Source organism: Mauremys mutica, unplaced genomic scaffold (genome assembly GCF_020497125.1).
Source record: "Mauremys mutica isolate MM-2020 ecotype Southern unplaced genomic scaffold, ASM2049712v1 Super-Scaffold_100166, whole genome shotgun sequence".
Lineage (NCBI taxonomy): Eukaryota > Metazoa > Chordata > Testudines > Geoemydidae > Mauremys > Mauremys mutica.
Window position 1 is genome coordinate 102,146 of NW_025423279.1, and position 128,231 is coordinate 230,376.

The window sequence follows — 128,231 nt, forward strand, 5'->3', positions numbered from 1 at the left end:
CCAGAGCCTTTTAAATCCCAGCCGCGGCCGGGAATCAGAGGGCTCTGGGCTGCCTGCAACCGCGGGGAGCCCAGAGCCCTTTAAATCTCAGCCGCGGCTGGGATTTAAAGGGCTCTGGGCTGCCTGCACCCGCGGGGAGCACAGAGCTTTTAAAATCCCAGCCGCGGCCGGGAATCAGAGGGCTCTGGGCTGCCAGCCGCAGCAGGCAGCCCAGAGCCCTCTGATTCCCGGCCGCGGCTGGTATTTATAGGGCTCTGGGCTGCCTGCAACCGCGGGGAGCCCAGAGCCTTTTAAATCCGAGCCGCGGCCGGGAATCAGAGGGCTCTGGGCTCCCCACCGGGGCGGGCACCCCAGAGCCTTTTAAATCCCAGCCGCGGCCGGGAATCAGAGGGCTCTGGGCTTCCCGCTGCAGCAGGCAGCCCAGAGCCCTCTGATTCCCGGCCGCTGCTGGGATTTAAAGGGATCAGGGCTGCCTGCAACCGCGGGGAGCGCAGAGCCTTTTAAATCCCAGCCGCGGCCGGGAATCAGAGGGCTCTGGGCTGCCTGCAACCGCGGGGAGCCCAGAGCCTTTTAAATCCCAGCCGCGGCTGGGATTTAAAGGGCTCTGGGCGGCCTGCCAACGCGGGGAGCACAGAGCTTTTAAAATCCCAGCCGCGGCCGGGAATCAGAGGGCTCTGGGCTCCCCGCCGCAGCAGGCAGCCCAGAGCCCTCTGATTCCCGGCCGCGGCTGGGATTTAAAGGGCTCTGGGCTGCCTGCAAACGGGGGGAGCCCAGAGCCTTTTAAATCCCAGCCGCAGCCGGGAATCAGAGGGCTCTGGGCTTCCTGCTGCGGCGGGCTGCCCAGAGCCATTTAAATCCCAGCCGCGGCCGGGAATCAGAGGGCTCTGGGCTGCCTGCAACCGCGGGGAGCCCAGAGCCCTTTAAATCTCAGCCGCGGCAGGGATTTACAGGGCTCTGGGCTGCCTGCCACCGGGGGGAGCTGAGACCCTTTTAAATCCCAGCCGCGGCCGGGAATCAGAGGGCTCTGGGCTTCCCGCTGCAGCAGGCAGCCCAGAGCCCTCTGATTCCCGGCCGCGGCTGGGATTTAAAGGGCTCTGGGCTGCCTGCAACCGCGGGGAGCGCAGAGCCCTTTAAATCTCAGCCGCGGCTGGGATTTAAAGGGCTCTGGGCTGCCTGCAAACGCGGGGAGCCCAGAGCCTTTTAAATCCCAGCCGCAGCCGGGAATCAGAGGGCTCTGGGCTGTCTGCTGCGGCGGGCAGCCCAGAGCCTTTTAAATCCCAGCCGCGGCCGGGAATCAGAGGGCTCTGGGCTGCCTGCAACCGCGGGGAGCCCAGAGCCCTTTAAATCTCAGCCGCGGCTGGGATTTAAAGGGCTCTGGGCTGCCTGCACCCGCGGGGAGCACAGAGCTTTTAAAATCCCAGCCGCGGCCGGGAATCAGAGGGCTCTGGGCTCCCCACCGCGGCAGGCAGCCCAGAGCCCGCTGCTTCCCGGCCGCGGCTGGGATTTAAAGGGCTCTGGGCTGCCTGCAACCGCGGGGAGCCCAGAGCCTTTTAAATCCGAGCCGCGGCCGGGAATCAGAGGGCTCGGGGCGCCCCGCCGCGGCGGGCCGCCCAGCGCCTTTTAAATCCCCGCCGCGGCCGGGAATCAGTGGGCTCTGGGCTTCCCGCTGCAGCTGGCAGCCCAGAGCCCTCTGATTCCCGGCCGCGGCTGGGATTTAAAGGGCGCTGGGCTGCCGGCAACCGCGGGGAGCCCAGAGCCTTTTAAATCCCCGCCGCCGCCGGGAATCAGAGGGCTCTGGGCTGCCTGCAACCGCGGAGAGCCCAGAGCCCATTAAATCTCAGCCGCGGCTGGGATTTAAAGGGCTCTGGGCTGCCTGCAAACGCGGGGAGCACAGAGCTTTTAAAATCCCAGCCGCGGCCGGGAATCAGAGGGCTCTGGGCTCCCCGCCGCAGCAGGCAGCCCAGAGCCCTCTGATTCCCGGCCGCGGCTGGGATTTAAAGGGCTCTGGGCTGCCTGCAAACGCGGGGAGCCCAGAGCCTTTTAAATCCCAGCCGCAGCCGGGAATCAGAGGGCTCTGGGCTTCCCGCTGCGGCGGGCAGCCCAGAGCCCTTTAAATCCCAGCCGCGGCCGGGAATCAGAGGGCTCTGGGCTGCCTGCAACCGCGGGGAGCCCAGAGCCCTTTAAATCTCAGCCGCGGCTGGGATTTAAAGGGCTCTGGGCTGCCTGCAAACGCGGGGAGCACAGAGCTTTTAAAATCCCAGCCGCGGCCGGGAATCAGAGGGCTCTGGGCTCCCCGCCGCAGCAGGCAGCCCAGAGCCCTCAGATTCCCGGCCGCGGCTGGGATTTAAAGGGCTCTGGGCTGCCTGCAACCGCGGGGAGCCCAGAGCCTTTTAAATCCGAGCCGCGGCTGGGAATCAGAGGGCTCTGGGCTCCCCACACCGGCGGGCAGCCCAGACCCTATTAAATACAAGCCGCGGCCGGGAATCAGAGGGCTCTGGGCTTCCCGCTGCAGCAGGCAGCCCAGAGCCCTCTGATTCCTGGCCGCGGCTGGGATTTAAAGGGCTCTGGGCTGCCTGCAAACGCGGGGAGCCCAGAGCCTTTTAAATCCCAGCCGCAGCTGGGAATCAGAGGGCTCTGGGCTGTCTGCTGCGGCGGGGAGCCCAGAGCCTTTTAAATCCCAGCCGCCGCCGGGAATCAGAGGGCTCTGGGCTGCCTGCTGCGGCGGGCAGCCCAGAGCCTTTTAAATCCCAGCCGCGGCCGGGAATCAGAGGGCTCTGGGCTGCCTGCAACCGCGGGGAGCCCAGAGCCTTTTAAATCTCAGCCGCTGCTGGGATTTAAAGGGCTCTGGGCTGCCTGCAACCGCGGGGAGCCCAGAGCCTTTTAAATCCCAGCCGCAGCCGGGAATCAGAGGGCTCTGGGCTTCCCGCTGCAGCAGGCAGCCCAGAGCCCTCTGATTCCCGGCCGCGGCTGGGATTTAAAGGGCTCTGGGCAGCCCTGGCGGCGGCGGCAGCGGCGGGGGGGCGCTCCAAGCAGGGGAGAAAAAACATTGGTGGGGCAGAGCCCCTGCTTGGGATTTATTCATGGGGCTAAAGCCCCAGAGCCCCATATAAGTCGGCGCCTATGAGTGAAACTAGATCTGGCTCCACTTTGTGCTGTGGATGCTCAGGTACTGAGAATACAATAATAACAACAACAACAGCACAGTGCTTGCGTAGTTGGCAGGATTTGAACCTGCACAGGGAGACTGCAATGGATTTCTAGTTGATCACCTTAACCACTCAGCCACAACTACTTGACAGACATGCATTTCACTACATGATAATTCTGTTCTCACTTAATTGTCACTTCAAATTGTTTGCTCAGACCAGCTTCCCCAGCACACTCATGGCTGCATTAGTATAAGTGTGTCCTTGGCTGAACAGCGAGAATTCCTGCCCATTTCCCTTCCGGTTGGAACATGATTAGAGTGTGTTTGATTGTTGTTCATTCCCCACTCTGACAATTCAGACAGTCCCTTTCCTAGTCAAATCTCCATCACATCCTTCCAATAGCAGGGGGCAGGATTTCTCTGAGGCACTGAGGGCTGGTGCGTGAATTGAGCCTTGCATTCCACGCTTGATGTTTCCTGGACTAACAACAGCAGCAGAAAGAAAGAGCCGAGCCAATATCTCCCTGGCAGGGATGCAGGTGCCACGACCCCTCTGTCTGACCATCGCCATTGCAGGAGAGAAGGGTTCACTGGAATCGAATGCCCTGGCTCAGACAAGAGACACAGGAAGATTTTGCTGTTCATGGATCTGTGCAAAGGAAATTGTGTCTCTGTGTGAAATTGAGGTCGGAAATGAAACGGCCACATTGTGGCCCAGTGCTCTAGGGAATGTGGGTGAAGGACTCAGGCTGAGAAATGATTTAACAGGGGTTTGTATTTATTGCCCTGATTAAAATCTATGGCTAAAAGGCAGCCACTGTTGTTAGTACTTGTACCTGTGTAGGGACACCCCAGTGGGTGTCAAGTCCATTGCCTTCACCAGGGGCAGTCGATTATTTTATCAAGATACAAATTTCTTGGTCAAGGTATAGTCAAGGTCTAGACTCCAGAGAAAACAATACACTGCTGATAAGAAGAAGTACATCAAAAGATTTTGCAGCCACCGTGGGCATAACTATGATGAGTCGTGTTTCACTCTTTATACCTGGTGCCACCTCCTTTCTCTTTGGCCTTGTAGTTGACCAAGGGCAAAACTGAACATCTCCTCAGATACCAGGGAGTGTTTATGTCCATTCCTGCAAGCTACACAGGGGTTTGATGATGCTGCTTTCAATCCTCTGGCTCTGGCGGGATAAGGAACAATTTAGGCTGTCACTGAACTGAAGGAGGAAGATCAGTTTTTGACAGGGAGAGGGACGCCTCCTCTTAAAGGTGTTTGTCTGGCTGGCAGTCCTGGTCCCCAGGTCTCGCTCGTGGGGCTCCAGCAGTTTTGGGACCAGGTCACTCCCTTGGCCCCACCTACCACCCCCAGGCGCTCCCCCCAGGGGCCCCGTCAGTGCAGCACATGTTTGGGCCTTTGTGCTTTCTACCACACTTTTCCTCTTGCCCACATGGCGCTTGAAGAAAGGAGTGTCAGGGCCAGGTTTCATAGTCAGGGAAAGGCAGGAGGGAGGAATAGTCCCAGGCTGGAGCCCAACACACCTCTCCTCCTCCGGGCACCTAGGACAGAGGTGGCTGGTGCTGACAGCTCCAAGGGAAGGCTTAAAAGCCCCAGAGCAACCAAGGGCAGGGCAAGAGGAGGGGAGAACCATGCCTATGCGTGGCCAGCAGACAGCCACAGAGACGCCCAGTCAGGCTGCTCCCTGGCATGCCGAACCCCCACTGAAAACCACCCACAGCCAGCTGCTGATGCTTTGTGGCCAACATCAGAAGACGGTAGGAAAGCAGGGCCAGCCCCCCTGGTGTGGCCTCTTACCATTCCCACTCACGGTGCTCACTTTGGCAGTGGGGCAGGAGATTTTACCCCAAGAGGCTTTTCCCCAGCTGGCAAGAAGCAGAGAAACACCCAGGCTCCCAAGGTGCTATGTAGCAACCCCCTCAAGCACAGGGACAGGCGCACACTTGGAAGAGGGAAACTGCTCCACACTCTAGCCCGGGCAGCCGCCTAGTTTCTTTGGCAAGTCAGGAAGGGCAAAGGTGAGACTGGAAGCACCTGGGGCTCATGCCCCAGACTTTGTGACACCCACCCCCCAACTCCTTCCCGGGGCTCTAGCTGAAGCCAGAGCATTGGCCTGAGCACCCAAGAAGAGGTTCCAGCCCTGAAGGGAGCAGGACTTTCAGCACAAAGGTAAAATCGCACAACCATGAAGGGACTCGAACCCTCAATCACCTGATCTGAAGTCAGACGCCTTATCCATTAGGCCACATGAACAAAACCTTTCCAAGCACTTATTTGGAAAAGGCAGACACTGTGTTTCTCAGGTCCTCTACTGAATGGGGCCAAGACTCTCTGGGCACAAGAAGTCGAGTTCCCAGCAAGATGTGAGACAATTCTCTGGAGCCAGGTGCAGGACTTTGGCAGGGAGGCTCAGGCATGAGGGATTGGGGTGCAGCAGACAGACCAGCTTAGATTTGGTCTCACTGAGGAGAAGGAGGAATCCTGCTGACAGGCAGTGGCTGTAGAGAAAAAGAGGGATCTCCAGGCTGCTCAGGTCTCCTTCTTCCAGCTCCTCATCTGGCTGGGCTGCTCCACTGGCCTGGACAAGTCCTCTGCATGCTCAGCAAATAGCCCAAGAGCCATTGCTGCCCAAACCTGTGCTGGGGGGTGAGCGTCTGTCTTCCCTGTCCCATCTGCGCTAGAGCAGACCACTAGATTGAGAGAGACAGTTAAAAACAATTAAGGCTAAGATTATATAAAGGGGGTCCCAGAATCTGTGACTTTCAGAGATCTCAGTGACATTTTCCGCCTCAGCCCTGGGGCAGCAAGACTGGAGCTATCGGCCGGTGGGGGCCCCACAGCTATCAGCCACCAGTGCCGGAAGGGGCTCCCACAGGCCCATGCCACCACAGACGGACCCCACAGCTCCCAGCTACTGTGAGCAGCGGGAGGTCCCCAGAGCTCCCAGCTGTTGTGGGTGGATCCCAGAGCTCCCAGCCACCACATGTGACAGGGGGACCCTGGAGCTCCCAGTGGGGTGACCAGGTTATAAAGTCCGGTCAGCGGTGCTGCGGGGCTCAGGCAGGCTGGTCCCTACGTGTCCTAGGGCACCGCACTGCGCCCTGGAAGTGGCCAGTAGGTCCCCCCTGCTGCGCCACTGACCAGGAGCTGCCCGAGGTAAGTCTGCACCCCAACCCCCTGCCCCAGCCCAGAGCTTCCTCCCACACCTGGAACCCATCATCCCTGCCCCCACCTCAGAGCCATCACCCGGTCCTGGACCCCGATCCCCTGCCTCAACCCACAGCCCCTTCCTGCACTCTGAATCCCTCGGACCCACCCTGCAGCCTGGAGCCCCCTCCTCCACCCCAAACCCCTCATCTTCCCACAGATCCCCTCCTCCTCCCTGCCCAGCACCTCCTACACCCCACTGAACAGCTGTTCACTGGCAGGTGGGAGGTGCTGAAGGGGAAGAGGAGGAGCTTGTCGGCAAGGCCTGTAATTGGGGGGGGGGGAGAGCTGGCTGCCAGTGGGCGCTGAGCACCTATTTTTCCTCTGTTGGTTCTGCAGCCCCATAGCTCCCATGGAGTCGCTGACTCAGCTCCTTTCACACTCTAGAGAGAGGAGCAGAGCCAGGGCTATGGCTGATCTATGGGGCACTAGGTGAGTGGCAGAGGCTTCAGGCGCTGAGAGTTTGCTAGACCCCTCAGGGACACAGTGTGAGGTGGTGTCCCAGGGATCTCTATGAAAGGAGCAGAACACAAAAAAAACACAAAACTCCCCCAATGCCAGAGAAACTGGTAAAGAATCCCAATGCCCAGGCTTGAAGTCATCTGAACTACAGAATTCCCACCGCAAACCTGGCTCCCAAAGCACAGGGGGAATTTTGGGTTTGTTCTCTTTGCTAAGTCATGTGCAGTAGCTCATGTTCCAATACGTCTGTTAGTCTATAAGGTGCCACAGGACTCTTTGCTGCTTTTATAGATCCAGACTAACACGGCCCCTCTGATACTCCTAGTGACACTCTCCAATGGATCCCCGTCCTCCACCCACTGTGAGGTAGGTAGGAGCAGATCATTATTATCCCTACTGGAAAGAGGGAGAAGCTAAGGCTGAGAAAGGAGAATTGACTTGTCTTAGGTCACACAGCCAGCCAGTGGCAGAGTTGGGAACAGGACCCAAGAGCCCTGATTTTCAAACTGACCATCAGATCTTGAATTTCACACATTGAATGACCTGAATAAAGTGCTCTCGGATGAGCTCCAGACCAACAATAGTGCACAGTAATTAGTCAGCAAGTATTTGAAGAGAACTGCAATGTTAGAGAGAATCATGAACTGCTCAGAAACCATTAATGCAGCGAAGCAGCAAAAGTTGTCAAACATATAACAGGTTATGACTTATTTCCTTGGTCTTAAAAGAGACCAACAAGGACCTGAGTCTCCTCCATGTCAATAACCCCCTGCTCAGTCAATCAGGGTAGAGACTGAGGACGGGAGGCTGAGAGTTCTCACCAGAGAGCCCAAAGGATGGCCCAGGCCACCAGTGGGGATCACTGCCCCAGCACTATTTCAGCCCCACATTTTTGGGTGGGCCTCCCACAATGGGAGCTGTCGAGCACTCCCCCGCAACACACACACACACACACACACACACGCACGCACACACACACTGCTCCTGGTGTTGGGAGGGGATCAGGTGAAAGGACAAAAGAACCAAGAGACAAAGAGAAAGGAGGAAGGGATGGATGGAGGAAAAGGTGAAACAAAAAGGACAAACTCTAATGACCACAGTGATTCTAAGGGACAAAATCCCAGGTGCGGAATAAAATTCTGCCTCCTTAAGTTTGTGTTTTCCATGCCTAAAATTCAACTGTCACTAGATGGATCAGACTGAACAGGTTTCAAACCTCGAGGAGGCTCTTACCTTCTAAACTGGGATGGCTGTTTTCTAGTAAAATCAGGAAAAGGAAAGGAGAAAACTCTAAAGAGGCTCCTCCTGGCACTCACGTACCTGAACCCGAATACTCTCTCTTTCCTCAAAGAGAGACCTGGAGAAGGAGACTTGCTGAAGCAAAGCCACAGGGGTCTCTAAGGTTTCCCTGCCCCCTCACCCCTGTCCTGCCTGCCTGATGTCAGCATCTCTCTGTGAAGTCACCACCTTTGACCAATAGTCTGAGGTCCTGCAAAAAGCCTTTGTGATGTCACTGCCACACCCCTCCCTTGCTGTGCTAATGTCCTGCCCCTGGCCAGGCACTTTGGAGGTTTGAGCTACTCCCTGTGGATCACCCCACTCAAGGAGCGTTCGTTCTAGGAAGCAAGCCGGCTAGACAGGAAAACATCAGACGCTGCTCCCAATGCTACACTCAGTTTTTTAGAAATTAGTCAACTTTGTGGCCAGAAGAGACCATTAGAGCATCTAATCTGACCCCCTGCATATCACAGGCCTCCTGTGTGACACAATAGCTACTTTTGGGGCAAATACATTCTAGAAAGGCATCTAGTCTTCATTAAATGACATCAGGAGATGGAGAATCCACCACTTTCCTTGATAGCTTGTTCCTGTAGTGAATCATCCTCGCTGTTGAATATTTGTGTCTTATTTGTAATATGAATTTGTTTCTTTTCACCTTCCAGCCATTGGGTCTTGTTATGCCTTTCTCTGCTATATTAAAGAGCCCTTTCATACCCAATCTTTTCTCTCCATTAAGGCCCATCAACACTTCAATGAAGTCACCTTTCAATCTTCTTTTGATAAGCAAAACAGGTTGAGCTCGTTCAATAGCTCACTAGAAGGCATTTTTCTCCAGCCCTCAGAACATTTGTTGGCTCTTTCGTCATCAGACTTCTCAACTGCAGCTGGATGTGGTTCTTGTTCTTCTGCACAGCACAGCTCCTGGAGAAGAGGGATCTGCAAATGTACATTCCTATGATACCTTTGTTTAATTGATGAAAACATAAACTAGACACTTAGAGGATTGGAACTGATTTCAGCTGATGGACAGGTTTGCTAGGTTTTTATGCATTTGAACAGCAAAATGTTGAGTGTTTACATTCATATAAAGCACCCCCGTATAGTGGAGCTCCTGAACAGAATGGAGAATGGAAATGAAAATGTTTTCCTTTGACCAACTACCACTGTGAGCAGCAAGAAGCACTCTATCACTGAGCTATACCCCACTGCTTCTCCCACTGACATAGCTGCCACCACTTGGGAAGTGGATTAACTACACCCACAGGAAAACTCTCTCCCATCAGCATAGAGCAGGGGTTCTCAAAGTGTGAGTGAGGATCCCAAAGTGGGTCATAACCCTGTTTTAATGGGGTCACCAGGGCTGGCATTAGACTTGTTTGGGACTGGGGCTGAAGCCAAAAGTCTGAGCCCCAGCATCAAATCACTCAAGCTCTGATTTTGCCTTCTCTAACTGGGGCAGGGCTCAGGCTTTGTCTCCCCTGCCTCTGCACAGTGGCTTGGTCCTTCTTTTCAGGGCCATGTAGTAAGGTGTTTGTTTTTTTTTGGCAGAAGGGGGTTGTAGTGAAAGGAAGTTTGAGAAACCCTGGCATAGAGCCTCTGAATATGTCTAGACTTGGCTCCCTGGGGCACTGTGGCAGATCAGACACTGAAAGTGCAGCCATGGAGACACCACACACCAGCCTTGCATAGCTGGCAAGAATCAAACCTCCACAGAAAGACGCCTGTTGTTTACTAACCCACCTCCCTAAGTCCTCAGCCACCACCACTTAACAAAGGAGCTTTTCTACACTATGGTTCTGGTCTCACTGAAGGGTCATTTCCAATTGTTTGCTCAGACCAGCATTAGGGAAAATGGTGCCCTGGGCAAAGCTTGTACTTTGGCACTTCCCCATTGCCCCTGGACGATCCCCACTCCCCCTTTACCGCTAGCTCCTGCACTCCCATCCCTTGCGCCTCCTTCACCCCTAACTCCTGCCCCCTCCTGTGCCCCCTTTGCCCTTAACTCCCTGTGCCACCAGCCATTGCCCCTCTCCTGCAGCCCCTTCACATGGCTCCAGTGCTGGAGCCCCCACACTTGTTCTCCCTTTCCCTGGGCTTTGGCATCACTAGCCGCTGATTAGCTAGTAGGGTTCAGTGGTCCCCAAAATGTGGGGAATGACTCCTAGGGGGACACAGAGGCACATTCATGGGGGCACCTCAGGGCCTGAGCCAGCCCCCATGGAGGGAGCAGCACTCAGCCCCACTCTGCCCCAGCTCTTCCCCAACCCCACACTCAGTCTGGACCCCTGGCCCCCAGCCCAGCCTCGACCCCCTTACCCCTGTCTGCACCCTTATTCCCAGCAAGCAACAGCCCCACTCCCAGCCCCGGTTCTCGACCGTGGTTTTCAAGGGGCCACAGCCATGGCTAAGAGGGCACAGTGTGAAATGCTTGGGGACCACTGTTTTAGGGTGACGTCCTCAATTGCTTCTATGCAATCCAATAAAAGCAATTCCTCACCCACCCACCCCTCCATCAGGACAACTAGGTCTGTTCTGCTGCCCTTCACTCATGCAGGAAGGATAATAACATTTCATTCCATTCAATCCTAAAGTGATTTGTAACCCACCACCAGCCAAAACTGGTCATTTTGGGGAAGCGGCCCCTTCATGCTGCATACCTAGGAAGAGCAGGGGTGTCTATGCAAACACGGTCTGTTCCTGAAGCCTTTCCCCCAGCTCCTCACTAGATGTGAGGGGGGAGCTCATTCAGCCCCTGATTCCGCTTAGTATTTAGAAACTCCTTATTGTCCCTAGCTCTGCTGGCCTTAGATTTCTCCTCCTGTCTCCTGCTTGTCAGCTCAGATGAAGTGGCTGAGTGGTGAAGGTGATAGACTGCTAATCCATTGTGCTCTGCATGCATGGGTTCAAATCCCGTCCTCCTTGAACGCATTTAGTCTTCACCCCTCCTTTGTAAACAACTGTCTCCCACCTTGGGTACAATGACAAAAGAAATAATGTTGCTTCTTGCAAACAAAAACCTTCTCAGAAACTCCAACCTCCCTTGCTTTAAATAAAATGTCTAAATCCCTGGTTTCTAAAAAAATTCTCTAGTCCTGTATTTCTTAGTTTTTATCTCAAAAGGTAACAACCTCATAATCTCCCCCAAACACCCTGGGGTGTCCCCAAACAATTAAAATACTCCCATCCTGAGCAAGGCCACAACAGTGAACCAGAGCTAGTGTCTAGGCCAAGCTGCTCTGAAGGAGGCAACTCCAACATTTTCTCCCTGCTTCCCTTGGAAAAGTCTGACTGAGAAAACAAAATTCCCCAAACTGAAAATTTTCTGCTGAAAAACCAATACTAGTCTGTTTGGGGACTTTGGTTTGAAAGTATTATTGTTATTATTCTCTTCTGATTTCTGAATCAGTTCAGTTCAGTCTTTGTCCTCCAGGTGTGTTTCCAGCTGCTGAATTGTGGGGGAGAGAGGCCAAGTCATGATGTCTCTTCCCCTCTTTCATAGTTTCTTCCAACTTGCTAGGAAGCTCCTTTGCGAGTCAAGCAGTGTCCATTGTCGCTGTGCTATCTCGGAGAAGCCTGCATTGTACACGGTTCCTGGGATAGTCCTTGGGAGTGTGGATCCCTTCAATGGGCCAGCAGTGAGTCTGGTGCCTCCATTGTTGCACCTGAAAGGCTGGTGGGGGGCATTTCCCAACCTCATAACATAGCTCAGTAACGCACACAGAGCAAAACTTCATCACTTCCCAACCAATGCAAGCACACACAATCCAACACGATATTAATGTTCAACAGATCAAGACTTTTGAAATGATACCACACAAGGCAGACTTTGTACAAACCATGTCATCATTATATGAGAGTGGTGATTATGGGGCTTCCAGGTGCTGCTTTGAGCACAGCCTGCTACACCTGGGCTTCCATTGCAATGGAGATGTACCCTTAGAGTCCATCTCTCCTGGGATAAAGATGGGAGCATGGCTGGCCTGGGTCATCTGACTTGGGCTCCTGTTGCTAAAGCTGAAGGGATAAAAACTGTGGTGCAGATATTTGTGTTCACGCTGAAGCCTGGGTTCAGAAACCCTCACCCCTCATGGGGCCTCAGAGGTTGGGCTCAAGCCCATATGTCTGCACTGTAATTTTATAGAGGTTGGGAGGGAGTTTAGCAAGTGGAAATGGTAAAACCACATTGAGGGGACTGGAACACTGACCTGTCAGCTCTTAACACCCAAACTTTCAGTAACTCTATTATCAGTGCCTGTAAGTGTAATTTAAACCGTAGGTCCATCTAGCTCTGAATCTTGTCTTCTGACAGTAGCCAATACCAGGTGCCCCAAAAGCCACTCCGTAAGGCACCACTGGGAGCTGAACCCAGAATCTCCTGTTTACAAAACAGGGGCTTTAACCAGCTAAACCATAGTACCTGTTGTTACTTAAAGCAGCATGTTTGCCCACACCTGACTCTCTGCCAATCCCCACTGGGCCCTGACAAGCTTTGCTTGTGTTTGGATTCTGTAAAGCAGAGGAGCAGGTGACGTTTTGCTCCCAAGGTGTGTGTGCAATTCTTTGGACAGGTCTACATAACAAAATTAGGTTGGTGTAATTACATTTCTTAGGCTGGCAATGCAGTTTTATCAACCTAATCCCAATGTAGATAGCACTTCAGCTGTCAGAACTTTCTGGAGCTATGAAAGGGGACGGGCTCAGGCTATGTAGCAGAAATGCAGGGCAGGTGAGTTCATGGCAGGCATGGTGGGATACTGGTGGAGGCCAGTTATGGTGATATAATGAACAGCAGCATTTAAACTGTCAATTTGTCACTTTAAGTTTGCTGCACAAAGCTCTAAGCCTCTCGTCTAGGTGGATTTATTTTGTCACCAAAACAGGGCAGTTTTGTTGCCAGACGTGGTATTGCAGTGTGTGCACCAGCCACAAGCTGCTGACCGAGGGAGTGTTGTGTGTTTTTCACACACCTGAGCAATATAATGATGCTGAAATAACTTTGTAGTGCAGACCTGGCCAAAGATTCACACACACACACACACACACACACACACACACACACACACAGCTTGCAAGGAAAACCTCACCTGCTCCTCTGCTTTGCAGAATCCAAACACAAGCAAAGCCTTTCAGGCCTCAGTGGGGATGGCAGGGAATCAGGTGTGGGCAGAGACTGTGTTTTAGCCACAGGCAGGCACCATGGCTTAGCTAGCTAAAACACCTGTCTTGTAAACAGGAAATCCTGGGTTCAACTCCCAGTGGTGCCTTGTTGAGTAATTCTTAGGGCACCTGGTATTGGCTACTCTCAGAGGACAAAACACAGAGGTAGGTAGACCTGTGGTCTAGCCCAGTGTGGCTTTTCTTAGGGTTTAAATTACACTCACAGGCACTGATAATAGAGTTACTGAAAGTTTGGGAGTTAAGAGCTGATAGGTCAGTGTTCCAAGCCCATCACAGATGACCCCTTCCCTCTGGGACAGGGGCAGGTCTCAGCTCTCACATGAAAGGGCTCATTGTGGCTGTCAGAACCTGTGGGCAGCTCATTTAGTTTGCACCGAGGGTTGAGTCCTGCCTTGTGCACCATGTGTGAGAATGAAAATCCTAAACCGCCCTTTGAAATAACAAATGCAGCAGGACGTGTTATTGTCCCTGCCCCAAAGCAGACAGACCAATGGAGAAATGCCATTGAGTCCAGGGTAATACTCCACTGCCATTTTACCTTGTTTGCTTCCTAAACTCCCTCCCAACCTTGAGGGCTCCCAGAACCCGATATTGAGCTTGAGCCGAGATGTCTACGGTGCAAATTTACCACCCCACGGCCCTAGCCTGGGAGCCTGCGCTGGCACGGGGCAGCCGTGGGTGTTTCATTGCAGTGTGGACATAGCCTAGCATTATGTCTACACTGCCATTAACACACCCAAGTCACTATTCTCAAACCCTGGGTCAGTTGATTCAGGCTTGTGGGGCTTGTGCTGCAGGGTTATAAAATTACAGCGTAGACACTTGGGCATCAGCCCAGCCTCCGAGACCCCACGAGGGGTGAGGGTCTCCGAGCCTGGGCTCCAGTCTGAGCCCCAGGAGCCCAAATCAGATCATCCAGGCCAGCCAGGCCACAGGGATTTTGTCACAGTATAGATGCCCTCTCAGGGTATGTCTACACTGCAATGTAAGCCCAGGGTTAGCAGAAGTCATGTCAGCAGCCCCAACACACAAACATAAACCACGAGGGAAAGTCCCACCCCCAAATCAGCTGGGCAGCATCCTTCTCCCTACTGTTCGTAAGTCTGGCAACCAAAAGTCCCTTAACATGAACCATCCTCGCTCTGCACCCCACTCACAGCTGTTGTTCTTAGTCAGTGCAAGCCCAGAGGTACCTCTGTACAGTTCACCTACCATCCTGGGTGGAAAAGGGGGAAAATAAGAAGGCACCATACTCACTATGTTGTCTAGGGACTCACTCATCCCACCATAGCCACCCTGTTTTAACATTGGTCTAACACCTAAATTTTAGTATTGACAGCCAGACCCTGGCCCACTTGGCTTTGGAACCACTGTCCCCTGCCTAGCACGTGCTATTGAATTGAGGGTGAGTCCTTCAATCGGGGTCTGCCAAGCACAGTTGTGCTGCCCTCGATTCACACAACAAGGATAACAACCCTTTATTTCTCCTGCCCCTATAACATGGAGACTGGGAATCCAACACCAGCCAAAAGTGATCATTTCAGCAAGCAACCCAACCTATTTCCAACATACTGTAAAATCCACATGCAGACTCGTACATGAAACCTTGCAAGAAAATCTTCCTGAGGGGGTCTGAAGCACCTGCTGCTGGAGGGAAGGAGGGAGCTGTGGGTTGGGATTGAGGGGCACTGGGAATAGGAGGGGGCTGTGGGTTGGGATTGAGGGGCACTGGGAATAGGAGGGGGCTGTGGGTTGGGACAGAGGAGAAGGGTGAAGAGGAGCAGGCTCTGGTTGGGAGTGAGGAGCAGTGAGCATAGGAGGGACTGAGGGTTGGGATTTAGGGGCACTGGGAAAAGAGGGGACATGGGTTTAGGCTGAAGAGCATCTTCATTTGGGGATCCAGCAGGACAGGTGAAGGCAGCAGGTGATTCTAATTCCTTAGGGATAGTGTGTGTGTGTGTGTGTGTGTGTGTGGTGCGTGCGTGCGTGCGTGCGTGCGTGCGTGCGTGCGTGCGTGCGTGCGCGCAGGGGAGGAACATGCTCTATGCCCAGAGGCCTTTATTCCTCCAGGCTGCAAGGACAGAGGGGCTGTCAGGAAGTTGCCCCTTCAAACCCACACACAAAAAGGCTCTTCTGAGGAAAGGGAAAATCCTGCAGAGAAAAAGTAACATCAAAGAGGACATGAGAAAGACAGTTTAAGATCTTCATGAGTAGTTTATCACCTGACCACGGATTTGAACTGTGGATCCTCAGATTAGAAGTCTGATGCTTTACCAACTAAGCTAGTCAGGCTCATGAAGCACAGGAGCAAGTGGGTGCAGAGGAGAAACTAGTCAAGAAAACAAGAGCAAGAAACAATAGGGGAAACCTGCTGCTCTCTCTGGCCCAGTCAACACTACGAGTTTATATCAAAACGTCTGTTAGTCTATAAGGTGCCACAAGACTCTTTGCTGCTTCTACCAACTGAGCTAGCCAGGCTCACATAGGAAAAGTGCAAGTTGGTGCAGAGGTGAAGCTAGTCAAGAAAATTCTTGGGTGAGTTCCCAAAGCCTGAAGGGTCAAAAATATTGTCACGGGTGGTTCAGGGTATATGTTCACCCCCCAAAAGCAAACGGAAAAAAATTGTTTCTCGCCTTTCTTCAATGTCACCGTATGTCTACTGGATGCTGCTGGCAGACGCGGTGCAGCAGCGCTACACAGCAGCATCTCCTTTCTTTCCCTTCCTGAGGGCAGATGATATCGGAGGACTGATATCTGTCATCGTCGTCCCGTGAGTGCTCCTGGTTGGCCTTAGTGAGGTCGGCCAGGGGTGCCTGGGCAAAAATGGGAATGACTCCCAGGTCTTTTCTTCAGTCCTGCCTGGAATATCATAGCAGGTGGAGGCAGCCCTCCCCTTCCTGCCTTTGAATTCTACTTGCAGAGGCAATAAAGTCAGTGTTGTTTCAAATTCATGTACTCTTTATTACTTCATCACATAAATGGGGGGATAACTGCCACAGTAGCCCAGGAGAGATGGGGGAGGAGGGAAGCAATGGGTGGGGTTGTTGCAGGGGCACCCCCTAGAATGACATGCAGCTCATTATTTCTGCCAGATGTCTGGGGCTCTGACCTGGAGCAGCCATTTGCTTCTCTAGTTCTTTAGTAGGCTTGCCTGATAGTTTAGCCAGGACTGCCTCTCCATTAGACAAAACTTAAAGAAGAGAATGATCTAGGAAGGCATTCCTATTTTTGTCCATATGCCCCCAGTCAACCTCACTGAAGCTAGCCAAGAGCACGCATGACAGCAGCAAACAGTACAGTATAACTTGCAACTATCATTGTTAATTAGCAAAGCAGCAGACAGTACAGTATGGCTAACAACCATCTTTGCTAACTTGCAAAAGGCAAGGGGATGGTGCTCTGTAGCACTGCAGTACCGCATCTGTCAGCACCATCCAGTAGACATACAGTGACGGTGAAAAAAAGTCTGAACGGGCTCCATGGTTGCCATGCTATGGCGTCTGCCCGGGTAATCCAGGGAAAAGGGCGCGAAATGATTATCTGCCGTTGATTTCATGGAGGGAGGATTGACTGACGACATTTACTCAGAATCACCCACGACACTGTTTTTGCCCCATCATGCACTGGTATCTCAACCCAGAATTCCAATGGGTGGGGGAGACTGCAGGAACTATGGGATAGCTATGGGATAGCTACCCACAGTGCAACGCTCTGGAAATCGATACTCGCCTCAGTACATGGGCGCACACCGCCAAATTAATGTGCTTAGTGTGGCCGCATTCACTTGACTTTATATAATCTGTTTCCAAAAACCAGTTTCTGTAAAATCGGAATAATCCCGTAGTGTAGACATACCCTGACACAGCTTTAGAACCCTCTACCCACTATACGGCCAAGAGACAGCAACTCTCAGATCCTGTGTGGATTGTCTGATGGGCTTGGGGCCAAGAGCAAACTGCGTACCCCCTGCCAGAGCAGGAGAAGTAAAAAATAGGGGCTTCCCAAAAAATGGGACGGGAAGAAGAGAGAAGCAAGTGGAAAAGGAAGAGAACGTGCAGACACAGAACCCTACCTAAATTCTGAAATAGATTACAAGAAAAAAAGAGAGAGAGAGCAGCATAAAGAAAACTTAAAAAACTTTCAGTAAGAACTGAATTAGAAACCTTTAAAACACCAGTTTTCACACTACCTTTACTTTTCTTCCCAATTCTACCAAAAGAAATTAAGACTTGCCACTAAACAACAGCTTTAAACAAGCTCAGATATTTATTTTTAAATTTGTTTTATAAGGACTAACCACTCAATCTGTGTTCTCTTCTTCTCAGCTTCCCAAAAGGAAAGCAAGAACAGTCATCAATAGCAGACAGCAAGTGCATTAAAACAACACTATCCACTAATCTCATGCTCAGAAAAGAACACTTTAACTCCTCATCGTGGTTAGCAAAGTCAGACACTTTCAACCACAATTCTCTAGTTACAAACTATAGAAATGATCCCTGAAAGTATAGTCTTATAAAGCTGTGCTCGGCTACACACCCAGGCTAATGTGCACAAGCTTTCTTCCCATGGTGAATGTTTTCATACAAGGGGTTTTACCCCCAGCGAATTAAAGAACAAAAATCTAAAACCAGGTTCCCATTTCATTAAGCACAATTGAGACAGCTTTAGAAGACTGGCCATTAGAAGATGTTTATGTCGCTATTTACAGAAACACACCTCCTGATTAGCATGTGGAGCTCCTAGCAACTAATCAAACCCTCTTGCTTTGCGATACCTCTCACAGGCTCCTCCTTACCACATGACAGCTTGTCAGGCACAGACAATCGGGACAGGTCAGCCCTTTCTAGCATGCTCCGCAGCTGTTTCTCTCCAGCTTGCTCTCAAATTCATCTGCACTAGAGGTTTTTGCAGGGTTCTATGTTACCGGTGGTACCTGCACTAAATCAGTGGGTCTCAACCTTTAGAGACACCTGTACCCCGTTCAGGAGTCTGATTTCTCTTGCATACCCCCAAGTTTTACCTCACTTAAAAACTACTTGCTTACAAAATCAGATGCAATATTTATAAAAATAAATCACTTGAATATAAGTATTGTACTTACATTTCAGTGTATAGTATAGAGAACAGTATAAACAAATCAATGTATGAATTTTAATTTGTTACAAATTTGCTAGTGCTTTCTATGTAGCCTGTTGTAAAACTAGGCAAATATCTAGATGAGTTGCTGTACCCCCTGGAAGACCATTGGATACCCCTGTTTGAGAACCACAGCACTAGATCACCCTTACTTTTAGAACTGGTGCCACTTGACCCAAGGCATTCTGAACCATTTCAGTGCTAGCAGACAGTGGCAACACAGCTGCACTAGGTCTGTTGTTCCTCCCTGCACAATTCCCACTTGGAAAGAAGATATCTTCTGGTCTGACCCTATTTACCATTGTGAGCTGCATAGGCAACTTTCTCTGTGTTATGTGAGCAGAATCCACACTATGGCCCTGAGGATGCCACATCGGCCGCAGCTGCTGATTGGGCCACAGGTTGAGAATCACTAGTCTATAATTTTGCAAAGTCCATTGCCACAGGCTTTCCCCCCCATGGCTGCTGTGAGACAAGAGCACATGAAATTCATAGCAATATAAATATGAGTGAAACCCCCCAAATATATTTACATAAAAACTAGACAGTCTCATTTTAAAACAAAGAAAAACACAGGCCACACAGGGAGTGGGACAAGAGTCTCCAATGATTTATACCCTCTCCTACCCGCCATTCAGCATAAGAATTAACCTAAATGGATCATGACTATTTAAATAGAGCATCTTTCTCCTACAAAGCAGAATAAGACAAAAGGTTGAGGCTGTTCCCCTTCACATTTGAGGGGGAGGGGGGAGGAGTAGAAGGATTTAGAGGCTCAATCCACTTCAGATTATGAAAGAAGCCAAGCAGACTAATGATTTACTCAAAACCCATCCCAGCAAAAAGAAAACCAAACTATCTGCACCTAAGCGTTATACAAGTTTCTAAATAAAGCTATTATATCTAACCTTCCTCATAACTAGATTTCTGGTTCACTACAAAAATGCCTTCTTTTATTCAGTATACAAAGCCTAACCACTCAGTCTGTGCTCTCCCCTCTCGCTTTTACAACTAGCAGTCTATACAGTAACTCCTCACTTAACGTTGTAGTTACGTTCCTGAAAAATGTGACTTTAAGTGAAACGATGTTAAGCGAATCCAATTTCCCCATAAGAATTAATGTAAATGAGGGGGTTAGGTTCCAGGGAAATTTTTTTCACCAGACAAAAGACTGTGTGTGTGTGTGTGTATATATATATATACACACACACACAGTATAAGTTTTAAACAAACAATTTAATACTGGTACACAGTGATGATGATTGTGAAGCTTGGTTGAGGTGGAGGAGTTAGAGGGTGGGATATTTCCCTTACTGCCAAATGATGAACTAGCAATTGGCTGAGCCCTCAAGGGTTAACTCTCCCACTCTGCAAGGCAGCAGGAATGGAGGGAGATATGCACATTTCCCTTAAGTACACTGCCTTGTTAATTAGATCAGCTTGCAGTGATCCCAGCTGCTGCAAGCTCTCTCCCTCCTGAGCCCTGCTCTATGGAAGATGGGGGTAGGGGGACACCCTGAGATTAGCAGGAGCAGGGGGTAGGGGGACACCCTGAGATTAGTCCCCCCTTCCTTCACTCCCCCCAGCACAGCAAGCAGGAGTCTCGGGGAGCAGCTCCAAGGCAGAGGGCAGGAGCAGCACATGGCAGGGGGACACAGCTGAACTGCAGGCAGCTGCTGCGCAAGGAAATTAGGGGAGTGGGGAGCTGATAGGGGGGTTGCCCGATCCATCCTGGTTCCAAGCCCCCACCAGCTAGCTGCAATGGGCTGCTCTTCCTGCAACCAGGAGACAAAGCAGGCGGCTGCCAAACAACATTAGAAGGGAGCATTACACAACTTTAAATAAGCATTTTCCCTAATTGATCAGCAACATAACAAAAGGTTAACCAGGATGACTTTAAGTGAGGAGTTACTGTAGGAGGGTTTAGGTCAGCTCAGGGGTGTGGATTTTTCATTTACCTCAGACAGAAAAAAAGAGTAACAGAAAAGAGAAGAAACAAGATGGGAAGGAAAACACCCAGTGGGGCATGGAAGATGTTGACATATGCAAATCCCTCATGTAAACCCCTCCACCCATTGCAGGGTTCCCCAGTCTTTCTCCATGGCAGGGGTTCTGTGTGTTTGATTCCACCCATAGCAAGGTCCCCCATTCTCCCCAATGGCAGGGGCTCTGTGTGAACCGCTTTTCTCCCCATTCCACCCTCTACCCACTATAGGGCCAGGCGATAGCAACTCTCAGATCCTGTGTGGATTGTCTGATGGGCTTGGGGCCAAGAGCAAACTGCATACCCCCTGCCAGAGCAGTAGGAGTAAAACTAGGGGCTTCCAGAAAAATGGAAAGGGAAGAAAAGTAAAGCAGAGAAGAAAGTAGAAAAAGAAGAAAAAGTGCAGACACAGGACCCCACCTAAATTCTGACATAGATTACAAGAGAAAAAGATATAGCAGCATAAAGGAATATTAAATTTTTTTTAGTAAGTACTGAATTAGAAACCTTTAAAACACCCTTTTCACACAAGATTTACTTCTCTTCCAAATCCTATCAAAACAAATTAAGTTTTGCAATTAAACAGACTATCAACAAAAACTATAAACAGATTCATGAAACAGAAAAACCCCAAAACACATTTTTAAAGTTGCTTTGTAAGGTCTAATCACTCAGTCCGTGTTCTCCCCCTCGCTACTCTCCAAAAGGAAAGCAGGAACGATCATCAACGGCAAACAACAGCTGCATTAAAGCAACACTGCCCGCTTGTTTCGCGCTCAGAAGAAACCCTGCAATTCCTGCTGTTGGTTAGCGAGATCAGACACTTGAAGCCACACTTCCCAAATTACAAGTATCAGAGGGGTAGCCATGTTAGTCTGGATCTGTAAAAGCAGCAAAGAGTCCTGTGGCACCTTACAGACTAAGAGACGTTTTGCAGCATGAGCTTTCGTGGGTGAAATGACTCCAGTGGAAGACTTCAAAGCAAGAACCCTTAACACACAATTCTGTTCAAAGACAGACAAGTCTTGCAGATGCCTTCCTCTCCCTGGTTTCCCCTCTAATACTCCTAATTCCCATAAACCCACCCACTGACCTGGACTACCAATCTCTCACTGTTAACTCTTACAGCAAAACAGGGCAAAGAAAGCCTATTCAAGCGCTATTCTGCAGCCCCGAGGCTCTTTTCTGCTACTTCCCGCAGAACTAGCTCAAACAGACAGTCAATTGCATCAAAGCAATTCCTCGCCATTTGGGGCATTGGTGCCCCTTAGTCCCTCTGAGGTGATCGGCTGGTTCCTTCTGGCCTGAAACGCTAGGAATCTGACTCAAAGGGCCACAACCTTCCTCTTCTTCTGCTCCTATGAACTAGCCCTCGTCTGGGCAAAACGTTGACCGTTTCCTAAGTTAAAACACTGGTGTTTTCCCAACAGGAAAGGGATGGACAATTTCTCTTCTGTGGGAAGATGAGGGAAACCATGCAATCACCTTCTGGGAGGTATATTAAGGAGGGCGGCGGAAGAACCCTCACGGACTAGACTAAGAAAGCAGCTCTTGAACTGACCTTCCAACAATGACAAACTAAAATCTGCAAGAGCAGCTTTTCAACTCAGGGGCCCAATAAGAAGCCGTTACCAATAACTAACCCAAGAGTTACAAATGACTCCAAACCAGACACTCTTAGGACAAACCAAACGTTAACACAAACAACAATGCATTTCTTTGCTGCTCTTCAACCGTGATACTCTCCTCCACCGTTCCTCCCCAAAACATACAAAACCAAAGAGCCAGCAGAATGCACATCACAAAACAGTCCCCTGCTAGCTAGGAAGCCATCTCACTAACATGAGAATCTTAAAGAAAAAAAAACATTTTCAGAGCTCTGAGCTTTTTTCATATACTATAGAAAAGCTTCAGCCAGTGACACCAGTTCAGGTAGCCCCCTTCTGTTTTTCTCACAGCAGGCAAAGCCTTGCCAAAGCAAAGCCTTAAAAAATTGGGTACAAACTCATAAACATTCCTCTCCATGGAAAAATGCAAAGGGAAATAGGCTGGCCAGGGGCATGAGGACAATGGCCCAGACAAACGGGGAGGGACTTGGTCCAGGGGTGGAGGAAGACAGAAAAAGGGACAGGCATGGGATTGGCTTCCTGTCTTTATTCCTTTGCTCAGCATTTTACCTGTGACTGTAATGGGGAGACTTGAGAAATACCTGTGACGCCGGCGAGGTAGGTGGCCGCCCCGAGAGCACAGAGCTGAGCATTTTCGACTGGGTTACTGCCTACACCCCCAGTGCCTGGCCGTGATCGTATAGTGGTTAGTACTCTGCGCTGTGGCCGCAGCAGCCTTGGTTCGAATCCAGGTCACGGCGTTGCTTTTTGGTGGGGAGGGGCTATCCTGCAGCACGCCTCGTGGATCAATCTGATGGCGTCCGTTTGCAAAGAAAGCCAAAAGCAGTGCTTTACGTCCTGGAAAGGGCTGTGTTTCGAATGTCCTTCCAGTGCGCGCTGAAGGGAAGGATCTGCGTGCCTGGGAAGCTGTGTCCCTCCAGAGGCGCTTGAGAAGCCAAAGGGGCCATGGGTGAGTTTGTGATGAGGTGAGTCTGAAGTGTGGAAGGGGGAGGGTGGCAAGAGGAGGTTTTGAGAGGAAAAAAGGTGCTGCTGAGCTGGTAGGTGAGGGCAAGGTCCCAGGCGGGTGTTGTGTGAGGAGCTGTGTAGGCCCGAAAAGGCGTCCTGCTGGGCAAGGGCAGGTGAGGAGGGCCAGGGCTTTTCCCAGGGCTGTTGCTGAGGCCAAAGCCTTTGGGAAGCAGAAGAGGGCCATCTCTCTTTCAACACCTACATCACATCTGGTTTTTAGACACCATCACCCTCATCTAAAGTTTCAGGTTTCCTACAACCCTGTGCCTTCTGAGGTGTTCTAATCTCCCCCCTCACTTATTAGATGGACACTAGGACAGAGGCAGAATAGAGACACTTAGCTTAATGAGAACCTCAAACTCCCGCACGGTGGGCCACAGAGTCAAGCAGCCAGCACTCACAATCGGTACCGGCCTTGTTTGGGATTTTTTCCCCAAACTAGCTCAGCACTCAGGGTGTTGAGCCCTTCTGGAAATCTTGCAAAAGAGTTTGGAGCCTGAATGGGTGTTGAGTTCTTAAGAAAACCATGTTTTTGTTTTGTTTCCCCAAGAAAATTGGGGACAAAAGATTAATCTATGGTGAACCTGGATGTTTATTGCTGTTTTCGTTCAGCTCCACTAGGCTCTTTCGAAAGCTGGTCCGTTCCCCATTACAGAGGGTCCAAGCAGAGAGAGTGAAGGAACCCCTGTGCTCAGCATCACAACCTGAGCCTGAGGAAAAGCACTGAAACACACTCAAATGACGCTTTAGGTTCATCCATCAGAATCACAAGAGCAAGACAAAGACATCTCAAGAGGAAGAGTCCTCGGCTTTCATTTACCCCATCGCAACCCTCTTCACTTCTTCTTCTGCCTACCTAGAGGCTCGTCCAGGAAAATCACTCAACTGATTATAATTTGGGCAGAGAAACCCAGGGAGGGCTTGTGCTCCCCCTCCATGTGAGCGGATAGCACTCTGACTTCGTCTACGGGGTCTCTCAGCTTTGGCTTCCCCAGTTTGTCAACTCGGTGCAGGCAGGAAGCAGGCTCTCCTCGGCTTTGGCAAGCCACTTTCTGTCCAAATTGGGAAACCGGTCCAGTCTCCATTCCCCTGTGAGAACAAGAGCAGAGAGTTCACCAGCTGAACCCAATCCCAGGCATTGAAAAAAATGGAATTATGCTTCCCGTTCCTCCGTCAGGATCACCAGGGAAACACACCAAAATCCCAAGAGGAACAACTCGTCTCTGTTTTATTTACCCCCAACGCAATCCTCTCCGCTTCTTCTGCCTCCCTCGAGGCTCTTCCAGGGACAAAACTCATTGAGCTGATAGGATTTGGGGGATGGAAACGGAGAGAGGGGGTTTGACACCTCCTGAGAGGATGTGGACGTGATAGAACAGCTCTCTCGGTTTTAGAAGCCTCCTAGCCTGGCTCTTTTGTTGTCAATTCTGTGCCATCAGGAAGCAGCGAAAGCAGGGTAGGTAGGGCACCCGGTGACGTTGCACTCCATACGTTTTATGAAAAGATGCTTATAAGTGTGAGTATGATGTAAGTGGAATATGCTTGATGCAAAAGGTCTCTTGTAAGGTATCATAACAAAGGTTCTAACCTACTGAATATATGCCTCCTATTTGTATGCATGTCTCATTCTTGTCTCTGAAGCTGGAAATATGAAGTCTAACTCTGAGGTCCTATTGTAATTGTGCAAAGCGTGGGCCACTAATGGCGGTTTAAAACCTTGACGGCTCCCATTGACAATTGGTTGTAAATGGTTTATTGACCTGAAAACCTTCCTGTGTACGTGTGGGCCAACCCAGGAAGAATGGAAAGTAGGGGTCTTACAGAGACCACGATAGTGGAATCCATCTTAAATCTGGTATTTTTCCGTTTAGAAGGAAGGGTGAGGACCCGGAGAGACAAAAGATTCCCGCCTTATGCCAAAGCTATAAAAGGGGGTGAAGCAGGACAAAGGGGCTGCCAGTCATGAGAAAACCCCTGCCAGTCATGAGAAAACCTAAGATGTCTGCTGGAAGTAACAAAGACCGAAGCAGGGGAAAGGATTGGGCCCAGACTAGGCAGGAGTCTAGTCTGTGAAAGAAGCTGATTGGAACACCTCTGAGGGTGAGCTATTCCCTGGAATCAGTTTCTTAATGTATTAGGCTTAGGCTTGCGTGTTTTGTTTTAGTTTGCTTGGTGACTTCCTTTGTTCTGTCTGTTATTACTTGAAATCACTTCACTCCTACTTTTTAACCTTAATAAAAATGACTTTTGTTTATTAATAAACCCAGAGGAAGTGATTAATCCCTGGGGGAGCAAACAGCTGTGCATCTCTCTCTATCAGTGATCTAGAGGGTGAAGAATTTAGGAATTTACCCTGTATAAGCTTTATAGAGAGTACAAGGGATTTATTTGGGGTTTTGGATCCCACTGGGAGCTGGGTGCTGGAGACAGGTGCAGAGCTGTTTTGAGTTAAAGTCTGCAGCTTTGGGGGTGTGGCCCAGAGCCTGGGTCTGTGTTGCAGCAGGCTACGGTGTCTGGCTCAACAAGGCAGGGTTCTGGAGTCCCAAGCTGGCAGGGAAAACGGGCTCAGAAGTAATTTCAGTCCCTAGGGGATCTCTGTGACCGAACCCATCACAGTGGCGTAGTCGAGCAGGATATGTGCACAGCTGATTGCTTTGAGACACTGGTAGTGATTTTTAAGCGTGTTGCCCGGAGGACAGACAAAGTGCTTATTCGGGAAAGGGAAGATGACAACTTTGGTTGCCAAATTGGCTGGGAAAGCTCTGGATATAGTCAGTAAGATGCCTATTGCTGATGCTTCAAACTATGGTCTATTTAAGGAATTGGTTTTGAAACAGTTTCAGATTAGGCCCGAAACCTAGAGGGTTAAATTCACAACTCTTTCAACTCCCAGAGCCCTTCTACAGCACAGATGATTTGTATACACCTTCACCGTGAGCCAAATTGGCAGGTTTCCGGGAGCCCTGTGAGTCCGATGTTGTTTTAGTCTCCCTGCTGATTTATTAGGAGAATAAAAGATGGACACCAGAACTGAGGCAGACTACGGACACCGCATTCTGAGAAAACAATGGTGAACCTCCATCTCCAGCAGTGAGGGCCACATAGACAAGTAACCAGCACCCACAATCTTTACAAGCTTTTTTCCAAAATAACTCATCTTTTGGAAAAATAGGTTGAGCCTTTTTGACAATCTGGCTAAAGATTTTAGTGCCTAACTGGGAGCCTAGTTCTTCTGCAAATCTGGCCCTAGCGGTGAGTGTGAGACCTTCTGAAAATTCTGGCCAATGTGTCTGGAAGCTCCAAGAAGCATCGCAACTTTGAACATTTACTAGAACAGGATGAACAAAACCTTCCTTCCTTGACCTACAATCACCTTGATTCCAGGCTGAGGTTTCAAGAGAATTGATTTGATTCTTAGATGCAATGCGAAACAAACACCCTCCTGTAGACATTGGAAGAGGGAGGCTGAAATGGATCTGCCACTAAACCACGTTGCCTTTCATCAGTAGCCACCTGAGCAAGAGGGTAACCACTGGCCTAGAGGTGAAAGGCCCATAGCCCATGCTCAGAAGCCTTCAGCGGCTAGATCTTAGGAATGGAAAAGCTTAATGATCTTTCTCCGGGGTGTTACTTCCAAAGACTTGTATATAGCGCTGGGTGAAAGGCTTTTGGATGAATATTATATTTAGTGAAATATTTTGGAGGACCCAAAATGATTGTTTGGTTTGGTTTGGTTTGGTTTCACCAAGAAAAGTGAAAAGAAAAGAAAAAGATCTTGGGTCAAAGTGCAATGTTGTTCTAATTTAGGTTAGGCTCGGTAAGAAGGAAAAACTAAATTGTTTGCACAAGTAAGTGTATTTGTGTAAAAGGGTGCAGAGGCTGGGCTTTAAGGGGCAGATAGCCATATTGTAGTAGTTGGAAGCTTTGCTTTCCCCATGGCCTCCAAAGAGTTTCCAAGCATTCTAAAGGAGGCCAGGAAGTTGTATTCTTCCGGTTGGACTCCAAGCGAGGAAGGCAAGGTAGACTTTTGTTGAAGAGGGTAACTCCCTGACCGGGAATCGAACCCGGGCCGTGAAAGCGCCAAATCCTAACCACTAGACCACCAGGAGATGACATTTGGGGGGTTGGGCATAACTTTCTAGGCCTACTTTCTGTCCAACTGAGGCCATTCGTTCGTCTTCAAAGGAGGTTAACACAAGCTCTGAGCTCTTCGTTTCCTTATGGTTCCCTTCCTATTTTTAGCACTGATATGAAAAAGAAACAGAAAACATATTAAAACAATTTCCAGTATTGTTATACATTGAGGCCACGTCTTTTTTTTTTAAAAACAGTTTTATTGCTATCTTGTTTTACTCTCCATGGGCTTACAGAAATGTACGAGGGATGAATAAGATGTGGTGGAATTGTCAGCCTTAAGCAATCTCCATCCCAATGAAGAGGGCTGGTAGAGGATTTGAGAAAGAAGCAGTTATCTCAACTACTGAGCGCTGGCAAAGATATAGAAATAAGTAGAGAAGCTCTAGATGGCTGCTCAGGGGGTGGGGGGCAATCAGCTTCTGAAAGGTTATTTTTTCCCTCTCTTGCCTGGGCTAGAAGAGACTCAACTCTCTTAGGACCATGGAATTGTCAATGTGTCTTGTCTTCATGATGTACTAAAGGTCCGAGACCGCCTCAGCTGGTTGAGAGGACAAAGAGTGGACTCTGTTATGCTCTGAGACTCTAAGGGAGAGAGTGATGTTGAAGAGTGCAAGATCAAACACCCAACGTGGGGCTCGAACCCACGACCCTGAGATTAAGAGTCTCATGCTCTACCGACTGAGCTAGTCCTCAAGGGTTTGCAAAGGCACAGACAGTGCAAAAGAAGAGCGAAGGAAGTTTCTTTGCGTGCTGAGATTCGTTTCCTGACATTTGCCTTCTTTCCTGGTTCCTTCGCTCTCCAGCTAGCAAACAGGGCCCGTTCCAAGGCTAGTTAGATGCTGGTGTCTAGACCAGAGAAGTGGGGTTCATCTAGCAGCTGCTCAGAGAAACCTGGGTGGGAGGGTGGAATTTAGGATTCTCCCACCAGGAGGAGGTGCTGTTTCTCAGAAAAAGCTTCTCAGCGCCCAAAGAGGGGGCAGAGAAGACAGTTCCCCGCCGGCCGCCAGACACATCTTTTCGCAGGGAATCAGAACCCCCTGGGGTAAAACTCCTCCAAGGATGTGCGGCTCCAGGAATGTCAGAGAAGGGAAGGACTGTTTGCTTTAGGAGGTGGGTGTGGGAACCTGCAGGTCCTTAGGTCCCTCCAGCGTCCGATGAAAGCATTTGGGGGGAAGGGGCCAGGATAGACAAAGAAAGGAAAGACGGGCTTGCAGCTCCTGTGCAAACACCATGTTGCCAGCGGTCCAAGAGAAGCGGGTGGGGGTTCGAGCATTTTGGCTGCTTCCTGAGGGCACGGAACTCACAACCTGGCAATGCTCAGAGCCCCGTTCCTCGGGAGTTTTCTTTGTGTTGGTCTTGTGATGCTGAGGGAGGAAGCTGAAGCATCATTTGAGTTTGTTTCAGTGCCTTCGGTTGGGCTAAGGTTGTGACCCATTCATATATATAGTATGAACTATATACACTAACTATACTACAAACGAATAAAGTTAACTACAACTATATAAATCTGAACTATATATACAAGAATTAACGAGAGAAACTACGAGTAGCTAGGGAAGTGGAGGTCAGCTAAGCTGCACTCCACTGTTCCAACGACCAACACGGGCAGTAAGAAGGAACTGAGGGGCGGGTGGGTCAGCAGGGGTATATATCTGGCGCTATAGCGGCGCCACTCCAGGGGGCGCCCAGCCGACCCACCGAGTGTTGCTAGGGTAAAAATCTTCCGACGAACGTGCACACGGCGTGCGCACACCTAACTGGAATGCATATGAGCAATCACTCGAAGAAGAACTCCTTCTTTCTTGTATATTGCAAAGAAACCTGGTGTTATTTTTCACCAAGGAAGCTGGGAGATGTTTGAACACAAAGTATTGCAGCTTGGGAACAATCCCCCAGAAATGGCATCTTCCACTCCACAAATCAGTAGCAAACAGTTAATATTAGTGTTTGTCTGAGAATAGAGTGAAGGTGAGTGTTTACTCCGACACCTCAGTGAGTGAGACAGACAGAAAGAGCAAGGTTGTTCTGAAAGACAACGGATCTGTCTGGAGGCAAACAGACCTTGAGAATGAGCAAGAGTGTGAAAAGAGGTTCAAATGTGGGTTAGGTGTTAGTTAGGTTGGTCTGACAAATTTCAAGAAAATACCAATGCTCATAGACTGATGCAGACACGGCCTTACAACTCCCCCACTGCCAGCTCCCGATCGGTGTCAGAAGCTCTCCCTTTCCTGCTCCCCAGCCCTCAGCCCCAGGAACCACTGTCCTCTGCTTCCCCCTCTGGCCCCACCAACTTTTCCTCCCATTTCTGGGTTCCTCGACCCAGGGGCCAGACACGGGGTCCTACTCACCGCAATGCTCTCCACGAGGGCTGCTTTGGAGACCTGGGGCTCCAGAGAGTCCAGCTCCTGCTGCTGTGCCAAGAAGCACAGACGTGGGACAGCATGGAGGAAGCCGAGCTGTTGGGCCCTGTCCTCCACCAACTAGGAGTGGGGGAGAGAGAGAGAGATGGTTAGGTGAGGACCTCCACATGGGCGCCAACTTATATGGGCTCCTGGGGCTTTAGCCCCAGGAATATTCACAGTCATGGGCTCTGCTCCACCAATATTTGGAGCTAGGTTTCTCCCCTGCTTGGAGCGCCCCGCCCCCGCCCCCGCCTCTCACCACCCCCCCGCCGCCGCCGCCAGGGCTGGAGCTTCCCCCCCTCCACCCCGGAGCTTCCCTGCCTGAACATAAAGAGTGCGCAGCGCGCGTCTCTCTCCCTTGCTGCTGCTGCTGCCGCCGCCTAAGGGCTACAGCATAAGAGCAGTGCTAGCTGCTGTAGCACCTCAGGAGGGGAGGGGACCCTGCCGTTTTTGGCAGCCCTCCCCTCCCGCTACCTGGAGGAGACACGAAGGGGACTTCCGGCCAGGAGACGGACATCACTCACCTTAGCAGCTGCTGGGGCTTCTGTGAGTGTTTGCCCTGCAGACAGTCTGCTCCGAGGGAGAGGAGGCTCCCCAAAGTCCTGCCTGGCTTGGTGGGGAGCAGTTCCAGAGCAGCGCCCAGGGACTCCGTGACACCCGGTACCCACCACAGGGGAGGCGAGTGGGCTTTCTGGACCTGAGAGAGTCCCTAGGAGCATGTGCAGTGACTGTGGTGCAGAGTGAGTGTGCTGCGGGGAGCGGGGGGAGGAGGGGTCCCTCCCCTGGAGCTTGTGGCTGCCGGTAACGGGGGCGGGGCGGGAGTCCTCTCTGGCCATAGCCCTGGGGCAGCCTGTCTGCATCCCAAGTTCCTTATCCCCAGCCCTGCCCCACCCCAGTCCCTGCACCCCCAGCACCCCAGCCCTGAGCACCCTCCTGCACTGTGAACCCCTCATCCACAGCCCAACCCCAGAGCCCTCACCTGAGGGGAAAAACGTGCAACTTAAATTTGGTGGTCAGTTTAGAGTATCATTTTGTTTAACATGATACTTGACTATTTTACACCCCTTTAAAGTATATAACTAGTCATATACAGGTGTTACAAAGTGGGAATGTTCTTCTCTGAATACTGTGTGAGTGCCTCAGTTTCCCCTGTGCATTTCTCAAGGATCTAGATGGTGGGATAAGGGGGTGTGATTGTTGCAGAGCCCTAGAGGGACAGTGTGAGCTGTCTGCACAGAGAATGGCTGCAACCCTGACTCCTGGTAACTGATGGCCTGGGCCACTCTCCTGCAAGGTGCCAACTGAAGGTGTTGGAGAACAAAGAGATCAGATGGCCTCCTAATGCCTGGAAAATAGACAAAGGCCAGAGGAGGGAGTGTCAGTGCCTGTGTGGACTTCTGGGAAGTGCATGGGGTGGAAGGGGATGCTGGGATGCTTTGGAACAACTCCATACAAAGCCAGTCAGGACTCTGGGGGAGCCTCCTCTCTCGGAGCGTACTGTCTCCAGGGCAAGAAGCTTACACCTTCCTGGGTCTGACCTCGGAGCATTCAGCCCTTCCACACCATGCGCTTTCCGCAGTGAGTCTGCCCAGGCAGGTCCTGGGGCAGCCAGAGGTCCCTGCACCCCAACTCTGCAGTCAGATGTGACTCTCAGCCAGACAGTAAAACAGAAGGTTTATTAGATGATGGGAACACAGTTTAAACAGAGCTTGTTGGTACAGAAAACAGAACCCCTCTGTCAGGTCCATCTTGGGGGGTGGGGAGCCCAGACCCAAGTTCTGGGTCTCTCCCCATTTCCCCAGCCAGCTCCAAAATGACACTCCCTCCTCTGGCCTCTGTGTCTCTTCCGGACAAGGAGGCCACCTGATCTCTTTGTCCCCAACACCTTCAGTTGGCATCTTGCAGGGGAAACTGAGGCACCCACACAGTATTCAGAGAAAATATTAAGAACATTCCCACTTCATCACAACAGGTGCAACAAAATATAATACTGTATATTGAAGTAGGCAAGTGCTGCTTCTGAATTTCCACTTTTAATTGACCCTTATAATCTTGTGGCACTGACGCGTTGTAGCTTCATTTTATATCGGCTTACAGGGCGGGAGCGGGGGGGCCCCACCATTTTGGGCCCCACCAAAAATTATACAAACCTGCCACCTATGGCAGGGATGGTGCCTGTAGCCTCTGTTTGCCAGAAGCTGGGAATGGGCGGCAGGGGATGGATCACTTGATGATTCCCTGCTTTGTTCATTCCCTCTGGGGCACCTGGCACTGGCCGCTGTCAGAAGACAGGAGGATACTGGGCTAGATGGACTTTGCGTCTGAGCCAGTCTGGCCGTTCTTATGTCTCCCTTGGCGCAGCAGTGACACCCAGTGGGCAGTCAGAGTAATGCACAGAAGGTATTTTCCTTGGCGCAGCAGTGACACCCAGTGGCCAATCAGGGTAACACACAGAGCATGTTTCCCTTGGAGCAGCAGTGACACCTCATGGTCATTCAGGGTAATGCATAGAATGTGTTTCCCTTGGTACAGCAGTGACACCCAGTGGCCAGGTGGCATAATGCACAGCGTGTGTCTGCCTTCTAGGAGCAGTGACTCCCACGGACCAGTCACGGTAAGGCACAGAGTGTGTTTCCCACCAATCTGGGTAATGCACAGAGCATATTTCCCATGGAGCACCAGTGACACGCGGTGACCACCAGGGGTGGCATCAGACTCTTCTCGTTTGGTGGGGGACTGAGGTGGGCTAGACAAAAAAAATTGGAGGGGCTGTGCCCCCCATCACCTGGCCCCACCCTTCACGGGGGCTTTGCCTCCCATGCCTCTGCTCCTGCTCACTTAAAGGCCAGGCTCATCTCCTCTCCCCCCGGCCAGGGGTTAGAGCAATACAACCTTTATTAAAATAAAATAGTAAATAGGGTTTGCTGTCCAAATTTTAGTATTAAATCCAAAGTTCTTAAAGATCCCATCAATAACCAAAGCCAAAATAAAAAATTGAAACCAAAAACAATGTTTAATTTAAAACCCAAACACTAACAAAAACTTTGTTTTTAAAAATAAAAAGTAACAAATACCATAAATTAATAATTTCAACATTTTATCAAAAAGGTGTGCTACAGCAGGATGATAAAATAACATAAAATAAATAAGCCTGACCACTAAAACCTCCTATAAAGGAATCGAATCCTTGAATACTGGCCAAATCTGTATAAAATATGCAGAACAATGTCAAAACTGGTGTTGTAGGTCAGCCATTCGAATCCAGCAAATGTCAATTAAATCTCCATTCCAACTTAAAAAAACAAAACAACCCAATAAACCAAAACAGTCACAGCCTGAAACAAACCTACACAGAAGCAAAATTAAACCTGTGCCAACATTGGAACAAATGATGTAAATTTCTAATTCTAACTTCTTGTTTCTCCCAGGAGGAAAGTGTTTTGCACCCCAGTAACCAGGCTGTCACTGCAGCTTTCCTTTCACTAAATAAGATTTTTAACCAAATATAAATTGCCCTCAGATTTCTCTATGAGAAACTGAAATTGTATCTTTGTACTAATATCCCAAGTGTGCAAGTCCATCCCCTCAGAGCAGCCCCACCCTGAGCCCAGGGGAGACTCCCAACTGGTTTGTGCATTTGTAACCCTGGGGCCTGAAGCTGATGAAAGAAAGAGAAGTGAGCCATCTTGGAGCTTTCCGAAACTACCTGCTGGGAGCAGAGGGACTTGCCTGAGCGAGGTCCTGGCTAATTTTCACCTTGTTCTCTGCCAGCAGGCTCAAGAGTGACTTGACCATGGCAGCACCCTATGTACATTTTGGAGCCATTGGGGTGAAATGTGAGTACTTTTGGGGTTGGGACCCACATGAGAAGGGATGTGGACAAACTGGAGAAAGTCCAGCAGAGGGCAATAAAAATGATTAGGGGGCTGGGGCACATGACTTAAGAGGACCTACAGGCCATATCCTGTATGTTAAGCTAAGGCAAAGTGAGCATATCTATATTGTGACCTTTTACTCAGAAAGGAAAATTGACCTTTATCTTGTTACTCAAATAGAGAAGTACCCACGCCTGTCTAAGACCTTTACCTAGACCAATCGACAATGGAGAATGGCATAAGGGGTTTTTCAGTGTTGTACCCACAGAACTAACAGGTACACCACAAGGGAACTTATGTACATGTCATCAACACGCACAAACATACTAGCCTATGAAGTAAGCATACCCTAATGTTTTGTTGGTAAGGAATGAAATTTGGGCATAGGAGGAAGGATTTCCGGCGCTTGTGCCCTATAAAAGAGGTAACCCACCTCACTCGAGCACGTCGCTCTATCATTCTGACTTACTTCCTCCACTCTCTCTCTCTATCTACTATCAGTAGACTATACTTGTTCTTAAACTTTAAGTTTCAAGGGAACTAGGCTAAGCTTGGTTTCCCTAAGTTTTTATTCTTTGTTTATTAGGTTTTGATTTTAAGTTTAACATAGTCAAGTGAACCCTAAGTAAGACTAGCTTTTTCTAAACACTGCATCTTTCACTCAAGAATTGAGAAACCTGAACTGCAAAGCTGGTCTTGTGTCTCTTATCACCAGGTTATCAAGGAAGGGTGTGAGTACATTAACCAAAACTTTGTTGCATATAATGCCATATGTATCTTTTGAATAGCAGTAATGGAACTGTAACTTTATAACTCAATTAAATTAAATAAAATCTAAGCTAATAAATTAAATTTTCATCATATTTTCCAAATTAATATTATTAGTACACCCTAAATCAGACTGCATGGGACAGGGAGTTGGAGTGCAGGGGGATGAGAGCACTGGCTAGGGGGTGCAGGCTTTGGGGTGGGGTTGGAATGAGAGGTTCAGGGTGCAGTAGAGGGCTCAACGTTAGGGCAGAGAATTGGGCTGTGAGGGCTCTGGAACAAGGCCAGGAAAAAGAGAATTGAGGCATGCAGGGCCATCCTTAGGATTTATGGTGCCCTAGGCTAGATTATTAAACTGGTGCCCCTGTGCCTGATCTGCTCTTAGCAACACAAATATAAGCATACAGTATTGGAAAACTTGCCACATTCATGTTATTAAAACCAGTTTAACTTAATTAAGCACACTGTAATGCTGATGCACTAGCACTAAAGAAGTAGCACTATAGAAAAAATTCTGATTTGACAGAATGATGCAAATAATATAATTTTTTTAATTTGTCAAAATGTTATTGGAAATTTATATGAAGAGGTATTGAAACAAAGATTTGTTTTTAATTAAAAGCAATCTTTCTGGCTTTTTTGGCTGCAAAATCAGTTTAATAAGCTGGGTTTCCAAACAGTGGGAAAATATAACCCTAGTTTTACTGCTAGGTAAAGCACAAAGTGACCAAAATGAAGTCAGCGCAGAATCATCTCATCTAGATTAAGGTAGCACAGAAATGTTTGTAAAGACATTAGCAATAGCAGCACATTCACATGATAAAATACATGATAAATCACTGCCTCTAAAGTTCCATCAAAAACTGACATTTTCACAGCTCTAGCATGATCTGCTGCACAGATTCTTCACAAGGAAGTGTCCCTGGCCTTTTTAACTTATATTAACTATGTATTTACTTTATGAAAGTTGTAGAAAACATTGTGAAAACGTAAAACATTGGCTGCCCAACTTCTGGGCTGGCAAAAGCTATACTGACTCACAGGGAAAAAAAAGCAGGAGAATCTTAGTACAACATATGGTCAGTCTATACCAGGGGTCAGCAACCTTTCAGAAGTGGTGTGCCAAGTTCACTGTAATTTAAGGTTTCTCGTGCCAGTAATACACTTTAACGTTTGTAGACGGTCTCTCTCTATGTCTATATTATATAAACTATTATTATCTGGGGTCCCGGACACCGGTCCTGCTCAGCCCGCTGCCACCTGAGTAAATGGAACCCCAGACCGGCAGCGGGCTGAGCAGGGCTGGTGGCTGGAACCCTAGACAAGGATCCCAGGCCCTGCTCAGCCCGCTGCAGGTCTGGGGTTCTGACCACCAACTCCTGCCAGCCAGGATCCCGGCCGCCAACCCCCCTCAGCCCACTACCAGCCTGGGATTCTGCTCACCCAGGCTGGCAGGAGGCAGACAGGGGCCGGCGGCTGGGCTCCTGACTGGCAAGGGGCCGGCAGCCGGAACGCCGGAGTAGCAGCAGGCTGAGTGCTGCCGGCACCCCAGACTGGCAGCAGACTGAGCCACTCAACCCCCCCACCAGCCCTGCTCAGCCTGCCACCAGCCCACTCAGCCCGCTGCCGGCTGAGTGAATGGAACCCCAGGCTGACAGCAGGTTGAGTGGTTCAGCCAGCCTGCTCAGCCCGATGCCAGCCTGGGGTTCCTTGGGGGTCCCCAGGCCAGCAGCAGGTGCTGAGTGGGGCCGGCGGCCAGTATCCCAGCTGGCAATAGGGCAGCAGCCGGAACCCCGGAGCAGTGATGGGCTGAGCCGCTCAGCCTGCTACAGCGTACCACCAAAAATCAGCTCATCTGCCACCTTTGGGACGTGTGCCGTAGGTTGCCGACCCCTGCTCTATACACTAGTAAGGAGATGAGCGTATTACAGTTGTTGGAGGGCTCTTATCAGGAGTAACAGGCTATAGGAAAGTCAGTCGACATTTTTTGTTTCTCTGATGAAAACTGGCCCACTCCCTGCCTCAAACCAAACCTGTCACTAATAATTGTCAACAACTTAATTTTCTGTTTTTGGCTAAGATATTGATTTAAAAAAAATATTGAAATTGGATTCAGGATTGTTAGCAAGAATTTTTGGCAAACAAAGTTGTTAAATGACAATCTCAAGGGCAACACAGTACTGCTTTCATGCTTGGCTCACCCCCCAGCCTGCTGGTCCAACAGCTGCAGTAGACCCCAAAATCCACCTCTTGGGGTGCAGAGTGGCAACAGCAGCAGCAAACCCTCAGGTCCAATCACACGCCAATGGGCACCACCACCAGCCTTACGGATTATGGTGAAGTTAGCACAGCATCTGATCTCAGGGACAGGTCACCCATGGAGCCACAGCAGCTCATCCTGCCCTGTGCAGCTCCCCCAGGATGAGATGGATCGCTGGCAGCTGCCAGCCCGGGGGAGAAGCGCTCCCCAGCTAGGGTGACCAGATCCAGATGTCCTGATTTTATAGGGCCAGTCCCGATATTTGGGGCTTTGTCTTATATAGGCACCAATTACCCCCACCTAGAGTGACCAGACAGCAAGTGTAAAAAATCAGGACAGGGGGTAGGGGTCGGGGGGGGGGTAAAAGGAGCCTATATAAGAAAAAGACCCCAAAATTGGGCCTGGCCCTATAAAATAGGGACATCTGCTCACCCTACCCCAACCCCCTGTCCTGATTTTTCACACATCTGGCTAACCCCAGCCCAGCCCTGTGTGACATTCCAATCCTGGCTCACTGCCCAGGAAGTGAGTTACTTTCACTGTCATTCCTCAGCAGGCAGCCTCCCCCCCCCCACCTACCCCCCAGCACCTCACCCAACCCAGCCCTGACGGAGGGGAGGGAGGGGAGAGAGAGGGATGCTCCTGGGGAGGAGGGAGAAAGGAGGGGGTGCTCCATGGGGCAGGGCGGGAGAAGAATGGATGTTATGGGGGACAACAAAGGATACTGGTTCCATAGCCGCAGAGCCTGCCTCACCTCACCTCAGCCAGGGGGAAAGAGTCACACTCACAGGTGAGCTCCTTCACCAACCCCTTCCCAGAGACCCCAGCAGCCAATCCCCTCCCTCAGACTGTGCTGCATTCGGCTCTCTCTAGGACCCAGCATCCCTGCTCTTACATGCTCCACTGCTTCCCATCTGTCCGGCTTCCAGCAGAGCCATGCCCCCAGACCTAGTGGTGCCCTAGGCAGCTGCCTATGGCTAAGGAGGGCCCTGGAGACATGAGAGAGAGATCAGGCTAGAGTAGAAAATGGTTGGGGGGGGGGGTGAAGAGTTTGAAATGCAAGGAGAAGAAAAATCTTCCTCCTGCTCCCTCTCATCAGAGCATCTAAAAACCAGATGAGAAATACCTCTTCCTCACTGCAACATCAACTCTGGTGGGCTTGGGCTGAGAGAGAATCTTCTCTCCCCAGCAGCTCTAACACATCTGGGCTGGATCAGGGATATCTCCCCACACAGATCTGGTGTGCCTGGCCTGGGACAGGGGAGGGGCTCCTCTCCTCTCCATTGGGGACATGGTGGGATGAGAGATGTGACAGGGCTTTACGGGAAATCATTATTTGCCTGATTCATGTGCCAGTCCTAGTCCTTGCTGACCCAAACGAACGGTTTATCCTGCATGCTGATGCCAGTTTGGAGGGTCTGGGAACACTCTCCTACCAGGAAGTGGAAGGTAAATGTAAATCTGTGGCCTTTGCCAGCTGAGGACTGTCTGATAGCGAAACTCGCTATCCCATCCACCAGCTGCAGTTCTTGGCCTTGAAATGGGCCATGACTGAGAAATTTCCAAACTACTTGTCCGGTGCTCAGTTTCAGCTATGGACAGAGAACAATCCACTGACTTCTGTGTTAACAAGGGCTAAGCTGGATGCTACAGGGCAGAGATGGGTGACTACTTTTGCTAGCCATAACTTCAGCATTCAATACCAATGAGTTGGTATAACAGGGAGTGTGATTTATCAGGACCACCAATTCTTGGCTCCGGGGAAGGTGTAAGCAGGGTCAGAATGAACTCTAACCTGCCATCTGTTGATGATGTGATGCAAAGGCATTTAGTTGCTGATGTGCATGGTCACACCCACCCCGCATTGCATGATGGGGGTAATTGTCCAAATGGTGATTTTGGCGGCTGTGGGCTCTCCAAACTCTTTCTTATTAGGGCAAGAGTAATTAAGTGTAGTAATCCTGGTGACATGAATCAAGAACAGTAGAACGGTACTTAGCAGTTCTTAATTTCAGAACTCACCCAAACCAACAAAAAAATCTTTAGAAATGGCACATGGGTTCCAAACAATAGCAAGATAAAAGAGTTTGAAAATCAATATGTGTGTTTTGCACCATGAGGTTCTTTAGCAATCTCTAAACACACATTTTATGATTTTCTTCTCTCTTTAGTTTAAAAATAGAATTAATTATTATTCCATTTTAAATAATGTGTTATAGCAAACACTGAAAATCTTAAATGCAGAAGTAGAACTTTTAGTTACACTTAAACAGGTTGTTGTTGATGGAAGTTAAAGTTGATAGAAATATACTGTTGAATGAGAACCTGGTAGAAAAGACTCGACCTGCAGTTGACTCGCGTGGCTCTGCGCGCCGTCAGCCAGGGCGGGCCAGGCTGCGGACATGACTCAGGCTTGGGCCGCATGGCCGTGCTTTCCTGATGAGGCATGAGGCAGGCCAAGAGCTTTGCACAGCGTACAGGGAAGTGGGAGGGAGGCATCTTTGAGCCGGCGTGTCTCCTCCGCTTCTCCCTTGCCGCTTGGGCGGAGGCGGGAAGGGAGCGAAATGTTCCCGGCTGAAAGTTTTTGTGCTCGGCCTTGAGGATTAAGCCTGAGCCTCCGGCACGGCTGCTGGCAGATGGGTTTCTGAATGGCATCCAGCCCGCTCTTTGGACCACCAGCTGAAAGCACTGAGGCCCAGAGGCAGCAAAATGGGACCTTTGAGGCACCCCCACAGGGAAGCAAGGAAGCAGCACAGGCTTAGCATCGTCCCTGGGTGGGCTCAAACCACCATCCTTTCGGTTAACAGCCGAACGCGCTGACCCATTGCGCCACAGAGACACGGAGGGCCAAGGCTGTATTGAGCACAAAAGCCGGGAATCAGCTCAGGGTACGGTATAGCACATGCATGCAGTGGTTAGCCAAGCAACAGCAAGGAACTGGACTGGTATGGAGCGAAAGTTCTGTGGGAAGGAACCAAAAAGAGCAACAGGGCTGTGGTACAGCGCTCACATACACTTTCTTTGGCCTGTTTTGCTGGAAGAGTTAGCAGAGCGAGATTGTTAGTCACAGGTCAGTGGGTGGGTTTATGCAAATTCTGGACTCTGGGGCCAGAGGGGGCACGTGCACCACCTCTGCAACTGACGTTTGCTACCTCACTCCATAACAACACACCTTTTACCTCTCAGGACCAAAAATATACACCGTGAAAGAGATCTAACAGCATAAGCTTGGGATAAGCAACTACAGCACTAACAACAATTTGTCTTTCCACACCAAGGACAGCAGAAAGGACATCAGCACCACCTACAAGACACCAACAAACATCTATTTCTACCTCCCACCACAAGGGGCCGTTAGGAACCCATACCCCTTAATGGTGAGTACTTTTCCGGAGAGGGTGACGCTCTCAGGCCTCAAATGCCAGGTACAGTTACTCTGTCCTTGATCCAAAATCAACAGGAAAATACACTGGATTACTCCTGCCCCAATAACAAAGAGACTGGGGATATCGCAGCAGCTGAAATGAACGTTTGGACAAGCACTCCCATCATGCAATCCGGGGTGGGTGGAACTATGCAAATGACATCAGCCCCAAAAGGCCTTGACAACACATCACCAACAGATGGCAGGGCAGACTTCATACTGACCCTGCTTCAACTAGATTGTGGCAAAGATTCCAAAACACCGAACGTTAAACCTCACCAAACGCGGGTCAATCCATCTTCATCGTCGTAACCGCTCGTTATACTCCACACCCGAACGTAGCCCTCATATGGACAACATACCCTCCTAACTCAGTATCTGTACGTTAACCTTTTACCCCCCAGTCAGGGCTATTGCAGATTATGTATTCCTTATGCCACCCGATCTTAAACCGAACTTTGCACCCCTTGGGTAAGCTGTACGTTGTTCCCTGAGCACCAGAAACTTCTATGCCGAAACTCTGTACTGTACGCTTTTTTTTCTTTGAACGTCATCTTAATAAAATGTTGACTTTTGTTCGAGATCCCGGCTCCTGCAAGGTGTGTGCATTTGCTCCGGGTTTTAGTCTGCTAATACAGCGGGGGGGGCGATTGAGCCAGATGCGCTTGCCTGCTGCAGACACAGATCCAAGGCTGAACCTCGTCCCCCACAAGCTTGAAAGCTTAACTGAAAACTGTTTAAGAAGTGCTCCCGTCTCCGGCACTCAGCTACCCAGCTCCCAATGGGGTCCAAACCCCAAATAGATCCCTTTTACCCTGTAGAAGCTGTAAAATCCTGTGACCAGGGCAGCTGCCTAGCAGCCTGCGCATCTGCCTGCCAGCACGAGAGCGCGTAAGACACTAATCCGGATAGTGGCAGCTAGGTGGCAGGGGGAGGGTGTGAAGAACCAGCAGAGTGGCACAGCAGGAGCATGCTGGGCCCATAACCCAGAGGTCGATGGGTCGGAAACCATCCTCTGCTAGGCGTGCGCTTGTTTCTTTTCCCTCTGGGCCTTCAAGCGAGCCAGTGACCAGCAGAGCCCCAAGAGCCTAGGCCATGAGGCAAGAGGTGGCTGAGGCGAAGTGGCCTGCCAGGGAGCTTCCCCGGCACCTCTGGCTGCCTGGGCTGAAGGCAAGAGGCAGGCCTGGGCGTGGCGAGGGCCTCCTGTCCTGGAATGAGGCTGCAGTGCTTCCTGGTCCCCTTTTCCCACCCACACCGGCAGGCGGCTGCTGCGGGAGAACACGAGGGAGGCTCTGGGGGCGCTAGGCAGCGCTGTGTGTGTGGCTGTCAGGGGAAAGAGCCGAGGCTCCCGACTCGACCTGCCATTGACTCGCGTGGCTCTGCGCGCCGTCAGCCGGGGCGGGACGGGCCAGGCCGCGGACGTGACTCAGGCTTGGGCCGCATGGCCGCGCTTTCCTGACGAGGCATGAGGCAGGCCAAGGTACAGGGTGTACCAGGGAAGTGGGAGGGAGGCGTCTTTGAGCCGGCCTGTCTCCTCCGCTTCTCCCTTGCCGCTTGGGCGGAGGCGGGAAGGGAGCGAAATGTTCCCGGCTGAAAGTTTTTGTGCATGGCTTTGAGGATTAAGCCTGAGCCTCCGGCACGGCTGCTGGCAGATAGGTTTCTGAATGGCATCCAGCCCACTCTTTGGACCATCAGCTGAAAGCACTGAGACCAAGAGGCAGCAAAATGGGACCTTTGAGGCTCTCCCACAGGTCTCGGGGAAGCAAGGAAGTTGCATGGGCTTAGCATCGTCCCTGGGTGGGCTCAAACCACCATCCTTTCGGTTAACAGCCAAACGTGCTGACCCATTGCGCCACAGAGGAGCAAGGCTGTATTGAGCACAAAAGCCGGGAATCAGCTCAGGGTACGGTATAGCACATGCCTGCAGTGGTTAGACAAGCAACAGCAAGGAACTGGTATGGAGCGAAAGTTCTGTGGGAAGGAACCGAAAAGAGCACCGGGGCTGTGGTACAGCACTTGCATACACTTTCTTTGGCCTGTTTTGCTGGAAGAGTTAGCAGAGCGAGATTGTTAGTCACAGGTCAGTAGGTGGGTTTATGGAAATTCTGGACTCTGGGACCGGGGCACGGGCAGGTGGGGACGCCCATGACTTTTGCAGCACATGCCCCACCTCTGCAACTAACGTTTGCTACCTCACTCCATAACACCACACACAGAGCAGCCTTTTACCTCTCAAGACCAAAACACACCGAGAAAGAGAGAGAACGGCATAAGCTTAGGGGGAAGCAACAGCAGCACTAACAACAATTTGAAGAGATTCAAAACCCCCTCTGTCTTATCCACACCAGCACCCACTCAATGCCCACAAACATCTATTCCCACCTCCCACCAGATTTTGCTGTTAGGAACCCATACCCCTTAATGGTGAATACTTTTCAGGCGAGGGTGACGCTCTCAGGCCTCAAATGCCAGGTACAGTTACTCTGTCCTTGATCCAAAATCAACAGGAAAATACACTGGATTACTCCTGCCCCAATAACAAAGAGACTGGGGATCCCGCAGCAGCTGAAATGACCGTTTGGACAAGCACTCCCATCATGCAATCCGGGGTGGGTGTAACCATGCAAATGACATCAGCCCCAAAAGGCCTTGATGACAGATCACCAACAGATGGCAGGGCAGACTTCATACTGACCCTGCTTCAACTAGATTGTGGCAAAGATTCCAAAACACCGAACGTTAAACCTCACCAAACGCGGGTCAATCCATCCTCATCGTCGTAACCGCTCGTTATACTCCACACCCGAACGTAGCCCTCATATGGACAACATACTCTCCTAACTCAGTGTCTATATGTTAAGTCTCTCGGTGCGCTGGGCAGTGCTGCGTGTGTGGCTGTCAGGGGAAAGAGCCGAGGTTCCTTACTCGACCTGCCATTGACTCGCGTGGCTCTGTGCGCCGTCAGCCGGGGCGGGGCGGGCCAGGCCGGGGACGTGACTCAGGCTTGGGCCGCATGGCCGCGCTTTCCTGAGGAGGCATGAGGCAGGCCAAGGTACAGGGTGTACCAGGGAAGTGGGAGGGAGACGTTCTTGAGCCGGCCTGTCTCCTCCGCTTCTCCCTTGGGCAGAGGCGGGAAGGGAGTGAAACGTTCCTGGCTGAAGGTTTTGCGCTCGGCCTTGAGGATTAAACCTGAGGCTCCGGCACGGCTGCTTGGAGATGGGCTTTTGCAGCACGGCCCCCACACTCTTGTAGGCAGCAGGTGACCCCACTGTGTCCAAGAGGGAGCCTTCGAGGTGGCAAAAGGGGAACATCACGGCTCCCAGCAGACCTTGAGGAGCCCACAAGGAGCCTTCAGTGGCATCCCTGGGGGAGCATAACCCCCCCTCCTTTCCATTAACAGCTGAACTCACTGACCCATGATACCACAGAGACACCTACCAGCAGCTGGTTTGCCAGGGCCGCTGCCCAGCACCCTGCAGCGCTTCCTGCCAGTGCCAGAGCTCACCAGGCACTAGCCTGGAGCCAGGGCCGCTAGGCGCTGCTGAAGAAAAGCCAGCAGAGGGACACAGTGGAAGCGTCCTGTGCCCATAACACAGAGGTTGATTAATCAAAACCCTCTTCTGCCAGCACTGGGCTTCCTTCTTCCTTCACTGGGCCTGCAAGCGAGGGGGTGGCTGGCACACTGCCAAGAGTCTAACCTGTGAGGCAGGAGGCGGCTGACGCCCGCAGCCTGCTGGGGAGCTCCCAGAAGCTTTAAGTGACAGACACTCCTCAGTGCCCTTAGTAACAAGGGTTTGGGGTTCACCGAGGCCAGTAAGGGGGTCACTATGTCGGCCCTATAACCCTGGGTGTCAGGTCACTGTGCAGCTTTGGTCTAGAGGCTCTGATCCCAACAACCAACCAGCAGCCCACAGCCTCCCCCTTGTTCCTCTTTACAGGCTGACCTTACCCCCCTTCCAGCCCCAGATTTGCCCCCTAATCATCCTACTGTTGCTCAGAGCCACAGCCGTGGAGGTGCTGAAGGAGGGAGGGGTAACTCTAGGGTGGGGTTCTTCTCTAAAGATGGCTGGCAGAAAGGTGGTGCTCAGCTCTGTCAGCCACCTGCCCAGTAGCCTCGCTGCCAGGGGATGCAGATATTTCTGTAAGGCACATAAAGGGGCTATTTAGTGTTGAAGCAAATGCGAGGAATGTGCATTTATGAGAGGAAATTTCCATCTCTTCAGCAGCTGTACATCAGGGCTCCAGTGGCCTAATGGATAAGGCATTGGCTTCCGAAGCCAGAGATTGTGGGTTCAAGTCCCATCTGGGGTGAAGAGCTGCTTCCTGTATATTGCAAGGAAAGGGCCTTATTTTCAACCAGGAAGCTGGGAGATGTTTCTTTGTTTGAGCACAAAGTCCTGGATCTTGGGAACAATCACCAAGGATATTAGAAGGCTCAGTCTGGTGACCTAATGGATGCAACCACACACCCCCATCCCAGGGCAGTCCCATCTGAGAGCCAGGATCCATGGAGCAACATTCCCCTCCTGCCTTGACAGGTGGGCTGTGCAGATGATGGTGGAGGGAAGTAGGATGGGAGGTTGCAGTAGAGCTGCCTGGGCTGTATCTGCGCCAAGGATAAATGGAGGGGGTCATGCAGCTTGTGCCTGACACTCCACAGTGCTACATTCACTCCAGGAACAAGTCAAATCCTGCACCAAGGGTGGTGAATTCCCATGTGAGCACACAGTGCCCCTGTGCTGCACACACATCAACTGCACCAACAGAGACACAAACTGAACACTGAGGAGACAGCTGGTTTGTTTCCAGGTTGCTTTTATTACCAAAGGTACTGACGTGTGGTCTCTCTTCTTTTTCCGTGGGCAGAAACGCAATGGAGGAGAATCTCACATCCCTGAGCTGCCAGGTGACAGTGGCAGGAAGAAAACGCACTGCAATGAAATTTAAAAACCACTCATAAATAATTTAACAATGAGAAGTAATTAAATAAAAAAAATCCAATGGACACACATGCTGGTGGCTTGTTCCCACCCCAGAGAGCGAGGGGCAGGGAGTGTGTGAAAGGCAGGTAGTTAAGTCTGAGGGAGCATATTCATATTTCATACAAGTTAAACAAATTATAGCAGACAGCTGCAAAATACTCCATTTGGTAACATCAATACAGAATATATAAATCTACAAGCAATACAGCCATACACAGCTAAGACAGGGTGTCCACTTAATACCAGAGTGCCCACGGCCAAATAGCTGGAAGTGCCTTCACAGTCACTGCTAAACAAAACAACATTGTGCAGATCCAAGAGCAGCCCTGCTGTGCCGTTAGGAAGGCCTGCAGGAGACTCAGCAAATCAATCTATGATCCTGTGCTTCTGCTTAGTAGTTACCAAGTGTGATCAATGGAAGCGGGCGGGGAGGGTTGCTCCCTTTTTGGACACCCAGCCAGACAGTAGCTATAAAATCCCTCTGAGGCCTGGTCTACACTATGACTTTAGGTCGAATTTAGCAGCGTTACCTCGATTTAACCCTGGACCCATCCACACGACAAAGCCCTTTTTTTCAAATTAAAGGGCTCTTTAAATTGATTTCTTTACTCCACCTCCAACAAGGGGATTAGCACTGAACTCAGCCTCGCCTGGTCGAATTTAGGGTAGTGTGTACACAATTTGAAGGTATTAGCCTCCGGAGCTATCCCAGAGTGCTCCATTGTGACCGCTCTGGATAGCACTCTCAACTCAGATGCACTGGCCAGGTAGACAGGAAAAGGCCAGCAAACTTTTTAATTTCGTTTCCTGTTTGGCCAGCGTGGTGTGCTGATCAGCACAGGTGATGCAGAGCTCATCAGCATGATGTGCACATTGCCAGGGCACATTGCCCGGCTCGTACTTTGTGAGAAGTCTATGACCATGTCTATGTCCTCATCACTCTTGTCACTGCTGTCGCCTCCTTGCCTGGTTTTGCTTTTGCAGCTTCCGGTTCTGCGCTGAGAAAAGGTGTGAAACAATTGTCTGCCATTGCTCTGATGGAGGGAGGGGTGACTGACGGCATAGCTTACAGGGAATTAAAATCAACAAAAGGGGTGGCTTTGCATCAAGAAGAAACACAAACAACTGTCACACAGAATGGCCCCCTCAAGGATTTGTCGGGGACTCGAACCCCAACAGCGAAGTTCGTTGTCTGACCGCAGAGAGACCAGGCAACACCAGCAAGGTCCGATCAAAAGTTCTTTATTGATAAGTGCACGTATCAGTAAAGAACAGCTCGTATCCGAAAAGAACCAGCCCCCTCTTTACAGCTTAGTATTAGCTTATATAGACAGTTTTATTACGTCATAGATCATTCACTAGAGCAATCCACCCCCTTTGTCTAACAACTAGAAATTAGACACCTTTTAATATATACGCATGCCTAGTCTCTACAATATTGAATTGTTAATATCTCAACAAGCGCCAAAGGTTAGGAATGTGAGGGAGTTAAAAACACACCGAACACTAAACCAGGGAGTTAGTCAGAACTGTGAGATGCTTGTGTTTCTTATCGGTCCTTCAAACACTGTGTCTTAACACAACACAGCTGGCATCAGCCCCCTCACTTATCTTGCTCTTTCCCAGGGCTTTGTGAGACAATTCTGCCTGTCAGTATTTCACTCTGGGTTTTCCCAGAAACCTCTGCTAGCCTGATTTTAGTCAGGTTGGCACAACTGGTTTTGTGCTACATCTTTATTCAGGCCTAACAATCCCCCCTTTGTCCCTAGAGGACCAACGGGACTCTTGGGACAACAAAGTACTGCTTGGCAGGGCACAACCGGGTTACGGTTTCTTCAGTTGCAGACGAAGCTACAAATCGCCTTCAGAGGTAACAGTTCATTGGTCTGGGGCACTGACTATAAATCAGGTAGGTATACCAAGGGGTCTAATGTCCCAGATGTCTCGGTAAACAATTCAGTCCCACATGCATCCTCCCCATGGACCCAGCAGGATTCGGTATGTGAAAGCTACACCCACCCTAACTGGTCCATATGCTTGGAAGTAGCACTATGAATATCCACACTTTCATCCAGAAAGTGTCCAAGTATGTTTGCATGACCACAGATCAGATGGTACTCCTGACGTGTCTGTAAGGGCAGTGGGCCTAGTCCAGTGGTCAGGATCAATTTAAACATACTAGATCCCACTGCAATGCCTTCCCAGCCTCAGTGATATTCAATACCATCCCTGTCAGTAACTTCTGGGTCATAGAACTAAGGGTGGAAATGACATGTCACTCAACAACTCCAGCCTGTACTGAAGATAGCTGAGCTGCAAAAATAAGGCTATTGGCCTTTTCTAGTTGGCCCAATTTCTTATCACGTTCTTGGCCTTTAAGAATATTCCAAATGGCTGTGTACCATTGGCCCCTAGACCACAGGGATTTGGTCAATCCTCTTTCTTTCCAGAGGAAATAACCCAGGCCCTCTGTTGTGCTAATCTAATGGCAGCCCCTTGTGAGCAATCTGGGTATGTAAAAGCGATCTGAAAACTGGATAAGGACAATGTTATTCAAAATGCAATGAGGGAGGCAATACATGCTGAAGGATTTATCCAAAACACAGGGCGCAGCCTGTAGAATAAACCCCAAAATCCAATTAATACCACAGTTCCAAATATAAGTCCCACAAATTTCTTCCTGCCAGTGTGTAATTGTTTGTTTCTTCACCAGGGTCAGTTCTTAATGTTCTTTTTAGTCAGGAATTCCTGGACTTTGGCAATGTCAGTGGAGTGAGTGTTTCTTCTTCTTTCCCAAAACAATTGTGGTTTAGCATCCTACAGGGGAGAGGTTTCCAGCACATATCACCCTGTAATAGCTGTGCTTTTTCTATAAAAGTCTAAAGGCACAGTTGGTCTGTCAGTGGACAAGGGAAAGGTTACCAGTACGTTACCTTGTCCTTCTTCCCTGCTGTCCAGAAGCACAGTAGAACTAGAAGAAAGAATAGGCGAATCATCAATAGGAAAATTCTTCTGATGTGGAGGGGTCTTTTTTGCAGTGAGAATCCTGGGTCCAAGCAGTTAGTCTTTGGCACTTCACAGCAGTGTTGGTAGACAGCAGGACTCAATACGGGCCTTTCCAGCATGGAGCCAAGGCAGTCTTTCGTTGATGGATCTGTATGTAGACCCAGTCTCCTGGTTCCAAGGAGGGGCAGGCTGCTAGGATCTTTGGGTTGTTTCTTCTTTACCTGTGAGAAAAAAAAACCTAACACATTGCATTAGTGTCTTTGCAGATTTTACAAATTTTATAGCTGCATGGGCAAATTTAAGTCCCCCCCTTGTTCCTTTTGAGGGTTAGCCAAGTCTTAGCTGTGAGGAGTGTCCTTGACGTCTCATCTTTAAACCAAGCATGTTAACTATTTTTTTCTCAGTCAACTTGTCCTTTCCTTTTCCCTCCTCGGCTGTTTTTTTTTTTTTTTTTTGTAACCTACAAAAGAAACTTTTACTTTTTACTTATGTACCGTTTGTTAACAATGAACACATACACATTGCTGTTTTACAGTACATTAGTCTTATCTAATATATGCCACATATACCATTTCACTAAAATAATGTTATTACAGAACTTGAGAACAACAAACCAAGACAAGCACACCCACTTCGATGAGTTCATTTAATACAAACTGTAGTCCAATAGCTGTCCACCATCCCCAGCCCTCTGGCTAGAAGTCTGAGGTAGCCAGAAGGATCCCATGTACAATATGGGGAGTGGGTTAACTTTCCATGTCCTTGCTTTCAAAGACTGTTAATATGCAAATTTCAATAACAATTGTCAATTAAAAGTTTTGGCCAAGGTAGTATCTTTCTCTTACTTAAGAAAATGTATAAGACTTTAGTATATCACATTTTGCTGATGTATCCAAACACTTTGTATTCTAAGTTGAACAAAACAAATATCTGCATTTTAATCCAACACTGCTGCTTGATTTTAAATCAGACCATCCCATAAAAATATTAAACACATCAATTTTGGCCACAAGACAACACCACAAGACAGAACATAGAACACAAAACACAATTTTTACTGTGCCAGCAAATCATGGTACGTTGAATGCTGTTCAGCCGGCATCAGTGTTCTCTGATTATCTGAAAGACAAAACAGAAGTCTACCTCTTCTGGGCAGGCAATCATTACTAAAAATATACAAATACTCTTGTTGATTTTAGGCAAAACAAGGGAATTACCCCATATTAATTAGATAATTTGCATTAATACAGATGCTTGCTGGCTCACTTTTTACTTGTAACTCCTGCTTGTAAACACTGAAAGAAAACATCAGCACTCACAGTGCTCTTAGAGCCTAATACAATTTTAATTACATAGCACGGTATACATTCTTCAGCTAATTTAACAAAATTGTTCATAGCCAAATGATTGCAATCTAATAATTTCTTTGCCTGAATTTATTTACAAACATTTCAAAGACACCAAGAACTTTTTACTTTAGTACATTTACAAAATTCAACTGCTGTTCCCTCCAGCAACTATAGAGTTAACTTTTCACTGTGCCTTAAATCACGTGCTTGTCCTTTCAACAACCACTTACCAACTCAGATCACCATGCCAAATATTCTTCTAAGTATTTGAACCCCTATGTGTATACTTACTTACTCCGTTCTTGTTTTTTTTTCACTACACCCTAAAAGTTTCCAACCTGTTCTCCAAGCTCTCTGTCTGTTGCCGGGCCGCCTGGGCCCGATCCTTTTTTTTTTTTTTTTTTCTGAACCGTTTCTTTCCATGGGTACCAACGTATTGCACTACCAGTTAGCTAGGAGGGTGGGCTTTTTAAGTAGCCCCCACCCTTCTGGTCCTTTCCCTAAAACATTTCTACTCACAAAACTACTCGAGTCCTCCCCTGTGAGGCTTGCCACCTGGGCAAAACACATGGCCCACTGGCGTTGAACTATTTAATTTCCTCTTGTAGCAAACACACTGCTGTTACAACATATGCTGAGCACAAATGGTTAAATTTTAACAAGTCCCTGAAGGACTGGTACTTGCTTAGCCAGGGCTTCCTTTTCTAACTGGAAATCCTGTCTCAAGGCCTGCAACTTGCCCTGGCGCAGGTTTGAGTTGCCGCCTGGTTCATGTTCCATGCTCTTAATTGCTCAATTCTAGTTATCAAGTACACATCTCGTCCCTTTTCTCCAACTACTCTATTGCCCAGTCCTGCTACGACTGGGGGTAGATCCACCTGCCACCCTTCCGGTCAACCAGGGTGGAGAGAAAAATGCTAAACCCCTCTCCAGTTCTCAGACTTACTGCAGCTGAGAGTAGGCTCACCTTTAATCATGCAATCCTCAACATATAACACTAACAGTACCAAACAAAAGAAACACAAAATAACAAAGGTAAAACAGATAGATGGTGTAAATTCTATAGGGCTCCCCTATTCTCAATTGCTCACCAAACTGTGACAAATCTGTTACCAATTTATCTACTGCAGGACGTTGGGGAAACACACCATATAATCAAATTTTAAAGCTTAATTAAAAATAATAAAACAACAATGAAGAGTGTTGGGAACGCTCCCACATTACGCAGGAAGACCATGAATACTTTAACCCTTAAGCCACTTTAATACTCACACATGTCCAAACTGGCCACATCTGTATAACGTTCAGAGAAGGGGAATAGGCAGACGGGAGATTATCCTGTATACAGCTTGTCCAGAATTTCCAACATGCTTCTGCTCTTGGGAGAGCTGTTTTTTACACCCTGGAATCTCCTGCAGTGTCTCTTTTAGAGAGTTCAGTTCAGATTCCAGCCCGTGGCTTCTCCAGTTTCACCAAGGCAAGCTGAATTTCAAATTAACCCGTTCCTAGACAAATTGCTCACACTGTGTCAGAGGCTTTTCTTTGGTGATTAAAAGCTCCTTTGAGATATATGATCTTATCTAGATTGAAGGTACCTTCTAATGGGCATTGTTTAGATAGATTTTCACGCGTGTAAAGATTCCAATTCTTTAAATACCTGCAGGTTTTAAGACCATAATGTACGTACATGTAACATGCTGGGGTACCCTTAGGGGGTGAGGTGGAATATTTAGACTGTCCCTCCCCCATTTTCCACACACACACACACCAAGGCCATTATTTCCTATTACCACGATGCATCATATCTTGCTGCACAGTCAATAAATTCAGATGGCGTGAACCCAAGAGAGACAGACGTCCCCACAGACAGTCTTCCTCCCAGTGTGGCTCTGGGGCATATGCTGGGGGATTTTTACAAGAGCTCTCCATACAGCTTTAAACATACAGCTCCAAAAGCTACCTGGTTCCAGAAATCTTCTTTCAATCTTTAAGTATTAGAGACAATGGGGCGTCCCCCAGGCACTTACTGCCAAATTGTTCCATTTTGTAAGGGGACTCTAACCCCTCTTCCCCGCGTCAAGGTAAAGGGACTCTAACCCCCACCTCCCGCGTCGAGCGCTCACTTACCTCTCCAGGGGACTCGAACACCTGGACTGGGACTCAAACCCAGGCTGGGACTCTAACCCAGACTACTTGGATCCTGTGCAAACCTGGACTGGGACTCTAACCCAGACCTGGACTGGGACTCTAACCCAGACCTAAGTTGTCAGGGACTCTAACCCCGACAATCTGCACTGGGACTCTAACCCAGGCAACCTTAACCCTACTCAACGGGTAGGTGGATGTTGCTGGATTTCTACGAGCTTCAGCTGGTTCACAGAACTCGCCTTATCGCCGACGCAGAGATCAGATTACCAGGCAAGGCTCCTCTAAATCAGAGGATGCGCGCTGCGTTGCCTCAAAGTCTGATCCCCCGCCGGAGAGTCAGACAAAGTCCCGGCGGAGTCGCCAAAGATGTCGGGGACTCGAACCCCAACAGCGAAGTTCGTTGTCTGACCGCAGAGAGACCAGGCAACACCAGCAAGGTCCGATCAAAAGTTCTTTATTGATAAGTGCACGTATCAGTAAAGAACAGCTCGTATCCGAAAAGAACCAGCCCCCTCTTTACAGCTTAGTATTAGCTTATATAGACAGTTTTATTACATCATAGATCATTCACTAGAGCAATCCACCCCCTTTGTCTAACAACTAGAAATTAGACACCTTTTAATATATACGCATGCCTAGTCTCTACAATATTGAATTGTTAATATCTCAACAAGCGCCAAAGGTTAGGAATGTGAGGGAGTTAAAAACACACCGAACACTAAACCAGGGAGTTAGTCAGAACTGTGAGATGCTTGTGTTTCTTATCGGTCCTTCAAACACTGTGTCTTAACACAACACAGCTGGCATCAGCCCCCTCACTTATCTTGCTCTTTCCCAGGGCTTTGTGAGACAATTCTGCCTGTCAGTATTTCACTCTGGGTTTTCCCAGAAACCTCTGCTAGCCTGATTTTAGTCAGGTTGGCACAACTGGTTTTGTGCTACATCTTTATTCAGGCCTAACAGATTGAACTCAAAACCCTGGGTTTAGCAGGCTGTTGATTTCACAAAACAAATCAGGTCAATTTCTTGTTTTGATCCATCTAGCTTTTACATTTTAGGCTGGTAGGAAACGGGGCAGTACAACTGCTAGCCATCGTCATCGCCTGGCTGCTTGGCAGAAGATGGGAATGACTTGGCTGAGTCACTCCCTTGTCTGCCCAGGTGCCCCAACTGATCTCACTGAGATCAGCTAAAAGAGCACCTAGGAGTACAATGACAATGGCTACCAATCATAATGCACCTTCTGCTGCCAAAAGACAATGAGCTGCTGCTGTGTAGCAATGCAGTCCCATGTCTGCCAGAACCCAGGAGACGTACGGTGTGACGGTGAGCTGAGCGGGCTCCATGCTTGCCGTGGTATGGCATCTGCTCAGGTAACCCAGGAAAAAAGGTGCGAAATGATTGTCTGCTGTTGCTTTCACGGAGGGAGGGAGGGTCTGATGACATGTACCCAGAATCACCCGCGACACTGTTTTTGCCCCATCAGGCATTGGGATATCAACCCAGAATCCCAATGGACAGCGGAGATTGCGGGATAGCTACCCACAGCTACCCAAATTGCAACGCTCCAGAAGTCGACGCTCCCTGGTACTGTGGATGCAGTCCACTGACTTAATGCACTTAGAGCCCTTTGTGTTGGGACACACACAATCGACTGTATAAAAACAATTCCTAAAAAAAAAACCACTTCTATAAATCTGACCTAATTTCATAGTGTATATATACCCCAAGACACTTGATCACAGCATGGATAGGCTAAGAGACTACTTACACTTTGGCCTGGTTTACACTGGGGGAAGGGCGGGGGAACAGGGTCAATGTAAAACACAAAACTTCAGCTACAAGAATAGTGTAGCTGAAGTTGATGTATCTTATTCTGACTCACCTTCTGTCCTCACAGCACAGGATTGACAGGTGGGGCTCCCCCATCCACTCCACTCCCACCTCTTACCCTGGTAAAGTTGCAGAATCAACAGGAGCACATTTGGTGATTGATTTACTACCTGCAGACAAAAGACAATAAATCAAAGTCCAATAGATGACTTACTACCCAACAATCCAGTGAACAGAAGTAATATACCCTTGGATCTGAGCTCTAAAGAGCTGAAAAACAAGGCTGACACCCTTGGCTGTTACACAGCCTCTCTGCCCCCACTGCTTTCTACCTCGCCATGATGAGCTCCCAGACACGCACCAAACACCATTCACATGACTTTGAAAATTAGGTAACTAAGTGAGGATCACTTCCCCGAAATGACTCCAATTGAGGAATTCAGAGCAAGAACCATTAACACAGAATTCTGTTCAAAGAAAGAGAAGTCTTTCAGCCTCCCTCCTCTCGCTGGTTCCTCTCCTTCCGTCTCTTCAAAGACAGTTCCTTAGAGAATATTTAAAAATAAACGATACAAAGTGTTTGAAGCGTCAGTTATTGTGTCATTGGGGGTAACATACAGGTTGTAGGGGGATGTTAGCATTTTGGTATTGGACGGCATATACATATACACAGTCTGTCATGTCCCCAATGCGGGGTACACGGTGGGTGAGTTCAAGGTACAGCCAGCAAGCAGTGAGGGTACATCACTCATACAAACAGGTTATGGATAGTCGTGGGCATGAATAAATGAGCGGACTGGGTAGTGATGATAGGATGACCCTCACAGGGCAGAGTTCAGTTTGGTTGGTTCAGGGCTCAGGGGATAAAGTCCAACAGGGGAAGTTTACAGGTCTCTTCCCCCTTGTGGGTGCACGAAGTCATGCCGGCTTACTCTTGGTATTGACGGTGGCCAGTGTCGTGCTCTGTGTAAATGTCTCTGGACCACCGAATAGCGTCCGAGACCATTAGGCATCTCATGAGCCACGCGTATCGACGGCCCACCCCACAGGTCCGCAGTACTCGTTCATTAAGGGGGTCCCAGGCGCCCAAGGCCCCAACGATCAGAGCATCGGTGTAGACCTCGTAGCCCTTTGCTCGCAGGGTGTCAGCCAGGGGAGCGTACTTTTCGAGTTTGTGGGCTCGGGCTTGGCGGAAGGCCGTGGTCCTATTCTCAAACGGGATTGTCACGTCGACGAGGATGATCTTTTTCCGGTCCTCATCCGTGACGACGATGTCCGGGCGCAGCAGGCTGTCAGTGCCGGGGATGGCGCGATTGACAGCGATCTCTCCCAGGTGCGGGGCGATGGCCTTCACCAGGCGGTCCTGGACGGCATTGTGGCGCACCTGCCAGGCTCTCCCATGGGGCCTGCAGCTGCACAGGACGTGGGGCAAGGTCTCCATGGCTACACTCCTACATTGCACAAACCCACCCACTGACCTGTGACTAGCAGTCTCTCACTGTTAACTCTTCCAGCAAAACGGGCCAAAGAAAGTGTATGACAGCGCTGTACACAGCCCCGGTGCTCTTTTCGGTTCCTTCCCACAGAACTTTCGCTCCATACCAGTCCAGTGCCTTGCTGTTGATTGTCTAACCACTGCATGCATGTGCTATACCGTACCCTGAGCTGATTCCCGGCTTTTGGGCTCAATACAGCCTCACAGCTCCGTGTCTCTGTGGCGCAATGGGTCAGTTAACCAAACGGATGGTGGTTCGAGCCCACCCAGGGATGACGCTAAGCCTGTGCTACTTCCTTGCTTCCCCGAGGCCTTGGGGGGGAGCTTCAAAGGTCCCATTTTGCTGCCTCTTGGCCTCAGTGCTTTCAGCTGGTGGTCCAAAGAGCGGGCTGGATGCCATTCAGAAACCCATCTGCCAGCAGCCGTGCCGGAGGCTCAGGCTTAATCCTCAAAGCGGAGCACAAAAACTTTCAGCCGGGAATATTTCGCTCCCTTCCCGCCTCCGCCCAAGCGGCAAGGGAGAAGCGGAGGAGACAGGCCGGCTCAAAGACGCCTCCCTCCCACTTCCCTGTACGCTGTGCAAAGCTCTTGGCCTGCCTCATGCCTCGTCAGGAAAGCGCGGCCATGCGGCCCAAGCCTGAGTCATGTCCGCAGCCTGGCCCGCCCCGGCTGACGGCGCGCAGAGCCACGCGAGTCAATGGCAGGTGAAGTCGGGAGCCTTGGCTCTTTCTCCTGACAGCCACCCAGCGCTGCCTAGCACCCCGAGAGCCTCCCTCGTGTTCTCCCGCAGCAGCCGCCTGCCGGTGTGGGTGGGAAAAGGGGACCAGGAAGTACTGCAGCCTCATTCTGGGACAGGAGGCCCTCACCACGCCCAGGCCTGCCTCTTGCCTTCAGCCCAGGCAGCCAGAGGTGCCACAGGGAGCTCCCTCGCAGGCTGCCGCTTCGCCTCAGCCACCTCTTGCCTCATGGCCTAGGCTTCACCGGCTTGCTTGAAGGCCCACAGGGAAAAGAAACAAGCGCATGCGTAGCAGAGGATGGTTTCGATCCATTGACCTCTGGGTTATGGGCCAAGCACGCTCCCGCTGCACTACTCTGCTGGTTCTTCACACCCTCCCCCTGCCACCTAGCCGCCACTATCCGGATTAGTGCCTTACGTGCTCTCACGCTGGCAGGCAGATGCGCAGGCTGCTAGACAGCTGCCCTGGTCACAGGATTTTACAGGTTCTACAGGGTAAAAGGGATCTATTTGGTGTTTGGACCCCATTGGGAGCTGGGTAGCTGAGTGCCGGAGATGGGAGCACGTCTTAAACTGTTTTCAGTTAAGCTTTCAAGCTTGTGGGGGACGAGGTTCAGCCTTGGATCCGTGTCTGCAGCAGGCAAGCGCGTCTGGCTTAATCGCCCCCCACGCTTTATTAGCAGATTAAAACCCGGAGCAAACGCACACGCCTTGCAAAGGAACAGGAGCCGGGATCTCGAACAATAGTCAACATTTTATTAAGATGACGTTGAAAAAAAAAAGTGTACGGTACAGAGTTTCGGCGTAAAAGTTGCTGGTGCTTAGGGAACAACGTACAGCTTACCCAAGGGGTGGGAAGTTTGGTTTAAGATTGGGTGGCGTAAGGAATACATAATCTGCAGTAGCCCTGACTGGGAGTAAAAGGTTAACGTGCAGACACTGAGTTAGGAGGGTATGTAGTCCATATGAGGGCTACGTTCGGGTGTGGAGTATAACGAGCGGTTACGATGATGAGGATGGATTGACCCGCATTTGGTGAATTTAACGTTCGGTGTTTTGGAATCTTTGCCACAATCTAGTTGAAGCAGGGTCAGTATGAAGTCTGCCCTGCCATCTGTTGGTGATCTGTCGTCAAGGCCTTTTGGGGCTGATGTCATTTGCATGGTTCCACCCACCCCGGATTGCATGATGGGAGTGCTTGTCCAAATGGTCATTTCAGCCGCTGCGGGATCCCCAGTCTCTTTGTTATTGGGGCAGGAGTAATCCTGTGTATTTTCCTGTTGATTTTGGATCAAGGACAGAGTAAATGTACCTGGCATTTGAGGCCTGAGAGCGTCACCCTCGCCTGAAAAGTACTCACCATTAAGGGGTATGGGTTCCTAACAGCAGCATGTGGTGGGAGGTAAAAATGGATGTTTGTTGGGCCATTGCATGTGCTGCTCATGTCCTTTCTGCTGCTCTTGGTGTGGAAAGACAGAGATGGTTTTGAATCTCTTCAAATTGTTGTTAGTGGTGCTGTTGCTCACCCTAAGCTTATGCTGTTAGATCTCTTTCAAGGTGTATTTTGGTCCTGAGATGTAACAAACGTTAGTTGCAGAGGTGGTTCATGTGCTGCAAGAATCATGTCCCCCCCCTGTGGTCCCAGAGTCCAGAATTTGCATAAACCCACCCACTGACCTGTGACTAACAATCTTGCTCTGCTAACTTTTCCAGCAAAACTTTTCTGCCATGTTCTCCTTCAGCAGTATATTCTTACTAACTTCTTGTTTTAAGTATCAGCAGAAACCATCTGTTTAAGTGTAACTAAAATTTCTACTTATTTATTCAAGATTTTAGGTGTATGTTATAACAGATTGTTTGTAGTGGGATAATAATTAATTTTATTTTTAAACTAAAAATAGTAGAAAACCATAAAATGTGCATTTAGAAATTTCAAAAAAAAAATCCCCAGAGTGCTAAATGCAAATATTGATTTTCCATCTCTCTTAATTTGCTATTGTTTGGAACCCATGTCCCTTGTCTAACGATTTTTGTGTAGGTTCGGGTGAGTCCCAAAATCAAGAACTGCTAAGTACCGTTCTACTGTCCTTGATTCATATCACCAAGATTACTACACTTTATTACTCTTGCCGTAATAAGAAAGAGTTTGGGGATCCCACAGCAGCCAAAAATCACCATTTGGACAAGCACCCCCATCATGCAATGCGGGGTGGGTGTGACCATGCACATCAGCAACAAAAGGCCTTTACAACACATCACCAACAGATGGCAGGGTAGAGTTCATTCTGACCCTGCTTACATCCTCCCCCCAGCCAAGAATTGGTGGTCCTCATAAATCACTGTTATACCAACTCATTGGTATTGAATGCAGAAGTTATGGCTAGCAAAAGTAGCCACCCATCTCTGCCCTGTAGCATCCAGCTTAGCCCTTGTTAACACAGAAGTCAGTGGATTGTTCTCTGTCCATACCTGAAACTGAGCACCTGACAAGTAGTCTTGAAATTTCTCAGTGATGGCCCATTCCAAGGCCAAGAACTGCAGCTGGTGGATGGGATAGCGAGTTTCGCTATCGGACAGTCCTCAGCTGGCAAAGGCCACAGATTTACATTTACTTCCACTTCCTAGTAGGAGAGTGCTCCCAGACCCTCCAAACTGGCATCAGCATGCAGGATACTGTTTGTTTGGTCAGCAAGGACTAGGACTGGCACATGAATCAGGCAAATAATGATTTCCCGTAAAGCCCTGTCACATCTCTCATCCCGCCATGTCCCCAATGGAAAGGCGAGGAGCCCCTCCCCTGTCCCAGGCCAGGCACACCAGATCTGTGGGGGGAGGTGTTCATGGCCCAGCCCAGGTGTGCTGGAGCTGCTGGGGAGAGAAGATCCTCCCTCAGCCCAAGCCCACCAGAGTTGATGTTGTAGTGTGGGAGAGGTATCTGTCACCTGGTTCTTAGATGCTCTGATGAGAGGGAGCAGGAGAAAGATTTTTCTTTTCCTTGCATTTCAAATCCTCCACCCCCTGACCCACTTTCTGTTCTAGCCTGATCTCTCTCTCACATCTCCAGGGCCATCCTTAGCCATAGGCAGCCGCCTAGGGCACCACTAGGTCTGGGGGCACTGCTCTGCTGGGAGCCTGGACAGACGGGAAGCAGTGGAGCATGTAAGAGCAGGGCTGCTGGGTCCTAGAGAGAGCTGAATGCAGCACAGTCTGAGGGAGGGGATTGGCTGCTCGGGTCTCTGGGAAGGGGAGGGGGTTGGGGTTGGGGAAGGAGCTCACCTGTGAGTGTGACTCTTTCCCCCTGCTGAGGTGAGGTGAGGCAGGCTCTGCGGCTCTGGAACCAGTATCCTCTGTTGTCCCCCATAACATCCATTCTTCTCCCCCCCTGCCCCATAGAGCACCCCCTCCTTTCTCCCTCCTCCCCAGGAGCATCCCTCTCTCTCCCCTCCCTCCCCTCTGTCAGGGCTGGGTTGGGTGAGGTGCTGGGGGGTACGTGGGGGGAGGCTAGCTGCCTGCTGAGGAATGAAAGTGAAAGTAACTCACTTCCTCGGCCAGGATTGGAATGTCACACAGGGCTGGGCTGGGGTTAGCCAGATGTGTGAAAAATCAAGACATGGGGTTGGGGTAGGGTGAGCAGATGTCCCTATTTTATAGGGCCAGGCCCAATTTTGGGGTCTTTTTCTTATATAGGCTCCTTTTACCCCCCACCCCCTGTCCTGATTTTTCACACTTGCTGTCTGGTCACTCTAGGTGGGGGTAATTGGTGCCTATATAAGACAAAGCCCCAAATATCGGGACTGGCCCTTTAAAATCAGGACATCTGGATCTGGTCACCCTAGCTGGGGAGCACCTCTCGCCCCCCGGGCTGGCAGCTGCCAGCGATCCATCTCATCCTGGGAAAGCTGCACAGGGCAGGATGAGCTGCTTTGGCTCCATAGGTGACCTGTCCCTGAGATCAGCTGCTGTGCTAACTTCACCATGGTCCGCAAGGCTGGTGGTGGTGCCCATTGGCGTGTGATTGAACCTGAGGGTTTGCTGCTGCTGTTGCCACTCTGCACCCCAAGAGGTGGATTTTGGGGTCTACTGCAGCTGTTGGACCAGCAGGCTAGGGGGTGAGCCAAGCATGAAAGCAGTACTGTGTTGCCATTTAGATTGTGATTTAACAACTTTGTTTGCCAAAAATTCTTGCTAACAATCCTGAATCCAATTTCAATATATTTTTTTAAAAAATCAATATCTTAGCCAAAAACAGAAAATTAAGTTGTTGACAATTATTAGTGACAGGTTTGGTTTGAGGCAGGGAGTGGGCCAGTTTTCATCAGAGAAACAAAAAATGTCGACTGACTTTCCCATAGCCTGTTACTCCTGATAAGAGCCCTCCAACAACTGTAATATGCTCATCTCCTTACTAGTGTATATAGCAGGGGTCAGCAACCTACGGCACACGTCCCAAAGGTGGCAGGTGAGCTGATTTTTGATGGTACGCAGCGGCAGGCTGAGCGGCTCAGCCCATCACTGCTCTGGGGTTCCGGCTGCTGCCCTATTGCCAGCTGGGATACTGGCCGTCGGCCCCATTCAGCACCTGCTGCTGGCCTGGGGACCCCCAAGGAACCCCAGGCTGGCAGCGGGCTGAGCAGGCGGCTGAACCACTCAACCTGCTGTCAGCCTGGGGTTCCATTCACTCAGCCGGCAGCTACTCCGGGGTTCCGGCTGCCAGCCCCTTGCCAGTCAGGAGCCCAGCTGCCGGCCCCACTCTGCCTCCTGCCAGCCTGGGTGAGCAGAATCCCAGGCTGGTAGCGGGCTGAGGGGGGTTGGCGGCCGGGATCCTGGCTGGCAGGAGTTGGTGGTCAGAACCCCAGACCAGCAGCAGGCTGAGCAGGGCCTGGGATCCTTGTCTAGGGTTCCAGCCACCAGTCCCACTCAGCCCGCTGCCGGTCTGGGGTTCCATTTACTCAGCTGGCAGCGGGCTGAGCAGGACCGGTGTCCGGGACCCCAGATAATAATAGTTTATTTATATAATATAGACATAGAGAGAGACCGTCTACAAACGTTAAAGTGTATTACTGGCACGAGAAACCTTAAATTACAGTGAACTTGGCACACCACTTCTGAAAGGTTGCTGACCCCTGGTATAGACTGACCATATGTTGTACTAAGATTCTCCTGCTTTTTTTTTTTCCTGTGAGTCAGTATAGCTTTTGCCAGCCCAGAAGTTGGGCAGCCAATGTTTTATGTTTTCACAATGTTTTCTCCAACTTTCATAAAGTAAATACATAGTTAATATGAGTTAAAAAGGCCAGGGACACTTCCTTGTGAAGAATCTGTACAGCAGATCATGCTAGAGCTGTGAAAATGTCAGTTTTGATGGAACTTTAGAGGCAGTGATTTATCATGTATTTTATCATGTGAATGTGCTGCTATTGCTAATGTCTTTCCAAACAAAATAAGGCACACTAGGACTTCTGTAACATTTCTGTGCTACCTTAATCTAGATGAGATGATTCTGTGCTGACTTCATTTTGGTCACTTTGTGCTTTACCTAGCAGTAAAACTAGGGTTATATTTTCCCACTGTTTGGAAACCCAGCTTGTTAAACTGATTTTGCAGCCAAAAAAGCCAGAAAGATTGCTTTTAATTAAAAAAAAATCTTTGTTTCAATACCTCTTCATATAAATTTCCAATAAAATTTTGACAAATTAAAAAAATTATATTATTTGCATCATTCTGTCAAATCAGAATTTTTTCTATAGTGCTACTTCTTTAGTGCTAATGCATCAGCATTACAGTGTGCTTAATTAAGTTAAACTGGTTTTAATAACATGAATGTGGCAAGTTTTCCAATACTGTATGCTTATATTTGTGTTGCTAAGAGCAGATCAGGCACAGGGGCACCAGTTTAATAATCTCGCCTAGGGCACCAGAAATCCTAAGGACGACCCTGTTCCCGTCGCCCGGTAATTGCAGGGCAGGCCCGACCCCACACTCACGGGGTGGCGGGAAATGGAGTGATCCGGCCCCAGCCTGCTGCACTCTGCTCCCAGCCTTGGAAGTTGGGGGGGTGGGAGGAAAACACCCCCCAGCACTCACCAGCGGCGCGGCTGGGAGCTGGTGGAGCAGAGCAGGCTGGGGCCAGGTCGTTCCACTTCCCACTGCCCGGTGAGTGCCGGGTGCGCCTGATCCCTCCTGCCGTCCACCGGGGTGTAGCTCAGGGGAAGGGGCGGAGTGGGGGGGGATGGGGTGGAGCATGGGTGGGAAGAGGGGGGTGGGGGAAGAGCAGTGGGGGGTGGGCTTTGGGGAAGAGGCAGAGCAGAGGCAGGGGCAGCTTTCCTGGCCAGCTCAGCCAGCCGGGGGATCGAGTTCGCCGCTGGAGCAGTACGCAGCTGCGTAGGGCACCAGGAAATTTGGAGCAATTTGGTGCCTCAGATTTCCTGGCGCCCTACACAGCTGCGTAGTTTGCGTCTGGGTAAGGACGGCCCTGTATCTATGTAACTTACTGAGTGGTTGGTGGGCTGAGCTTCCTCCTCCTGGAGCTTTTCAGGGATGAGATTTTGATGAATTGCAACAAGAAGAAAAATCTCCCCTGTTCCTGTTTGTCACCTTGGCCCCTTCTTGTGCCCCCCTCAGCCTCTGTTCTTCCTGCTCGGGGCGATGCAGAGCCAAGCCCCCATCTTCCTGCGTCACAGAGTCTGTGGCCACCTCTGGACTATTGCCACTGGCGAGTGTGGCTCCCTCTTCTTCCCCAGAGGGGCTGCAACAGCAGCTCCCCTGTTGGGTCTGGGGGTGTCAGAGATCCAGGCTATGGGGTGCAGGTGATCCAGGGCCAATAAATCCCCTGCCTGCGGGGAGGCCAATGCATGTGGTGGCCATAAGCACCACAGGGTTTAACCCTGTCTGCTTCCTTCCCCACGGCTCTGAGTTCGATGGCACTGATGTCCCCCTGTGGCTGGGGAGATGGATTTGTGGGCCCAGCACAGTGCAGGGGGCTTCCAAGACAGCCTGTAATTCAGCAAGCGCTTTGCAGCTGGGCCTTGGGCTGGGGGTGATTTTCTCTCCTCGCAGCGGATGGGGGATGCGCTGGGACCAGGTCCTGGCTCTGTTTCTGGGAGCTGGTTTCCCGTGAGGACACACCAGCCGTCACTGCTCTCTGCCTAGGGGAGAACCCCCTGGGAATGTGCTCCTGGCCCAGCCGATCTGGAAGGGTAAACGGGATAGTGGACAACACGGCAAGGTGGGGCTAGGTCCCTGAGCAAACAAAGGGGGTGGGGTGAGAGCAGAGACGAGAACTAGAGATGGGGGAGGAGACAAGGTCTCGAGGGAGGGAACAGCTGGAGAGAGCCAAGGAGCACAGTGGACAAGGCTGCCCTGTGAATACTAGAGGTCACAGGTGTTCTGCAGAAAGCCCCCAGCCCGCTGGACCCATGGGGTGATGGTCAGCCCTCGGGACTCTGACTCTCACAGTCCCAGTTCAGAGCTTGGCAGGACCTGCTGGAGCTGCGTCGTATTGCTACAAAGCCCCAGAGGCCCTACTGCTCAGCATCCCAATTGCACAAAAGTCTCTCTTTTCCCTCCTGCTGGGTTACTAATGCCCACTCAAGGAAGATCTTTGGTCCAGATGGCCCCATGCTATTGAACCTGAGAGTCCAGCTAGAGATGCCTTCTCTCCTTTGGGCTGACTTATCGCTGCATTCCTGGCTGCCTCAGCTGATGACCACAGGCTCTTCAGCACCCCGGCCCCTAGCCCAGGGCAGGTGAAGGGTTTGGAGCTCCCCATAGTGGCTGGGGCTCCCTAGGTGGCTTTTACCATGGCCCTGCTTCAGCTCCTGTCCTGGCTTGGGGGCAGGGCCTCCAGGGGAAGAGGAGAGTTGGGGCCATGGAGAAGGGAAGAGCCGCGTGGCTCCCCCACTTCTACCGAGGTTCCGGTGGTTTTGCTCAGGAGCAGAGGCTGCATCATTGTTTAAATCTAAACCAACACCAAATGAGGATGGAGACATTCCCCAGGGATCTCAGTCCGAACCTGCAGCCCTCAGCTGTTGCTGCTGGAGGGTGTGAAGCCCTTTCACTCGTATTGCCTATTGACCCCCCCTTCCCTGTCCACTGACTGCTCCCTGCCACCCCATCCAACCCCTCCTCTCACTCCTGATGGCCCCCTGGGACTCCTGCCCCATCCAACCACCCCTTCTCTCTGTCCCTGACTGCCCCCCATCACCTCATCCAACCCCTGCTCCTTTGTGACTGTCCCCCTGGGACCCTTGCCCTCATTCAATCCCCCTGGTCCCTGCCCTCTGACCTCCCCGAACATCTGATTCGCGGGAAGCAGGGAAGGGGAAGGAGAAGGAGGGCGGAGTGTTCAGGGGAGGAGAGGGACATGAGCTGGGGCCGGAGCCGGGTGGACAGCTGCCTGCACTTTTGTTAAATTTAAAAGCTTTTTTAGAACCAGTTGTCCTGGAACAACCGGTTCTAAAAGGGTTTCTAAATTTAACAACCGGTTCCTACGAACCAGTGCGAACCGACTCCAGCTTACCACTGACCATGCCTATGCGTGGCCAGCAGACAGCGACAAAGACCTCTAGCCAGCCTGCTCCCTGCCATGCCAAACCCCCACTGAAGGCCACCCACAGACCAGCATGCGGGGTGGCTGCTGATGCGCTGTGGCCAACATCAGAAGATGGTAGGAAAGCAGGGCCAGCCCCCCTGGTGGGGCTTCTTACTGTTCCCACTCAAGGTGCTCACTTTTGCAGTGGGGCAGGAGATTTTATCCCAAGAGGCTTTTCCCCAGCTGGGGAGAAGCAGAGAAACACCCAGGCTCCCAAGGTGCTATGTAGCAAACCCCCTCAAGCACAGGGACAGAGAGAAACTGCTCCACACCCTAGCCTGGGCAGCCGCCCATTGTCTTTGGCAAGTCAGGAAGGGCAAAGGTGAGACTGGAAGTGCCTGGGGCTCATGCCCCAGCCTTTGTGACACCCAACCCCCAACTCCTTCCCGGGGCTCTAGCAGAAGCCAGAGCATTGGCCTGAGCAGCCAAGAAGAGGTTCCAGCCCTGAAGGGAGCAGGACTTTCAGCCCAAAGGTAAAACTGCACAAGCACAACCACAAAAGGTCTTGAACTCGCAATCATCTGATCCAAAGTCAGATGCTTTATCCATTAGGTCACGTGGTCACACAAGAAAAAACTCTCCAAGTACTTCTTTAGAGAAGACGGACACTGTGTTTCTCAGACTCGGATCATCTACTGAGAGGGGTTGAGACTCTCTGGGCACAAGAAGTTGAGTTCCCAGCGAGATGTGAGACTTAATTCTCTGGAGCCAGGTGCAGGGCTTTGGCAGGGAGGCTCAGGCATGGGGGACTGGGGTGCAGCGGACGGACCGGCTGTCTAGGTTTGGAGATTTAGTCACACTGAGGCACAGGAGGGAGGAGGAATCCTGCTGATGGTCAGTGGCTGTGCAGAAAAAAGGGTGTTGATTTCTCCATCCTAAATGGCCGGGTTGGCTTGACCCTTCTCTCTGCTGCAGAGCATGGTGGCGACTGCAGCTCATCTCTTGTGGGGCAGCAGGGCACAGGTTCAGGGCACTGGGCTCCAATGCACCTGGAAGGCAGCTCCAGTGCGGTGGGGCAGGGCAGGGCCTGTGGTTTACGTTCTGCGTTGCCTGGTGCTGGGCCATTGCACAATCCCCAGCCATGCCGCACAGCGCACCCCGAGAGGGGGCAGGGGGCCAAGCAGACGATCCAGCATGAGGGGGGTGAGGATGTATGGTTGGGGGGAGGAAAGGCCTTGGGCTGCACTGGGGAGTGCAGAGCAGAGGTGACACCCTAGAAACCTGCAGCAAAGGGATGGACAGATGGGCTGGGTGGATAGAAGAGGCAGCGAGACTAAAAGAGGAGTGGGGTCTAGTGGTCAGAGCAGGGAGGGGGCTGGGCGCCAGGACCTCTGGGTTCTATCCCTGGCTCTGGGAGCGGAGGGGGTCTAGAGGTGAGAGCAGGGGGACTGGGAGCCAGGACTCCTGGGTTCCATAGTAGCAGCTGCTTTTTCCTGTGTCTTCCTCCCTACAGATCCCAGCCCAGCCCCCTAGCAGAATCTGATTGGGGGAGGGGGTTGCCCTGCCACTCCAGACTCGTGATTCAAACCTCTCCCCCCACAGGCTCTGACATCACGGAATCTCCCCCCCCCCCCAGTCAGAAAGTAGGAGCAAGTGAGGAGGAAGCTAGTGAGTCTCTTGGGGGTCTCTGGCGGAGGTGACAGCACCCACCAGACACCCACTTATGGTTGCAAGGAGACCCCCCTACAGCCCCCTGCTACGAGGGGCCAGGGCGCCCAGCCAGGGTCAGGAGGTGAGATGGGGTCGCAGTGGCAAGAAGGGGGCAGAGCTGGGGATGGTGTCAGGTCTGGTGCTGGCTACACGGGGAAAAACCACACTGCTCCCCCGCAACGCACACACACACACACCCCTCCTGGTGTTGGGAGGGGAACAGGAGAAAGGACAAAAGACGCAAGAGACGAAGAGAAAGGAGGGAGGGGTGGATGGAGGAAAAGGTGAAACGAAAAGGACAAACCCTAATGTCCCCAGTGATTCTAAGGGACAAAATCCCAGGTGCGGAATAAAATTCTGCCTCCTTAAGCTCGTGTTTTCCATGCCTAGAATTCAACTGTCACCAGATGGATCAGACTGAACAGGTTTCAAACCTCAAGGAGGCTTTTACCTTCTAAACAGGGACGGCTGTTTTCTAGTAAAATCAGGAAAAGGGAAGGAGAAAACTCAAAAGAGGTTCCTCCTGGCGCTCACGTCCGTGAACCCGAATACTCTCTCAGTCCTCAAAGAGAGACCTGGAGAAGGAGACTTGCTGAAGCAAAGCCACAGGGGTCTCTGAGGTGTCCCTGGCCCCTCGCCCCTGTCCTGCCTGGCTGATGTCAGCATCTCTCTGTGAGGTCACCACCTCCCCACCACCTTTGACCAATAGTCTGAGGTCCTGCAAAAGGCCTTTGTGATGTCACTGCCACACCCCTCCCTTGCTGTGCTAATGTCCTGCCCCTGGCCAGGCACTTTGGAGGTTTGAGCTACTCCCTGTGGATCACCCAATTAAGGACCATCAGCTATACAACTGACCCATTGAGAGAAGGCAGATACACCTTGTGACTCAGCAAGGTATGCAGGGACCTGCCTATGGACAGAACTCAGGTTTTTCTATGCCACGTGCTGGATAGTGTCCTTGAGACAAAGAAAGCAAAGACCACATGGCAAGAGACTATAAAATGCTGATGCCTCGTCTCCATCTTGTCTTCAATCCTGCTTCATACCTCTGGAGGGACTTTGCTACAATCTGAAGCTCTGTACAAAGGACTCAATGACCCATCCCAGCTGTTGATGTACTCCACAGACTTGATTTGAACCTGCAGTTTATTCCATCACTGCAACAAGCCTGAACCAAGAACTTTGCCGTTACTGGATGTGAAGGGTTAAAATCCATGTGCATTTTGTATAACAACCTGGTCTTTGGATTGTGCCAGCTCTTTTCCAGACCCAAAGTCCAAAGTATGGTCAAGGGACCAGAGGCCTAGCAAATCGTGACCAGCTAAGAGAAAGCTGGGTAACCAGAAAGCCTTGCTTGCTAAGATAGGTGTTGGAGCTAAGAACTAAATAATTGTGTCTTATTCAGAGTTGCAGATTGAACAAAGAATCCCTGTTCCTATTGTGTTAGTCTCTTCTGTAGGGAGACGTTCTTCCCACAGATCCAGCCTTGAGTTTATGAGAAGTTGGCACATGTCTGTATAAGATATGGCAACCTTCCACCTCCCTCCCCAGGGACCAATACCTGCCTTTAGACACACAGAAAACAATCTTTATTGCCATATACTTTCACTGGTTCTTTGCTTTAACCCCTAGGAATCTACTTGTTGGACAATCAAAGGAGTTGCTCCATTCCAATGGACCCCAAATCAGAATTCAACATAGATATTTTATACTACTAACAGTTTATCAAAGTATTCATTAAATGTTAACTTGCTTATTTGAGACCATGGGCGGAGACATTATATAACCTGTTAACCATTCGCTAATGTGCTTATCTTGTCTTGCTGCAAAACCTATCCCGGAGTGTGGAACTTTCATTCTGGGCTGTGACTATAAGCAGAAGAGTGACACCCAAGGACTGTTGCTGCTGCCCAATATGGGGCTAAACTCATGATGGCAGGATTAAGAGTCTCACACTCTACCAACTGGGTTAGCCGGATTTGAAGTCTGTCAATTGCCCAGTCGCAGTGTAGAAGGAGCCCTGAGGGCATTTATTTCTGGAGCTGAGGTTCCCTGTCTGACATTTGCCTTCTTTCCTGGTTCGTTATGTCTCCAGCGAGCAAACCGGAGCTGTCACAAGGCTGGTTAGATGCTGCTTTCTAGACCAGAGAGCTGGGGTTGATTTACATGCTGCTGCCATCAGCTGGTCAGAGTAACCAGGGTGGGAGGGTGGAATTTAGGATTCTCCCACCAGTGGGAGGTGCTGTTGGACTCATCTAGTGGGGGAGAGTCTGAGTCTGAGTTCCCCACATGCCACACACACATTTTCACAGGGAATCAGGCCCCCTGGGGAAAAACTCAAAAGAAGCCCAGGCCCAGGAGTGTCAGAGAAGGGAATCACTGTTTGCCTTAAGAGGTGGGTGAGGGAAACCTGCAGGTCCTTAGATCCCTCCAGAGCCTGACATTTGTCCTTTCTATCAACTTTCATTGTCATGTATTGTATCTTTCTGTGATGTGGGTTTCTATCTTTCCTGGAGGCTGTTTGGTCACCCAATTAGATATTAGTTCAGTTTGATAGGGTGTAGCTGAGCTTTATTGGAGAATTTAAGACAAATGACCATTTGCTAAAGTCGTCATTTCTCACTTCAGGTTTGCTTTTTCCCCATCCCTCCATGATGACATGGAGAAAGTTCAAGTGCAGTTCTGTCAACAGGAGAGAACTTTCCAATTTACTGGACATGCTAACCAACAAACAGCAGTGATTTAAAATTTCCACTCGGAAATGGTGTACAACAGCAGCACCTGAACTAACTGAAGGAATTGCATATGATTACAGTGTAGTTCAATTGTTTAAGTCAATATTGTCTCAGATGATCTGGGGAGAGAATTCCATGATAAGTGATTTTGAACTAGGCAAAATGCCCATGTATTTGGTTCCCAGAGCATGTGTAACCCAGGTTCTACAGAAGCTCTCTCCTAGCTAATCCTATATTATGGGAGATGCCCTTCATGACACAGATGTTGAGGAAATAGAAGTGGGTTTTTTTGTTGAATTTATCCTTTCTGGATGCTAAAAATGTGTGTTTTGTAAATCTAATAGCTGCAGAAAAAAAAATATTTTTCAATAGAAACTCCAGCTCTGGTAACTAACAGAGATTCTGATCCAGGCCTGTATCCAGTTCCTTGCCTGGACCTGTGCCACCAAATTAAAGAAAAGCTGGGCATGTTCTTGGAAGCCATTCCTCACTAACACTGCTGAGATTTTGAGTGGTTTTTTAAAGGATTCCACTTCAGAGAAGTGTAAATTTACCCTAACCAAGGCCAAGGATTTGGAAAGAGTCCACACCCAGTTCTTGGTTTCTGCCCCAGTAAAGGAAGCTATGGTGGCCAATGACCCAAGGAAAATTGTTTGTACCACTCCACTTCCTAGTTCTGTGTCACTGATGACAGTTCCAGAGGATACCAGGGTTAGATTGAGAACAATCATCCTTCACCATTTGGATCCAAAGAGAGAGTGCTTCCTAGGACGTTCCTTCCCTGTAAATCCCAAACTGGCTGCCTGATTGAGTAACAAGGACTTTCAGGCTGTAAAAATAACCAATGAGGCAATGAATGTATCAGGCTCCAATTTCAGACTTCTGGATACACACATGTTGAGTCCTGATTCCCTGCTTTTGTGTCTGATCCTGTGGCTACACAATAAAGCTGATCTTGGCACAGCTGCACCAATGTAGCTGTGCTGCTGTAGCACTGCTATTACAGGCTCTCTAAGCCAGTGGGAGAGATCTCTGCAGTCAAACTTGATTAGTCCAGGTTCTGCAAGCGGCAGCAGCTATGTTGGCAGGAGAAGCTCTCCTGCTGATGTAGCGCTATCTATACCGGGGGTTAGGGCTGTGTAGCTACGTTGCTCAGCTGTGTGGATTTTTCACACAGCTGCGCAATATACTTTTATTGATAAATGTCTTTAGTGTAGACCAGACAGTTTTACCTTGTGTTTTATGCATTTACATCATTTCTCCTCTAGCTTCTCCTACTTTGAAAGATTTAAAAGTGTGAAAAGAGGTACTTTTCCCTCATGATGCAAACATTCCCACATAGGAGACCCCTTCCTCCAACATATATGGCAGAAGATCCTGAGATATATGAACTCACAGAAGTGGTTGGGACAAACCACAAGTTGAGCCAAGGTTCAGTTGTTGGCAATGGGCATTAAAAGAAAACTAACATATATGACAAGAATTTGTGATCATTTAATATGTTCTTGTTACCTATTAAACTGAAATTATAGGTGAAGTTATTGGTTAAAGAGTAAGAAACTAACTGTGTGATAATCTGAATTATTTTGGAAAACTGAAAGTTGTCTTGTTTTTTGTTTCGTTAGTCGTACAGGAAATGATGGCTAATCTTGAAAAGTTAATATGATTTAATTTACTCCTTGTAGTGTAAGGAGTTCTGGTAGAAAACCTCACTCCAATGGTTGAGGTGGAAGAATGTGTGAGAGAAAGAGTGTGTAAGAGAAAATTGGCCCAGTATCGATTTTAATTTTTTGTGTTTTCAGATAGAACTTATTTTGCTTAGTTTCAAAGTCACTCTATTAAAATGAAAGCTACTCAAAGAGATAAATTGTCTAAGTTTTTACCCACTTAGACCGTAAGGGTCACTGACTTGCCCACTTCTCTAATTTGCAAAGGAAAGGCCTGACGTCTGTCATAGGTAGAAAGCTGCAATCATCAACCATCAGTATGAAGGAAAAAGCTGAAGTCCATTGCCTTTCTGGTCACATCTAAAGGCTGGTCTGTGCTGAAAAGCTATGTTGACATGGCCACAGCTCTCAGGGGTATGAAAAGTCCTCTCCACTGAGAGAAGTAGTTAATGTGATCTGAGCCCCAGTGTAGACAGTGTTAGGTTATCAGAAGAATATTTCCAGTGTTTGAAGTGTAGACACAGCCTTAGACAGATTGATCCCCTCTGGGAAGCGAGTGATGACATCAATTCCAATTTTGACCCATCTCCCTATGTGTGAGAGAGTTACTCGTATGGAGGGCTGAGCCAGCTGTCCGATCGCCTGGTTCCTCAACTGTAGCTACAGCCCTTAGTGCCCATCAATCCAAAGACTGAGAGAAATGGAGAGTTCCAACCATTGTCATTTTAGTATCTGATTGTTCATCTCTATTTTTTGTGCTGGTCTTTCTATTCTATCAAGGTGTGACTGGGATTCCCTGGAGCAGGGGTTCCCAACCTTTTTCTTTCTAAGGCACCCACTCAACATGGTATACAAACTCTACAGCCCACCTGTGCCACAACAACTGTTTTTCTGCATGTCCAGTAGATTAAAAGCCAGAGCTGTCGTTAGGAGGTGGCCAGCAGAGCATGGGGACTCCCATGAAGTTAAGTTGCTTTGGCTTCAGTCCCGGGTGGAAGAGATCAGATTTCTGACCTGAATCCCAGTGAGTCTAACACCGGCCCTGCTTTCTGGTATATTTCTCCCACCCCGAAACCAGCTCGCTGCCCCCCAGGGGGCTCCGGACCCCTGGCTGAGAACCACGGTCTTGGAGCTCTGTCTAGAAGGAGGGAGCAAAGCTGCTGCCTTTCCTGATGGCTGAACTCAGGCCCTCAGAGTGGGATGTTCCTGCCCTGCCAGCAACACCAGGAAAGCTCCTTGAGCAGCTGCCAGGCCTCAGGGACAGTCAAAGCCTGCAGGGCCCCAGGGGCAATGAAGCAGCTGGGTCAGGCTGGGCACCCTGATTCCCAGAGAACTGCCCTGGCTCCCTGCTCAGCAGCAAAAAAGTCAATTCCCCCACCTCTGATGAATCAGCCTGGAGCTCCGTGCAGAGCTGGGGGTTTCTCCTTTCACTCCTGCTGGGGAGTGCCGGGGTCCCAGGGGCATTTCTAGCAGAGCATTGGGAACTCAACTGGGGGAACCAGCCTCTCGTTACAGAACACTCATGTTCAGACCACATCTTTATTGACAGTTTTTTATAATATGATATAATCCTAGTGTCACCATCGATAGCATGGCATGTTCAGCCTGGTGGGATACCCAGGGGAAAACTAACCAGCTCTTCAAATCCAAGAGAGTGGAGATAAATCACCTCTCCGAGTCAATGCGGGGTAATCAATAGGCAGACAGTGGGCCAAATCGCTTTGGAATGGACCCCAAAATCTTTTTATTTACTTATTATCATCATTGTTATTTTTTATTATTTACACTGCAGTCTGGACCTTGACTAGACCCTGACCAAAAATTTTGGCTCTTTACAAAAAATAACATTACCCCTAAGAACGGGGTTGTGTTACATTCCTTATGTCCTCGCTCCATCTTGTGGCCATTTCCTTTCCCTCCTTTCAGTGAAAGGCTTTGGGATTTTGTGTAGAAACTTTATTTCCTTGGGAGAGACCCTGGAGCGGGGGCTGCCTGCATGTACCAAGCACCCACTAGATTAGAAGGTGACAGACCAACACCCGTAAGACGAGGCAGCCGTCCCTGTCAAAAAAATAATCTCCCTTCTTCACTTGAGTGACAGCCTGAATGGTTCCTTCTCCGGGCAGAGCCCCAAGGATTGGCATCATCCGCAACAAAGCCATGTGTCCGTAGCAGCACCCAACCCAAAATGTGCTTTCAAAGGCGCTGTCTCCTTCCTTCTGGGGTAAAATCTGCCATTATGGTCATTGATTTTAATTTCCCTTCTCTGAGGGCAGAGATGGGGTTGGAGCTACCTCAGGCTGGGATGTAGAGCCCATGTCCCCATCTGTCAGTCACTCTGGGGACCTGCCTTTGCTTCCAGCTGACAGGCTGCCTCCAGCCTCTCTGGTCAGCTCCTCAGCGGGGGGTGTTGAGTCACTTGACAAGCATAGGTGGCACATAGGAAAGCTACTTTCCCCAGAGGCATTGGTGGTATAGTGGTGAGCATAGCTGCCTTCCAAGCAGTTGATCTGGGTTTGATTCCCAGCCAATGCAAGGCTGTGGTGTTTTCTCTGTTGGGAATTGGTTCAATTTCAGTCACATTCGATCAGTTTATCAAGGGAATGAGAGAATCAATGTCCCAAGTCCCAGCAGGTCATTAAACACACAGTGGAGAAAGAAAGGGGCAGGACTATACAGTGAGCTGTTGGGGAGTCATCCTGGTATTACAATGTCTTATTGATTTTTAATTTTTTTCCCTTTACTTCCCTTTTAGACTCAGAGCCTTTAAGGTCAGAAGGGACCAGTGTTATCATGTAGTCCGACCTGCTGCACCTTGCAGGCTAAAACACCCCACCCACCCACTCCTGTAATAGACCCGGGGGAGGGGAGCCTGGCTGCCGGCAGAGGCTGCATCAAGCTTCTGCCCCCACAGAAGAGATCAGGGGGCGGAGAAGAGCAGGCTGGGCACCCTCTGGACCATGGGCCCAGCGCCATGGCACCAGTTGCGCCATGGTAAATCCAGTACTGGTGGGAGGGGAGGCAGCTCTGTGCACTGCCCCTACCCCAGGCAGCACATGGAGGCCCTCTGCTCCCCTCCCCCCATGGGTGTGCAGAGATGTGCCAGCAGCACTAAGGTGGCTCCCTGCCCACTCTGCCTCCGTCCCTCCGTGCCGCTCCCAGAAGTGGCTGGCATGTCCCAGCATCCCCTGGGGTGGGGGAGAGGTGTCTCCATGAACTGTCTCTGCCCCGACTACCAACTCCACAGCTCCCATTCACCAAGAACTGCAGCCAATGGGAGCTCTGGGGGCAGCGCCTGCAGGCAGCGGCACACAGAGACCCCCCTGGCCCCGCTCACCTAGGACCTGCTGACGCAGGGTTGTGTGTACCGGTCACTTTGGGAGCTGCAGTGCTCGGGGTAAGCGCCACCCCCCTGCACCCCAACCCCCTCCCCCTTCGCAGAGCCAGCACCCTGCACCCAAATTTCCTCCCAGAGCTTTGCTTGTCTTCCTTTCACCTAGAACCGTCCTTCTTCTCCTGGGCTGCAAGTAGCCATCCCTGGGAAGCCAAGAGGCAGGCACAGGATTTTGCCTCCCAGCAGCCAACCGCACCTCCCCAGGCTTTGCAGAACGAATGGTGGTGCTCTACTAACCCCACTTAGCTGCACTGAGGTGCTTAGCTTCTGCCCTGCCTTCCTCAGCTCGACTTTCCTCTTTTGCCCCATTCCTGCCTCACTCCCTCCTTTGGCAAGTCACACAGAGGAGGCCAGCAGGAAGAGACGGCCGCCATAGGCCAACCTCCAAGGGCAGAGGACACCAAGCCACAAGGCTTCAAAAGGTGATTGGCCCAGATCCTCTAGCTTTCCCCTGGCGATGCCAAGGCTTTTTCTCAGCTCATTTCACCACCTTCTGTCATGCAGGGGTTGGGGTTATCGCAGGGACAGGCCAGGGGTAGCAGTAAGAGCGCCTTGCTGGACAGAGAGAAAAAGTAAACACGTCTGTTCCTGCCTCATTTCAAACCAGGGACTTTCTGCGTGTTAGATAAATGTGATAACCACTACACTACAGAAACTCTGCGGCAGTGTTTGCTCCCTCCCTTCATAAGAACAGCCATACTGGCTCAGACCAAAGGTCCATCCAGCCCAGTATCCTGTCTGCCAACAGTGGCCAATGCCAAGTGCCCCAGAGGGAGTGAACCTAACAGGCAATGATCAAGTGATCTCTCTCCTGCCATCCATCTCCACCCTCTGACAAACAGAGGCTAGGGACACTGTTCCTTACCCTCCTGGCTAATAGCCATTCATGGACTTAACCTCCATTAATGTATCTAATTCTCTTTTAAACCCTGTTATAGTCCTAGCCTTCACAGCCTCCTCAGGCAAGGAGTTCGACATGTTGACTGGTGCTGTGTGAAGAACTTCCTTTTACGTGTTTTAAACCTGCTGCCTATTACTTTCATTTGGTGTTCCCTAGTTCTTATATTATGGGAACAAGTAAATAACTTTTCCTTATTCACTTTAGGGTGTGGGGTCTGAGCTGGGCTGACTTTAGTCCCAGGCTGGGGTCTTCTGAATGGTGGGAAACATCCTTGGCTGCTACCCAGGGACAGCAGCTACTGGTGACATACCAGGGCTGGGATGAGAGGGGAATGTTGCATGGACTTTATCATACAGGGCCCATCCTGCTTCTCAGAGCCCACAGGCGAGAATCTAGAGAAGGGTGAGTCATTTCTCAGCTGCATTCTCAGGAGAAGCCGGTAGCCGTCCTTGACCAGACACCCAGGAGAGCAACCACGGCAATTCTGCGGAGAGCTCTGGCTGCCAGGGAACCAGCTAGGAGAGGGAGTGCTGGGGGCTCTGCAGTTTTTGCAGTGGGGCTGTCTCAGGAGTCACAGGTGGCTTTGTTCGGGGGGCGGGGAAGTAGGGACTACAGGATGTGAGGCTGGCTGAAATGAAACTGCACAAAAAACCTCCCCCTTTGCTCCAGCTATGGCCCTACTTTGGCCTCTCCCCCTTTCATAAATACCTCCATATCTACTCCAGCTCTCAGAAACCCCCTCTCTCCCATGGGTATTTTCACAGTTTCTTCATTTTTTCATGGAGGGAGAGAGAAAAAAAACAAGCCTATTAATTTGAGCTACCGACACAGTTCACAGCATGAAATACACAATTTTGTGTTCAATGAGTTGTGTTCATTTACATAACATGAAAAATATGTTTTGGGCAATGCATGAAAACCTCACTGCATTGAACAACCCACTTGATATAGTTAATGTACTACAGAATATTTAAAGAAGTTAAGAAAGATGTGCTTATAAATTAACATGTTGTGCCATTTACACACGCACAAGACAGAAAGAAACTGAATTATTTGAGCTAGTAAAATTTCCACTTTCTCACAGCATTTTAGTTCTCAAGGTTGTTTTAATTTGTTTTTGTTTTTTTTGGAACTAGAAATGGGGAAAGAGCACATTGAAGTCAGTGGAATAACCGCAATGAGGGATTAGTCTCATTATTTGCCACTAACAAAACCTTTGTTAACAGAGAGTTAACTTTGACTGTGAATATCTCTTACCTTCCAGAACACTGAGTTCAGTAAAACTCAAACTCTGGAAAAACAAGGAATACAGAGTGAGGTTACATGCCCAGATAACCTTAACTCTGCCCTCTAGAAGAGAATCCCTGATAGCATATGAGAACAAGGAAAGGTTTGGGGACAAATTACAGCTACTTCCCAAGAGTTTGTTTCTTCTGTAATTAATTGATCCTGGCCCCATCAGTTGATCCTGGCCTGGTGCCTGGCTGTGGAATTTATTATTTACTATCTTTATACCAGTATAGTTAAAGGCAAAATTGCTTTACAAAAGCTCCTTTATTTTAGGTTATACAAACAGGTCACTTCCCCAGCTATTTCAAGGAGATGGAATTTTCCTGACCCACAGGGAACTTAAACTAACATGCTCAAGATCACACATTCCTTCGGAGAAAACGAAGGGGAAAAAAACCAAAACCCACCAAACCGTTGCTCTTTCTACCCAAATGATCAATGAGACCAGAAAGTGAGACTGTGCAATTAACTGGCTGGGACTACACTGACTCTGCAGTTACTTGGATGCAGACACACCCAGCTCTACAGTTGGTAAACGTACAGAGACTCTGCTGCTGCTCATGAACCAGCAGCACATGACCTGTAAACAGCTGCCATTTGAATGTATCTGAAAGTCACAAGGAACAACAATCTGTGTTAAAGGAAGGTTGCCATTTATTAGAGCCCCAACTGCTGCCGTGTGCACAAACAGAGGATTGAATGTGTAACAGGGAGTTTGGTAAATCTTGGTTATTTTAGTTTTGTAACAGGCTCCTGTCCACCTCCAGTAGAGTTGTCAGCCCCAATGGCAACTTACTTACCAAATGTAATACAGACTAGTCCATTCCTCCCAAGTGGATGTGGTTCTTGTTCTTCTGCACATTGTAGCCCATGGAGACCAAGGACCTGCAAATGTGTCTTCATGTGCCTTTGTTTAGTTGATGAAAACAAACCTAGAAACTTAGAGGATTGGAACTGATTTCAGCTGAGGGACATGTTTGCTAGGTTTTGATGCATTGGCACAGGAGAACTTTGAGTGTGTCCATTCATTTTAGGGATCCCTATTTAGGGGAGCTCCTGAGCATACTAGAAATAGAATTATTTTCATTGAAGAAACAGGCTTGTAAGGGAGCACTTGGATTTGAACCAAGGACCACTTGATCTGAAGTCTAACACTCTACCACTGAGCTATACCCCCTTGACATCAGCATAGGCAAGTCCGTGATCTTTAGGATTTTGAAAGACAGGCTCTGCCTCAGAGAGCTCCTTTTCTATTCCCAGACCACAAGGGTTTTAAAAATGGGGTTTGATTGAACTTTATATACACATGTAGACACCACAGCTTGCGCACCCACCAGCATAGCTTCCCCCCACTGACATAGCTACCACCTCTCGGGGAGATGGGTTAACTGCACGGATGGGACAGCTCTCTCCCCTCCGCTTAGAGCAGCTTCATTATTTATGAATAGGTGGGAAATAACCTCCTGAATGGACAGGAACCAATGTATCAAATATTGCTGTGTCTGCATTCAATATAGGTAACTGGTCATATTGGGCTGGATTAGTAGGAGCGTTGCCAGCAGATCGAGGGAAGTGATTATTCCCCTCTAGTCAGCACTGGTGAGGCCACATCTGGAGCATTGCGTCCAGTTCCCCCTCCCCCCCCCACTACAGAAACAAATTGGAGAGAGTCTAGGGGAGGGCAACAAAAATGATTCGGGGGCAGGGGACTTACGAGGAGAGGCTGAGGGCAGGGCCGCCCAGAGGGGGGGCAGGTGGGGCAATTTGCCCCAGGCCCTGCAGGGCCCCCAGGAGAATACAGGATTCTATCGTATTGCAACTGTTTTTTATGGACGGGGCCCCCAAAATTGTTTTGCCCCAGGCCACTGAATCCTGTGGGCGGCCCCTGCCCAGACCGTGGTGCTGTCCCCCCACTCCACCCCCTTCCCTCGTTCTCCTCCCTCCGAGGCCCCCCCTGTGCTCCACCCTCACTCCCATCTGGCCACTTCTCACCCCTGCTCTTTGGCTGAGGCCTGCTGGTCGCTCGCTCCTCTCCTCCCCCAAGGCCTCCTCGCGCCTCTCCACCCCCTACCCCATGGTCTGCCTGCTGCCCGCCCCCTCCCCTGAGACCTGCCCTGCCCTCGCCCACACCTCTCTGCCCCCTCCCCTGAGACCTGCCCTGCCCATCGCCCCCACCTCTCTGCCCCTCCCCTGAGACCCACCCTGTCCACCTCTTTCATTGGTCATCTGTTGTTATTCCTTGAAACATCAAGGATGGAATAAAAAGCTGAGTTTATTCCAGGGTGAGGAAAGAAAGGAGCCACCAACCCCCTGGCAAAGCTCAGTGCCCCGGAGAAAACCTGCCCCCTGCTATCGCAATCACTGATGTACTGGGGATATGACGGGAAAGGGACTGTCTGAATGATCAAGGCAGGAAATGGACAACAATCTACAGCAACATCATTAACTACAAACACACTCTCCTCATGCTCCAGCCAGAAGGGAAAGGAGCAGGAATTCTTGCAGTTCAGCCATGGACACACTTACACAAGGGCACAGCAGTGTGTGTGTTGTGGAAGCTGGTTTCAGGAAACCACTGGAACTGATCACTCACTAGAGTACAGTGAGAGCCACATATCCAGCAAGTAGTTGTGGCTGAGTGGTTAAGGCGACGGGCTAGAAATCCATTGGGGTCTCCCTGTGCAGGTTCAAATCCTGCCAATTACTAAGGAAGTTGTGGTTTTTTCACTGGAGCTGGGTCTTGTTTCACTCTTAAGCTATGGCTACATGAAAGAGTAACCTGGCTTTAGTTAAAGTGTTTTAATTGAACAGCTGTTGCATGTCCACCCTATTCCCCTGTGTCACCAGAGCACATCCATGCTAGCATCTCTTGGATTGCCACAGAGAGCAGTGCATTGTGGGTAGCTATCCCACTGTGCAGCTGGCTGCAGGTGCTTTGGGAAGGGTTTGCAATGCCTCACGGGCTGGTACAGCATCACATGATGCAGGTTTCTATCCCATTGTTCCATGGGCATCCTACTAGATTGCCAGCTGCTTTTCAACTGCAATGTGCGTGGTGGGGTAGAGTGTGTGTGTGTGTGTGGGGGGGGAGAGACAGTGTGTGTGTTGCGGAAGAGTGAGTGTGTCGCACACTGTCTCTAAGTTCAGACAGCTGCTGGAAGCAACCAGTCCTGGGGCAGGGGACAGCCCCGACATCAGCCCCCCTTCTCTCACTGGCTCAGCTCAGCACAGCACTCTCTGTCACACACACACACACACACACACACACACACACACACACTGCTGCCTGCTTAGCTCTGTGTCAGGGGTGCTGGAACAGGGGGTTTACTGTTTACACCACTCTTTACTGGCTGTTAGGACAAATGATGGAGGGGGAAGGGTGCAGCCTTGGGGAAGAGGCGTCTGTGGGTGTGGCCTCGGGGGGAGAGGTGGTGTGAGTGGGGGTCCTTAGGGAAGGGGTGTCATGGGGGTGCCACAGTTTGGACAACGGTGTCCCCCCCCACTGTAAGGAAGCTTCTGCCGCACCTGCTCTGTGTTGGCAGAGTGGGAGAGAGCAGCATCTATGGCAGTGATTTGCTCCCCGGGGCTCCGGCAGGGGGGGCTCAGAGGGCTATTTAAAGGGCCCAGGGCTCCGGCCGCTGGAGGGAGCCCTGGGCCCTTTAAATCACCAGCCTGGGGAAGCCGGGCCGGGCTGGCACAGCATACAGGCTCTTGCCGGTACCCCATACCGGAACATACCGGCTTACTTTCACCTCCGGAAGGTCCTCACATGGATCAATAACTGGTTAAAAGATAGGAAACAAAGGGTAGGACTAAATGGTCAGTTTTCAGGGTGGAAACAGGTAACTAGTGGTGTCTGTACTGGGACCAGGACTAGTCAACATATTCATAAATGATCTGCTAAACAGTGACCTGACAAAATTTGCAGATGATCCAAAACTACCGGCTTTCTGCCTAGAACGAATGCTCCTTGAGTGGGGTGATCCACAGGGAGTAGCTCAAACCTCCAAAGTGCCTGGCCAGGGGCAGGACATTGGCACAGCAAGGGAGGGGTGTGGCAGTGACATCACAAAGGCCTTTTGCAGGACCTCAGACTATTGGTCAAAGGTGGTAGGGAGGTGGTGACCTCACAGAGAGATGCTGACATCAGCCAGGCAGGACAGGCGCGAGGGGCCAGGGAAACCTCAGAGACCCCTGTGGCTTTGCTTCAGCAAGTCTCCTTCTCCAGGTCTCTCTTTGAGGACTGAGAGAGTATTCGGGTTCACGTACATGAGCGCCAGGAGGAAACTCTTTCGAGTTTTCTCCTACCCTTTTCCTAATTTTACTAGAAAACAGACGTCCCTGTTCAGAAGATAAGAGCCTCCTTGAGGTTTGAAACCTGTTCAGTCTGATCCATCTGGTGACAGTTGAATTCTAGGCATGGAAAACACGAACTTAAGGAGGCAGAATTTTATTCCGCACCTGGGATTTTGTCCCTTAGAAACACCGGGGACATTAGGGTTTGTCCTTTTTGTTTCACCTTTTCCTCCATCCATCCCTTCCTCCTTTCTCTTTGTTGCTTCTTTTGTCCTTTCACCTGTTCCCCTCACAACACCAGGAACGCGGTGTGTGTGTGTGTGTGTGTGTTACGGGGGAGTGTTTGGCAGCTCCCACTGTGGGAGCTCCACCCAAAAATATGGGGCTGAAATAGTGCTCGGGCAGTGATCCCCACCGGTGACCTGGGCCATCCTTTGGGCTCTCTGGTGAGAACCCTCAGCCTCCCGTCCTCAGGCTCTACCCTGATTGGCTGAGCAGGGGGTTATTGGCAGGGAGGAAACTCAGGTCCTTGTTGTTCTCTTTTAAGACCAAGTAAATAAGTCATAACCAGTTCTATGTTTGATGAATTTTGCTGCTTCTCTGCATTAATGGTCTCTGACCAGTTCATGATAGCGGTTTCTTTGGGTTTGATTTAGTTTGTTCTCTTATTCTCATTTTAAAAGCCCTGGATCATTTTGAGGGGAACAATGTTTGCACAAGGCCAAGGAAAAATAAGAAAAGTTAAAAATCTGCATTGGGATGAGGGGGTCTGTGTGGGCCAGGGCAGGGGTGGAGATTTTCATGGGTGGGGGTTAAGGGATAAATGAAAGGCTTTTGCGGGAACACAGGGGGATGTTTTGCTGTTTAATTTTTCCAAAGGGAAACCTCCCCACTTTCCCTGTGCTGCTGCCCAGCTCAGACCCCACTGACACCCCTGTGACGAAGTGGGAATTTTCTGAACGTTTTGCATATTGTGTATGCCTCAGTTTCCCCTATTTGTTGCACGATTATCTACATCAGAGGTCCAAAATGTGGGGTGCATCCTGCCAGGTGGAATGAAGTAACATTCAGGGGAATGCAACTGGGACCCAGGCCAGCCCTCCACAAGGGATGGGGAGAGAGAACCACCCAGCTCCGTCCTGGCCCCAGGGCCGCCCACAGGATTCAGGGGGTCTGGGGCAGGGCCGGGTCTTCAGCGGTGGGTCCCTCTCGGAGGGAAGGACCCGCCACCAAATTGCTGCCAAAGAATGAAGTGGCGGCAGTAGAGCAGCCTAATCTCCGCCAATCGCGGCTTTTTGTTCCATTTCCGGCCACTTATGGGGCTTGTACTCACCAGCCAAAGTGCCGCCGAAAACCCAGAGCGACTCACAGGGCCCCTGCGGGGCCTGGGGCAAATTGCCCCACTTCCCCCGCTTCTGGGCAGCCCTGCCTGGCCCCAGCCCCAGCTGCTGGCCCTGGCTGCAGGCAGTGCTCCCAGGGCTCCACTCCCAGCCCTTCTCCTGGGGCTACACTGCCAGTTTCACCCCTCACCCCCAGCTCTGGCCCCTGCCTCAGCCCTCTGACCCCTGTCTGCGTCCCTTCGCCTGTAGCAGTGGCCCTATTCCCAGCCGTGGCTCATGGGGGACATGGAAAAAGGTAAGGGGGGGCATGACCCTCAAAAGTTTTGGGACCACTGATCTCAGTGGTGGGACAAGAGTGTTTACAGGTGTGGCTCCTGTCCAGCTGCCTGGGCCCAGACAATGGCCACAAATTCTGTCTCCTAGCAACCGCTTGCCGGGGCGCACCTGCTGCAAGAGGCCAGCTGGCTGGGACGAGTTGGAGAACAAAGAATGAGGTGGAGGTCAGGTGAGCAGGTTGCCAGGGAAACAGAACAAAGGACAGAAGAGGGCAAACGGGCCTGGCTGAGTTGGGCTGTTGGGAGCAAGGAGTCTGCTGGTTTGGGGACCCAAGGGAAGAACCCAGGCTCTGAGGTTTGGGTCTCCCCAAGATGGACGTTGCTGAATCTTCCTGCTTCCTGTGCTAACACAGAACTTTCCCAGGCTGGATTCCAGACCACTAATAAAGCTTCTGTTTTACAACGCTGGCTGAGAGTCACTGGTGACTGTGGAAGTTGGGGGTGCAGGACTCCCCTTCGGGGGGTGTACGGCTTTCCCAGGTGTCTGATTCAGATGGACTCACGACAGGAAGGTTTTGGGGTGGGACGGGGGGCTGAAAGGTCCAGGGTCGTTCTGAGGAGCTGCTGAAGCCAAGGAGGCTTCCCCCAGTGAGAGCATGTGGGAGGAAAGACTTGGACCTGCCAACTTTGTGACCCTGTGAACGTGAAGTGACCAAGTGGTGAGTTAACAATGATGCTGTTGCACAGGATCTGACTGGAACTAGAAAACAAAAAGCCCTTAAGGTGGAACTCTTGGGTGACTAGAAAGATCTGATTTGTATTTGGAAGTAAATAGATTGTTACATCAGTCAGAACAGCCTGGTTTGGTTTGGTTGGTTGGTTGATGGGTTGGCCGCTTTCCCTGGTAAATTGCAGAGGGTTCAGAGAAGAGCCACAGGAATGATTAAAGGCTTGAGCAGGAAGAGAAGTTTAAAAAAATCCTGCAGCCCAGGATAACCTCCCACTGATGGCAATGGGAATTGAGCCTTTGAAACTAGCTGCTGGTACCTGCGGTCTCAGCTATGGATTAAACTGGTGGCAAACACAGCTTCAGCCAAAGAAGTGAAGGATGTAAGTGAAAGAGCAAAACTGGCCATCCGGGGAGCTGCTGCAGTCCCATCACCACAGCTGGAAGGGAGAAAAGGAAAAACTCCCTAAAGTGCTGGGAGCAGCACGGAGAAAAGGAAGTTTGGCCATGAGATCAGTAGCAATAACTATGAAATGAAGGAGTGCTTTCTCCTCTGTGCCGACAGGTTTGAATTGTGTCACTTTACTACAGGACAAAACTTGAAAATATCCTGCTCTAATTTCAGGATGGTTCTGTAAACATAATCGGGTCTCTGTGGGAAGTGGGACATTCAAAATTCCCAAGGAATTGAAGGGGTGGGGTTCACGGTTGGTCACCTGAGGGCAGTGCAGTTCAAACTGATGACCAGAGAGGAGAGAGCAGGGATTGCGGGACATCTACCCGAGGCCAGCTGCAGCGCTGTAATCGACCAGGTGTCTACACTGGTACCGCGGCACTGTAGCCCCGGCGCAGAGAGCTGTACACCTCTCGTCAGGGTGTATTTTTTACAGCGCTGCAACTGTGCAGTTTCTGTGCACTAAGTGGCTTGGCCGTGTGCACACCTCAGACGTTACACCGCAGAAAGCTGCTTTACTGTGCAGAAACCTGCCAGTGTAGACAAGGCCATCGATGGCTTAACTAAGAACCCAAGACTGGTCATACTGGGTCAGACCAATGGTCCATCCAGCCCAGTGTGCTGCTGAGAGTGACCAGTGCCAGATGCGTCGAGCGAATGAACAGAACAGGCTTGTTGACCGGCAAGATGAGGGTTTTTCACCATTACCTTTAACTTCATTGTTGTTGATTCCTACTTATCCTATCTCACCACACCTCCCCCGAGGCCTCTGGGCAAATCAGGTGTGAACCACTCCTGTGATACAGGCCTGTCCCAATCCAGCTGAATTGAGGCAGACTTTGGGCCAATGTCCATTTGGAAAAGGCCTGCTTAACCCAGCGGGTTTCTCAAAGTATCTGTTGCTGTGAACAGCATGTAGTGTGGACGTGTGCAGGGGCAGCAGGTTATATGGGCTCGTGGTGCCTGAGCACCAGGAATATTCAAGGCTGGGGGCTGTGCTCCACCAATATTTGGAGCTGGGTTTCTCCCCTGACCCTGCCTGGAGCGGGCCCTGCCCCCCCCGGCGCTCCCCAGAGCTTCCCCTCCCCCCGCCCCCGCCTCAGAGCTTCCCTGCCTGAAAAAAAACAGCCGGTGCCTCCGTCCCTTGCTTGTGCTGCCGGCTGCCTGCCGCTGCTTCTGCCTAAGGCTATAGAGAGCAGCGGCCGGCAGACTGTTGGAGCACCTCAGGAGGCGAAGGGGAAGGGGGAGAGAGGAGTGGGGAGGAGGCAGACACGTGCTTGGGAGCCCTCTCTCCCGTCCCCAGCACCCACCTGGAGGAGACACCAAGGGGACTTCCAGCCAGGAGATGGACATCTGGAGTGGACCTCACTCACCGGAGCAGCTGCTGGGGCTTCTGTGAGGTTTGACCCTGTGATCCGCCCCCTCCCCCCGCAGCCCCCACTCCTGCCCCACGCTGGGCAAGGGGCAGCCCCATCCCCAGTGAAGCTATGGTGAGGGGCAGCAGGCTGCAGCAGGGGAGGCAGGAAGCCACATGTGCTGGCAGTCCCCCCCTCCAGCACCCACCCACCCACCACAGGGGAGATGGGGGAGGGGGGCTTCCTAGACCTGAGCAGCTGGGGCTTGGGTGAATTTTGTGACACCCTGCCCCCCCCAGCCACCACCCTGCAGTCCTCACTCCTGCACCAGTGAGGCTATGGTGAGAGGCAGCAGCAGGGGAGGGCACGTGTGACGGCAACAACCCCCCCCCGGTACCCACCGTAGGGGAGGTGAGTGGGCTTTCTGGACCTGAGAGAGGCCCTAGGAGCATGTGCAGTGACCGTGGTGCAGAGTGAGTGTGGTGCCGGGGGGTCCTCTCTGGCCCTAGCCCTGGGGTAGCCTGTCTGCACCCCAAGTTCCTTATCCCCAGCCCTTCCCCACCCCAGAGCCTGCAACCCCAGTACCCCAACCCTGAGCACCCTCCTGCACTGTGAACCCCTCATCCCCAGCCCCACCCCAGAGCCCTCACCTGAGGGGAAAACCGTGCAACTTAAATTTGATAGTCAGTTTGCCGTATCATTGTGTTTAGCACCATACTTGATTATTTTACACCCTTTAAAGTGTATAACTAGTTGTATACAGGTGTTACTAAGTAAGAATGTTCTTAATGTTTTCTCTGAATCCTGTGTGGGTGCCTCAGTTTCCCCTGTGCATTTCTCAAGGATCTAGATGGTGGGATAAGGGGGTGTGATTGTTGTAGAGCCCTAGAGGGCCAGTGTGATGCTGTCTGCACAGAGAATGGCTGCAACCCTGTCTCCAGGCAACTGATGGCCTGGGCCGCTCTCCTGCAAGCTGCCAACTGAAGGTGTTGGAGAACAGAGAGATCAGGTGGCCTCCTAATGCCTGGAAAAGAGACAAAGGCCAGAGGAGGGAGTGTCAGTGCCTGTGCGGACTTCCAAGAAGCGCATGGTGTGGAAGGGGATGCTGGGATGCTTTGGAACAACTCCATACAAAGCCAGTCAGGACCCTGGGGGAGCCTCCTCTCTCTGAGCAGACTGTCTCCAGGGCAAGAAGCTTACACCCTCCTGGGTCTGACCTCGGAGCATTCAGCCCCTCCACACCATGCGCTTTCCGCAGCGAGTCTGCCCAGGCAGGTCCTGGGGCAACCAAAGGTACCTGCACCCCAACTCTGCAGTCAGAGGTGACCCTCAGCCAGCCAGTAAAACAGAAAGTTTATTAGACGACAGGATCACAGTCTAAAACAGAGCGTGTAGGTACAGAAAACAGGACCCCTCAGTCAGGCCCATCTTGGGGGATTGGGGAGCCCAGACCCAAGTTCTGGGCCTCTCCCCATTTCCCCATCCAGCTCCAAACTGACACTCCTTCCTCTGACCTTTGTGTCTCTTCCGGACAAGGAGGCCAACTGATCTCTTTGTCCCCAACACCTTCAACTGGCACCTTGCAGGGGAAACTGAGGCACACACACAGTATTCAGAGAAAACATTAAGAACATTCCCACTTTGTCACAACAGGTGCAACAAAATATAATGTCGTATATTGAAGCAGGCAAGTGCTGCTTCTGACTTTCCACTTTTAATTGACCATTGTAATCTTGTGGTGCCGACGCATTGTAGCTTCATTTTGTATCGGCTTCCAGGGCGGCAGCGGGGGGGCACCACCAAAAGTTATACCAACCTGCTGCCTGCGGCTGTGCTCCCAGAGAACAAGCCACCTCCTGCACAAAGGGGATCAGAGGACCTACCAAAGCCCAGGATTGAACCAGGGACCTTTAGATCTTCAGTCTAACGCTCTCCCAACTGAGCTACTTTGGCAGCCATGTGATAGTAGTCTGGCCTGCTCCTTGTCTGTCTGGGATGTTTTTGTCAGCAGTTGCACACAAAAAGAACAGGAAAACGAACGGCTGCTCCACACCCCCACCGGAGGAACCCGGCGCCCTTAGCTGTGGGGAGTAAGAAGTGGCTGTTGGCTGACAGGGCCTGTCCCCGAGGAGCTGGAACAGCAGCTGCCACCTCCCCCTCGGCTCCAGGCTGTGGGAAATGCTCATTGCCTGGCTGCATGGGCAGATGCTGCTCCGTGCTCTGGAGAGCGTCTGTATTGCTCTGTCAACCCCCCGTCTTCACTGAGCCAGTCTGGTAAGGTCCCAAGTGCCCCCTCCGGCCTGGCAGCTGAGAGTCTGTGCAGACATCAGCCCCCCTGCCAGCACCACAGGCAGCAGCAGCGCCAGCCCCCAGCACCACAGGGGCACTCAATGCACTTCCTGTGGGGAAATAGCTCCTTGGCGTCCAGCTGCTAGAGTGAGAGCCAGGAGAGAGCAGTGTCTGGCTCACCGTGGGGGAGAGAAGAGACCTGGTGAGTGCGGATCTCCCTCAGCCTCCCCACAATGCTGGTCAGTTGTATTGTCACTGTGATAGTCAGTGCTTCCATTCAGGGCCGACCCTAGAGGGATCCGGGGTCTGGGACAAATCCCCCCTTTCCTCCCCAGGCCCTGCCCCCACTCCACCCCTTCCCGCAATCCCCCACCCCTGTCCCAGCTCACCCCATTCCTCTCCCTCTCCCACATCTTCCCATCTCTCCTCCTCTCCCCCACTGAACAGCTGATCACTGGCAAGTGGGAGGTGCTGAAGGGGAAGAGGAGAAGCTTGTCAGCAAGGCCTGTAGTTGAAGGGGGCAGGGAGATCTGGCTGCCAGTGGGCACTGAGCACCTATTTTTTAATTGTTGGTTCTGCAGCCCCATAGCTCCCATGGAGTTGCTGACTTGGCTCCTTTCGCACTCTAGAGAGAGGAGCAGAACCAGGGCTATGGCTGATCTATGGGGCACCAGGTGAGTGGCAGAGGCTTCAGGTGCTGAGAGTTTGCCAGACCCCTCAGGGACACAGTGTGAGGGGGTGTCCCAGGGATCTCTAGGAAAGGAGCAGAACAGGATTTATTTGGGGTGTGGAGAGAATTGAGAGTGTCTCAGGGAGCTGTACAGAGGTATTGCCCCAGTGAGAGACTGGCTAAATCACAGGCCTCACTGTGAGCAGGATTTGAACCTGCGCAGGGGAACCCTATTGGATTTCGAGTCCAACGCCTTAACCACTCGGCCATCACAGCTGTGAGCACAAAACTACCCCAATGCCAGAGAAACTGGCAAAGAATCACAATGCCCAGGCATGAAATCATCTAACTACAGAATTCCCACCGCAAACCTGGCTCCCAAAGCACAGGGGGGATTGCGGGTTTGTTCTCTTTGCTTAGCCATGTGCAGTCGCACAGAGAGCGTGTTTAACAGTCTCCCCTCCCACAGAGCGGGAAGGGGAAATGATTCTCAACTTGAAGCCTGACATAGGGTGACCAGACGTCCCGATTTTATCAGGACTGTCCCGATATTTGCTTGTTTGTCCTGCGTCCCGACCGATGCTTGGTCGGGACACTGGACAAACAAACAGTTTTGCCGTCTGCTCCGGCACACAGGCAGAGCCCGGAGGGACACTCGCCCCCCCCGACTCTGCCCCCTCCTTCCCCCATTGGATCCCTCCCCAAATCCCCACCCTGGCCCTGCCCCCAGCCCCACCCCCTCACTGCCCCATTGGATCCCTCCCCAAATCCCTGCCTGGCCCTGCCTCTTCCCCAAGCATGCGGCATCCTCCTCCCTCCCAGGTGTGCACACGGGCCATGGCCATGGCCGGGAGCGCAGCATGGAGGCTGCTCCAGCCCTGGAGCCTGCGGGGCAGTGCAGTGGGGCTGGGGGCAGTGCGGAGCGGGCAGGACCCATGTGGGCGGGGGGCGGAGACACACGTGGGGCAGACACCCTCCTGCCGGGAGGGCCTGGGCCCGGCTGCCTGGTTTGCCCCTTGCCCGGGAGCTGCAGGAGGGACCTGGAGCGCGGTTCGGCTGCAGAGCACGGAGCACAGGCTGGGCCCAGGAGTGAGGGGATGGGGGAGCTGGGGGTGTATCGGGGGTTGGAGCCAAGAGTTGGGTGGAGACGGGGCTGTGCCACTGCCGCCGGGGTGGGGCGGAGCCTCTGGCTTTTTTTTTTGGCTCTGCCGCCGGCTTTTTTTTTTCTCCGCACCCTCACATGGCAAAGTTAAGGTCTGTCGCACTCGATCTGAGCACTACACCCCATCTGAGCTCAAAGAGCTGAGCACGCAAGAGCGGCGGCCCGGGCAGGCAGGGGGAGGGGCCCGAGCGGAGGGGCGGAGCCGCGGGAGCGGGTATGCAGATCTATGTGCGAGCAGAGCATTGTGGGAGCAGACGCAGGCTGCCAGGCAGGGCCCGACTTTGGCTCCGGGAGCTCGGCGTGGGGAAGGGACGGTCTCCGGGGGCCGCGTCGGGGCAGCTGTCGGCAGTGGGGGCCGGTGTGGGCGAGGCCGGCGGTGGGGGCGCGGCGGTCCGCCCCATGTGTTATAAGTGCGGGGCGAGCGAGGGCGGGCGGCGGCCGGGCAGCAGGAACTCATACTTACCTGGCAGGGGAGATACCATGATCACAAAGGTGGTTTTCCCAGGGTGAGGCTCATCCATTGCACTGCGGGTGTGTTGACTTCTGCGATTTCCCCAAATGCGGGAAACTTGACTGCATAATTTGTGGTAGTGGGGGACTGCGTTCGCGCTCTCCCCTGGGGATTGGTTTGAACAACAGAAAACCAACAGTGGGCTGTTTAGGCTTAGTGCACTGCAAAGCAGATTTTCAGGAAAGCAGTTATTAGTCTGGGCCTTTGGGAGTGCTCTTTTCCACAGGCCCTGTACTTCTAGGTATCTTTGTCACACGTTCCTCTTTGTAAGCAAAGCTCAGCTCTGAAACTTTACTTGGGTCTTATAAGGCTCTTTCTGTGTTCTTGGTTTTCCCTGGTCTTTTGCAGCTGATCTGCTCTCTAGTCTGCTTTTGGGGGGCTTGGACCGGTGCCTTCCTTGGCTCTAAGGGGAGCTGCCTGCCTGCTCTGCTTCTTTCCCTGCTTGTAGCTTCTTGCCTGGCCCTTCTTCTCGGGCTCTTCCTTCTTTGACGGGAGGACGGCCTGTCCAAAACGCCTGTCCCACCTGGTCCCCTCGTCCAACAGGCAGCCTCGTCCCCTGCCCTGGGGCCGCTTTGGCTTTCGCTGTCTTTTCCTGTCTCTTGGTGGCCACCCTGTCTGTGCTACGGAGACTAAGCTGTCACAACCCCGTGCTGGAGGAGGGCTTTCCGTCGCTTGAGGCCCACCCATCGCCTCCTCGAATGCCCTTTAGCTATGCTCTCGGGTTAGGGCGGCGTGGCCGAGTCGCCCAGGAGCAGGTTTTCCCTTTTGCACACCTCTGACGGACGGAGCTGTTTTGACTTAACTGTTCAGCACGCACCGACCCTCGGGCCTGGGCTGCACGGGGAACGTAAATCGGCGCGGCTACATCAGTCCGCGCCTTGGTCGGAAGAATTCTTCCGTCGACCTAGCTCCCGCCTTTCGGGGAGGTGGATGGCCGGCACCAACGAGGAAAACCCTCTCCAGGACCCTTCTCCGGGAACAGGGCCCTTCCGTTTGGGGAGATTATGCTGCTTTAAAAAAGAGAAATTGTTTAACTGCCTTTCTCTGAGGCCAGGTTGACTTTGTATTGCTTCCCTCGTGGCTCCTTATAGCAGTTGCGTTCTGAAATCTTTAGGCTTTGACTTCATTTATGATGAAATCTTGCTGTAACTTTATTCTAATTTTCAATGTGTAACTAGACCTGAGCTGTTTGGTGTGTTAGGGGAGGATTGTTTAAAAAGCTGGGATTCCACTTTCGGCTGCCTTTCCATTACATTTCCTCTGAAAGCCCACCGAAAGCCTCCACTTCCCACATAACTCTCTCAAACCTGCAGTCATCAGGCATACAGAAGATGCTTACAGTTTCACTCCATACGAGTCCAGTTCCTTGCTGTTTCCTGTCTAACCACTGCACACATATGGTATCCCCTCCCTACCCGGAGCTGCTTCCTGGCTTTTGCGCTCAGGACAGGAAAACGAGAATGGAGAGGTAAGCTGTGCAGGGAACTCTTCCTCAGCTCGCACTCCACCCCCCAAGGGCCTTTCGAGGTCTTCTACGGATTTCAGGTTTCATTTGATTTCCAAGGTTTATGGGCTCATTAATTAGCCATCTCTCCTAATGCAGGGATCCTACGGGTCAGACCAAAGATCGATGGCCCAAAAGAGCTAAGAAACAGAAATAAAGGTGAGAGCTAGGCGTTACATTCAGATGAGCATCCAGAATCTGACTGTGCCCTGGCATGTTCAACACTGCCGAAAAGAAGGAGCTCGTCGGGTCCCTCTGCTAGCACCCAAATCTGGTGGCTAGTCGGTCTGCTGGGAAATAAGGAAAAGGAAAAGAATTAAAGGAGTCAGGAAATAACAAGGAAATGAAGAGGTTTGTCCAACGGGTTCTGTCTGATTTACCGTCTTCCCAGCTACCCGTCAAAGTTAAAGACCTAGCCCAGTATCCTGTCTGCTGACAGCGGCCAATGCCAGGTGCCCCAGAGGGAATGAACAGAACAGGGAATCATCAAGTGCTCCATCCCCTGTCGCCCATGCCCAGCTTCTGGCAAACAGGGATACCTAGCTAGGGATACCGTTGGCGAAGCGCCATAGATGGACCTATCCTCCATGAATTTATCTAGTGCTTTTTTGAACCCTGTTACAGTCTTGGCCTTCGCGACATCCTCTGGCAAAGAGTTCCACAGGTTGACTGTGTGGTGCGTGAAGCAAGACTTCCTGTTGTTTGTTTTAAAGCTGCTGCCTATTAATTTCATTTGGTGACCCCTAGTTCGTGTGTTATGAGAAGGAGTAAATAACTCTTCCTTATTTACTTGCTCCACGCCGGTCATGGTTTTATAGACCTCCCTCGTATCCCCCTTTAGTCGTCTCTTTTCCAAGATGAAAAGTCCCAATCTTATCAATCTCTTCTTAGATGGAAGCTGGTCTATATCCCCTCATCATCTTTGTTGTCCGTTTCTGAATCTTTCCCATTCCCATATATCTTTTTTGAGATTGGGGCGACCGCATCAGCATGCAGTATTCAAGATGTGGGCGTACCATGGATTGATATTGAGGCGATATGATAGTTTCTGTCTTATTACCTGTCCCTTTCTTAATGATTCCCAACGCTCCGCTGCACATTGAGTGGATGTTTTCAGAGAACTATCCACAACGACTCCCAGATCTCTTTCTCGAGTGGTAGCAGCTAATTTAGACCCCATCGTTTTATAGGGATAGTTGGGATTATGTTTTCCAATGTGCATTACTTTGCACTTATGAGCATCGACGTTCATCTGCCATTCGGTTGTCCCGTCACCCAGTTTTGTGAGATCTCTTTGTGGCTCTTGGCAGTCTGCCTGGGACTTAACTATCTTGAGCAATTTCGTATCACCTGCAAATTTTGCCACCTCACTGTTTAGCCCTTTCCGCAGATCATTTATGAATAAGTTGAACAGTACTGCTCCCAGTACAGACACCTGGGGATAAGAGAGGGCAGATCCTCTTCTGACACTGGCAGACCAGGTGCCCCTAGGGCTTACTGAAAAGTGACAAACGCATGGCTGGAAACTAGTCTTGCTCACCTGTTTGTTAGTGTTGTTAAAACAGGCATTAGCTTTATAAAACGTGTTTAGAGTTTATGACAAGCTCGTGAGTTGCTGCATGCATTATTCTCACCTATAATAGACGTAGCCCATGTTGTAAGGTGATATATAAGCATTGGCACTAAAGCTGTAAACCCCCTTGCCGCCGCCCCGCCACCAGTCAGGAGAGAAGCATTACCAAGTGTGAAATGCTAGTTTACCAGAAGAGGCGTCATCTCCTTTCCAACAAGAGAAGGCCCTGACTGAGACATCAGAGAAGCCACAGTGGATCATCCGTGGACAAAAGACTTCGTTGATGGCTCCCCCTCACACACCTACGAGGAGGCAGAGCCCTGCACAAACACTTGCCCCCATCAGCTTGAGCTCTGGGGGAATGGAATAAAAATCCCTGTCAGGAAGAAACCGTTGTTCCCACCCGATGTTGCTTGGACTTCAGGGAGACGGCACACTTTCTAAGCATCAGCAAGGGATCCCAGCTGTTTGGCTAGGGTTAGCCCTAAAGAACATACAAAGCTTGCGTGTTACAGCAGCTTTTACTACACCTGGATGGCAAGATAGAGTCAGAATGCCCAAGGAGTCTGTTTGTTGGTCTCTTGCAGGTGCTACTGATGTCCTTTCTGCTGTCCCTGGTGTGGAAAGACAGAGGCGGTTTTGAATCTCTTCAAATTGTTGTTAGGGCTGCAGTTGCTTACCCTAAGCTTATGCCGTTAGATCTCTTTCACGGTGTATTTTGGTCCTGAGAGGTAAAAGGTGTGTTGTTATGGAGTGAGATAGCAAACGTCAGTTGCAGAGGTGGTGCATGTGCCCCCTCTGGTCCCAGAGTCCAGAATTTCCATAAACCCACCCACTGTCCTGTGACTAACAATCTCGCTCTGCTAACTCTTCCAGCAAAACAGGCCAAAGAAAGTGTATGCGAGCGCTGTACCACAGCCCCGTTGCTATTTTCGGTTCCTTCCCACAGAACTTTCGCTCCATACCAGTCCAGTTCCTTGCTGTTGCTTGTCTAACCACTGCATGCATGTGCTATACCGTACCCTGAGCTGATTCCCGGCTTTTGTGCTCAATACAGCCTTGGCTCTCCGTGTCTCTGTGGCACAATGTGTCAGCGCGTTCGGCTGTTAATCGAAAGGATGGTGGTTCGAGCCCACCCAGGGATGACGCTAAGCCTTTGCTGTTTCCTTGCTTCCCCGAGGCCTGTGGGGGAACCTCAAAGGTCCCATTTTGCTGCCTCTGGGCCTCAGTGCTTTCAGCTGGTGGTCCAAAGAGCGGGCTGGATGCCATTCAGAAACCCATCTGCCAGCAGCCGTGCCGGAGGCTCAGGCTTATTCCTCAAGGCCGAGGACAAAAACTTTCAGCCGGGAACATTTCGCTCCCTTCCCGCCTCGGCCCAAGCAGCAAGGGAGAAGCGGAGGAGACACACCGGCTCAAAGACGCCTCCCTCCCACTTCCCTGTACGCTGTGCAAAGCTCTTGGCCTGCCTCATGCCTCGTCAGGAAAGTGCGGCCATGCGGCCCAAGCCTGAGTCACGTCCGCAGCCTGGCCCGCCCCGGCTGATGGCGCGCAGAGCCACGCGAGTCAATGGCAGGTCGAGTCAGGAGCCTCGGCTCTTTCCCCTGACAGCCACACACACAGCGCTGCCTAGCGCCCCGAGAGCCTCCCTCGTGTTCTCCCGCAGCAGCCGCCTGCCGGTGTGAGTGGGAAAAGGGGACCAGGAAGCACTGCAGCCTCATTCCAGGACAGGAGGCCCTCACCACGCCTAAGCCTGCCTCTTGCCTTCAGCCCAGGCAGCCAGAGGTGCCGGGGAGCTCCCTGGCAGGCCGCTTCGCCTCAGCCACCTCTTGCCTCACGGCCTAGGCTCTTGGTGCTCTGCTAGTCACCGGCTAGCTTGAAGGCCCAGAAGGAAAATAAACAAGCGCACGCGTAGCAGAGAATGGTTTCAATCCAGCGACCTCTGGGTTATGGGCCCAGCACGCTCCCGCTGCGCCACTCTGCTGATTCTTCACACTCTCCCCCTGCCACCTAGCCGCCACTATCCGGATTAGTGCCTTACGCGCTCTCGCGCTGGCAGGCAGATGCGCAGGCTGCTAGGCAGCTGCCCTGGTCACAGGATTTTACAGCTTCTACAGGGTAAAAGGGATCTATTTGGGGTTTGGACCCCATTGGGAGCTGGGTAGCTGAGTTCCGGAGACGGGAGCACTTCTTAAACTGTTTTCAGTTAAGCCTTCAGCTTGTGGGGGATGAGGTTCAGCCTTGGATCCGTGTCTGCAGCAGGCAAGCGCATCTGGCTCAATCGCCCCCCCCCCCCCCGCTGTATTAGCAGACTAAAACCCGGAGCAAACACACACGCCTTGCAAAGGAACAGCAGCCGGGATCTCAAACAAATATCAACATTTTATTTAGATGACGTTCAAAGAAAAAAACAGTGTACGGTACAGCGTTTAGGCGTAGAAGTTTCTGGTGCTCAGGGAACAACGTACAGCTTACCCAAGGGGTGCGAAGTTCGGTTTAAAATGGGGTGGCCTAAGGAATACATAATCTGCAATAGCCCCGACTGGGGGTAAAAGGTTTACGTTCAGACACTGAGTTAGGAGGGTATGTTGTCCATATGAGGGCTACGTTCGGGTGTGGAGTATAACGAGCGGTTACGACGATGAGGATGGATTGACGGGCGTTTGGTGAGTTTTAACGTTCACTGTTTTTGAATCTTTGCCACAATCTAGTTGAAGCAGGGTCATCTGTTGGTGATCTGTCGTCAAGGCCTATCACTGGCTGGTGCCTCAGTTTCCTCTAGGCAGCAGTGCTGCAGGCTCCTTTGGTCAGTTCCCATGCAGCTGTGTTGGGGGAAGGGGGAATAGAGGCTCATGCTCCCCAGCCCCACGCCCCTCCCCCAGCAGCTGGGGAATCCAGGCCAAATGTAACCCTGGTAGCTGGGCCCGGATTAGCCTGGGCCGGGGTAGGGCTGGGGAGGAATTGCGGGGGAGACAGATGCACCTGCTGTGAGGGGAGATCCTCCCATTCCCTGCCAACCCCCCTCACTCCTTGCAGCACGGCGCCCCCTAGCACTTCTTTCTCTGTCGTGGGGGTGTCTGCTGCCTGCTTCTCCCTTAGCATCATCTCTCCCCACCCTGGGGCACTGGCATCGCCCGTCCTGTGCAAACAGGCAGGTCCCGGTGTGCCCCATGGCGCTGCCGTGCAATTGGGGGAGCAGTGGTTGAATGGAATATGGGAGTGGGCAAGGCTGGGGACCAGGACTCCTGGGTTCTCCCCCCAACTCTGGGAGTGGAGGTTAGTGGGTAGAGTGAGGGAGGGGCAGGGCTGGGATCCAGGGCTCCTGCTTTTTCTGGTTTTCTCCACCTCCTGCAGCTGCCTTGGTCCTTTCGGTGCATTTCCTGTTCCAAATTCATTTGCTGACTTGTGTAACTCACCCCAGAGGTGGCTGCATCTCAGTTTTGGGTGAGGCATCCTTGGCTGCATCACCCCCTAACCACGTATCTCTCCCCCCTGCAGGTGACCCTGCAGCACTCGGCAAACATCCGCAAGATCTTGGGGCGCTTTGAGCATTGGGCAGGGAGGGGCCAGGAGCCCTGCCCCCCCTGAGAATGGGACCCAGCTCCCCCTACTTTTTACAGGGATTAAAAAGGGGCAAAGGGGGGCAAATCAGAGGAGGGGGGTGGTCAGGGTCTGAGCAGGGGGTGGAAATTGACTGGTCGGGGGGTCAAGCAGCTGGAGGCAGCGTTAGGAGAGGGGCTGAAGGGCAAAGTCAGGGAGGGGGGAAGGAGCCGGAGTTCAGCCCAGGGGGAGGCGCTGCCAGAGGGTTAAACCCCGGCACAGGCAGGGGCAGAGGGGTAACAGTTACCCCGGGGGGCTGAGACTCCAGTGTTTGCAAAAACTGGGTGGGGGGAGCAGAGGGGCTTTTCTATTTCCCCTCCCACAGGCAGCACCTCTCAGCAGGGGCTTCCCAGGGCTGGGCTCTTAAAGGCACAGGCATCCCACTGCCTAGACACTGCAGCTCCTCTCTGATGTGACCTACTGAGGTGCTGCAGTAGGAGACTCAATTCAGTGAAACCGGCATTCCCTATCCACCCCCAGCCAGGGGGCTGTGCACCCCCTCCCCCGAATTTCCCCAACACCCCCCAGTGGTCAGGTAGTTACATGCAGCGCTGCCAATGTTGTCATTGGTTGCAAATCTGAATTGAAATTGAAACATTAACACACACTTTAAAAGCAGCTCCAACCTATGAAAAATACTTGTACCTGAGAAAGTAAAATAGGGTTGGAAAGTCTGGACAAAGCCAGGATTCCTCACCCAGCTGTTGTGTTTGCTGACAATGTCGGTCCATTGGTTTCCGCAATGTTGGCCAACCTCAGAATTTCAAATGACGATTTGGAAGCAAGGTGTGGATGAGCTCTCCCCTGACAGCTAGTGACGAGCCAGGGTTGGGGGAGGCTTTGGGACCAGACTGTATTTACATGAACTCACCTACTCTGCCGAGGTGTCCAGCAGACAGAGCTGGGCCGCCTCTGCTCTAGGTGCCCAGAGGAGGAGGGAAGGTGTGTGGGGCTCTTCCTCCCTTCTGCCAAGCCCTGACTATCAATCCCAGCCCTGACCCTCCTTTCTTCAAGCCCCATGTGGGTGCCAGGAAGCACAAGGGCCAAACTTGTGGGCCTCAGGTGAAGCAGCAACCATCCGGGTAGCAAGTTCTAGAGCCGCAACCCATTGTGGCCATCCCAGCCAAAGGCCTGGCTCTAGGAAGTGTGAGTCACCCAGCAGGAGGGGGGAGACTGGCTCTTACAACAGCTGGAGACAGGGAAGTTGAGCACTGTGAGCTCCAGGGCTTTACCACAAGCCAACACAAGGTCCCACTGAGATTTGAACTCAGAGTGCAGGATTCAGAGTCCTGAGTGCTGCCCGTTACACCATGGGACCAGCTCGTGCTGCCTTCTCTGCACATCAGTGACCCTCATGGGGTCGGCTCATGTAAGGGACTGTTGGCCCCTTACTAAAGCTTAGTGGGGGGTTTGGTTGGCTAGTTCCCAGTCCCAATAGAAGGGGGAAGGGCCAATGGGAAATCAGGACCCTGAGACTGACAGTCCCCTGGGCACTTGCCTCTGTGCTTGAAGGAAGCAGGGCCAGGCTTCATGGGCTGGGCAGGCGGGAGCCCAGCACCTCTCCTCCTCTGGGCACCTAGAGCAGAGGCAGCTGGTGCTGACTGCTCCAAGGGAAGGCTTAAAAGCAACTGAGGCCAGGGCAAGAGGAGGGGAGGACCATGCTTATGTGTGGCCAGCAGACAGCCACAGGGCCAGCCTGCTCCCTGCTGTGCTGAACCCCACTGAAGGCCACCCACAGGCCACCTGCAGATCAGCTGCTGATGCTCTGTGGCCAACATCAGAAGAAGGTAGGAAAGCAGGGCCAGCCCCCCTGGTGGGGCCTCTTATGGTTCCCACCCCAGCTGCTCACTTTGGTAGTGGAGCCGCCCATTTTCTTTGGCAAGTCAGGAAGGGCAAAGGTGAGACTGGAAGCACCTGGGGCTCATGCCCCAGCCTTTGTGACACCCAACCCCCAACTCCTTCCCGGGGCTCTAGCTGAAGCCAGAGCACTGAGTTGAGTGACCAAGAAGAGGTTCCAGCTGTGAAGAAAGCAGGACTTGCAGCACAAAGTGAGCACAACCACGAGGGGACTCAAATCCTGAATCATCCGATCCACAGGGAGATGCCTCATCCTTTAGGCCACATGATGAGTGGGTCTAAACACTTCTTTGGAAAAGCCGGACACTGTGTTTCTCAGGTCATCTACTGAGGGGGGCCGAGACGCTCTGGGCACAAGAAGTTAAGTTCCCAGCGACACGTGAGACTTAATTGTATGGGGCCAGGTGCAGGGCTTTGGCAGGGAGGCTCGGGCATGGGGGATTGAGGTGCAGCAGATGGACCGGCTATCTAGGCACAGAGATTTAGTCTCCCTGAGGAGGAGGAGGAATCCTTCTGACAGGCAGTGGCTGTGCAGAAAAAGAGGAGGGGTTCCTGGGACTTTTTTTGACTCTCTTTTGCCTGCCTGCTCACTCTTGTGCTGAATGGTGAAGATTTTTTTCAACAAGCTCAGGTAGCTCAGTTGGTAGCGCATCAGGCTCTTAATCTGAGGGTCCAGGGTTCAAGCCCCTGTCTGGGTGCTTGGTTTTTAAGTTGCCTGGTGTGCCAGGAGCCAAACTCTGTTCACAGCCACATGCGGATTCCCAGAAGCTGTGGCCATTTCCTGGAAAGGTTCCTTTCCTTAGCAATCAGGAGAGAGGCCACATCCACAGGATGAGGCCTAGAACATGCAGTCTCTGACTGGCTGGAAGTGCTGTGGGGCCAGGTGCTGAGAAAGCCCAGAGGGGGAACAGCAGAGATGGGGGGAAGGGAGAGAGAGAAGCAATGAGGACAGAGCGCAAGTGTACAGGGGGCATCTGGTCTGGCTATTGTGAGGAACTTACCTGGTTTATACATGACCCTGGTGGAATTGGCCATCGGGAGGATCTGAGTCCCCACCCCCTTACCCAGAGGCTGCCTGACCTGGAGGACTGTTAGGATACAGAGATTCAGGCCAGTCTGCAAAGGCCTGTACTTTAAGAATTTAGGTGTATTTTTATCACTTAGCTAGTTATAAATATATAAAAGAAAGAATAAAAAATCACTGTCTGTCTGTGTAATGGCCTTCTCTTAGGCCTGGTCTACACTAGGCGTTTAAATCGGTTTTAGGAGCGTAAAACCGATTTAACGCCAAAACCGTCCACACTAGGAGGCACCTTATATCGATTTTAATGACTCTTTAAACCGGTTTCTGTACTCCTCCCTAACGAGAGGAGTAACGCTAGTATCGGTATTAACATATCGGATTAGGGTTAGTGTGGACGCTGATCGACGGTATTGGCCTCCGGGAGCTATCCCACAGTGCACCAGTGACCGCTCTGGACCGCAATCTGAACTCGGATGCAGTGGTCAGGTAAACAGGAAAAGCCCCGCGAACTTTTGAATATTTCCTGTTTGCCCAGCGTGGAGCTCCGATCAGCACGGGTGGCGATGCAGTCCGAAATCAAAATAAAAAAAGAGCTCCCGCATGGACCATGCGGATGTGATCGCTGTAAGGGCAGGCAAATCCGTTCTATCCGTTCTATCAGCGCTCCGTTACAGAAGATGAAATTCAGAATCCTTTTTTAAAAATCTCCAGACAGACGCCATAGCAGGGACTCAGCGCACTGCAGCGTGACAAGCGTAACGGAAAGCCAAAGAATCAAATGGATGCACATGGACTGGAGGACTGAAGCTATCCCACAGTTCCTGCAGCCTCCTAAAATTATTTGCATTCTTGGCTGAGCTCCAAATGCTTCTAGGGTCAAACACAGTGCCCGCGGGTCAGGGCATAGCTTGGCAATCTACTCACCCACCCCCCACCCACCCCCAGAAGCGAAAGGTAAAACAATCCTCTGACTCTTTTACATGTCACCCTATCTTTACTGAATGCTGCAGATAGACGCGATAGTGCAGCACTCAACACCAACATCCTTGCTCCCCGCCCCGTCATGGGCGGCTGATGGTACAAAATGATGGAAATCCATCCTCATCATCAGCATAAGCTGATTGTGCAAAAAGATGGAAATCCATCCTCATCATCAGCCTCAGCTGATGGTACAAAAGGACTGGTAACCGTCCTCGTCATCAGCCTATTGGCCCTAATTTTTTCTGGTGGATGGATGGTGCAATATGGCTGGTAACCATCCTCATCATAGCAACAGGGGGCTGAGCTCCATCAGCCCCCACCCTTCATGTGTAAAGAAAAGATTCAGTTGCCCCTGGACTAGCAGTGGGATGCTGGGCTTCTCTCCTACACACTGCTTAATGTCCTGTCTGGACTATCATAGCAGCTGGAGGCTGCCTTCCACTCATTTCTCACTAACAAGTCAGTGTGTCTTATTCCTGCATTCTTTATTAATTCATCACACAAGTGGGGGGACAATGCTACGGTAGCCAAGAAAGGCTGGGGGAAGAACGGAATCAACAGGTGGGGTTGTTACAGGAGCACCCCCTGTGAATAGCATACAGATAATAATTTCTGCGGGCTCTGACACAGAGCAGGTGGTTCTTTAGCACACTTGCCTATATTAGGCAGCACTGATTCTATTTTTAGATACCAAAAAGGAGGGATTGACTCAGGGAGTCATTCCCAATTTTTGCTTTTGCGCCCCTGGCTGATCGGCCAGGGGCACTTATGACAGCAGCCAATGGTACAAAACGATGGAAGGTACAATATGGCTAGTAACCACTCTTGGCTTTTGCGCCCCTGGCTGATTGACCAGGGGCACTAGCAGCAAATGGTACAAAAGGACTGGTAGCCATGATCATCCTCAGTTCCAATTTATGGAAGGATTTGGATGGTGCAATATGGCTAGTAACCATCTCTGCTGTCATGCAAAAGCAAAAGCATGCTTCTGTGTAGCGCTGCTGAATCGCCTGTGTGAGCGGCATCTAGTACACATACGGTGAGAGTCACAAACGGCAAAAAAAGCTCCATGATTGCCATGCTATGGCATCTGCCAGGGCAATCCAGGGGAAAAAGGCGCGAAATGCTTGTCTGCCGTTGCTTTCCCAGACGAAGGAGTGACTGACGACATTTACCCAGAACCACCCGCGACGATGATTTTTGCCCCATCAGGCACTGGGATCTCAACCCGGAAGTTCCAAGGGGCGGGGGAGGCTGCGGGAACTATGGGATAGCTAGGGAATAGCTACCCACAGTGCAACGCTCCAGAAATCGACGCTAGCCTCGGACCATGGACGCACACCACCGATTTAATGTGTTTAGTGTGGCCGCGCGCACTCGATTTTATAAAATCTGTTTTACAAAACCGGTTTATGCAAATTCGGAATAGTCCCGTAGTGTAGACGTACCCTTACTGTGACAGTCTGAGGCCTGGTTCTTCGGCTAGGCAGCAAAGGCAGCCATAAGGTGGGAAGTGTATGGTCACATCCTCACATTCCCAACTAGTCACATTGAACTAAGGTGCTATTGGGCTGTTAGGAATATAATCCTGTCCTGATATTCCTATCACCTCCAGAGAAAGAGAAACTTAGTTTGGTAGCATCCTGTCTGGCAAGAACTCACTTATCAATAGACACAGCTCGAAAACCCTTATGTCTGTATAGATGTAGTTGTGAAATCCTCCCTTCTGTATTGTTTTGTATGTTTATTTGCATGGTCTCTGTCTGGTTCTGTGATTGTTTCTGTCTGCTGTATAATTCATTTTGTTGGGTGTAAACCAATGAAGGTGGTGGAATATAATTGGTTAAATAACCATGTTACAGTATGTTAGGATTGGTTAGTTACATTTCAGTAAAATGATTGGTTAAGGAATAGCTAAGCAGAACTCAGGTTTTACTATATAGTCTGCAGTCAATCAGGAAGGCGGGGGGTGGGGAGTGGAATGGGACCAGGGACTGGGGATGGGGGAATTGGGATCATGTTTTGCTACAGTGGGAAATGGGAACGGGTATGGGAACAGAAACAGGGACACAGACAAGGCTCTGTGGTGTCAGAGCTGGGAAGGGGACACTGAGGAAGGAAACTGGAATCGTGCTTGCTGGACGTTCACCCCAATAAACATCAAATTGTTTGCGCCTTTGGACTTTGGGTATTGTTGCTCTCTGGTCATGTGAGAAGGACCAGGGAAGTAAGAGGGTGAAGGAATAAGCCCCCTAACACTGTCATTTGTTGCTGTAGGCTCCATTCACATCCCACTCCTGACACAATCACTGTCTTCTATCTGACAAAATAGCCTAATTTCAACCTCTCCTGTAACATTACACCACCAACTATTTAGCATTTGTATGAGAGAAGTTGGAGGGAATTCAAACATCTTCAAATGGCAAAACTTTTCCCCCGACCTGGTCAGTGAATCCTATGGTGAGAAACTTTCTGTGCATTTCAGTTTCTTGTATTGTCGGCGGGGGCTGAGGTGCTGGAAGGGAAATGTCCATGGAAAACTTGGACATCACTGTTGTCCAAAAAAAGGCTGGTGTTAGACACAATCGCTTCTCGTATTCCTGTGGAATCCGAGTCTAGCTGAAGAATTTCTGTCTATCCTAGAGAGAATCATTCCATTGTAAATACAAATGCAATGAGATCTTCAGGTCGAGTCAGCGCCTTTAAAAAATATTTACTGAGAAAAAAGCCATTCTTTGCCTTGTTGATAAGGACAAGAAGCCCTCTTTTCCTTTCCATTTCAAATGCGAAATGAATGGAGATTTTCATTGAAAAACTTCTCGTTTTTAGGGGGAATTGAACCCAGGCCATGGCTGTTAAAACGCCAGAACCTACTGCTTAAAGCACCAGGGAGGGATGTTTTTTTTTGACAGCCAGTGTTGCTTTTCTCAGCCTCCTATTTCACCAATGTGCAGTTAAGCTCAGGAATAGGCTCCCAAAGGCGTCTGTGGTGTCTCTGTCCTCAGAGGTTTTTAAGAACAGGTTGAACAAACCTCTGTCGAGGATACTCTGCATATACTTGGTCCCATAGATAACCTGCTCTAGCTCTATCTGCTACCTTCATCGTGTTTGGATGTAAAGGTGGGAAATGATGGAGAAATTGGCCCCTCTTTCAAGTTTAAATGTTGTAACTTCCACATCTAGACCGGGGTGGCCAACCTGAGCCAACGTAACTGCCAAACATGCACCTTTGTATGCAACTGCTGAGTCAGTTGTGAACCTTGCTACCATTATCATTATCCCTTTGAATAATGATGGTATACAGGACACTTGGCTGTATATCCCAGAGTGTCCTGGACGTCTACAGGCTGCATTAGCCAATCCAACCATTCAGCACTTGCAGATGGGCACCTCTGTATTCTGCCTGAGTCTTGTACAGCTATGAAAGGCTGGTAGATGCCGATATTTTCCCGTCTTTTTAACCAGCACTAATACCCAGCCAGGCCAGGGCTGGGAAGAGAGAGAGAGCAGCAGGTTTCCCCTATTGTGGCTGTCTCGCTTTTTCTTGACTAGCTTCACCTCTGCACCAACGTGGGCTTTTAGTATGTGAGCCTGGCTAGCTCAGTTGGCAGAGCATCAGACTTTTAATCTGAGGGTCCAGGGTTCAAGTCCCTGGTCAGTTGAGAAACTCCTCACTATGATTATAAAAATCTGTCTTTCTGGAGTCTTGTTCAGTGTTACTCTTTCTCTCCAGGATTTTGCCTTTCCTAAGAAGGGCCTTTCTGTGGGGGGATTGAAGGAGTAACTCCTTGACATCCCCTCTGTCCTTGCAGGCTGGAGGAATAAAGTCCTCTGGGCATATAGCATGTTCCTCCCCTGCAGACACAAACACACAGAATATCCATAAGGAATTAAAATTAGAATCCACCACTTTCCTTGGGGGCTTGTTCCTGTGGTGAATCATCCTCGCTTTTGAATATTTGTGCCTTAGTTGTAATATGAATTTGTCTCTTTTCACCTTCCAGCCATTGTTATGCCTTTCTCTGCTCGATTAAAGAGCCGTTTCATACCCAATATTTTCTCTCCATTAAGGCCCTTCAACACTTCAATGAAATCACCTTTCAATCTTCTTTTGATAAGCTGAACAGGTTGAGCTCGTTCAATAGCAAAGAGCCACCAAATGTTCTGAGGGCTGGAGAAAAATGTCTTCTAGGGAAAGTGGTGGATTCTCCATCTCCTGATGTCATTTAATGAAGACTAGACGCCTTTCTGGAATGTGTTTGCCCTAAAAGTAGTTATTGTGTCATACAGGAGGCCTGTGATATGCAGGGGGTCAGATTAGATGCTCTAATGCTCTCTTCTGGCCATAAAGTAGACTAATTTCTGAAAAACTGAGCGTAGCATTGGGAGCAGCGTCTGATGTTTTCCTGTCTAGCCGGCTTGCTGCCTAGAACAAATGCTCCTTGAGTGGGGTGATCCACAGGGAGTATCTCAAACCTCCAAAGTGCCTGGGCAGGGGCAGGACATTAGCACAGCAAGGGAGGGGTGTGGCAGTGACATCACAAAGGCCTTTTGCAGGACCTCAGACTATTGGTCAAAGGTGGTGGGGAGGTGGTGACCTCACAGAGAGATGCTGACATCAGCCAGGCAGGACAGGGGCCAGGGGGCAGGGAAACCTCAGAGACCCCTGTGGCTTTGTTTCAGCAAGTCTCCTTCTCCAGGTCTCTCTTTGAGGACAGAGAGAGTATTCGGGTTCACGTACGTGAGCGCCAGGAGGAACCTCTTTCGAGTTTTCTCCTTCCCTTTAGTGATTTTACTAGAAAACAGAAGTCCCTGTTTAGAAGGTAAGAGCCTCCTCGAGGGAAGGGGTGTTATGGTCGTGTCACAGTTCGGATGCCAGTGGCCCCCCTACACTGTCAGGAAGTTCCCACCACCCTGCTCTGTGTTCGCAGGGCGGGAGAGAGCAGCATTCCACGGCGGTGATTTGCTCCTGGTTGCCGGAGCAGAGCAGCAGGCTCAGCTGTCAGAACTTCCCAGAGCGATGAAAGGGGAGGGGCCCATGGCTCTGTAGCAGGAATGCAGGGCAGACGAGTTCACGACGGGCATTCTGGGATACTGGGGAAGGCCAGTTATGGTGATATAATGAACAGCAGCATTTACTCTGTTACTTTAAGTTTGCTGCAAAAAGCTCTAGCCTTCTCATTGAAGTCGTTTTATTTTGTCAGCAAAACAGGGCACTTTTGTCGCCAGACATGGCATTGCAGTGTGTTCACCAGCCACAAGCTACCGACCGAGAGAGCGTTGTGTGTTTTTCATACACCTGAGCAATATAATTCTGCTGAAACAACTTTGTAGTGCAGACCTGGCCAAAGATTCACTCACACACAGCATGCAAGGAAAACCTGACCTGCTCCTCTGCTTTGCAGAATCCAAACACAAGCAAAGCTTGTCAGGCCCTGGTGGTGATGGCAGGGAGTCAGGTGTGGGCAGATAGTGTATTATAGCTACCCCCAGGCACCATGGCTTAGCTGGCTAAAACATCTGTTTCATAAACAAAAGATCCTAGGTTCAACTCCCAGTGGTGCCTTGTTGACTGATTGTTGGGGCACCTGGTATTGGCTACTGTCAGAAAACAAGGTTCAGAGCTAGATAGGCATTTGGTCTAGCCCAGTGTGGTTTTTCTTATGGTTTAAATAACACTCACAGGCACTGATACCAGAGTTACTGAACGTTTGGGAGTTAGGAGCGGGTAGGTCAGTGGTCCAGTCCCCACACAGATGACCCCTGTCTCCCTCTGGGACAGGGGCAGGTCTGAGCTCTCACCCAAATGCTCATTGTGGCTGCCAGAATCTGTGAGCAGCTTGTTTAGTTGACGGCAAAGGTTGAGTCCTGCTTTGTGCACCGTGTGTGAGAATGAAAATCCTAAACTGCCCTTTGAAATAACGAATGCAGCAGGACGTGTTATTGTCCCTGCCCCAAAGCAGACAGACCAATGGAGAAATGCCGTCGAGTCCAAGGTAATACTCCACTGCCATTTTACCTTTTTTGCTTGCTAAACTCCTTCTTATCTGCCCGGCCCAGGCTGTCCTCTGCCTCAGCTGCTGCTCCCGGCCTGCTCTAGAGTCAAACATGCAGGGCCCCCAGGGGAACAGAGGCTGGGACAGGGCAGCAGCCTGGGCTGGGCTGGGAAGATGCTGGGAGTTCTCGTTCCCTGAGAACTGGCCTGGCTCCCTTCTCAACAGCGAACAAATCAATTCCACGTCCCCTCCCCAGAAAAACCAGCCTGGAGCCAAGGGCAGCAGGGGACGATTCCCTCCAGTTCCCACCAAGGCAGGAGAGAACCCAGGGTGTTTCTAGCAGAGCTTATGGAACTGAGGTGGGGAAACCAGCCTTTAATAACAGGCAGTTCCAGTTTAAGCTAAGTGTTTTTAACAATTTCTACAACATTAAATAACCCTTTAATCGTAGTGTCACCATCTATAAAATTGCTTCAGCCTCCTAAGTGCACAACTAAACATCTCTTCAAATCCAAGGGAGTGGAGATCAGTCAGTGTTCAGAGTCATCCCACAGAAAAGAACCATGTTGTGGTACATACTGGCCCCATCATGTGGCCATCGCCTTTCCCTCCTCTTCCAGACTCAGAATGTGATCAGCTCACACTGAGAGGGTGTAACACCCCTCCCTTGGTCTCTGTGCCAGAGCTCCTATCAGCTCAGTGTCCTTCCCACAAGAGTCGGCTGCTGAGAGGGTTGCGATGGGGTAAATGAAGGCAGAGGAGGATTGTTCCTCATGGGGTTTTTTGTGTGGCTCTGTGATCCTGCTGGAGGAAACATCATTTGAGTTTTTTTCAGTGGCTTGGGTTGGACTCAGGTTGTGACCCTGAGTACAGGGATTCCTGCACTTTCTGCTCTTAGCCCCTCAGGGAATGGACAATGGAGCATCTTCAGAAATTGGATAGAAAGTAGCCTAAGAAAGTGTAACATAAGTGAGAAGAAAAACAGCATTATCACCTCCCTGGTTGTCTAGTGGTTAGGATTTGGCACTTTTACTACCATGGCCTGGGTTCGATTTCCAGTCAGGAAAAAGTGACTTTAAACCAAAAATGCTTTAGTCATTCTTCACTTGCAATGTAAACAAATCCATGGTATTTTCCTGATTCCCCTGTCTTTCCAGTATCTCCATGGCAGGGTTGGCACCAGCGCAGCAAGCAGGTCCCTGGGGTGGTCAATGGAAAGGGGAGGCTTCAGCAGCAATTCGTCCCTCTCAGAGCAAAGGACTTGAGGCCAACAGCGGCAGAGGTAGAGCTCCAGTTGACTGCAGCTTTTTTTTTTTTCCACTTGGGGTGGCAAAAACACTGGAAGTGGCCCTGCTCCATGGAAGACAATTTGTTAAATCCCAGATGAGTGCAGTTCTATCAGGTCTCAGCCTGAGTCCTTAGGTCTTAATCCTGGGGATATTGTCCCATCATGGGGCCATTTCCTGCCTCTCTTTCCTAGGGAAGCACAATTTTCCTTGCACAGACACAGGAACAGCAAGATCTTTCTCTGTCCCTTGTGCAAAGCAGGGGGCCAAATTCCAGGGAAACAATGGACAAGCAGGGGGCCCTGGGCACATCCAGCCCTGGCCGTGAGATGTTCCCTCCCCTCTTTCTTTATGCCCCTGTTGTTATTTCATGGAATGTCTGGGATGGGGGAAAAGCTGAGTTCACTCCAGGTAGAGGGTAAAAAGGACCCTGAAAATCTCAGGCCCCAACCCCTGCTACCAGGATCACCAAGGTGCTGGGGATTTGAGTAGGAAAGGGACTGTGTGAATTGTCAAGGTGGGGAATGAATAACAATCTACAACTAGATCCACCTCATTAACAACTGACACAGGGTAATCCTGCTGCTGATAGAAGGGAAACTGGGAGTGATTCTTTGCTGTTCAGCCATGGAAACAGTGACCCCGTTGCACCGCAGTGAATGTGCTGGGGAAAGCTGGACTTCACAGGCAGGTGGAAAGACCAGATCCTAGAAACACCTGGAGCTCCCCACAGCACTTCTGCCACCAGGCTCAGGTGTTGAGTGACTCACAGTGCCCCCCCCCGACACATTACCTTCCAGCAGGGGGTGGCAGCACCCCCCACCCAATGCAGGGGAGAGGACTGAGTGCATCTCTGCACCCTGAGTCCAGGGCACCCACTCTCTCTGCCCCACACATAGAATCTGGCCCTGCTGCAAAGCGACTCCTAAGAACCAGCAGCCTCCAGGACAGCAGGTTTGCCCTCAGAGCAGGGAATGTGTCCCCCATGCTGCTTTTAGGCCACCGGGTGCTCTGGAAACAGGAGGGCTCTGAGTGTAACCTATAACACCCTTGGCCCATCTGGGGATGTAGCTCAGTGGGGCAAAAGAGGAAAGTCAATCTGAGGAAGGCAGGGCAGAAGCTAAGCACCTCAGTGCAGCTAAGTGCGGTTAGTAGAGCACCAGCAGTTGTTCTGCAAAGCCTGGGGAGGTGCGGTTGGCTGCTGGGAGGCAGAATCTTGTGCCTGCCTTTTGGCTTCCCAGGGATGGCTACTTGCAGCCCAGGAGAAGAAGGATGGTTCTGGGTGAAAGGAAGACAAGCAAAGCTCTGGGAGGAAATTTGGGTGCACGGTGCTGGCTCTGCGCTGGGGGAGGGGGTTGGGGTACAGGTGGGGTGGCGCTTACCCCGGGCACTGCAGCTCCCAAAGTGACTGGTACACACAACCCTCTGGCAGCAGCTCCTAAGTGGGCCGTGCCAGGGGGTCTCCGTGTGCCGCTACCTGCAGGCGCTGCCCCCAGAGCTCCCATTGGCTGCAGTTCCTGGCCAATGGGAGCTGCGGAGTTGGTACTTGGGGCAGGGGCAGTGCATGGAGACTCTCCCGCCACCCCAGGGGATGCTGGGACATGCCGGCCATTTCTGGGACTGGCACGGAGGGATGGAGGCAGAGTGGGCAGGGAGCCATCTCAGTGCTGCTGGCACATCTCTGCACACCCATGGGGGGAGGGGAGCAGAGGGCCTCCATGCGCTGCCTGGGGTAGGGGCAGTGCACAGAGCTGCCTCCCCTCCCGGGTCTCTTACAGGAGTGGGTGGGTGGGATCTTTTGGCCTGCGAGGTGCAGCAGGTCGGACTAGATGATCACATTGGTCCCTTCTGACCTTAAAGGCTCTGAGTCTAAAAGGGAGAGGGAAGTAAAGGAAAAAAAAATAAACCAAACATTGTAATACCAGGATGACTCCACCTGCTCATTGTATAGTCCCGCCCCTTTCTTCCTCCCCTGGGTGTTGAATGACCTGCAGCACATTGATTCTCTCCTTCCATTGCTAAACTGATACAATGTGACTGCAATTAAACCCATTCCCAGCAGAGAAAACATCACATCCCTGCATTGGCTGGGAATTGAACCCAGGTCAACTGCTTGGAAAGTAGCTATGCTCACCGCTATACCACCAATGCATCTGGCAAAAGTGCCACTTATGCTTGCCCAATGAGGCTAGACCAGAATTGAGGCATTTTACTGCCTGTTAAAATGTACTGGAGTCTCATCACTAAAAAGAAACTACCTCCATCATCACTTGGGTTTGAACCATCAGCCTCTCAATTAAGTCACCCAAGTGGTTAATCACAGACACAGGTAACTATCCTACTTCCAAAGTTTGTCTATGAAGCACCTACAGGGGTACACCTGGCTGGTGAGGGAGGCGCACTGCTGGGGTTATGAGTTCAGGCCTCACCCAAAGCATCGGTTTTCATTAGCCATGGAGCTTCCCGCCCTCACTTTGTCTAATTCACAAGGAAAGTGCCATACGAGGGTGATGAGAGTAAATTCTAAACTCTGAAATGTGGAGGTTGGCCCATAGATTGGGATAAGGGGTTTGAAGAGGAAAAGGTCTAAGGATATAAAACCAGACAGTCTCCAGGGGCAGGTACGGTTCAACGCCTCAACAGGGAGCCATTTGGGGGAGGGGGTTTCACGTCCTCTGTTAAATGTCCTGAGAGGTATTTTAAGATGAAGATAACACCATGGCTAACAGTTGACTGGCACGTCCTGGGTTAAAGGAAGGAAGGGACTTGGGTTAATAGTCGGAAGATTTGTGTTACCGTCACTGTCTGACCCCCCTTCAGTTCAGAGGTTTGTACTTTGTTGGGTGGAACTCACAGACTCCTGGAGAGCAGGGGCAGCTGTTTCCATGGCAGAGAGCCTGGCACTTAGGAGACTTTCTTAACTTGCTGTTTTGAAGCAATTCAATAAAATAACGGTGGAGCTACACTGTCCAGTCCAAAATTTCAGCCCCCCCCGGTGCAAAAATGCTATTTGAGGATCTAAACAGGAGGCTTCCGGCGCTAGGACACCTGACCAGAGAGCTCAGTGGGGGGTGTAAGAGCTGCTGACTCTGAGGGTCCTGGGCTAAATCCACTTACAGGTGGAAGGGTTTTGATTTACTTGATGGATAATGAGCACCAGCTACCAGGGGAGAAGCCCTGCCAACCTGCTGCCACTCCAGCTGCTGCCCCGGGGGGGGGAGCCCCAGGGGGCCTGCTGCTGCTCCAGCCACCCCAGGAGTGCTGCCGGGGGCCACCGAGCTGCGGTTGCTCCTGCTGCCCACGGAACCACAGGAGGGAGATGATTTTTTGACAGTGACAGACGCCTCATCCTAAAGGCCTTTGTCTGCCCCCTTCTAGTGACTGTTTGGTACAGGAATGCAGCCCTCATTCCTGGGTCTCTCCTGGGGAAATAATGTTTCTGTGCAAAACACCAAAGCTTTTGACAGAAAGGAAGAAAAGGAAATGGCCACACGATGGGACTAGGACATAAGGAATGAAACACAAGATGCTTCTCCCATGTGCATTGACTTTGAACCTTGTTGTTTGCGGTGTTGTGTCTCATGTCTTGGGACCAACATGGATACAACAAGGGGGAGGGGGTCACATAATATCTTCTAAAGGACCAAGGAAGGAAGTATTATTTACTCCTTCTCATAACACAAGAACTAGGAGGGGTCACCAAATGAAATGAACAAGCTGCAGGTTTGAAATGAACACACTTCCCTCAATCTGCTGGCAATGCTTCTACTAATGCAGCCCAATCTGCTGTTAGCCTTCTTGGCAACAAGGGTACTGTTGACTCATATCCAGCTTCTCATCCACTGTAATCCCCAGGTCCTTTTCTGAAGAACTGCTGCTTAGCCAGTCGGTCCCCAGGCTGTAGCAGTGCAGGGGATTCTTCCTTCCTAAGTGCAGGACTCTGCACTTCTCCTTGTTGAACCTCCTCAGATTTCTTTTGGCCCAATCCTCCAATTTGTCTAGGTCACTCTGGACCCAAACCCTACCCTCCAGCGCTTGGATTCTTTACATGCTTTCACAGAGTGAAGAGCACATGTTCCATGATTTCATATGGCAGAGTTTTATGCTATAGGGAGCTTTCCCTGTGTGAATTTGACAGGTGAATCAACATAGAGACACATTGTGACCCTTCTCAGGGAGCCGAGGGCTGTGAGTTTCCTTGTTGCCACCTTCCACTAGGAAGAGGGAGTTTTGCATTTGGCAGCTGGATGTTAGTGACCAAACTCACCCAGCCCATCAGGCACTCAAGGACCCTCCTCTGAGCTACAGCAGCCACCCTAACCCCTGAGTTCCTTCAATGTGTCCCCCTCTGGGGTGCAGCCCGGATCACCAGATACTCAGAGAAATCCCAGATTCTCTCTGCCCAAAGCAATGGTATATCCCAGGTTACTAGTTTTACTGTGGACCACTGCTACTGTATCTCACACAGCACTTGAGTATAGTTATCAAACAAGCAGAAATTTATTTAACAACTGATAGAGATTTAAACAAACAAACGTGAGTGATGGAAACCAACTGTTACCAACTAAACAAAATCAGAAAATGCAACCTACACTTTTTAATAGTTACCTTTCCTATCTAAGTAGATTCTCACCTCACACTTCAGTCAATTTCACTGATTGCTAGTCCCAAGGCGCCACGGCCCTGCCTTTCATGAAGCGCCACTGGTCATTAGGAATCTCCTTGGTGAATGGACCCAGAGTGTTTTTCTCCACCCTGAATCAGTCTTTTGTCTTTATATTCACAGAAAGGACGATCTCCTCATTCTCATATTGTCCTTGTCACTTCCACAGGGTTTCGATGTCTATAATTTGTCTTTGATGGTTTTCCATTGGCTTTTCTGGGTTGGTGCAAAGGCTGACAATGGAGCAATACATCACATAATTGGCTAGCAAGGGACAGGTGCCAATTCCCTCCCACTGGAATGGGCCGTCCCCACCAAGAGCTATGGTTGGGGTGACTCACTTTCACAACAATACTATATGGGCATAATTTTCCATGTACTTACATTACCCCTTAACTATGACTCGGACACACCTCTCGCAGTGATTAGGAGTATCAATAATTTACAAGCTTTCAGTAGAGATCTCACTGCTATGCTTCCTGGATAAATATCATAAAAGCAGTGTATTAGCTGTGGGGAGTTTGTCAGGTCTGAGACAGGAGTTGCTTGTGAAGAACTGTGACCCCCTTTGCCAATTGGCACCAATGAGCTTTTGTCACAGATGCACTGAGCTATACAGTCACATCCTGATAGAACAGAAAGGCCAGCACAAAAAAACAGAGAGAGGAACAATAAGATACTAAAATGACAATGGCTGGAACTCTCCATTTCTCTCAGTCTTTGCATTCATGGGCACTAAGAGCTGTAGCTACAGTTGAGGAACCAGGTGAGCGGACAGCTGGCTCCCCCTCCATACGAGTAACTTTCTCACACATAGGGAGATGGGTCAAATTTGGAATTGATGTTAAGGCTGTGTCTACACTTCAAACACTGGAAATATTCTTCTGACAACCTAACACTGTCTACACTGGGGCTCAGGTCACATTAACTACTTCTCTCAGTGGAGAGGACTTTTCACACTCCTGATAGACGTGCTCTGCCAACACAGCTTTTCAACATCGACCAGCCTTTAGCTGGCTTATTGACCTGAAAGGCAATGGATTTCAGTCTTTCTTTATATTGATGGTTAATGAGTGCAGCTGTCCTACCTGCTGGACACATCCTGTGACAGATGTCAGGCCTTTCCTTTGCAAATTAGAGAAGTGGGGAAGACAGTGACCCTTACAGTCTAAGTTGGTAAAAATTTATACAACTTGTCACCTCGAGTAGCTTTCCTTTGAATAGAAATTGACTTAGAAACTAAACAAAATAAATTCTATTTGAAAACACAAAATATTAAAATGTATACTGGGCCAATATTCTCTTATACACACTTTCTCACACACATTCTCCCACCCCAAACCTTTGGAGTGAGGTTTTCCACCAGAACTCCTTACACTACAGGGGGTAAATTAAATCAAATTAACTTTTCAAGATTAGCCACCATTTCCTGTACGACTAACAAAACAAAACAAAAAAAGACAACTTTCAGTTTTCCAAAATACTTCAGATTATCACACATTTAGTCTCTTCTTCTTTAACCAATAACTTCACCAATAATCTCATTTTAATAGATGATAAAAACATATTCAAAGATCACAAATTCTTATCATACATGTTAGTTTTCTTCTAATGCCCACTGCCAACAACTGAACCTTGGCTCAAGATGTGGTTTGTCCCAAACACTTCTGTGAGTTCAGATATCTCAGGATCTTCTGCAGTATGTGTTGGTGGAAGGGGTCTCCTATATGGGAGTCTTTGCATCATGAGGAAAAATACCTCTCGTGTCACACTTTTAATCTTTCAAAGTGAGAGAAGATAGAGAAGTGATGTAAATGCATAAAACACAAGAGAGAACTGTCTGGTCTACACTAAAGACATTTATCGGTTAACTATATTACTCCGATGTGTGAAAAATCCACACCACTGAGCAATGTAGTTACACAGCCCTAACCCCCTGTGTAGATAGCTATACATCAGCAGCAGAACTTCTCCTGCCAAAAGAGCCACTGCCGCTTGCGAGGGTTGGACTAATCAAGTCCGATGAGAGAAATCTCTCCCATTGGCTGAAAGCGTCTGTAATAGCAGCGCTACAGCAGCGCAGCTACATTGGTGCAGCTGCACCAACATCAGCTTTATTGTGTAGCCATAGCATCAGACACAAAACCATAGAATCAGAACTCAACATGCGAGTATCCAGAAGTCTGAAATTGGAGCCTGATACATTCATTGCCTCATTGGTTACCATCATTTCTACAGCCTTGAAGTCCTTGTTACCCAATCAGGCAGCCAGTTTGGGATCCACGGGAAGGAATGTCCTTTGAAGCTCTCTCTCTTTGGATCCAAATGGTAAAGGATGATTGTTCTCAATGTAACCTGGCATCATTTGGAACTGTAATCAGTGACACTGAACTAGGAAATGGAGTTGTACAAACAATTTTCCTTGGGTCATTGGTCACCATAGCTTCCTTTACTGGGGTGGAAACCAAGAACTGGATGTGGACTCTTTCAGCCCCAGCTCTTTCCAAATCCTTGGCCTTGGTTAGGGTAAATTTACACTTCTCCGAAGTAGAATCCTTTACAAAACCACTCCAAATCTCAGCAGTGTTAGTGAGGCTTACCAAAACATGGAGGCTTACCAAAACATGCCCAGCTTTTCTTTAATTTGGTGGCACAGTTCCAGGCAAGGGACTGGATACAGGGCTGGATCACAATCTTCATTAGTAACCAGAGTTGGAGTTTCTATTCAAAAATAGCTATTTTTCTGCAGCTATTAGATTTCCAAAACTGATTTGATTCGATATACATTTTTAGCACCTACAAAGGATAAATTCAACAAAACTCCACTTCTATTTCCTCAACATCTGCATCATGAAGGGCAGCATCTCCGATACAATAAGATTAGCTAGGAATGATCTTCTGTAGGGCTCCAGCTGCAGAGGTTCTGCTGTTGTTCACCATTTCTGAGTAGAGATTTTAAATCACTGCTGTTTCTTTGTTAGCCTGTCCAGTAAATTGGAGAGTTCTCTAATGCTGACAGAACTGCACCTCAACCTTCTCCATGACATCATGCAGGGATGGGGAAAAAGCAAAGCTGAAGTGAGAAATGAGGACTTTAGCAAATAGTCATTTGTCTTAAATTCTCCAATAAATCTGAGCTACATCCTATCAAACTGAACTACGATCCAACTGAGTGACCAAACAGCCTTCAGGAAAGATAGAAACCCACATCACAGAGAGCTAGAATACACGGCAATGAAAGTGTGAAGTGAAATTCCAGAGCAGGTTACATCTGATTATTCAGAATCAGGACAAGAGATTCTCCCATCACATTCTCCTCTGGTCCATTCAAACATACTTCACTCAGCACTGTCTCAATAGCCAGTTATGTTATTTACAAAATTTTTAGTATCCGAGCATTGCCATAATGGGGGACAAAACCACTCACCTTGCCAGAAGTGGCTTTACCAATAGATGGAACCTGGGATTTAAACTCCCAATGATCACACTGTGTTTGGGATCCATTTGAATTCCCCTTCCAGGTCTTTGACACTTTCATCTCCAGTCAGAGCGACACTGAGATAAGATTAAAGAAGTCAAAGCATCATCTCCAAGCACAGACAGCTGAGAACTGTTCCTCACAGGACACTTTGAGAAGTGGATGGATAGAATGTGATGATGATAACCTCTGCATGGCTCAGACAAAAGGTAACAGTTCTGCAGTGATGGGGAAGAAGGGAATCTCTGCGTCTCCCCATCTCCTTCCAGTGTCACAGAGGCTGAAATTACACTTTTTTTCCTGCCCCTGCTCCTCTTCATTTAACTATAATTTGAAAAATTCCCATTATATCTGCTCTTCAGCACAACCCAGAGCAACGTGAGAACAAGTGGCAATGATACAATCTGTATCACTGGTGACTAACAATAACTTTGAAATAGGAAGAATAGTATAAATGTGATGCTCCCTGGTTCCTGATAGGAAGGGCACACTCGAATTACTCATGGGATAATGGAGTTGATAGAAAGGACAAATGGGTCCACCTCAAAACAGGGCAAACTGCAAAAGGCAAAAATGGGCCCCTCATCTGGTCAAACTGAGGGATAACCATGCTGCAAACAGTTCAAACAGCTTTAAAAGTTACTATGTGGGAATCAGAAAAATTATTAGAGAAAAAAAAGTATTGATAGCCCTAGAGGTGTTTATGTTGTTGATCTCCCTTGCAGATTCTCTGATGACTAACATGGGCTAAGTGCCCACAGAAGGTTTTCCCGCACTCACTGCATTTATAGGGTCTCCCACCGGTGTGGATTCTCTGATGCCTAATAAGGTCTGAGCTGGTAATAAAGGTTTTCCCACACTCACTGCATTCATAGGGCCTCTCCCCTGTGTGGATTCTCTGATGTTGAGAAAGGGCTGAGCTGTGAGTGAAGCATTTTCCACACTCACTGCATTCATAGGGCCTCTCCCCTGTGTGGATTCTCTGATGGGTAAGAAGGTTTGAGCTGCGATTGAAGGTTTTCCCACACTCACTGCATTCATAGGGCCTCTTCCCTATGTGGATTCTCTGATGCGTAATAAGGTGTGAACTGCGATTGAAGGTTTTCCCACACTCACTGCATTCATAGGGCCTCTCCCCTGTGTGGATTCTCTGATGGGTAAGAAGGTTTGACCTGACAGTGAAGTTTTTCCCACACTCACTGCATTCATAGGGCCTCTCCCCTGTGTGGATTTTCTGATGGGTAAGAAGGTTTGACCTGATAGTGAAGTTTTTCCCACACTCACTGCATTCATAAGGTCTCTCCCCTGTGTGGATTCTCTGATGTTGAGAAAGGGCTGAGCTGTCAGTGAAGCATTTTCCACACTCACTGCATGCATAGGGCCTCTCCCCTGTGTGGATTCTCCGATGTTGATAAAGGCCTGAGCAGCTATTGAAGCATTTACCACACTCACTGCATTCATAAGGCCTCTCCCCTGTGTGGATTCTCTGATGTCGAGAAAGGGATGAGCTGTCAGTGAAGCATTTTCCACACTCACTGCATTCATAGGGCCTCTCCCCTGTGTGGATTCTCTGATGGGCAAGAAGGTTTGAGCTGCTAGTGAAGTTTTTCCCACACTCACTGCATTCATAGGGCCTCTCCCCTGTGTGGATTTTCTGATGGGTAAGAAGGTTTGACCTGCTAGTGAAGTTTTTCCCACACTCACTGCATTCATAAGGCCTCTCCCCTGTGTGGATTCTCTGATGTTGAGAAAGGGCTGAGCTGTCAGTGAAGCATTTTCCACACTCACTGCATTCATAGGGCCTCTCCCCTGTGTGGATTCTCTGATGTTGATAAAGGCCTGAGCTGCTAGTGAAGCATTTACCACACTCACTGCATTCATAGGGCCTCTCCCCTGTGTGGATTCTCTGATGTTGATAAAGGCCTGAGCTGCTAGTGAAGCATTTACCACACTCACTGCATTCATAGGGCCTCTGCCCTGTGTGGATTCTCTGATGCGTAATAAGGTGTGAACTGCGACTGAAGGTTTTCCCACACTCACTGCATTCATAGGGCCTCTCCCCTGTGTGGATTCTCTGATGTCGAGAAAGGGATGAGCTGTCAGTGAAGCATTTTCCACACTCACTGCATTCATAGGGCCTCTGCCCTGTGTGGATTCTCTGATGCGTAATAAGGTGTGAACTGCGACTGAAGGTTTTCCCACATTCACTGCATTCATAGGGCCTCTCCCCTGTGTGGATTCTGTGATGCTTTATAAGGATGGAGTAATCACATACGTTTTCCCCAAACTCACTGCATGTATTTTTTCTCTTTCTGCTGAGGATTTCCTGTTGTGTTGTGGTTTCCTTGAGGTCCTTCTGAGTTTCCTGACAGGAAATACATTTACCCACTTTCTCCCCTGGCTGGTTTCCCTGCTCTCCTTCTGGTCTGTGCTGAATGTCATGGGATTTTTCCTGCTTATGACTCCAGGACACATTCCTTTTCGATCTTTGCGATAATTCTCTGTGTTTATCCACTTGCTCAACATTTTCCTGCTGAGAATTCTCCTCCTCTTTCTCACATACCATTGCGTCACCTGCTGTGATAGAGACAGAAACCTCAAACAAGGATGGAAAGGGGAAGGCCAAACCAATACAAGTACTGGAGAGAAGTCAAATAAAAATCAGGAACTGAACTCCCCCAAGTTCTTCCCCAAACAGGAGAGAGGAGGGGATCAATTCAGGCTTCACATCCCATCCAAATTCACAGGGGGAAGGGAGGAAGCTACTGCCTGGTGTCTGCTAGTGTCTACAGGAAGCCATGAGCTATATTTACCCTAAGGATACGACCCCTGCTAGGGACAATATTGAACTGAGAGACCTTCCAAGGGCATTGTAGGGCATCCCAGATGTTTCCTTCAGGCACTTACAGATTCTGAGTTGGTTTAATATTTCCTCACCTGTGCAGGGAGCTCTCAGGGTCTCTCTTTCCTCTGAACCCTGGAGGTCTGGGACCCATGGCTCTTCCCCTTGTTCCAGCTGGGAGATCACATCAGGTTGGGAAATTGGAAACCCTGCTCAGATGAAAGAAAACAAAGGAGGTCACTTGATTTCATAACTTTGTCATAAAAAACATTCTATTAATTTAACTTCAGTGCTTAGTGTGACGGGTGTGCCTGGGGCAGTCCACACTGAAAATGCCAGGGTCAGGGCAGGATGAAAAAGGGAGAGCAGATGCTCCCAAAACTGGTGGTTAACACTGAAGTTAAACTCAACGACCAGTCACAAACTGTGCTTCTGATCCCACACACGGGTTATCGAGAAGCTGAAAAAAGAAATCACACGGCCCCTTTATTGCATTCCAGTTCTCCGACTCCCAATCAGCACCTAGGTCCAGTACAGTGAGAGGTTATTTAAAAACTCTGCTCATATACAAAATGTTTTTCTGACCCCAAAAGGTCAGCCACATTACAAGATCACTATAGGTTTGGATCTTACCCAAAAGACCACACTGCCAGCCAATCCTTTAGCATGGAAAGACAAGACAGGACACGACACAAAAAAAGTTGTTAAATGGGAAAGCAGTGAGATGCATTCCAAAATCTATATATCAGGTTATTAGCAGTATTGTTGAGCTGCTGGCTTGAAAGTCCGTCTGGAACACATCCACAAGTTCGATGGGTCTTTCAGTCCTTTGTTCCAGGCTTCAATTTGTAGAGAAGTTGCTCCAGAGGTAGGAAGAGGGATTGAAGACAAAATGGAGATGATGCAGCTGCCCTTTATATTCCCTTTGCCATGTGGCTTGTACTTCCTGTGTCCCAAACACAAGCTTCACAGCACATGGCATGGAAAAGCCTCGGAAGTCTCAGCACACAGACATACCCCTGCATGTCTTGCTGACTCAATAGGTTTATGCCCTTGATCAGGGATGGGCAAATTACGGCCCACGGGCCACATGCAGCAGACAGGACCGTCCTGCCCAGTGCCTGAGCTCCTGGCTGGGGAGGCTAGCCCCTCCCCCGCAGCCACACCACCGTGCGGGCAGCGCTCCTGCGGGGCGGGGCTGTGCGCTCCTGCTGCGCAGTGTGTCTGGCTCTGCGTGGTCCACGTGACTGCCAGACACACTGCTCTGAGCAGCATTGTAAGGAGATGGGGGCGTTGGATAAGGGGCAGGGAGTCCCAGGGGGCAGTCAGGGGACAGTTGGATGGGGCGGAGGTTCTGGGAGGACGGGGGCTGGATAGGTGTGGGAGTCCCAAGGGTCTGTCAGTGGGCAGGGAGGTGGATAGAGGTCAGGGCAGTCAAGGGACAGGTAGCAGCGGGGTTGGGTAGGGGGTGGGGTCCTGGATATGAACCCATATCCACACCCCCGCCCCCTGACAGACCCCGGGATTCCTACGCCTATCAAACCCCCCAGTTCTCCATCCCCTGACCGCCAGCCCAACCGTCCCCTGCTCCCTGTCCCCTGACTGCCCCCCAGGGCTCTCTGCCCCTTATCCAACCCCCTGGCCCTGGCCCCCTTACCACAGCCACGCGGCCTGCTGCAGCTAGACACGGGGTCCCTCAGGAGTGCGCAGACCAGCCCCCTTACCATGCCACTCAGAACAGTAGGAGCTCGCAGCCCCACCGCTGCAGCATTGCCCAGGAGCAGTGGGCCAGAGCGCTGATGGCGCGGCATGTTGAGGGTGCAGGGGGACAGCGGGGGCGAGGGGACAGCAGGGGAGAGGAGGGGAGGGGAGGGGACGGAGGAGCCTCCCCGGCCGGGAGCTCAGGGGCCGGATGTGGCCTGCGGGCCGTAGTTTACCCACCCCTGACCTACCTGTTAGTTTGTAAAAAGAACAGGAGTACTTGTGGCACCTTAGAGACTAACAAATTTATTTGTGGTTTATCTTGCATTTCTTTTGTAAACAATTCTGACTTTTATGACTTGTTACCTGTAGTCACTTAAAATATTTTTTTTGGTAATTAACAATCTTGTTTTATTGTTTTATCCAACTAGTGTGTTTGGATTAAAGTGTGTTGGAAACTGCATTTGGGATGTAGCAGGGTGGACGTCCGCTCCTGCTCTGAAGGGTTAAAAACAGCCCTGGGAGGGGGCTGTGGCTGGAGAAAGCAGCTTTTAGGCTGGGCTGCTTGGGGGAAGTGGCTGCAGCTGGGGCCACGCCCCAAACAGACTCAGCTGGCCCTATAAAGGCACAGAAGCCAGGGGCAGATAGAATCTCTCTCTGTTTGTAGAGGGAGATGGGCCTGGCTGCAGGGAGCTGGACACAGGGTACCTGAGTGAAGCAGGGCTGGGGAAAGGCAGAGGAGCTGGGGAGCTCCAGCCTGGAAAGCCCCAGGCCGAGGCCTAGCAGAAGGCAATAGGTACTGGGGGGGTTGCAGAGGGCAGCCCAGTGGTAGGCCAAGGCAGCAGGTCCAAACCCTCCTTGCCAGTGATGAGTTGCTGATACTGCAGCCTGCCCCAGGGTGTGGGGCTAGACGATGACTGGCCTTATACTGAGCCGAGGTGGGAATAGAGGGTGGGAATTCCCCGGGGAGGGGAGACCCTAAGACTGAGGGGTTACTGCCAGAGGGCAGCACCCCAGGTAAAAGGGGCACCAGGTCCAGGGAGGGGCACGGGGGGGCAGAGGACAGGCGGATCACCGGCCTGCAGAGGGTGCACCGGAGCTGGAATGAGCTAATTCCCAGAAGTCACCAGCAGGGGGTGCAGCAGGGATGAGTCCACTCATGCACATGGGATAACAAGGCTGGTGCATGTCGTTTTCCACAGATGAAATGACAGACTTCACATGAGCTTGCCTTGTTCAGTAGTGTGCTGGACAGGGAAAGATGCACATTTCTGGGGGAAGTCTGGGAAAGGAGACTTTTCTGGTGTTTTCCTGTGCTGCACTGTAACTCATGAGTCACTAAGGGGGGAGGGATAGCTCAGTGGTTTGAGCATTGGCCTGCAAAACCCAGGGTTGTGAGTTCAATCCTTGAGGAGGCCACTTATGGATCTGGGGCAAAAATTGGTCCTGCTAGTGAAGGCAGCGGGCTGGACTCGATGACCTTTCAAGGTCCCTTCCAGTTCTAGGAGATTGGTATATCTCCAATTATTACCTAACTAGCAGCACTAAATACTGTGTAGCTGGGAGCGAGTTACATGCTGCAGACTGTGTGTTAACTGCCCAGGAGCGGCTGCTCTCACAGTAAACCAGTGTAAAAGTCACCCCAGCGTGGGAAACTGAGGGGACACAGCTGTTCAACACTCCAGATTGCACTGTGGTTAATGTCACAGACACTCAATTTCAAAGAGGCTCCCAAAAGACACAAAGTAAATCCATGTCCCAGAAAACCAAGACTCCAGAGAGAGGGCAAGTCTCCCTGCCACTGCTTCTTGCTGACAGCGAGGTCCAGAGACAAAGAGAGAGTCCTGGGGAAGCTGGGAACAGTAACCATGGGCTGGTGGGGTTCAATGGAGAAAAGGAACAGGAAGGGCAGGGATAGCACTGAATGCAGGATCTCAGCAGTACTAGATGTTAGGATAGCACATAGTGCAGCCCATTGGAAAACATAATCCCAACTAGACATACAAAATGATGAGGTGTAAATTAGCTGTTTCCACTCAAGAGAGAGATCTTGGAGTCATGGATAGTTCTCTGAAAACATCCACTCGATGTGCAGCAGCAGCAAAAAGCGAATGGAATGTTGGGAATCATTAAGCAAGGGATAGAAAAGACAGAAAATATCATATTGCCTGTATACAAATCTATGGTGCGCCCACATCTCGAATACGGCTGTAGGAGCTGGATTTTATAATGTACTGAGAGAATTTAATGTATGATTTGATTTCATCCTGTCAGCCACCCTGTTTGAATAGCAGAAAGGAATGACAGATCAGAACAATCCTTCTGACTGATTGAGGTTACCTTTTGTTTTAGGATAAGTTACACTGTCTACTATGGTTTCCTCTATGTATTACAAATTAGGCACTCTAGTTAAATCTACATGTCTTTGTTTTAAGGTTTAGTAAATAAGAGACAGGAATCTCTATTGTGTCTATGTTAAGTAGATTAGAGAAACATTGAAAGCAAGGTTTCATTTGCAATGCCTTTTTGCTCGATATAAAATACTACTGTTTGTATTCTCAGTGGGTTTGTGTGAATGAGGATGTATGCATCAGGAAAAGAGAAGGTGTAAAGGCCATTGTTATAGCCAGAGTCAAGGAAGGAGTCAAGAGACTTAAAGGACATCAAAGAATCATCAACGTGCATCCATAACGAAGGGCAGATTGATGAACCTGAGGTAAAGGCTGGCACCCCTGAGGACAATTGATTAAATCAGAACAAAGGACAGGCTGACCCTCTCAGAGGTGCACTGGAATGTTTACACCAGTTAAGAAGTAACCGATCACAAACTGATACGGCAAAATCCATAGACTTCAACAAAGGCAAAAACCCTATAAGAACCAGGGTGCTTGGCCATGGGACTTTGGGTTCATCTTGCCACACTCCCGGAGCATTGGATTGCGACCGACAAGAGCCCAGCCCCACACTCGTGCTCAGTGTAATTGGCCATTAGATTGACTCGAGCTACAACAGACTGGTAACTATGAACAGCTCTGGCAGAGAGAGAGAGAGAGAGAGAGAGATGCTAACTGTTGTATTCTCAATAAATACTGTGTATTTACCTTCCTCTATAAAGATCCTGTGTGCTTTGTAGGAGCATAACACTGCGTGCAGATGTGGTCACCCCATCTCAAAGAAGTTTACTTGTGCAAACAGGAGATATTTGACACTGTGCAATACTGTTCCTGTGTTCTGCAGCAGGAGAGGGTCTGTGGCAGTGTGTGGGTCATTGGCATATTGGGGTGATGCAGAGACAGGACAGAGCAGAGGTGGCATTGTGGGGCTGGCATGAACCTTAACTCTTCATTTCCCCTTCCAAGAACTGAGGGGACAGGAATCCTTACCCAGCGAAGTCACATTCTCATAGTTCTCCTGCATGACCTCTCTGTAGAGGGCTCTCTGAGCAGGGTCCAGCAGAGCCCACTCTTCCCTGGAGAAATACACAGCCACCTCCTCAAAGGTCACTGGTCCCTGAAAGAGCAAGGGTCCAACACTCAGTACCTGATGCCCCACTCCCACTATTTGTGGGGGAGAGAAGCCAATCAAACGCAAGCTCTGGGTGGATCACAGTCAGAGTCCCACCTCCACCCCACTCAGAGCATCCTGGAAACACCAGGTTAAGGGGACGAAGCGAGAGCCCCTTTTCTCTCCCAGCAGATCCATCACACGCCTACTAGCCACAGACCAATAGAGGAGATGGAGCCCCTAGCAGGGACCAGGGAGAGATCCCTGGTAGGAAGCCCAACACCCTCCTCATTGTGAGGAGCTGGATATGAAGGGAGGGGAATCTCCCCTAAACCTCACTGATGGGTGCTCCCTTCATATCTCACAGCAGCCACTGGTTAGTCAGGTCAGGCTCCAGCACTGGGAGTCTGGTCAGTTTTCCTAGCCCCACGTAGGAGGGTTATTTTCTGTTTCACAAATTGGGGTTTTTCCACCTCCTAATCTCATGGGTCTGTTCCTAGAATCTGGGCCACTCATTAAACTCCCCCCAGCAGGAATGTCACAAGCTGTCCTCCTCCCTTCCCCACCTTGTGCATTTCCTGCCCCGCTCCAAACCAGACTGTGCAAATCTTCCCATCTCCGGTGTATTTGCTGTCCCTCTCCCTCCTGCAGGAACCCACCAGCAACCCCCTGATAATCCCTACCTGAACAGGCTCCTCTGCAGCCATTTCTCTCCCCTGTCCCACGGGAGGATGGGATGAGCTGGAGCGAAACATGGACGTCATTCTGCAGCCTGGGAGGGTGAGAACAGCAGTTGTGGGGGTTACAGAACAGGCTTTAGTTAATTTCACAGGACGATTCTCCAAGGTCCCTTCCCTGCAGACAGACATCCTAGATTCTGCCATGCTGGGAAAATGCTCAATCTCTTTATTACAGTGTGGACCTGGCCCCTCCTGCCAGGCTAAGCCCACAGAGAGATTTTTAACCTTCCTTCTCCCTCCCCCAATCTCATAACTAAGTCTCTGAACACAAGGCTAGAAAAGAGCAGAACCAAATGAGTCATTGTGGGGGATTCCCTTGGACACTGACCCCAGGGCAGTCACACCCCAGCAGGGGGAATATGGAGTCAAGAACCAGCTTTTCCTCTGTCTGATCCTTTTCTTGATCACTGGAAAGTGGTTCTGCCCAGGGATGCTGCAATACATGTGTCTGGGTGGACTAGAGAGCTGGAAATCTCTCCCCCCCACTCAGTTCTCCCACTGCCCCTTTCAGTCTCTCCTTCCCCTGTCCTCTCTCCCTGTCCCTCTGGCTGGGACAGTCCCATTCCTGGGGGCTTTGCTCTCCCATGGCTGGATTTGCTCCTGGCAATTGCTAATGGGAGGAGAGGCTGTTTGTGTAGAGTCACTTTCTTGCCTGTCCCCAGCACTTTCTCTGAGGTCTTTCAGTTACCTGGAGTCTGTGGTAGAATTTGTATTAACAGGGCCCAGGGCTGCCCCAAGGGGCTAGTACCAGGTGCAGAAAGTCATCACCTGGGCTGGGCAGCTATTGAATAACTAGATTGGATTTTATATTACAGTCCAATATATAAACATGGACAGCAGGGAGCCCCTTGAGGAGCTGATTTAAGAGGGCAAAGGGGGGGGGGGGAGCGGGGAGGTCCCTGGAGGAGGGACGGGGGCCGCAGTGGGGGCTGGGCAGGTGGTTGTGTTGGTAGTTGGGGGCAGTAACTGGGATCGGGAAACCGGGGTCCGGGCAGCCCCCACGGGGGACACGTGCCCCTCCCGTCCCCCCCCGGCAGAGAACCGGCATCTCACCCCCCCCCCGCGCCAGGGGCAGCCACGTGCTGGGGACGGACCCAGGGCAACAATTTCCCACCCGGACAAGGACAAATCGCTGCAGGTAAAACGGGGGGGGGGACCCCCCATGGGAGAGATTTTAAATGGACATTGGAGACTCATGGAGAGACCGGGGGGGGGGGGGGAACAGGGGAGCCGAGAGAGCGGATCGGGGGGGGGGGCGAATCTCCCCGGATGTTACAGCCCGAGCGAGACCCCGAGAGAGAAACGGGGCAGAACCGGAGAGACTCTGTACCGGGGGCGAGAGGCGCCAACAGGGACAGGAGCCAATTAACTCCCCGCCCCCCCCGGGGTCCCTCCATCCCAGCGGGGGGGGGATCCTGCTGCAGCTCCTGGGGTCTCTCACTCACCGGCTCACACAGAAGCGGCAGCAGCAGCTTTGTTCTCCCGCCCCCAGCGGGGCTCGCACGGAGCATGCGCAGTTCCAGCTGCTGACCCCTCCCTCTCCCGGGCTGGAGAGAGCGGACGCGCCCCCGGGGCAGGCTGGGAAATGTAGTTCCGGACTCTCCCTGGACCGGACGTGACGTTGGCCAGGGAGGCGGAGCCGGAGCGCGAACGCGCGCGGGGCGCTGCGGTTCTGCCTGGCTCGTGCGGGGCCGTTGGAGCCTCTCCCGGGCCGGAGAAGGTTTGTGCCGTTGGGGCTCTGGGCATGCGCAGATCGTGGCGGGAGAGACCTTCATTAACCCCCCCCCCCCCCCCGGCCCCGTGCCTCGCCTGGGCCCCGCCCCCGCTGCGGAGCTGCAGCCTCCAGGTCCTGGCGCGAGCTCAGTGCCCCCCCCCCCGGGGGCCCGGCCCGGCTCCGCCCTGGGGCCCCGCTGGGGGTCCGGCCCCCCTGGGGTCCCGGCGTGGGCTGCCGGGGGGGTCCCGGGGGGGCTGGGAAAGGGGCGGGGGGGGAAATGTCGGTGCAGCCCGGACATGGCGGGGTGGGGGGGAGCCGGTGACCCCCGAGGAGCGGGGAGAGAAAGGGGGGGGCTGAGATCCCCTCGGATTTACCGCTGCCCCCCCCGTGGGGTCCCCCCGCCCCCCCCGCCCCCTTTATCCCTTTTGTGCCGCGAGCAGCCCCCTGGGTGACCCCCCCTCCCCCAAACCCCTGAGAAGTTCCCTGTTCCCCCCCCCCCCGATTGTGCCCCATTTTCTCTCCCCTTCGCCAATGGCCAGTTCAGGTCTCAGGTTTGGGGGGTTTCCCCCATTTCCACCTGCAGGGATTTGTCCTTGTGCGGGTGGGAAATGGTTCCCCCGAGTGATTCCTGAGCTGGGCAGAGGGTGACTGGGCAGAGGCTGGGGGGGCCCTGAGACAGGGACACCTCTGGGCTGGGGGGGGCCTCTCTCTGCTGGCAACGGGGCCTGGGAAGGGCCAGGAAGGGGAGGGAGGAACAAGTGTCCCCCATGGAGACGGCCCAGCCCCAGGTTTCCCAGTCGAGCTACTTTCCCTCCCGCACCCTGCCCAACCCAGCAGCCCCCCCCCCCGTGCCTCCTCCATCACCTGCTAGTCACATTCCCAGATCCCATTGCCAGTGACTCCCCACAGCCAGTGACCTTCTGACTCCAGCCCCCTCCTTTCCCCTGTGAAAGCCACATCACCCAGGGCTCCCTCCCGGCCATGGGAATGTGAGGAAAGAAGAATCCATCCCAGTCTGTTGTTGATTTAATATCGCTGTATATTCCCCTCAAATTTCCCCTCTTTTCTCTTGAGTGGTTGAATGGTGACATAAAATTTCCCCAGATGTTGGTGTTTGTCCCTTATGTTGGCAAATAATTTAGTTTGTGCCATTTTCTCCTCTGTTCTGAAATACTGATATCGAATTCTCGAAAATCTTCCCGCTTTTCTCTCCAGGTGTGTGACTGAGATCAGGGCTCTTATCGTACTGAGCGTGGCCCTGTTCTGCCAGGCGCTGCAGAGACCCCAACTGAGATCTGGGCCCTGATCTGCCAGGCGCAGAGACCCCAGGTGAGATCAGACCCCACTGTTGTGCCAGGTAAAACTGAGACCTGGACCGAGATCACGGCCCCCCCTTGTGCCGGGCAGTGCACGACTGCGACCCAAACTGCTGCCTCCATTGTGCTGGGCACTTCAGAGACCTCGACTGAGATCTGTGTCCCCGTTGGGTCTGGCCCTGCACTGACCCTGACCCAGATTACATGTCGCTACTGTAGTGGGCACTGCACAGACCCTGACAGAGATCCTGGCCCCACATTTTGCCAGGTGCTCCAGGGACTCCAAACAAAATCCGGGATCCTGTAATGTCAGGAGTTGCAGAGCCCCCAGCTGAGATCAGTCCCCCTGTTGGTCAGGGCTCTGCACAGACACTGACCAAGGTCAGGGTCCCCATTGTGACAGGTGCTGAACAGACACCCAGGGTATCTCTACCCTGCCATTAACCCCCCCTTTCCCCCCCCCCAGCTGGCCCATGGCAGCTGCCTCAGGCTCACAGGGCTCAGGCGAAGGGGCTGGTTAATTGCAATGTAGATGTCTGGGTTGGGCTGGAGCCAGGTTGTAGGACCCTGCGAGGTGGGAGGGTGCCAGACCTTGGGCTGCAGCCCCAGCTGGAACATGGACACCACAGTTAAACTGCCCTGCAGTGCCGTGTGCGTCAGTCAGCGGGCACGGGCCAGCCGCCGGTGTCTGACTGCAGTGTGGACATGCCCACAGGGGCCTTGCCCCAAAAAGCTCAGAGGCTAAATAGGCCAATGGTGGGAGGCGAGTCTCCATTTTACAGATGGGGAAACTGAAGCTCTGAGAGCTGAAGTAATTTGCTCAAGTTTGCATGGAGAATTTGGGACAAAACTGGGAACTGAACCCAGATTGTTTGAATTCTTGCCTCTCCCCTTAACCCTAAGCCCAGCATGTGTGTGTACAGCTTGTTTTGGTCAGTGTTTGCCTTGCATTGGCTTCCAAGGGAGGCTGTGGCATTTCCTTCACTGGAGGTTTCTAAGACCAGGTTAGAGATACACCAGTCTGGGAATGTCTAGGGATACTTGGCCCTGCCTCAGCACAGGGGGCTGGAGTAGACGCCCTCTCAAGATCCCTTTCAGGCCTACACTGAAATATTTCTGTTTTGTGCTGTGCCCTGTTCTATGCTGAGCTGTTTTGCATGATGCCATTTGTGACTGCACCATGTTGTGTTGCATTTGCCTCAGTGTATTTGGTGCCTGTGTTGTGCTGGTTTGAGTTCAGCTCTTTTTCATTGTGTAATTTGGTCCTAGGGTGTATTAGTTAGCCTGGGGTTTTCGTTTTCCTTTGTAACTTGACCATTTTATGCTGTGGTTTTGGTTTTTTTCCTGAATTGCCTGACATGTGGATTTTACTCTGTACGTTGTGTTTTATACGTATCTATTTCATAGCATCAGAGACATGTAGTGCTGGGCAGGAGCTCAAGATGTTATCAAGTCCAGCTCTCTCTGCGGGGGCAGGACCAAGTCTGTGTAGATTCCCTCTGACAGAGCTTTGTCCTACCTGCTTGTCACGGAGTCCCCGGGTGATGCTCTGTAACTGCTCCCCATCAAGCCAGGCAGGACTTTGGGGAGCCTCCTCTCCCTCGGAGCAGACTGTCTCCAGGGTAAGAAGCTCACACGGCTTCACCTCCTGTGTCTCTCCTTGGAGCATTCAGCATCCTCTGCCCT

General features: G+C 50.8%; 2 long non-coding RNA genes and 14 other non-coding genes across 16 annotated transcripts; 6 read left to right on the forward strand and 10 right to left on the reverse strand.

Moving 5' to 3' along the window:
* Window positions 1-15,514: 15,514 nt before the first annotated feature.
* On the reverse strand, window positions 15,515-15,587 carry TRNAR-UCU. The gene has a single exon. It is a non-coding gene; the product is annotated as a tRNA-Arg (tRNA).
* A 2,003-nt stretch (window positions 15,588-17,590) lies between these two features.
* Window positions 17,591-17,807, reverse strand: LOC123359661. Its single transcript, XR_006575907.1, has one exon. It is a non-coding gene; the product is annotated as a small nucleolar RNA U3 (small nucleolar RNA).
* Window positions 17,808-21,081: 3,274 nt separating this feature from the next.
* Window positions 21,082-21,298, reverse strand: LOC123359658. The gene has a single exon (XR_006575904.1). It is a non-coding gene; the product is annotated as a small nucleolar RNA U3 (small nucleolar RNA).
* A 1,413-nt stretch (window positions 21,299-22,711) lies between these two features.
* Window positions 22,712-22,783, forward strand: TRNAH-GUG. The gene has a single exon. It is a non-coding gene; the product is annotated as a tRNA-His (tRNA).
* A 5,022-nt stretch (window positions 22,784-27,805) lies between these two features.
* TRNAK-CUU lies at window positions 27,806-27,883 on the reverse strand. The gene has a single exon. It is a non-coding gene; the product is annotated as a tRNA-Lys (tRNA).
* Window positions 27,884-39,255: 11,372 nt separating this feature from the next.
* Window positions 39,256-39,329, reverse strand: TRNAN-GUU. The gene has a single exon. It is a non-coding gene; the product is annotated as a tRNA-Asn (tRNA).
* A 4,794-nt stretch (window positions 39,330-44,123) lies between these two features.
* LOC123359653 lies at window positions 44,124-44,921 on the forward strand. The gene is made up of 2 exons (XR_006575901.1): window positions 44,124-44,452; window positions 44,781-44,921. It is a non-coding gene; the product is annotated as an uncharacterized LOC123359653 (long non-coding RNA).
* Window positions 44,153-44,225, forward strand: TRNAR-CCG. The gene has a single exon. It is a non-coding gene; the product is annotated as a tRNA-Arg (tRNA).
* Window positions 44,714-66,174, reverse strand: LOC123359654. The gene is made up of 3 exons (XR_006575902.1): window positions 66,155-66,174; window positions 53,285-53,402; window positions 44,714-44,845 (listed from the first exon to the last, which is right to left on the reverse strand). It is a non-coding gene; the product is annotated as an uncharacterized LOC123359654 (long non-coding RNA).
* A 6,394-nt stretch (window positions 66,175-72,568) lies between these two features.
* TRNAG-UCC lies at window positions 72,569-72,640 on the forward strand. Its single transcript has one exon. It is a non-coding gene; the product is annotated as a tRNA-Gly (tRNA).
* Window positions 72,641-86,017: 13,377 nt separating this feature from the next.
* TRNAF-GAA lies at window positions 86,018-86,090 on the reverse strand. Its single transcript has one exon. It is a non-coding gene; the product is annotated as a tRNA-Phe (tRNA).
* Window positions 86,091-87,290: 1,200 nt separating this feature from the next.
* On the reverse strand, window positions 87,291-87,372 carry TRNAS-CGA. The gene has a single exon. It is a non-coding gene; the product is annotated as a tRNA-Ser (tRNA).
* Window positions 87,373-88,713: 1,341 nt separating this feature from the next.
* Window positions 88,714-88,877, forward strand: LOC123359656. Its single transcript, XR_006575903.1, has one exon. It is a non-coding gene; the product is annotated as a U1 spliceosomal RNA (small nuclear RNA).
* Window positions 88,878-96,689: 7,812 nt separating this feature from the next.
* Window positions 96,690-96,761, reverse strand: TRNAQ-CUG. The gene has a single exon. It is a non-coding gene; the product is annotated as a tRNA-Gln (tRNA).
* Window positions 96,762-97,925: 1,164 nt separating this feature from the next.
* On the forward strand, window positions 97,926-97,998 carry TRNAK-CUU. The gene has a single exon. It is a non-coding gene; the product is annotated as a tRNA-Lys (tRNA).
* A 10,668-nt stretch (window positions 97,999-108,666) lies between these two features.
* Window positions 108,667-108,738, reverse strand: TRNAG-UCC. The gene has a single exon. It is a non-coding gene; the product is annotated as a tRNA-Gly (tRNA).
* Window positions 108,739-128,231: the final 19,493 nt, after the last annotated feature.